Raw genomic sequence first — 144,179 nt, 5'->3', positions numbered from 1 at the left:
ATGGGTTTATCTCAGCTTGTATTGCATGTGCTAAATCATGCTAACTATGGATTTTCTATGACAAACATTTTGTTAAGTCACCATTCAGTGACAAAGTGAAATGCATTGTTTTGAGAGTCTAATGATTCTGAAAGCTCAGAAGACTCAAAACCAATAGGGCTTTGCCACGCAGATTCTGCTTTGTTCCATGGCTGTCGTGGAGACGAGAGACAGTTGACAAAGGTGGGATCCAAGGAGGTGTCGATCAAAATGTGATCTGCCACGGCCACACAGTCTGTGTCCTATCCTCAAAAGAAGCTGTTTTGAAGTAGTTTTTCTAACAGTTGGGAACATTTATTTTCTCTCACTTTTATGTTGCTACTTAATGAAACACTCAACTTCTACATAATACGTGTGTTCTAACTATTTCAAACCACGTTTCCAGAGGCTTTAAGTTAATCACTGAAAAAGTGATGACCTGACCTACACTGGAGAAATTAATGATTTCTGAAAAGTTCTCAGACAAAATAACAAATACTTTTCTTTTCAAGGGTAGATGCTCCCTTGAGGCCATAATTTGTGTGTATTTGTGTGTGTGTGTGTGTGTGTGTGTGTGCGCGCGCGCGTGTGCGTGCGTGCGTGCGCGTGTGTGTGTGTGCGTGCGTGTGTGTGCACGTGTGTGTGTGTGCACGCGTATGTGTGTGCGTGTGTGTGTGTTCTCTGATCATCATGGTAATAAAGCCATAAGGAGACTCGTCCCATATGAGTTCCCTCAGGTATCAATGAATCATCCTCTAAACAATCATTAACAACCCAGCAAGGGTTCCAGGATGGCTGTGGACGCAGCACAGCTGGCATCTTCCACTCACTCACTCACACACACACACACACACACACACACACACACACACTGGCAGCAGTGCTTAACATGCCACTCACCAATCTACACTAAACTCATCTGTTGATGTGTTGGTGTTGGTGCTGCTGCGCTGTGGATGCCTGCAGCGTACTGAGTGGTGCAGGTCTGTGCAGATGAAGTATTGTAGCATAGATGCAACATTAGATGGCAGTAGTGTCCCTTCAGGGAGCTCATTTGTGGAACACTCTTACCTTTATTCTCTCACATTTACTTTGTAATGCACATCACTAGCAGAGATTGTGCTGGTATTAGCTTTGCTGCATGTGGAAGACCTAAGCTGTCAAGCAGTTGTCTTCACAATCAACAAACAAGAAGCTTGAGCAGACCAGGCAGCACAAGTGTAGCCTGTGAAACATGAAAGTGCAGTCTTATTTTTCTAGTATTCTTCACTCGTTTTGAAGGCATTAGAAGTGTGGCTGCTGACTTATGTTAATATTTGTCAGTAATTTACTTTCCATACATATACTCGCCCGCCATTACCTGTCATATGGGAGTGAGTCATACCATGCTGTGTTTGCCACGCAGCGTGGAAATGAGAAAATTCACTCAGGCACGACCGGACAGCCCAGAAAAGAGGACCCCTTTAATTATTAACACAAACACACAAACACACAAACACGTGCACACACACATGAACACAAAACCAAATCTCTCTCATAGATGCAGCACAGCAGCCAATACTCACGGGAAATGAATTATCATACTACACACACACACACACGCACGCGCACACACACACCGACAGAGACATGCTGAGGTAGGCCTAATTAGGTGTCTGATAGCGTAGACTTAACAAAATTGACCACATATACACACTTGTGAGTGCACACATCTATGCTGTCTTACATATCAATGTGCTAAACCCAGCGTCTCTCAGTCACTTCCTCCGCTGCCTTGTGATAGTTTTTATGTCCTTTATTCTTGTTTTTCTCTTTTGTGTTTCTTCATGATTTACTTTCTCTTTAAAGTCATGTCACATGTGTCCCTGCACAAGGCCTTTATCTTAAAAAATAAAACACCTTTTTCAGGAGTAGATGATGACCTTATGCTTGACATTTTTTCACAACTTAAGAATTTGCTCATTTGCACGTTTAAAAAAATGAGTGCAGCATTTCATAGGTAATGGCTCTTGTACAAGAGAGAAAAATACAAGAAGCTCCATATCAGAGCAGAAGACTATGATTGTAATAATTACAGTGATCTTGATGAGGGATTCAGCTAACAGTTATCATCGATTAATGTGTAAATCATTTATGCTGAGGTGATATGGAATCAGGCAGACAACAGACAGAAAACACCCTCTGGACTGCACAGGAGAAAAAAACTAACTTTGACAGATTGGCAGAATGGTTAAACAAAACATGCGTGACAGTATGTTACAATGGTGGTAGCATACTGTCAACAGAAAATGTAAAAAGTTTTCTCCTTGTGTAAGGGGAGTTACACAACATCATTGTAAATTCCACTACAGAGGACAAAAAGTTAAAATATTTCAACTTTTAACAGCTATTCCATCTACTGTTATCGTTGCTAGTATTCTCCACTGGCCCCTCCTAATTTAACTATCCTGATGTCATCCTCATATCATCAGCATAATATCTGGTTTGCCTTCAGTCATCTCTCTGATTTCATGTAAATGCAGCATTAGTCTAGAAAAAAGGGATTCAGCTAACAGTTATCATCGATTAATGTGTAAATCATTTATGCTGAGGTGATATGGAATCAGGCAGACAACAGACAGAAAACACCCTCTGGACTGCACAGGAGAAAAAAACTAACTTTGACAGATTGGCAGAATGGTTAAACAAAACATGCGTGACAGTATGTTACAATGGTGGTAGCATACTGTCAACAGAAAATGTAAAAAGTTTTCTCCTTGTGTAAGGGGAGTTACACAACATCATTGTAAATTCCACTACAGAGGACAAAAAGTTAAAATATTTCAACTTTTAACAGCTATTCCATCTACTGTTATCGTTGCTAGTATTCTCCACTGGCCCCTCCTAATTTAACTATCCTGATGTCATCCTCATATCATCAGCATAATATCTGGTTTGCCTTCAGTCATCTCTCTGATTTCATGTAAATGCAGCATTAGTCTAGAAAAAAGGGATTCAGCTAACAGTTATCATCGATTAATGTGTAAATCATTTATGCTGAGGTGATATGGAATCAGGCAGACAACAGACAGAAAACACCCTCTGGTCACTTCACACAACATCTGAGTCAGGGGGAGAAGACAGGCAGAAAAAAGCCAGTGGGCAGCCAGAAAGAAAGGGATGATGAGAGGGAGATGATGGAGGAAAAGATTGAACATAGTAAAGGGGCATGGCTGAAGATAAGACAGATGTACTTAATGGGAGAAATCATGTTCTTTATGAAAATTTGTATTTTATTTAACAAGAAAGTATGATTTTGTTGCATACTAATGAACTGACAAAGACTGGAGGAAATTATACCTTTCCTGCATTCTTTTCCGGTTTATTTTGATCCATCTTGCTCTGTTGTGTTTGTCCAGGTCTATATTTGGACTTTGTTAGATCAGAGTGTGTATCACACTGTATCTGCTGTTGCGTATGTTCTGATCTCTTGTTGGTTATAGCCCAAAGGCCAGAACAGAGTTGTCTTTGTGTATTTGAATCAAGAAATAATGCGTGTGTGAAATGTACAGAAAGTGTGTGGGTGTTTGCTTACTGTTTGTCATTAGGGATTCAAGAAGAAACCGCCCGTTGAAAGAACAGTTGGCTGAGCTGTTGAACTACTAGATATTGCTATATGAAATTTGTTTTTGTGGTTATGGTGGTGGTTGTTGTTGTTGTTGTTGTTGTCGTTGTTGTTGTAATAGAGCTATAGTTCGAAGCTTCAGATGGCCTTTAATTCCCGCTGCAAACTGGGGGAGAGTTTGCTAGTAATCAACATCATTGGGTTGCTTTGCTCCATTCTTGTACTTGCAGTGAGTAAAGTGCAAAAATATATTTGCTTTCATGAGTCATAAATCCTTCACTTTAAGGATATATTCAGTTATGTCAAGCCAAGATATTACCTCTGTGATCCAGCTGGAATACCTGAATCATGTGACAGGTATCTACAGTATACAATGGTGTGTGTGTGTGTGTGTGTGTGTGTGTGTGTGTGTGTGTGTGTGTGTGTGTGTGTGTGTGTGTGTGTGTGTGTGTGTGTGTGTGTGTGTGTGTGTGTGTGTGTGTGTGTGTGTGTGTGTTTGCATTGGTACCTTGGCAAAGCTGAAAGCTTATCAGCCTGGAGGCGGTCACCATAACAACCTACTGTGGTGTTATGCAACTGTACATTAATTCATTTGGCTGAGCATTTGACCATCCATCCATCGATCCATCGTATTTTCATGGATGTGATATCTCAAGAACACCTTGAGGGAATCTCTTCAAATTTGACAAAAAATGTTCACTGAGTCTTAACAATGAACTGATTTGAATATGGTGGTCAAAGTTCGAGGCCGCTGCGACCTTGTGTCCATCTCATTCTCATGAACGCAGTATCTGAAGAAGACCTTGATGCAGTTTCCCCAAACTGGCACAAACATTCACTTTGACTCAAGAATGAACTGAATTAGAATTTGGTGGTCAAAGGTCAAGGTCACTGTTAATTCATAAAACATGTTTTTAGCCATAACTTAAGAATTTATATGTTCAAAATTTAAATGTCTAACAAGGTATAATTATGAAGTGATTTTATAATCCTTTATATCCAAAAAGTCAATGGTCAACTGTGACATCATAATGTTGTGCAAAAAAACACTTTTCTGGCTGTTACTTACCGTCATAATTCAGAAACAGAAGGAAAGATATTTTGTCAGATTCTGAAATAGTGACACTAATCTTGGGTGTCCACCTTGAAATTGTGGTGATTGTAGAGATCTTCTGTGCTGCCGGGCAAAGATGTGTGTGAAGTTTCCATGTTTTCAAAGACATAGATGTAAACCCTAAATGCAACTTGACCAGTTCACAGAGGCATATAACCGGTGATGCTAATTCTAACTTCGTACTTTTCTTTCTGTTGTAACAAAAATATAAATTTCAGTTATATAAAATAAGTCCAGACAACTGAATTTTAACATTATTTATTTGAAACATTTTATGTATGTAGACAGTTTTCATTTTCCTCAGGTTGCACATATTGTCCTGGACAGCTTTACATTTTGGATAACAAAAATCGCAACCAGCAATGTTTGTGTCAAATTTTAAAAAGTTTTTCGCTTTCAGTTTGTCTTTGCCCTCCGTTTCTACGCTGCAAGCATATCAGATGCTTTTTTCACTCTCACACAATATACGCTTTTTTTTTTTTCTATGCAGCTGTACGCTAGCTCCATTTATTTAGACAAGTCTGTTTTTTGACTATATGTGCATTAAAACGAGGTTGATGCTGAATTATATTTTGAACTTAGGCCAAACAGAGTGCGCCGTCTCTGGACAGAACCAGAGAGCAGCACACTCTGTTCTGGTTTGTGCTCACACAGACTTTCACATCACTTTTGCCCAGCAGCTAGGGAGCAAGATGTGGGAACTGTTTGGGTATTTAGGAGCTGCCATGTTTTTTCAGACAGTAACTTACACTGTACATTCACTGCCACCAGACAGCTTCATTCCTAAACTTTGGCTCTGCTGCCATCACCAACACGTCTGCCCTGAGAGCAGCTATCACTACCCCCACACACTTCATACTGTGCTCTCAGGTAGAGAATCAGTACTTGGAACTACTGATGCAATGTGATTGGTACACCTAAAAGTACAGAGTTCAGTACCTAACTCTAACTGATATACTGTCTGTTTTTCCTCCCGTGTCTTTATCTCGCCCTCAAGTCACTGCATCCATATTTCATTACTATAAACACTGACTGTGGTATTGATACACATATCTTGATACAGCAGATTTTCCAGTTTCTTGATTTGATAAGAGGTACAAATAAAATAAACAGATGGGAGTGTCTGTTTTTTGGGAGGCAGGCCAATCCAGGGAATTAGATACATGGCAAATCAAGCTGTTTCATCACATTAATCCAGAAGTCCTGTACACTCAATATACCATAAAACTGTCCTGCTCATTGATTAGGAATATTGGTTTCCAAGTATAAACGGTATGGCAAAATCAAATTTCTATCATCTTGTGGCATAGATCATCAGGAACTCTCTGTAAATTAATGTAATCATAAAATATTGGTAACTGCTGTAGTCTGAGTGATTTCAAAGATGGCTTTGAGATTAAACAGATGGCAGTCGCTACCAGCCATGTACAGATCAGACCAAGCTGAAGTCATTTGGGGGGCGCTTCACAAGAAATGAATGTTGTGTAAAAACTGTATAGACAGTTACGTTATTATGTTTATTATGATTTTCTTTCATCAAGTTAATATATCTTTTTTTACCCCATGACTGACTTAAGATATCTCTAAGATGTATCTTCCTCACAAAGAGAACTCAGTGGGACTATAAGCATATAATAACAATATTAACATTTATATACAAAATAATGTACAACAAAATCTTTGCGTTGTGAGTTTTTGAATGTTGAATACTTTTAAACACTGGTACGTGTATCTTTGTTTGGTGATTACAAAAACCCATTAGAATAATTGGTTTTCCTCATTTAATGTATTTTGGAAATTGCTTTTTGATTTTGATGCTGTGTTGTTCCAAGCTCATTTCGATTCATCATATTAGTTATACTACCTCAGCATGGATCCTACAGACATGATAAGGTCAAGCATCATTATACGGCAGTTGAGAACTGTAGCTTTTTGATATTTTTAAAGATATTCAATTCCAGTATATAATTGTGATATTTCTGTCGAATCCCGTTTGATGGAATTCATTTTAATCAGATTTTGATGGGTTAACCACTATGTAGAAGTTATAAAAAATCTGCTGTATCTGATATCAAAACAAAATATTCATGAAAGTGTTATAGCTCTTTCAGCATGTGATTGCCTCCAAAGTTAAGCTGAAGGGAACAAGTATAGAACTTAAATGATGACGTCAGCCTTCCTGCCTGGGCTCATGAAAGATGGATTGACTTCCTGCAGCTGGCAGATTGTGATGTGACCAAACTCCTAGTGTCTGAGTTATGTTCTCAGGTCATGTGTTGAAGCTGCACAGAACCTGGCTGTGTTTAGGTCTGGCCTGCTCCTATCTGCTATTATTGCTTTCTGTCTCATACTGAAGGCATGTGTTTCTTAAACTGTGGGTGGCTTCCCAGTTTCTGGTAGGGCTCAGCCTGACAAGAATAGCTGTGTTTTCATGAACCTCTATCCCAGGGTGAACTATAAATTTAACCATTGGGTTTCAAGCTGGAAAGGTCATCGCAAATAAGACACAGGGGCACAACATGAGGGGGGTGAGGAGATGTAAAGGAGGAGAGGGACAGAGAGGAAAGCTGTAAATCACGGACTTTAAGAGAGAGGGGAAGAGAGAACAGAATAGAGTGTTTTGGAAACTTGTTGAAGGCTTGGTGGAGGCCTCGAGCCAAATACAACAGACCAGTCTGGTCATGCACTGATAAACAGTCATAGGAAACACTTAACTTCTGACGCTAACCTTAACAGCCAGCAGCCTTCTGTCAGACCTACCCTGTGTGAGTGACTGTGTGTTCATATTATACGCCTGATTTTGCCTTGAAGGTTCTCATAATGTCATCTGCAGCATTCATATGTCCATTCTTATCAAATGTCCCACATCCAGTGCGATAAGCCCAGGGCTAATGTATTTACATCCATCATAGCATGTTCTCCATTACCTCATTTTGTGTGTGTAAGCTCATAATGCCATCCATTGTCAGATTTAATTAGCAATATATTATCATTTTCTCTCCCTCTCTCTCTCTCATCATATGACAAACCACACCAAGTGACTTAGTACTGTATATGAGCTCATGCCAAAGGAGCCTCAGGCTCTGCTGCTAATCCTGACTCCGCGTGCTTATGCTCAAATGTTGGAGTGAAACTAGAATTGCAGAGAAATCCTTCACACACACAAAATTAAATGTGAGGTGTGTTGCTAGTCGTTGTGCATGAAATTGCAGACTTTCAGAATTAGCATGTTTCATAAGATGGAATCAAATTTGTGAGACTAAGAATGTGGCACATGTGCCTCACTGAGTGACCAGAAATACCTGAGTCTTTGTAAAATGAGATAATTAAGCTGCAAGGACAAACTTGGTATAACAATCTCTTGTTATAGAGATGACATTCACCGTTATAGATTTGAAAAGCCTGCTGAATGAGGCACCCTAGTCATCTAGTGGTCGTAGGCGCAGACCAGCTAATTGCAACCTTTTGTTGTGTATCATTGTTTTCACTCCCCATTTGTCATGCCTGTCTCCTTTTTACAATATTATTAGTTATTTAATGGGATTTTTAAAGACGTTTTGTTATTTCTTGAATAAAACCATACGTTTGTTTTAATTTTGAAACTACATCTATATCTTATGGTATATCGGAGTATTTAGAAATCTCAAAGACATGCTTTTCAATACCGTTAAAACCACAGGTGCTTCTTTTTCTATTAAACTGATACAGAGATGCTGTATTGAGGATGTGTTGTATGTGGTGCACAGCACACACACCATTAGAGGTCAGTCTCTACTAGTGAAACAGACAGCTGAACTGAGAAAGATTATTGTATTGCTTATTGTATATTAGAAACACAGCATTGAAGGCTAGATAATACAAGCTACTTTGACCGCTATCACCAGCTTTTATTTCATTTTTCTTACACAAATACCATCAAATACAGTATCATATACCCTGCTGAAATGTCAGGAAAGTATGACAGTATGAAAAAATAGATACGACCCAAGCCTGATACATCATATAAGAACTACTTTCTTTCTGCCAAACTACACCTGCCAGCCATAATTGCACAGAAGGAAGCGTGCATCCAGCTCACATAGCACTACGAAGCTACAGTAGCTAATGTTACAGCTCAGATAAGGAGGATGCCTTTAATGTCTACATCTCACACTGTCACAAGCAGAAGCCCCTCTCCATGAGTAGATGCACACTTCCTTCTGCATGGTGATAACGCTGGACAGTGAAGTTTGGTAGATGGAAAAAAATTTTGTACATGTAACTGCTCACAATAAGGGCTGTGTATTATCTTGAGTAACAAGGTCATGATTACTGGAAAAAGACATTGCTTTTAGGTTTTTTTTTAATGTTGATTTTTTCCTTTCTTTTTGGACAATATGAGCATCACATGTCAAGTGCCATCTAGTTACATTACATTCAGGAGTAGGCATACACCTCCACAGTCGATATCTCCTACAACAACTCACACCAAAAAAAATCTAGACTGATAAATAGCACTGCAGGAGTAGAAAGAGGAAAAATATGCAATTTTTTACCTTGGGGTGAACTGTCTCTTTGATGACCTAAATAATGATCGTTCAATCAGTCAGTCTCTAATGTCAACCAAAGGCAAAAAAAAAAACCCAAACCCTGCAGTAAGATAAATTGCAAGCACACTACTTATGTACAGTATATCGTCTGTATGGGATCACTATTGGCCTATGCTCAAACACACACTCACCAACACACTCTGACAGAGTTCCTGTGACTCACTTTGTGTCTTGTGTGTGTTTGTGTGTGTGTGTGTTTTAGTGTTTGTCTCTCTACTGGCTGTAATTGGCCGCGTGAAGCAGACAGACACTGCTTTGCTGTGGCTTGTTATCAGACTGACAGGAAAACTGGAAAGGACAGCAGTGTCACTCTGACAAACACAGCAGACCTTGCAGGCAGGAAACACACACAAAAACAGACATACAGCACAAGTGGACACACACAGCCAACACACTTAGGCGCTCAGACACATGCAAGCGCTGTGATACTAACAGGCTGTGACAGTGAGGAGAGTTTACCTAATGTATTGCTCTTAGACAATCTAGATGATGGGTCGGTAGATAAAATGAGATAATAGATGCACACAGTCAATGTGATATTACAAATAGGATATGATAAGACAAGTTTGTTACATGGGAAAAGGTCAAGACAATTGCAGGAACATAGAGGATGCTTCAGTAGATATGTGCATATGTTTAGTAGTGTAGCTGCTTAAATATGACCAAAACTGATGTATGTGAAACAGTTGAACAGTTTTCATCCAAACACAAAAATGGTGCAACAGAAATGTGAGTTGACATCAGTGATTTTATAAATCTTAAGTATTGGTCCCATTTCAGCTCAATGAGTACTTCTCTTGCAGAGAAAAGCTTAAAAATAGATTTTTGTCTGTGACCTTGAGACCATTTTAATAACAGTGAATCAGTCTTTGAATCATTTTGTTTCCTTTAATGCTGGAGTCATAGATTTCTCTTCTATCTTATTTTTTGTGAGAGCTCATTTGACAATCTGTGCAGAATTAACTGATCATTTTTTCTGTCCCTCTGTCTAGACACGAGACCTTGTTACGGTGCTCCCAGTGCAAGCTGGCTCGCTACTGCAATAGCACTTGCCAGGTATTGTGTGTGTGTGTGTGTGTGTGTGTGTGTGTGCGTGTGCATATGAGTGCGTCTGTGTGTCAGTCTGTCAGTATGTATGTCACTTTGTTGAAATGTCTATCTCCTACAGAAACTAGCATGGTCAGGTCATAAGAGAGAGTGTAAATGTCTGCAAAATCTCCTACCCAGAATTCCCACTGACTCAGTCCGTCTGGCTGCAAGACTCATCTTTGCCTTGGTGAGTTTCTAGAATTTTTCACTGTTGACAACTTTTCTTTGTTAGTTGTGTTAGGCTCTACATGCTGCTGTGTTATGAAAACCTTGAAATGTCTGATTTTTAGTGATATTTCTGTGTTTACTTCCACTAAAAGATTAAAAGAACCTCAGTTGATTTAGGAAATGTTCAATTGCTAATGTGCTTATGAATAAAAAAAAAATGTATGCAACAAGACAAAACTGCTTTCCTTCGTGTCTGTAAAACAATTATACCTGCTAACACCCCCCCCCCCCCTCTTTTTTTTTGCCCATTAGTTAAGTCCATCCAAGAGCAGTAGCGAGGAACTCTACACTTTGGAGGAGCATGAATCACGTAAGTCTCCCATCAGAGAATGTGTGCATATGTGTTCTTGCCGTCTTTACCATGATTAAACTTTTGACATGAACAAAGAGATGTGTTTATTCCTATGTTTGTCAGGCCTGTTTCCCACTGGACAAAAAACTCACTAATACCCACCAGTATCTGGCTTTTGTATTTAATGTCAATGTATTTAAAGGTGAAAATAGGCATTCATTTTGGGGTCAAATGAGTGCAATAGTCATAGATATTTGTCGGCTCCAGCTCTGAATGGCTTCAATCGGCAGTGATGGAAGTACAACACCCAAATAGACTTGCTCATTTCAGACTCTTTGTCAGGGCTTTATGATTCAATGACAGGCCACCACAAAATACCGTGTGTGTCAAACGTTTTTCAAAGATTAATTGGCGCAGAGTTTGAGACTTTGAGACTTTGAGACTTTGAGAGTTTGAGAGAGAGAGAGACAAAGAGAGAGACAGAGACTGAATCATTAAGAGATAAATCCTCACTAGCCCTGTTTACAACCTAGTTTTCTGGCTCCTGTGTGACATTGAACAAGAGGCACCAGATTTAAAAACGGAGAGGCATCCTTGTCTGCTGATCCGTGTACACAACTCCGCTCTACTGGCAATGGGAAAGCCCTCTATTGACGATGTCTAGCATGTTTTTCCACATTTAAAAAAACAAATACTATTTTTTTTTTTAATGCCATAGCAAATTCTGCTTCCAGACATTGTCAATAGCTCACTGGGACAAACAGGTGATTTTTTTTTTTCTAATCAATTTTACAGACCTGAGTTCGATGTCAGAGCAAAAGAAACATGGTCTGTCTCAGCTAGCATCCATGTTACAGCTGTACCTACAGCATGAAGTACCTGACCTAGCAGAGAGAGTGACATCAGCATTGCCACCTTCCTGCCAAGAACCCCTCAGCCTTATTGCAAAGGTAGGCTAAATACATTTAAATACAATATATATTTGCTCTTGTATGTAGATACATACACATCTGGGTACACCCATGAACACCTAAGTACAAGCATGCACTCCAGTGCACAAAAAGACAGATACAAGCAACTGTTTATTGCTTCTAGTGTCCCCTGCTGCGTTTGGATGGACCCCAACATATGTCTAAGATCTTCCCAGCATCTGTGATTATGTCCTTTTGTGTGTGTATTCCCAGAACAACCTCAGGTCTTATTCCCTTAAAACATACCAGCTGTCTCACAAGAATTTAAACCGCAAATCGTTGATGTATGCAAGGATGTGTTTGTCTGGATTTCACTCTACCTCTGTCATCTGTTAGCTTGTGTGATTCCTCTTTGAGATTGCATGGCTCCAAGGTGTTTGAATTCCTGTGTGTGTGTTTGTGTGTTTGTGTGTGTGTTTGTGTTTGTGTGTGTGTGTGTGTGTTAAGTTTATCCCATTGCAGTGATTGTATGAGTATGTGTGAGTGCTAATTGAAAGCAGCCAGGCGGATGAGCTAATAGTGTGTTTCCATAAAACAAACATGAAAGTTTGAAATGAGAAATACTCACCCATAAACAACATGACATGGATATTCTACACTCAGAACAACATCTGTTACTTTCATCTAATGATTATTTAATACCCAAAACATAATTTGCATTTGACTTTAAGGTCAGAGTTTTGTTTTGGCATTTCAAAAAGACGCTTGTTCAAAACTAGATATGCAAATTACTGTGATGTGTTTTTAGCTTCACTAATAAAGAGGTTCTAGGGCTGGCAATGTCTGCCAGTTGGTCGGTCCACCACTATAATCAACACTAAAATATCTTAATTAGTGTTGGAAGTATTGCCATGGATTTTGCTGCTGACATTCATATTCCCCAAAAGATGACATGGAATAATACATTCCCACGGTCATGAAAAACCTTTAATAGTCATGGAATTTCACAGTCCTATTTTCTAGGCCTTTAAAAGTCATGGATTTATTAAAATCATTGAAAGTTCTGGAAAAGTTGAGATTTTTGCCTATGTGTAGTTAAGTAATACAGTACTCTTCCCTGGATAACCCTCCATGTAATTTAATAAACATAATCAACTCTTGGAGATAGGATAAGGTTGCTGTTTAGTTTTCATACAAAAATTAACATTTGGAGCAAAGTGTACCACACTGTTCTGTACATGTTATACGTTGTGAGTGGTCATTAATTTGTTTATGTGCCCTTGAAAGGTCATAAAGAAGTTTTGTCCAAGAAAATGTATGGGAACCATAATAATTACTTGGTGATCCCCCTATTGTTAAGCCATCATCATCAGGTAAAAATTTTTGCAATATTTTAGTTTGTGATCAAACAACTGCAAAATAACAATGCCGGTTAACATTATGTGATAAACATCAGCGTGTTCTGTACATAGCATACATACCAACCTCTACCATTTTAATTTTTATGTTTTCATCCTGCCCCATCCTGTTCCATTCTCGTGAACGTGATATCTCAATAACGCCTACAGAGAATGTTTTTCAAATTTGGCACAAATGTTCACTTGGACTCAGTGTTCAACTGATAATAATTCAATGGTCAAGGTCCTGTGATCTCGTGTCCATCTCATTCTTGTGAATGTGATATCTTGCGGGCCGTGAGAGTATTTCCTCAAATTTGGCGCAAATGTCCACTTGGATTTAAGAATGAACTGATGTGAATTTGGTGGTCAAAGTTCAAGGTCACTGTGACCTCACAAGACATATATTAATTTTGGTTACTTTAACTTCACCACAACTGTTGAGGATAAACCACAAACTCGGGCAAGTACTGTCTGGTATGCAGTGAATATTGCAGCAGCTTGCGTGGCTGTAGACTCTTTATGTTTCCATCCTTTATGTGACATCTGAATCTCTGGAGTGTGTGTTCTAATTTAATTTTTCCAACACGCACACACATATTTCTGCATAATTGATGAAGAATTATGGGGGTGCAATGAGAAAGTAAGAAAAAGAGAGTGTAATGACTTAGATGGGATATGAATATATTCTGTGTGTGTGTGTGTGTGTGTTGTGTGTGTGTGTGTGTGTGTGTGTCTACGTGTGCGCATGTGTGGGATTGGATTGTGAAGCTGGGAAAACTGAGAAGCTGCTGATTAAATGCGGTTCAAGATTCTGGGAATTCTGCTCCAATCTGAGAGAGATGAAGAGAGAGCAACACTGAGTGGATTAAAGAGAAGAAGACAGGGACCAAGAGTGTGTGAGAGGAAAATGAGAGAGAGAAAGAGATGAGGAAGGGGCAAGAGAGGAAGAGGTCACTGAGAGGAGAGAGAGCGAGAAAGAGAGAGATGAAAAGAGAGCAGGTAATGTACAATATATATAACAACATAAAATGTAAACGGAAAGTGAAGGAATAGTTTAGTAACTTTATGAGTCACTCACTGAAAATGAATTTGTCAGTTGACATAAATTGTCACTGAGTGATCAAACACAAGAGCCAAGGGAAAAACATTTTAATAATTTAGTTGTTAGTGTGAGAGAATGTCTTCATGTAATAATATGCTGCTTTTAGACCTGTGTCTCTGTGTTGTGTATTAAGTCTTTTACAGAGGTTGCATTATGCTGTGCATTAATGGGTTTAATCATGAGCAGTAGTTGTGCTGTGCCTCCTTTACCATTGGAACTTATTTGTTAGTAAAGAACTTCTAAAAAGAAGTAAAAAGAATCCTCAACAATAATTGTGCAACACATTCATAAAGAACAAATGCCAGTAAGCCTTCATTTGGGAATTTGAGGTCAAAAGACATCAAAACATGGTCGAACTTTGGATGAAAAGTGATATTAGTTAATTGGACGTCTGGAATACATGTAACAGATGTTTCAACAGCATTCTAATGAGTATATTTCTTTTTATTTTTAAATAAAAATATATTACCTTTAATTGTGAAACAAAACACATTATAAATGCTAGGAAATACTTGTTTAAAACATTTGACAAGTCTGTCACTGTGTTGTACTGTATTGTGGAGTTTGACTGTTAAACAGTTTTGGAACATTTCTGTGTCCAGGATTTTTTTGGGCAGCCTAAAGCATGGCTCGATGATGCACTGAAACCATCCTAAATAAAATTTCCCCCCCCATTCTGTAAGTAGTATTTTACCACTCATGTTATTTAGAGCACAAAGTATCAGTGCCATCTTGTTCAGCCCGTTTGTGAATTCGCTACGTTCTACAAGCTCTTTCAGTCTTATAAACATATAATTGAACATAAATAAATTATAAATGATACAATCATATAAGCACAAGAAGAACAGCTGTCACTAACAAACAGTCTTTCAGCCCGAATCAGCTAACTGGCCGGGCATATACTGCTCTCTGCCGCGGCTATGCGCTTTGTGCCAGTGTTAGCCACTGTTTGCTGCTGAATGAGAGGCTATCGCTGTGCAGTGGCTCTTCGATTTGGATTGTGTGTGCTGTGATAACATAGACTGTGTGTGCTGCTGAGTTAGCTCCTAATGAGAGTCATTCGTTATGCAGTGGCTCGATCCTTGGCTTGCCCTTCAGCGGACACGCCACCGGTGTCTGAGAGCAAAGGATACTGCTAATTCTTTCAAAATATTGACATCTAATTTTATATACTGGCTGATTTTTTTAATCTTTCATATTTGGCTGGGTGGTTAATAACATGTGGTTGTTCGTTTGACAAATTCATTACACATATTAATTTTTGCTTCACCCAGACTTTAATAACCCCGATTCAGGGTTCAAACTATTAAATGATTGATCTAATATGTGGAATACTATCTGTACTACACCACACCACATTTTAACAAATTTTATGTTCTCTGGCTACAAAATGATTATTTGACATGATGTTATAATGTAAGCAATATCCATCTAGTGTTGTGGTGATGTTATCAACAATCAGTAGATTTATTGTTCAGCTGCAGTATAGTTAAGCTTTGAATCAGTTCCCTCAGTGGAAGAATCTGTTATGTGACTGCTGGAACAGCTTGAAGGAGAACCATAAATCCAGCCTTATATTTCACCCACAAAACAGTGTCTTATATTACACTGTGTTATTTGGCAAATGCATGCATGTTTTCAATTTTTTCTTGTTTGTCAAGGGTGTTGCTGTCATTTGAGACATTTTGTGAACACCTGTTTTCCTCAGTGCTACTTCTGAGGCATTATTCATTAACACATGTTTTCAAACATTGCACCATGCAGGTGTATCATATTACTCATGTTGTAATGTTGGCATATTGAAGTGTGCAATGATCTGGTTAACACCTATATTCAGAAATGGCAACCTGCTTCCTAATGCCTATGTGAGATGAAGTGTTAGAACATGACAAAGAGGTGACACAGAAAAACGTGATCACAGGTATTTGATAGCGTGAGACGCAAACACGCACAGTCAGCCAAGTGGTAGTTTGTAGGGAATACTGAGGATGCCTAAGATCAGATAATATCCTCAAAATAACTAACTGTCTGACAGGTCCGCTGCCACCACCCATCAGTCAGAACGAACTAAACACAACAAACATTGTAGAGAATTGGAGAGAATTTCGACCTGTGTGTCATCTGGTTTTGCCGATATCCAGGATGATACTTGAAAGGTTGTCAGTAGGGGGCAGTGTGATGACATGGACAGCATCCTGTACTGGCTGTGAGAAGGAGTGGAGCAGTCCTTCATTTCATTGCCTCTCGGTCTTCATCCTCTCGGCTGTCTTCTCTGTTTCTATAGGCATGTATTATTTTCTATATCTCTCTCATCTGCTTTAACTGTCCATGTATCTCTCTGTCCTTTCTTGCTCTGTGTTTCTGTCTCTCCATACATCTCTCCATGCCTTTCTCTTCATAATTCTTCTCCACACATGCAGCCCTCCTCCCCTCATGCTCTCTCTTTAATGTCTCAAGTACATAATAAATGAGGGGTTTATTGTTGTGTACTTGGATTGTTCAGTGTGCTTAACAAAATAGGTCATTACTGTGAGAGTGTGTGTGTGTGTGTGTGTGTGTGTGTGTGTGTGTGTGTGTGTGTGTGTGTGTGTGTGTGTGTGTGTGTGGCAGTCCAGTCTTTTACAGTGGGGGAGTGTTTGGGCTACATAAAACCATCCTTTACGCTAATAGCTACTCCCTCCACAGCACCCTAATAGTGTTCCTCAAATACGTACATGCATGCAGACTGACACACACAATGAAGTAATGCCACAGCATCATTACTGATCTTAATATACCCAAGGGAGGCATTGCAGAAGCGGGTGCATACATTTGTGTGTATTATTTGCTGTGTAGCCTATGTTATGCATTGTGTGTGTATGCAGCACTGTGCAGTTTTCTGATGCAGTTACACTGCAGTGGGATGTGTGTGTGCATGCACCAGGTTCCAGTCCGTTGTGTGTTGCTTTGTGTTCCAGGAGGGTTTGTGTGTGTATATGAGTGTGTGTGTTTTGGTCAGACTGTGGTGGTGAAATAAGCAGTGACAGATGAGATCTGGCCACGGCACATTTTATTGCTTCCCTCAAGCAACTCCCCCTCTCTGGAGTCAGTGTGTATATGTGTGTGTGTGTATCTTTGTGCTTGTGTATATGTGTTTACGCCAACATGTCAGGCCGTTCTTGTGCACTATTTGTACGTTTTCCTACTAAAAGCAAAGCATCAAAATTCGTACATATCCCACATAATTATGAGGCAATATTTCATACCCTAATCCATGTATTTGGGAAGGCTGCAATTATGTGACCAATGGGCTGATGGGAATAAAGAAGAAAGCGGCGCCCTAAGGAGGCAGGTTGGGGAGACTGATGTTTAGAACTGTGCGAACATAGAGTTATTTTGAGGTATGATGTCACCATGTTTCTTTTCCTACACCAAACCAAAGTCATTTAACTTGCCTAAACCTAATCTCTTTAACTTTACTTTAAGCATGTAACTTAACCTTAAGTATGTAACTTTACATTAATTACGTAATTTTATGTTAACTATAAAACATTACATTAACTACATAACGTCATTTCTGGGGTGCATGTTCATAGGCCAAAATACAAGCCATTGTATGAGGATACATTGCGATTGTTTATGTCCAATTACATACTTACAGTTTGAAACGCTGAATTGTGCCGTGCACTTACTAGCCTGTGCGTTAGTGTGTGAAGTTATTGTTATACTGCATCAGCCCTTGCTTCATCCAGTGCACCCATTTCTCACACAAACTCCTTACATGACCGACATGTTAACCCATAAAACACACACACACACACACACACACACACACACACACACACACACACACACACCTCTATCTGCTTAAAACCTGCTCCTCTGTGTCTTGTTCTCACTCTCTCAGCCTGGTTCATTTGCTCTCTCCTGCCTGACTGTCATTTCTCTACTTCACTGACATTCACTCTTCTCATTTGCTCTGAGTTCAAGTCTCTTAAACTGTAGCTTTTGATATGAGAGTTATATTTAGCTTTTGAAAGACATCTCACAGACCTAGTTTTGTAACAGGCTAATGACAGCATTTGAATTTTAAAATAGTGAATTATGGGACTTGAAACCCAACTGAAAAGTTATAAGAATAACAAAGAGTAGGTACTTTAAGATGGTGATATACTGTGTTCCAAAATTCATATTGCATATAGCTCCAGTATACATTTATGCTAAGCATGCTGGGTGTACAGAATTGAGTAGGGTGAGTGTGGGAGGAACAGGTGTAGATGTGGAGTAACAGAAAGGAAAGACAGAAGACTGAAGGAAAGAGGAGGGTGAGGAAAAGAGAAAAATGGATGAGGGAGTGCAGAGGGAAAGGGTCTTATAAAAAGGAAACAAGATTAAAATAAAACAGATGCAGAGGGTTAGGGGAAGAATAAAGCCAAAGATGGAAAAAGGGACAAAAACAGAGGAATTGAGGATTCAGTGAAAAGAGTGAGAGGAAAAATGAGGAAAGTGAAAATAAGGGAATGAGTAGCTGAAGGATAGGAACAGGGGGTACATACTCTGCTCAATAAAAGATTTGATGTAGCTATATTTATGGTTCAGTGTGTATTAGGCTGTAACAGGGGCTCCTGGGAAACACATACACACGCAAATAAATGAACACAAACACACACCTCTCTTCTGACCATGCTGGAAGCAAGGGGACTCCCTATGGAAAAGTATGTTGTATTGTTTATTACCTATGTATAGAGACTATTTATCACAGCTAGGCTGCACGCGCGCTCACGCACACACACACACATACACACATATACTACCTGATGTCGTGTGTAAGTGTGGAGCCAATAAATTTACACCCCTGCTGAAAACTGTTTTGGCTTCAATTACAGGAGCAGAAATGAGTGTGAGTGTGTGTAGGTGTAATTTTCTGTGTGTGTGCTGACTCATTTTGTGGTTGTTATAATTTTCTGTGTGTCAGGCTTGTCGTAATATAACTCTTGTGTATTTGTGTGTAGGTGTAGTTCTCTGTGTGTACAGATGCGCGTTGTCGAGTGTAACTTCTTGTTTGTGTGTAGGAGTAATTTATTCTCATGGCTTTCCTTTATATTTATTGGCCATCTGTTGAGCAGCGAAATAAGATGCAGAAAGTGTCGAACTAGCGTACCTTAACGAATGGAAAAGTTATCATTCTCCAAACTTGTTACACTGGAGAAAGTACATCATATGCAGAGGTACAACTAACTTTTTTCTGAATTAATGACCTATGAAGAAGACAGGGAGGGAGAGGAATGGGGGAATGAGAAATTGTAGTTTGTGTTTTCACATAATTAAAGGATTTATAAGGAAGAACCAAAAAAAAAACAACCAAAACGTTAAAAATTTCGGTGCAGTTGATTAAAATACATAGAAAAATTAGATTCGATTAGATTGTTTAGCCCTCCTACATTAGCATGTTTCTGTGTCTTGGTGCGTGCGTGTGAAGTCATTACAATAATCCGTGTGTGTATGTGTTAGTATGTTCAGCCTTATCTCTCCAACATTACCCTGGTCTGCCATTTTAGCTGGCAGTGCCATGAGCGCTGCCTAATTAGCTTAGGCTTTGCAAAATCACACAGACACACACAGCTTAGTGTAATGACTTTAAGTCCATCATGAATGCAGTCACAGACAGTATAATATAGGAAGATAGAATAAAAGCCATTTGTTTAATTGACTTATATTGGCTGCAAGTGTGTGGGCTTGTGGGGAGATGTGAAAAGAGAGGAGGAAGAGGAAAGAAGACTTGGAAATGAGCGAACTGGAGTAAAGAGAAAGGAAAAGCAGGGAGGAACAAATGGGGGTGGGGGGGTAAGGGAAGGAAGGGAAAGGAATGGATATAATTGGTTCAAGGAGAGGTTAATACAACAAAATTAGGAGTAAGAAAAGGAAAGGTTGAGAAATGGCAAGAAAAAAAAAAATTGGGAAGGATTGCATGGGGTGAAGAAATTAGAGGAGGAGCAACTGAAAATAAGAATAACTGAGTCCAAATCTGAATGTTTGAGCAAAATTATCATGCTGGAGATGGATATGTATATATGTGTGTTGTTAGTATGTTCTAATGTGTGTTGTGTGTGTAAGTTGGGGGTGGGGTCGGCTTAATGAACAGCTTTTGGCTCCAGCTGCGACAGCCACTATCTCTCTCGTCTCCTTCATCCTCCCTCATGCGCTTTCTCTGCTCTCTCCTCTGTCTCTCCAACATTTACAGTAATTACTGTTCTTTGGTGCTTCAGAGGGATGGAAACAGGGATGGAGGCTGATAACATACCAGTGAGTGAGTGTTTGTGTATCCTGTCTAATTTCCTGAATGTACTCCAGAGGGATGTTGTAGAAAGAGAGATTCCTAAACCAGCTTTATATCATAAATTCCTCTTTCACACCAACACTATGACCAAGGAAAGACTGGTGTTTGCCTTTGGGGTGAAACGGTCTACACGTGTTTCAACCTTGGATCATAAACCTTTTCTTGACCCTTAACAAGGGTCTGAAACTGCTCAGCTTTGAGATTAAAGATTAAACATTACTCTTGTAGCATTGCTAGGATTATTATAGATTTACTGTGACTATATAGTGGATACTGACTGTGACTTCTGCATTTTTAGTCTTAAATTACACCGTCCATTCTTTCAGTTGTAAATAGACTTTAATATAATTATAGAGTGTTTGTTTTCCCATTAGCTGCTAACGAGGTGCCCTAATAAATTAAAGAAATTCCTTTAAGTAAGAGCAGTTTATCTGCACCGTCCACGGTGTTGAATCTCCAGTGTAGAATAATACAATATGTAGTATAATCTGTGTTTTGGTTTAGAGCAGTGGCGTCATATACATGGCCAGAAATGGCCCATCAAAGCGTCCAATCTGGCCCAGTTTGGGCTTTACCCAAGTCAGAATTATGCCAGTCGAATGGATGTGGCAGTTGAATATGAATATATTCGAAGATTCATTTTGTTTTTTCGTTTGTTGAGAGACTGTGTCATATTTAGTGGCTGTAAGCTGTAAACTCACCACTTCTAAGCAGAAGGTCTGTCCTCTCCTCCTCTGTGCCGCTGCCTGCATGTCTGTAGCAGTCTGTAGTTGGTCCATTGCAGCTTGTACCAAAGAGTAGCGTGAAAGTCAAAAGCACTCACTCTGCAGCAAAATTTGGGGACCAAAGCATCCCCAGAAGTACACTGTACAGCACACTGAATAGCAAAAATCAAAAAACATAAAAACAATACTTGACTTGAAGCAACCTCAGTCAATTGAAGAGACTCTGGCTCATAATTCAAAGCTCTGACTTTCAAAGGGCAGCCTTAATTGATGCACTTGTTAAGAGTTGTCAGTTTTCAGAACCAAGTTAAACAGTGAAGCGTTGGTTTGTAAATGGTTTGTAGGGCACGGAATAACTTCACTTAATATCTCCCACTTTAGTTTGGTGTGGTAGTGCCAAAATTACTGTGGAAATGTATGGAAAAATCTACATGTAATGACTGGGAGTAGTCGATGCCTGATGATGAAATTGTGTGTGTTTTTATAGTTAAACACACGAAAACACAGTTAAGCATCTTGATTGTGTACATGTTTTTACAGAAAATAATCTCACTGCGGAGCGCTCAGAACACATATATTTAGTATTTACATTTAATTTGCCTGTTAAGGAAGAAGAAAATTAGCACTCACTCTGCGTAATTTACACACTTAATTGCTTCTGCTTCTGCTAATAGCCAACTATGATAGGCAGGTAATATCCTTAGCATATACAAGTAGCAGTCATCTTATATTTTATTTAGGGAAATCATATATTTGCTTCTCGCTCCACAGTGAGGTCAGAACACAGGAGCAGCATCAAAAGTGCCAAACATAGTTAGCTTTTGCTGTCACTCTCAGGGCCTCAATGAGCTACAGCAATGGTGTCAGTGTTGAGTTGCTATCACAGGTTCAAGTATGCACTCATCCACCCCCTCTCCCTGTTCTTCCATCTGTCTCTGCGGGTCATTAACGAGTTATGTAAAGCTTCCACGAATGCTGCCTTGTGAAACAAAGACACTGAAGGCTGTAAAGTATCCAGCTGAAGAATGCTTAACCATCAATCCTTTTATTTCCATCCTGAATATAAATGAGTTTCCTCGGGGTTCATTCCCTTCTTCTCCCTCTTATCTGTCTCTCATCTCCTTTTCTCTCTTTCCTCTTCTTAAACCACAGCCAAACACTGAACCCTCAGTTCTATTCAGGGACAGTGAGACACACCTCGCCCGCTTTCAAGTTTTCTGTGTGCATTTGCGACATTTGTGTTTTTGCCATCATTTAAAGTGCAAATGTGCATACAAAACTTTGAAACCCCCAAAAGCGTATTTGTTGCAACTCATTATGAAGAGGGTTATTTTTAAAGTTAGGGACCAGCAAACAAACGAGCATCTGCTTGTGTTTTACTGTCATTATTGTCTGCAGAGCGGCCAGAGATGAGAACTAAGCTGCATTTTGTAGTTTTGGTTTCTTCTCTTTCCTTCTTAATGGGCATTCATGCTGTGCTTCCTCTTGTTAGACATCAACAGCTTATCAGGAACACAAATTTTGACTGTGTGAGTGTGGATGCAGACACGCATACACACTATCACACTCACTGATACATTTTAATTTCTCCATTGTCTCATTTTCTTTCTGTACCGGCCCCCAAAAAAAATTAGTTGTAGCAGTTGTGCCAAAATATAATTTCTGTCCAATTATATAATAAGTCACTGCAATGCATCAGATTACATTGACAGTTTTTGCAGTTTTTTTAAACAATAACGTGGCAACATGTAAAAACCTTTTTTTAAGCTAAAAACAAATGAAACAATTTGCTACCGCAGTATATTTACACTTAGATATGCAAATAGTTTGACATTTTGGAAAATATACTTATTTGTTTTAGAGTTATATGACAAGATATTGCTCTGTCTGCTTGCTGCTAGCTGTGGCTTCATGCTTAGCAAACAGACACAAGAGCAAAAATTAATGTATTTCCCAAAATTTTGAGATATTAATTGTCATTCATTTTATATATTGGACAAAAAAATGTTAGTCTTTGATAATACAGAAAGATGGAAACATAGCTAAATATTGTGATGGGAAGGATAGAGAGAAACACGCGTATTCACTCAGTCAGCCTCAATGTGAAATCTGCATTCGTTTGCTGTTTTCTGTAATGCCAAACAGTTTCTCCTCCCTATTGCTCACTATCCTCTGCATCTCCTTTCTACTCTTCCCTACTGAAAAGCTGTAGATTTTTAGATATTTTGTTAATAGTAAAACTAATGTAAATTTCTGGTTGTACTTGTGTCAATAGATTTAGTAGCCTACAACATATTTTTACAGGACCACAACCTCTCATGAGAGTTGTCAGCTCAATTGTGTCAAAGCCTCGTGAGAGCTGTAGTTGTTGAATATAATTGAGTTGAATATAATGTGATTGCTGATATAATGACTTAAGCCCCTTTCCCATTGCACAAAACATTTGGCTTTTCTATTTAATGGGAAAGGTTACGTTTGTCCCCTTCACTCCTGGGACAAATGACTCTGCAGTAGAAATGGGTATTTATCAGCTCTGGCTCTGATGGAAATGCAACACCTGCATGGAAGAGCAAATTTTAGCCCCTTTACCAGCACAATGCAATGACAGGCAGCCAGAAAATTCCGTCCGTCTCCATCCAAGCAGCACTTGAATATTGCTTCAAAAGAAGTGTCCGCCTTAACAATTTTACTGGCTTCCACGCTGCTTGCTACTGTTTACTTACCTGTTTTCCAACCTATATGGCTTAACATGACATACCAGAACAAACACACACACACACACACACACACACAAAAACACACTTGTCTGCTGCAGAGCTGTGTGCACTGCTCTGGTCCATTGGCAATGGGAGTCCATCACTTATTTTTAGTGGGTTCTCTTTTGTTAAAAACAAAACATGTACATGCACTTATTTTAATGGAAAGGGGGTATTATTTACCCATTTATCTTGACCAGACCCCACATATCGTATTGATATTATCATTGTTCAGCATTTGCACAAGATTGATGAGGGAAGAACTTTTATAAAACAAATGTTTAAGGAAATGTCTCAGGATGATTTTTCATCCCCAGTAAACATAGTTTAGGACTATACAGTATTGTATATGTATATGTGTGTGTGTGTGTGTGTGTGTGTGTGTGTGTTTCTTCACAGTGACACAAAACTCACCATATGCAGGTCGAACACATGCTCTCTCTCTCTCTGTCTCTCTCTCTAGCTTTCTCACACACGCACACACACTTCCATTTACACTTCTCTGCTTGGCTTATTTCGCATTGGCCTGTGGCCAGTGTAACTATGGAGATAAACAGTGACTACTTTAATTCAGGTTTTGCTAAAGTCTTTTGTACACACAAATGTGTTAACTCTTTTCTTGGATTAGTAATTAACAAATTAACGAAGTGAAACTGTCTGTTTATATAGATACATTGAATTCAAACCTGAAGTATATCCCCAAAATCTCTCAAACCCAAGCTCCCCATTTTAGATTTATTATGACCTGACAGTTTTACATCTTATGTGTGTGTGTAAAGCAGCCTTTCACCCAAAGTAACAGAAAGATCATCAACAGAAGTGATGAATCTGATCAATTGATGCTATAAATTTGACAGACAAAAGTAGTTAATTTCAAGGCGTCTTCATATCAAAATACAGCTGCAATCCAGCACTTGATAACACTTAAGTTTCTCCTTAACTGTCCTAATTTGCTACTACAACACTGTAAATTGGAAATGCAACATAGGTACCAAAGCTTACACATGAAAACATGTCAGTTACCTCTCTCTTTGCTCGTGTGTGCGTGTGTGTGTGTGTGTGTGTGTGTGTTTTTGTGTGGTGTGTTGTTGGTGTGAAGTAGTGTTTGTATTGATTGAATCTGGCAGGTTTAGTTGTGTCAGCAGTTCTTCCGACCCAAAGCGAACAGAATAAGAATGGAGAAGAGACAAACCAAGGATGAGACAAATGGATGGAAAGGAGATGCATGTTTTTTTGTTTAGTTTTTTTGCTTCATCATGTTGATAGGGAACATATAATAACCAGGCTTTGTAAACATATTTATTTACAAAAATGCACACCTCCTACAATACCGCATTAATTAATTGATGTTTCACCTAACTTAAAAGGATCATAGCCATATTATTATCTGTATTTCACCTCTTATAGAGACCAAAGGGGGATTTAGGATTTGATGAGCCCCTCCCTGCAAACACCCCAGGTTGAGTCGAAGAGAGTAAAAGAGTGGGAAGGGAAGATGATAGAGGGAGGAAGGACAAACACAAACACTCATGTCCCAGTGGGCCACTATATCTAAGACAGTGTAATTACAATGGGGAGCTCCTTTAATTGACTCCTACTGTGACCCCCCCCCCAAGTTGTGTGTGTGTGTGTGTGTGTGTGTGTGTGTGTGTGTGTGTGTGTGTGTGTGTGTGTGTGTGTGTTTGTGTTTGTGTGTGTGTGTGTGTGTGTGTGTGTGCGTGTGTGTGTGTAGTATTTTTGGCTCCGTTTTCAGACAGTTTTTCTTTTTTCTTTTCTTTTTTTTAATGAGAATAGCACAGCCTGGCCAAGTATTTGTTCAATCTGTGTTAATTTGATTTGGTCCAACCTGACTTTGATTGTCTCCACTAACCCGAAGGCTGCAAGTGTCCATGTGATGCAAATGTGCCCATCCAAGTTCAGTGTCTGTGTCCATTTTGGATTATATCTAACCCTTATCCCTTTATTTATGTTAACTGTTATTCCAGTCTGTGGTACGTGTGCTTGAGGTTTTCCCCATCAAAGGAAGTTGCTGCTGGTTGTACACATGCAGGTTCTTCTGATTCTCTTGTCTCAAAGTCAATGTTTTTTTTAAATGGGTTTTTGGTTAGAAGTCTGAAATAAGGTGTGTGGTTAACGCTAGCTTAGAGACTTTAATGTTTTGTTTTACAACATAAGTGCATTAGTAAATACCCCATTTGTGAATTTTGAAGCCTTTATGTGTCTTTAAAAGGCAGTTGCCAACAAGTGGCCAAATGAGACTACAAAACCTCATAACTCCAAACACAGCTTTATAGACTCATTGTGGTGGCTTTGTTGAGGTCATGCAGCTGTGGTGTAGTTCAATTAAAGCCTACCGTCATATATTTTAAGATTGCATTCATGCTTCAAAAATTAGAAAAGTTGTGTTCATTTGTAAAGATTATGTTGCAGGATGAAAGTATCATAAACTTTTATTTACCACAGAGCGTATTTTCTGCATAATCTAAAATTGTCCAAGAAACCGGGGCAATGGTAACTTCCATGCTGGCCTCGGATAAACATCATCCCTGCAGCACTCTATGGAGAACAATATAATGACATCATTCTTCACTTTCAACTATTTTTTAATAATGATCATGTGAATGATGTGCACTGATGCACATGTCCTCACTTTGTGATTAAAGAAGGTGATAAGTTGATAAATGGTCAGCCCTACAGGTGAAGGGTGTGTGTGTGTGTGTGTGTGTGTGTGTGTGTGTGTGTGTGTGTGTGTGTGTGTGTGTGTGTGTGGGTGGGTGTGTGTGCGTGCGTGCATGTGTGTGTATGTGTTTGTGTGTGTGTGTGCGCATCAGTTGTATCAAATCGTTTATTGTGAGTATTCAGGTGCATTCATCAGTTGTGTAAATGTCATTAGCTTCAGGCTACATGTAATCCAATTTTAACACACAGCTGAGATGTCTCATAATGGCTTTCACACTGATATTGACTGACTGGTCTGAGAGAGTGTGAATGACATGGCAGATGGAGACAAAGGTGTGCTATATACTGTTTGTTATGCAGTGTGCTCCATTTGTACAGAACACACACACACACACACACACACACACACACACACACAGTCTAGTAATGTCCTTGTAAGTGAAGGACATCTTTTAGTTTCACAGGTGAGGGAACACAGAGTATTTCTGCTAGAAGAGGACAAGGGAAAGAAGGAGACTAGGATGAGTAGAGTACTTAAAAAAGAGAGGGTAGGAGTAGAAGGAAAAAAAACATCATATAATACAAATCATACATCCCCCAATGGGCCATCCTCTAACCAATATGCTTCCTTGTTGTTGAGCTGAAATTACCGTCCTACTTTCAGCTCTGACAGATGGGCAACCAACCAGGCTAACCCCTGCTTGGGCCAATCAAGGGAATTTTGAGCATGCTAGGGTGTAGTGCTAAGATGCACTAATCCCCCAAATTCAGTCAAATCAGTGTCGAAGACAAACAAACAGATCAGCGTTTGCCTCATTCTTGATTGAAATGCATCTTATTGTGTATTGAAATGTGTGTAACTCTGCATTTCATTAAAACCTGCTCTAAACCCGTGGTCTAAAATCCACTGTTCATCAGTTTGAAAATAAAGCTCCCCCTCTACGTGTCAGTAGACATGTAGAGTTAGCTGACATTTCATTCAGATATTAGAGGTTTTTGATCTTTGATTCCATATCACAGTCTCTGCTCACCACACCCTTTTTCCTGTCTCCACCCCTCCATCCCCCACCTCCTCTTTACCCCCTCATCCTTTCATCATCCCATGGTTATACTATCAGATACTGTAGGCCTGCACCTCTTTGAAGGAATGGGCAAAAAGCTGATGAAGAGCAAGAAAGGGGAAAGGGGGGATGGGGAGAGTAGAGTGAATAACAAGTTGGAGGAGAAGAGGAGGAGGAATGAGGAAGATAAGAGAAATATAAGATAAGTGGAGGAAGAATGAGAGAGAAGGGGGAGACAGAGGGGGAGAGGTTAGGACTGTGAGTAAAAAAAAAATTCGCAGTTGTAGAATTCATTTTATAACTAGCTCGCATATCTTTATCTACCACCACTGCTCTTTTCACTTCACATGTTGCCTCTGCTTTCCTACTTTATTTTGTTTTTCTTTTAAGCACTGTTGATATTTCAGATCCTCCATAAGCAGAATGCAGCAGCTACAGATCTGTGTCCCTGTTCATCTAAGATGATTTGGGCTGCTCAGACACGTCTCAGTTAAATGAGATTGATCCAAGTCAAGATGCACCCAGTTCAAACTTGAGAACTTTATATGGGGGAAGAAAAAGAAGAGTTGAACATTTCTGTCAAATAGCCAAATCTTATTCCACTGGTAAAATATTAAGTTGGATACAGCCCTAATGATTTAATGATTCATGATTTGTTTTTTTTCCATGTCATATTCACTTTTACGATTGAATATCCTCCTCTTTTCCATCCCTCCATATTTCTCATCCTCTGTCCTCCCATTCATAATTGTTATGTTGGAAACATGAAAAAGGCATTAAATGCCAAACTGGCCGTCTCAGCTCAAGTTCCTTCTCCATACATAGCCCTTCTTCTGCCATGCCATGAACTATTTCTCCCTTTTCTGTCTCCTTTTCTGTAGAGGTCACCATTAATATCCTATTCCTTTAGGGGATCTATGAATCAATAACCTCAGAAAGATATGTATGCACATGCACATGCACAGGCACATGCGCATGCACATGCACATGCACACACACACACACACACACACACACACTCACACTGCAAATCAGTGAAGCAAGGAGGCTGGTTCTTTGCAGAGGTATTCTACAAAGGGACATTTACATTCTCTCAGTTTTCTCAAAATTTGCCATCCTGAATCTCATTTCTTCACACTTCTCTCTCTGGCTCATTAGTTTCTTTTCTTTCTTGTTCATTTCCATCTTCTTATTCTCTGTATCAGTTGCTGTCCAAAGTTGTCTCAACACTGTCGCCATAAATCTAATGCTAAGCAACCAGACACATACACACACACATACACAACATTCCTGGTGATGACAGGGTTACCTCAGTGTCATGTACAGCTGGTGTTTGTGAGCTCCACTGAGCAGAAAAAATGCTCTTCCAGTACACTGCACAACTCACACACACCGGTTGCTCCAATGCTGACAGGCTTCTGGGGGTTTTTGATTTCTAGGAACTCTGTAATATGTGCTATACTGTAAAAAGTAACCGATAACATAGCAAGCAATGCATTATGAAGCATCAATTTGCTGTAATTTCTAACTGAATAGATGTTCTACATACCTCGCCTAAACCCCCTTCTCCATTCAAGAGTCATATGAGCACTTTGAGGGCTTTGTTCAGGGTGGAAGCTTCCTCTAACTGGCAGGAAGTTTCATTATGTTGAGAAATGCAGCAGATAAGGAGAAAAAGAGAGATGTATAGCCTTATTTTGTGGAAGAGGATGGAAGCTGCAACTCTGTGATGCTGAGACCGAAGGGTTATTGTACAGACCCAACCCTGCCTGTGTGTGTGTGTGTGTGTGTGTGTGTGTGTGTGTGTGTGTGTGTGTGTGTGTGTGTGTGTGTGTGTGTGTGTGTGTGTGTCTGTGTGTGTGTGTGTGTGTCATATTTCCATCATGCTGTTTGAAGCTGCTGGTAGAAGCTAGCCTCCAGACAGCCACCTGCTGTTGTTGACTTCAACCCCCCGACCTGTGTGTTGTGTTTGAGTGTGCATGTCTTCATTCTTTCATTTTCTCTTTGTCATTCCTCTTTCAGTCTCTGTTCCCCTCTCTAGTCCTTCTGTCCTTTTTCTCCTTCATCCCTCCCTGTAGCTGCGCCCACTTTTCTGTAGCCTTCGTTGAGTGATAAACTCATAAAACAGAAAGACAATGTGCAGAGAAGCAAGCCTGTACTTGCTGATATATGGCTCAAGCAGGTTTTACATTGTAAGTTGATAAATTTTGCTGGCATTGGGGATGCTTTGAAAAAAAAATATTATGTAGGATTTTCCTAATAAGCGATTTATAGACTCATACAGAAATAATCCCTCTCAATCAGCACTTATGATCTACTAAACATGTGTGGTGGTGGTGTATTTATCTGCAGACTCTGCCCTGTGCCTGCGTTTCCTTATCTTCTTATTTTGCTGTGTTCAGGACATTCCTTAGCAGAGCACACAAGTGAGGTGGGGACGCAATTAAATGGTAGCAATCAGGTGACATTTACTCCCAATTCTGTAGAGCGAGTCTGATTTGTTAACTCTGTCTACGCCCTCTGGTCCACTAACCTTAGTGTAAGAAAACACGGCACTAACTGTGTGCAACAGTGTGTTACCTCATTTGGAAACGACTGTGACTTCAGAATCAGATTAAGGAAAGGAATTTTTGCCAAGCAGGTTTTTCACTTACAGTGAAATTGCTTTGGTTTTTGGTACAAACATTAAACATACAATAAACCAACAACAAGAGGAATAAAAATTTATAATAAAATAATAAATAATTATATAAAGTTATAATACAAATAAGGCAAAGTACAGCAACACTCAAGAACTTAAATATAGAATAGGAAAATTCACGATAAAATTGCAGTAGAGATACTCTGATGTGACATGACAAACAAGAACAATGCAGCTATTTCAGAATAAGGAAGCTGTACAGTTTTGTGCTGAGATGTGCAAAACTCATGGGCAGAAAATGTGCAACAGACAAAACAACGGGCATGAACGCACTGTGGCTGTCATGAGCGGTGCCACTTTATCAGAGATTTATTTAAATGAAAATTTGGATTATTATATAATGGTGAAATTCAGAAAAATTCTAAAAGCAATGTCATCATGTAACAGCAGACAATAACCATGGCATACCGAAGATTGAACAAGTAGTTTCTGTTGCTGCTGAGCCATTTGATTTAGCGATGTTGGGTCTCAATGAGAATAAAAAAAAAACTAAACCAAAGGGAAATCAAACTAAATACATATTGTGTAAATCTTTGGGACTGACTGTGATAGTAGGTGACAGTGGTGCATTAGTTAGATATTTAATCATATATGGACACATGCTAACAGCTTACTGATTAAAAATGCAAAACATTGGGAGATGTTGTCCTGGTTAAACGCAGCAATCCATCTTTGGCTAAAGAAATCGAGTGCAACTTCACAGCAAAATGAATTAATGTTGCTGCTTTCTCATTTGCTACCCCTGTAATCTTCCCCTTTTTCCTTTCTTTGATTATTGTTTTTCCTCTTTCCTCCTCCTCATGCATTTCTCCCTCTTGTTCCTTTTCTGTTTATGCTGGTCTACATCTATTTTGTCTCTGCTTTCTGTCATTATCAGTTCTTGCTTTCTCCTTCTCTTTCCTCATCTTTCTTTTTGTAATATTCTCTGTCTTCCTAAACTCTCTTTTCTGCCCTTGGGGCTCATGGTTTGTTCCTGAGACAAAAATATCATCCATGGAGTTTCACTAATTAACGACTCAAAGTGTGTGTGTGTGTGTGTGTGTGTGTGTGTGTGTGTCTGTTTGTGTGTTTTGTATGTTTGTGTGTGTGTGTGTTTTGTATGTTTGTGTGTTTGTGTGTGTTGTGCTGGCGCGACTCGCATACTTTCTCCCAGGATAACAATCAGTAAGAGGTTAGTTCTATTTGTTGTATTTGTTTTTTGGTGTTTAATAAATAAGTGGGGATAAACAAATGAATTATTGAATGATATAAATTATACATGGGACAGTGTTTCTATAGACAACACAGTAAATGAATAATGGACTGTTGCTTAGCTCCTCAGTTACACAATCAGAAAGACTACTTTTGTTGAAAAACAGTAAACAAACAGGCCTGTGGTTCATCTTAGAATTACAAAAAAAGAGTATTTCTCTGAATACATAGACAATGTATGGACAAACTGAGGATAAAAGTTGGCCATTGTAAACTGTTGTGCAACTTAAAGGAATAGTTCATCCAAAAGTAACTTTTAAAGAAATGATTATTTTAGTGTCACTGACGACAGGTTTTTCTGGGGGTAACTTTATGTCAGCTTAAATAATTTAGATTGACAGGATCTTACTCTATTAGATCTGTAATCATAAACCTTCAAAAAATAAAGTGGCAACCATTTGGATAATTGATTAAGTTGAGGTTTTAAAATGAGGAACCAGCAGCAACTTCTCCTCTAGTCTGATGTAGAGCTTAGCCACACTGCTCCACTAGTCCCCACTGATGGCAGTCCCCGAGTCTGTCTGTAGCGCCCTTTTCTATGCTGTAGCAGAACAAAAATGTCATATAGATGATGTCCAAAGTGTACTTAGATGTGAAAGCTGAGCAGCCAGAGAGTGAAGAAGGCACAATATGAATTAATAGTACCTAATATGACAACGGCTGAAGGTTCCACTTTCTACTTTAAGGGGTTCTTTGTCTTCCTAACCTAAATATCTTTTGGTTTTGGACTGTTTGGGTTTTTCCAAGGTATTTTCAAGTTTTATATAGACCAAGTAATTGATGAATTAAGTGATACTGAAAATATATTTGCAGTTCTACTTTTTACATTTTTGTGTGATTTGTAAAACATGAACTAAATAGTTATCTTTTGAGTTAATACACCCCCCCCCCCCCCATTACCTCCAGAAATATCACTCCTTATTCCACAAGTAATACTGCAGATGCTGCCCTCGAGTGTTCTCGGAAATACTGTAATTATGGGGTGAATGTGCTTGAACAATCAAATAAATTGACAATAGCTTTTGGTCTTTGTCTTACTGAAGTTTCTTCCTTCTTGCTTTGTTTGTCTCACTTCACGTGCCTTGTATTTGTTCACACCATCTTTAATTATATATTATCTATTGTTTTTCTGTCTTGTTCTGTCTTATTGAGAATAGACACGGGCTTTGACACTGACATTAGTTTTCTCTGTAATGGTTTAACATTAGAGTTTCTGTGATTTTGTTTTTAAATGATATCTCAGTGAGCTTCATTAGTGTTTTAGCTGATGGCTTTAAATATCATAAATGTTGTTTTGGAGGGTTTTTAATCCACCTGGAATCTGTCTGTGCTGTACTCTAACGAATACCATTATATCAGTGTCTCCTCATTCTGTTGTCTATCTTGTTCAGTGCATGTGCACTGTAGGAGATGGATGAGGGTAATTTCCACTGGCCCAGACACTACTTTATCACTATAGTATTCACACACACACACACACACACACACACACACACACACACAAACACACACAAACTGTATATACATACACATGTATCCGAGGGCACTACTTTATCACTATAAGAAACAAACACAGGGTTTTAAATCAAAAAGCTGATTGCAGTACACCTGTACACATGTGACACTCATGCATAGACACACACATGCAATAATACATAGTCTGCACAAGCAAACATAGAAACTGTAACTCTCACATGTAAAAGCTGAAAGGACATGTTATGGATTCAGCAGCCACAAGGTCAAACAAACTATCTACACACAGGTAGAAGGTCACAATGAAGAAAACTGTATGTGGGCACACAAACACACACCTGCAAATGCTCAAACATACCGAAAGGGCTACAAAATAGTTTCACAGTTTACTGAAATAAAAGACTAGACTTTGAAATGGTTTTTAAACTTAGTTTTAGTTATTTGTTTGGTTTTAGTGAACTTAATAACCATGGCTGGTAGCTAGTAGCATACAATGCTAACTACATAAATAGTGCAGTTAGCAGTTACAAACGGTAGCAACAGTACTGAGCAGCATTAACCAGGGGGGTACTAGAGAGTGGGCACAACGCCTGTGACAACGCTGTCTCAGTATTAGCGGTAACTGCTGTATCAGGGCAGAGCAAATTGGCAGCAATGAGCTAGCCATTAGGGTACGAACATGCCCCCCACAGCATGACCACTTACCACAACAAACCACAGATAAGCTCAGATGAGATCAGCCACAGAGGTTGTTAAACCTCATTCTCTGCTCAGGATGCCATTACTCCACTTTATCTTTACATAGAAAATAGCAATAAATGGTTTGCTGCTATATTAATGCTCTGAATGTTGCACACATAACCTCATCAGCCTACATTAGTCTCGTTTACACATTTGTGAAATTAAAGCCACGCTGTGTTTTTTAAGATATATAGCAGGGCTCAAAGTGCTGTATTCATGATTATATGATAATTTTGAGATTCACATTCACACTATTATGCAAAATTCCTTGATTGCATGTCTATATGCTAATGACATCAGTTAAATTAGGAGTCTCTGTTCTGTGAAGGACACACAGATGTGTGTGTGTGTGAGTGTAGAGAGAGAGAGAGCATATATATATATGTGTGTGTGTGTGTGTGTGTGTGTGTGTGTGGTTATACTCTATCCTAACAGCTAAAGCTGAAAGGGTAGCATTTCTTATGTTGTATTCTTCTTAAAATGTCTTTCTGTGTTTATTGTTTGTTATATGTATTATCTAAAAGTCACAGAATACATAATCATGTCGCACTGAAATCAGAATAAAGGTCAAATTTATCACTCAAGTTACAATAATCAGACACTTCACTATTTATGTACTCAACAAATCCCAACTCATATTAAACAGAAGTTGGCGTCTGGAGATTGTCAGGGATTATTGAATTAACTGTAAAGTGCTTCTGTATCTTCTGGTGGTGAGATTGAAGTTACTTCATTAGGTACTGTAAAACCACCCTTTTAACCACATTTACATGATAATCAGGAACCTTTTCCATTGCTAGATGAACCACTGATTTCTAAAACCTCCTGCAAAGGCCACGGTAACACGTATCATTCAATAATTTTGCACCACCAAATGAAGTTAAACTCCTTTAGTCATTCCACCTTATTCTGCAGTACAAGACTGGCAACGTACTTCTTTTTTTTGGCATCTGTAGTAAACTTATATCAGGTTTTCATGTACTACCACAGTAGAATACTGGCAGACAGACCATAGCGTAGTGTTCATGGATTTCTTCCCATCTGATTCATTGCAGAGGATTGATGGAGCACATGCGCCAATCTGGCACAGGTGTGTGTCTTTTCACTTTAGGTTGGCACAGAAGTTATGTCTGTGTAGTGCAGTGTGTCTTGTAGTTTAAGCGAGAATTGAGTGAGCTTGAGGATATTTGCAGATAAAACACACGGATTGTTAAGAGCTACTGTATCAAAGAAATGCCAAGCCCACACATGATGCTTAAAAGGTATTTTTTATTTATTTGTTGATGGGGAAAGCTGGAAAAAAACCAAACATCTGCAGAGAAGAAATAGAACTTTAGAGACAGATAGAAGGGAGAAAATGTTTAGAAGTTACTGGGTACTAGAAAACAGCAAATTCAATAATCCTTTACACTTACACAGTCATCATAACACCAGAGATACAACATAAAGTCATTCACCCAGTGCTTTAGTGGCACACACACACACATCCTCCCTCTTTCTCTTGAATACATCTGTAATGGGTTTGGTGTCATTAGTAGGATGAGTATTGATTTAACAGTATCCGTGCCATAAAAACACCATTATCATTACAACATGGTCTGCACAAAGCATGCAGCAACACACATGTAGCGTAGAAATGCACAAGCCCTTGCTCACATGATCGTAATGTGTAAGCATTTTGACATGCCTGAACACATAAACATGCATCCCCCAAACAGACACACACACACACATACAGAGGTATCCACACAGATAATTGGACGAAGTATTTGACCTATAACCTGACGGTCATCCTGGAGTGGGAGATAATTGTAGTTTTACATCCTCAGGGATTGTGTGTGTGTGTGTGTGTGTGTGTGAGAGAGAGAGAGAGAATATAAAATCCTATGATGGAGGAGGATTATGTGTGTGTAAAAAAGCTCATCAGTGTGTGCCCCTCATGATACAGGGGTATCTAGAGAGAAGACTGTGGTAATGGATTTTTTTTACACATTTTTATCACTTAAATCAATTATCTTGAAGATTTTCATTGAAATAAATGTATGTTCAGTCACTATTTATTGCAGACTTAAGAGACACAATGGTAATTGAGCCCACTGATGAAATAAAACCCTTTCATATGCACTGTAAGAAACTGGGTGTCTGTGGCGACATTCCCGGGAAAATTTAGAAGCAGAGCAGATTCATTAATAATACTCTCTAACACACACTGAAACACACATACATGCAAGCAAGCATACACGCACACACACACACACACACACACACACACACACACACACACACACACATTTATATCCTGTCTATGTTGTGGTAACTCTTTCTTCTCGTCAGCTGCAGGACTTATAAAAACAAGCTGATACAGACTGTTTCGAATGTCTTTCGTTTGCAAGGAAAAAACAGCATTATTCCACTTAGACTCACAGTCCAGCCACTACTGCACAAAAAAATAGCACATGAAACCCTGAACTTTGCTCCTCCTGAACTAAAATACACACTGTGGGAAATGACAAAATTAGTTTCAGGACCTTGCTGCTAAATGTAGTTTGATCCCTTTGACAAGGTACAAACTTGATGTTGGAAATGAAAGTCTATTTCTTCTCTAAAGAAACAAACCAGCGCAAAGCGTAGATTGCAGCAGTGTCCAAACAAAAGAACCGGAAACAGTCAGGTAGGTTTCACAATGTTTTGCTATTGGCTCATGAGCACAAACAATTGCTAGCTAAAAGTCTACAGAGGGAAAGAGGACCATTTGTGTGCTGTTTGTCTGTCTTGTCTTTTTCATTCTACAAAAAACTACAAAACTTTTATATCTGACATATATTTGTACCTACTCAAAGGGAACAACCTACCACTAAGTAGCAAGGTCCTGAAACTAATTTCGCCTTTTCCCACAGTGTGTATCTTATTTCAGGGAGAATAAAGTTCAGGGTTTCATATGCTGTTGTCATGCAGTAGTGGCAAGATCAGAAGTCTGAGTAAAACAACAAAGTCAGTTTCTAGCAACCTTTAAATAAATAAATTCACCAAGCTGATATAAGCCTCTCCTCTAAACAAATGCACTGCAGTTACTGCTGAGTGCTAGAGTTACCGCCAAAAAGAATGAAATGGGGTTGTTCAAGATTTTAACTTCTTTTTTTTAATAGTATTACAATCTATGATTTTTCTATCCCGTCAGTACAACCACTCTGTGCATCAAGTCTGTAAACAAGAACATGAGTAACTGACAATAAAACATGCAAACTACAGCTTTAAAATTTGTTAGAGAATCAACTTAACACTCTCTAACACAGTATCAGAGAGAACACATCACAGTGGTTGTTGTTGTATTGGCATGCTTAAAAAATACTGGCATCACTTTTATTGTGCTCCTCCTGTTTAAATTCATGCTCAATGCCTTAAGGTTAATTTGTATGGTTATGTGATTCACCCACAAGGCCTCTGGCACCGCATTTATTCTTCTTTTGTGTCTTGAAGGCAGAAAAGATTGAAACTGATGGCAAAGAGATTCAGGAAAGCAAACAAACGACATGATGAAAAGAGAGTAAAAAGACGTATTTCTCTGGCATAAACTCAACACATGTCTGGGATCCCAGATTGTTTTTAATTATAAATCATTGCTTTATCAATCTGTGTGGAAGAGTATCATTAAACACAAGCCAGCATACTGTACTGTACGGTTGCCATGGAGATGCTCTCTGTACATCTGTACTGCTTGACAATGCAAATAAGGTCTGCTCTGAACAAAAGCCAAAACATTAAAGTGATGCATGTTCTTAATTTCACATCTAAAAAGCAAGCATGAGCCCAGTGGTATTTGACTGTACAGTGGCTGAAACAAATAAACAGCAGGCTTCAACTGAACAACCTTCAGCAGTAGTGATGATGTGCAGAAGGATTTTGGCTTAAAGAGAGAAAAGTTGTTCCAAGCCATGGACAATAATGCCAGTGTATCATGTTGTGAAAAAATCCCAGAAGTTGAAAATTAATTGGGATGAGATCAGCAGTTGTTCGAGCACCCACGACCCTGAATGATAAGCAGTAGGCCTACTGAAAACAGATGAGAGGGGATCATCAGTTACTTGGCAACCACCCGAGTGCCAACACGTTTGCCCCCAAAAATGTGTCCCAGCTCACTATTTGTATGCCTTGGGGCTCGCTCTGTAAAGCATACAGCCGGTGGCTGTATCCCAGCACACTGCTGACATCTCTGTCATGAGTGTCAGAGTCTCCTGGGGTCACACATGTAAATCAAACGTCCTGCAGTTACAGCAATGATAGATCTTCATGTGCCACCTCCAACAGAGGAATATCGAACGAGGGACGAAATAAATAAAACATATGTCGGTTTTATATTTGTAAATATGTATTGGAGAATATTTTGTAGTGCAGGGATACTTAACATGCTCTGCTTGGTAGCCACTTCTGCAAAATGACAGACGGCCGGGGGCCAGTCATTCTGGATGTGTTTACATTCTGTCATCCAGTCTCTGTTTTCTGTATTGTGTTTTTATGAGGGAGTTCTGAAATGAATAAGGTTTACAAGGAAACACTTTTTAAGGCTTTGAGTAGAGATCGACGGTGATTACAGTCTAGCTGAACTGCCATATTCATCAAGTCTGTTGATTTTTTTCAAAGGAAATAGTGTGAAATAGTGTGACAGAAAATAGGACTGAATCCACTCAGGGTTAGTGTCCCTGAAAAACATAAATATTGTGTTTGTATTTCATAGCCAAAGTCCAATCCAGTACAACATTCAGATGCTTGGATTGATGGGTAACATTTATATATGCGCAGTGGCTTCTGACTGCCTGTGCGATCACCCGAGGTTAAGGATAAAAAGGGTGTTTCAGTTGCGAGACAGAAGTTATGGGTGCAGCAAAGGCACAAAGAAAAATCCCCATTCAGAGCTGACTGACTGCTTCTTTCAGTGTGCACGGAGGAATAGCTTTTCCCCTGGGAAACACCCTTTGATTCACACTACGGCAGAGCAGTCAAGCGGTAAAAACCGATTTCCTATGAAGAATACTGCTCTGAAAACAATAACCAGCTCTTTTTATCTTTACCCACCCCTCTACTTCTAACTTAACCTTCCCCCGCCCCCTGACCGTCTGCTTGGCTAAACTTTGCGTTTCTCTTTTATCTTAATTTTTTGCTTACCTGTTTTATCTTTCTGTCTTGAATGTTTGTTTCCTTGCTTCATATCTTTTTGTCATGTTGCTATGCAGACAATCAGCAGAGAAAGGAAAAGAGTAAGCAGAGGGATGAGGGAGAGTGGAAAGAAACAGGAACTAGATCGACCTCTCTGGTCATGTCATCAATACTTGGCTACGATTTACTATATAAAAACTACAATCTCTGCATGTGTTTGAGATGTGTAGCCTGCAAGTTGTGCTTGAAATCAGTGTTAAGTGTAACCTTTACCACGCACTGACCAAAGAATGCTACACATAATATTCAAAATTTGACCTTTATTGGACGAGGCAGCTCACTGTAGGAATGTGTTCACTGATCAGATTTTTCACACATTTTTACACACACACATTTTTTTCCATCAGCTGTAATGTTCTGCAGTAATTAACAGTGTAGCACAGCCTGAAACGTGAAAAAAATGTGAGCGATATGCAGTATGTTCCATAAATCTGCCTCCATATATGCATGCTTGTGGTCTGGTTTGTTTATGTTTGTGTGTGTGTTTGTGTGTGTGTGTGTGTGTGTGTGTGTGTGTGTGTGTATGTGTGTGTGTGTGTTTGTGTGGGCAGCTTAGTAGCTCATCAGCTGAAAATGTGCCAACTTGACAGAAAACACATGTTGACTTTCTTTTCTTATTTCTCTCAGAGATGATTGGGTATCGAAATGGAAATGAGTCATTAGAGAGCGAGAGGCAATCTTGTGTTCGTCTACACAAAACCTGGGTCTAAAGGAGTGTGTGTGTGTGTGTGTGTGTGTGTGTGTGTGTGTGTGTGTGTGTGTGTGTGTGTGTGTGTGTGTGCGCGCATGACAAATCTTGAGCTCTCTGTGTGTGCACCACATGGTATTTGCTTTTGATTGTGTGAACACACACGTACACATACTGTCTATTAGATTTGAGTCGTTCTCTGGTTTTCCCAGTCTGGTCAGGTGTATGAGCTTAAAAAGGTTTATTTTTTTGCAAAATGGCTTAATTGTCATTTGTCATTATAACACATTCTGGTAAATAGTAGCCTATAACAGTGTTATGGTGCAAATTCCAGCTTGTATTGCACTGGTAATAAGCAATATTTCAATGGTCTTAATCCAATATTATGCTTCTAAACAAACTAACGGAACCACTAGTGTCTGACTTGCATATTTACAGTTTACTGTTGAGTCCAGCCCGCTGCCAGCATCATGAAGGACATCAAATTTAAGCAGAGGTGTAAGGGGAGGAAGAGTAGCTCAAATTGTGTTTACAAGAATGTTCATGTGTTTTTTGGGGGTGATGAAATGAAACATGGCAAAGCAAGTCTATCAAGAAAACTAAAACTGCGCCAATATGGAAACATTTTGGGCTTAAAACTGATGAAAGAGATGTTGTAACTGGCTGCAGGCAATGTAGTGCTGCAGTTACATCTCCAGGCTGATCCAGGCATAAAGCTGTTATTTATTTTTGTTTACATGAAGTGCTATGATAGAATATTTAAGGGATTCAGTGAGGACACAGACAGCTCCAGAGTTACATAAAGCTACATAATAGTCTGACATTTACTTGCTGCTGGGACACAGTATCATTATTTTCCTCTCAGGAGCGGCTGCTGCGTCAAGTAGGGAATCTGGTATACTGGTCCAGACCAGTGTTTGTCTTAGTATGAAACCGGTTTCAAAATTTTCACAACCCAACCCTAGTGTCTGTGTCTGTGTCTGTGTCTGTGTGTGTGTGTGTGTGTGTGTGTGTGTGTGTGTGTGTGTGTGTGTGAGTGAGTGAGAAGGGGTTGTGTAATATTGAATACTAAATACTAGTGTATTTGATTGACCACACTAGTGAACAACACTGCTGCTCTGGATGCATTGTTGGTCATTTGCACAGATTCATGTTAACTCAAAGAACATAGAGTATTGTTGCCACGGGCTACTAACAACACAGATTTTGATGTTTGTGTTCTCGTCTCTGATTGATTGCCCATCATGGAAAAGTCTTGGAGTATTCCCTGAAAGACTTCAGTTTGAAAGCTCTTGGCTTCTGGGTCACACTTTTCAAAGTGGTTGCTCGTAGCTGTTTTTCCTTTTGTGGCCTTCCACTCAATATTCTGCTCGATGTTTTCCCAGGGTGCATCTCTCTAATTTAGCCCGCCTGCTCTCGTTCACGCTCGGCAACTTAACTTCACTAACAAGTTTACCAACAAGTTTAAACCCAGTTCTCCTCCTCCCTCCTTCTCTCTCTTTCCTGTCTTAAGCCTTTTCTCACTCACCCCTCTGTCTTTTGCCGTGTCCCACCTCCCTTCATGCCTCTGTCCCTTATGCCCTCTTCCTGCTTTCTAACTCTTACCTGAGTTTTCAGTCTTATCTCTCTATCACCTCTCTCCCCTTTACCTTCACTGATCCTGTCTTTCTCTCATGCTGTCTCTGCTATTCCCTCCTGAGGTAGTTGTACACTTGCTTAAACAGAGTCTTAGGATGTGTGTGGTTATTTTGAGAAAATTCGAAGAGCAATGAAAAAAAAATGCAAGTGGAGAAAAACAAGGAAGGAAGAACATTTCTAAAAAAAGACATAAGGGACCCTTGTGTGGTCCTTTTTATGAAATAGACCATAAAATCTTTTCAGTATCACAAAGATTCCCTCTCCTTTCCTATGCCATCCTTTTTTTCTGTCCCTTTTTTCTCAGTTTTTAGATTGGCATGTCATGAGTTTTGAAAGTTAATTTTCATTTGACATTTGCCTAATTTACAGGTCATTTGATTTGAAGAGGCATATATATCTAAGTCTTGGGGTGAGATGGCCAGGACTCAGTTGGAATGGTGCTGAAAGCAGGAATGCAAAAGTCTGTCCATGAAAAAGAAACTCAGTGTTGTTGTTTGAAGTTAGACCAAAAGAGTATTTAGGGGGGTATTGTGTGTCTTTATTTGTGAGTCGACAGAAGGGAGATGACAGAAAGTGATGGAAGAGATATGGGCAATGATATCATCCAGCTTTGTCCTGTAGCAGGGACTTTGAGATTCATTGCCAGGGCCGTAACCCATATGTCACCAGGGTGTCCGAAAAATCTTTTCAAGTACAAGCAACTAATTGTTGCGGCGGCAATCAAGCAAAAGCAAAGCCTAATGGTTAAATATTGAATCTGCTAATTCTGTCTCAAATGTATTGCGCAACTTGGATGATAGTAAAAGGAAAAACACTGACTTAAACTTCAATGAATGTGTGTAGCTCCAGGTGTAGGGCCATGATAAGGTAAACTGCACTGTCAGCTGTCCATTCAGCAGTGCAGTTGGACACTGACTTTGTTCCAGAGAGTTTGTCCTTCACATGGTTCTGTGAGTCAAGTTCAGACCTCTGGCAATTAAATAATGTTGTGTTTTTTCTACTGTGGCTCCTGACAGGAGCTCTCTGCCTGCAGCGTCACATCCAGCAGCTTTTCAGCACACACACACAGTGCACTCTGTGGCAGCAGGTGCAGACAGGACAGTTAGCTGTCTGCTCCTGAGGGGTCACCTCATCAGGACATAACCTCTGTCAACCAGAGACCAACCAGTCTGTACTACAATGAGGCAGCCTTTTATCAAGCCTCTATTCGGTTAATAGAGAAGGTGGAGAAGGCAACTTAACAATGACCTTGGTGTGTCCAGCAGCAGCTGGTTGACACATGTTCTTCCACACTGCAGCTCCATTGCATCAGCAGGTCATTGCTTTGTCCTATTGACAAAAGTTTAATGTCAAACATTTATATTTTGATGAACAATCCTAAGGTGCTAATTAACGTTAGCTAAACAGATTTTTTTTGACTGATTGGAGGCATTCACAATCATTCTCTTACCTATTTACCAATCTTTACCTATTTAAGTTCCATCAAATATCGAGAAACCATAACATTTATAAGGAGTCATGTTACTGACTACATAGATCTGCATCTGATATTTACTATCCTCATTAAGATGAAATATGATAATCTGGCTATTTTGGAAATATGGCCCATGAGTGACAGCAACACAACAAAAACAGTAGTTTAGACAGAAAAAGGTATTAATAATGATTAAAGCCAAAAGTGTGTGTGTGTGTGTGTGTCTTTCTGTCTGTGTGTCTGTGTTGCGTGTGTGTGTGAGAGAGAGAGAGTAGATGACATTTAGCCTTGTTGTTTTTCTCATATTTCCTCAATAATTCTGTGTATGTTTGTCTTCCTGTCTATTGAGAGATGAAAGAACCATGGTTAGGTCATAAATACTTTATCAAAGCATTAATAGTTCACACACGCCAAACGCACACCCGGATGCAGCCTTTGATTGTGTCTGATGGCCTTTGTAGTTTTTCCCAGATTGACAGTAATTGAACCGATTCCAGCAACATTAAAGACATAAACCATCCAGTCACAAGTTTTTTGAACTGGCATGACAGGACAAAGCAATCCAGTGCAATGCCTCCAATATGAGATGACAGGACCTCCCGCTCCTTGCCGTCCCAAACCTCCATCCACCCTTTTAGAGATGTGCCACCCGTATATATGTTTCCAAAATGTCACTGAAATCATTTTGATCTGCCCCTCCTTCGCTGAATACTTAATGCCATCACAGACATTCACATTGCAGTCCTGTGCAGCTGACTGGAGTTAACTGTGAGCACTCAGGTTAGTTTACCCGTCTCAGGGTTTTTCTCGTCTTGTCTTGTAGCCGTGATGTATGGACAGAGTTTCGTTTGATGATGTCATGAAATAAGACAAAAGACAGTCAGAGCTACAAATCAAAAACCCCTATCGATTTTGGATGTAAAAAGAATTGGAATTTGGTAACGCCTCAATCAAGACCAAGGGAGTGAAAAGGTTAAATTATGAAAACTTCAATGAGAAGTCAGTGGAACTTAAACAGCTGGTGTTTGGATGTAAAAGAAGAAAGTGGCCAAATTCCCATTCCTTTGACACCCAAAGGTGAAAAGGTTAAATTATGACACCTCCAAGGAGAAGACAGGGGACCTTAAACAGCTGGTGTTTGGATGTAAAAGAAGAAAGTGGATGAATAAATATGATATTATTATTATTATTATTATTATTATTATTATTATATTATAAATATTATAGTGTCACTGATACATTTCATCTGTCCATCCATACTTGTTTTTCATGATTGTTTGATAAGGATAGCCTGTTCCAACAATTTCTCCAGATTTAATGATTTTATGGATTTTGTGACTTTCATACAGCATTGCCAGACTCCTTTTTCTGCCCCATAATTACTGTGGGGGTGATGTCTCTGACAACCTTTATTGGTTTTACAAACACAAAACTTTGAATATTTTGAGGTTTGAGATTCGTTTGATAGGTTTGATAGGTTTGATGTTAAAGTTATAGATTAACAGAATCTTTACAGAGTTGACATTTTTCATTTAACTAAAAAACACAGGATGATTATTTCTCTTTTTGGTAGAGCTGAAGTATTTATTTGAATTTAGTAGTTATTAGTCTCTGTATCTACGTCTAACAGCTATTAAGTTGTGATTACCCTAAGCCCTTTTTTTCAAAACTGACAGAGTGAGGTCCAAAATTGATTATCAGTGTGGAAAAAGTGCATCTTTTGTTTTTTTGTTCCCTCTTTAGAAGATGACATTTTGGGCATTTTTATTCAGTTTTTTTTCCATTTTCCACATCACAGACTGCTCACCACACTCTTCACTCACTTGCCTGTCTTTGCCTCTGTTCCTCTATCTCACACTCATAATTTCTACACGTTTCATTCGAATCTAATCAGCAGAGATATTGTGTGTGACAGGCAGTGAAATAAATGAGCAAACAAATGAATGGTTGTGGGTACTGACATTTTCTGCACCATCTTGGAAGAAAGCCGTACAGACAAAATGCACGCTCTGGTGTCTTTTGTTGAGATGCAGTAATTGTGTAATTCTCCACAGTGAGTATGGCAGGAGCTGAATCTTATCTGGCCTGTAATCCCCATTAAGAACCTGCTGTTAAGAATTCCTGCTTTATTGTTTGTTGGAGAGCTCCTTTCATTGCATTTTGTGAAATACAATTCATTTACTGAAGATGGACGGAAAGTAGCCCTCCAGAAACCATCACATTTCTCTCTCTAGCCTCACTTCACCATCTGAATGTCACCTCATCTGAACCTGCACTCACAGCTGTGGAGGGCTCTCTTTATTAATGAAGAGCTTATAAATAAACAGGTAACCTGTGGGAGGATCTTACCGTCTCTCATCATAAGTAGAAAACAGTCATTGCTATGGTTACTGATGGATGATATGTGATGTTATCTTATCTGCCGTTTATCTGCAATTTTATGCATAACACCCCCAAAGCAGTGAGGTTTTCATATAGGCAAAGCAATGTAAGCTAATCTTTTTAAAAGATAGTTACAATAAATACAAAGGATAGAGTTACACAGTGATGTTCACCCTTGTGAAAAAAAAAACTTTATGGGAAAAAAAAAGCTGTTGTGTCACCTCACATCGCCCGTGTCTTAACCAGAAAGTTGCACATGAACACACCGCAATCATTAGTTCAAGGTCATCACATTACAAATGTAAACAACATGTTGGCTTAGAACGCAAAGAGATAAAACATATTTCAAGAATAAAAGGAAACAGCACTTCAAAATAAAAGCCAAGTTCCCGAGTCACTTGCGGTCCATTCAGAATAGAACTGCAACCCACTTTTTGACTGCGACCCACTAATTGGGAACCACTGGTTTAAGGTGTATATTGACCATTTCTGGGTACATTTTTTCGATATGGTGACACCAGCTGCAACAGATCACGTTCTCAGTCTGCTGATGTGGTCTCTTCTGCATCTGTTACTATGTTTTATTTTAATTCAGACCGGAAGAGGCAGAGATGAATCAGGAGTCAGGGAAAGAGGAGAGGAAGCTGTGGGAGGCAGATAAAAACAAACAGGAATTGATTCATAAGATTCATTTTGTACCATTTGTGTCGAGCAGGGAGGCCTGTTTATATTCTTGTGTACAATGTGTTTGTGTGTGTGTGTTTGTGAATTTGGGATGCAAAAGGCGTCCACCAGCCGGCTCTGCAGATGTGGATGTTCTGCTAGATTGATTTGCATCCCCTGAGAAAGAGTGTGTGTGTCTGTGTGTGTGTGTGTGTGTGTGTGTGTGTGTGTGTGTGTGTGTGTGTGTGTGTGTGTGTGAGAGAGAGAGAGAGAAAGAGAGAGAGAGAGAAAGAGATCTATGTCTAGCTGAGTGCCCGACCACTGTTTGTTTAAATCTCCTCTACATTTCATCACCCCCTCCCTTCTTCTCAAAACCCTTCTTTCTCTTGTCACTGCATGGCCGTCCTTTCATCCCCACTGTCGCAAACCAGTGCTGCCTTTTACCAATAAGGGGAGAACTGTGGAGGACTCAAAAACTCCTTTTCGTACAGGAGGAAGGTGTATGATGTAAGCTTTTTTTTAAAAAAAAAAAAAAAAAAAAAAAAGCACTTTTGTGGTCTTTATTATTTGTAGTTGATCCATGTAAGTCAACACATCATCAAACTAAGCCTCTTGACCTCCTGTTATTTTTTTTTTTTATCTTTGGTTTATCAATAATGCATTAGCAATAAATTGTTGACTCGAATGCCTTTCAGCGGCGATGCTCACAGATTAACCTGTCAGCAGCCTCATATGAATGGGTCTTCATTTATTAGGTTTTAAGAGCTGCAACAGTGGCTTCAATTAATGAGTGAATTGACAGGGATTGATAACTATTTTCATAAGCCATTAATCATCTTTTTGGTAAGGCAAACCAGGAAGAATAAGACATCCTATTGGGCTTAAGGAAATTGTGATTAGCCATTTTTCCTCATTTTTTGACGTCTCAAAGAGCAAATCTTCATTTGAGAAAATAATTGGCATATTAACTGATAATGAAAATAGTAGCTCTCTGTATCTAATGTGTGTTTGGATAACTGGCCTTCACACACATACATTCAACATATGCATACAGTGTTATACAATGTACAGAGTAGGTCAGATCCTCAGTCTAGTTGCATTTTTTGGTCAATGCAGTGGCTAAACAAAAGTACATGATATGATAACCATCAATAGTCATACCCAGTATGCTGCTACAACCCTTGTAAGGCTACAACTACAACAACAAGCTGCATTAAAATTGCTTGTTTTGTATGACCAACAATCCAAAACCTGCAAATCCAATAAATCCTCACATTTGTGGGGATGGAGGTAGGAATCTTATACATTTTACGCTAAAACTTACTTAGATGACTAAACGATTAATCGGTTATTTGTATTCACTCTGACTTACTGATGACAGCAAAGGACCAGCTTTAGACTTTTTTGGGCTACAAAAAGATGAATAAAATGTTGGGTGTCTATTTATCTCAACCATCTGTGCGTCACTGCTTTTCCTTGAGAGCTGCTTCATGAAAAGCACTTAAGCGTTATTCCATGCTGATGTATTGTAATTTCTATATAACATATTGCCGCATTATATGATGTGTCTGTCTCCCCCCACTTCAACGTATGCTTTATGGCACAGATGATTGATGACTGTGAGAGCGACTGAATAACAATGAAGTTTGTGTGTGTGTGTGTGTGTGTGTGTGATGAAGAAAGAACGATTCATGTGTGTGAGGAAGATTTTTTTTTTAAGATTTCTGTATTCATATGTGTGTATGTGTGTGTGTGTCTGTGTGTTTCTATGAAATCATGTTCCCTTCTGTCGGTTTTATAATGAATAAGTTGAGTAAAAAGCCTCATTTCCCATGAGGCCAGACTCTAATGGTGTTTATTACCACTGCAGATTCAAATCCAATCATTTTGTTGAGATGTGAATATCAGCCGGATGGGGAAGATCCATCTGCGGTTCACTTAAATCTCACTCTCCCTCTCTGCATACCTCTGTCTGCGTCTTTATCTGACAGCCTGAATACTAATATTACTAAAGTTACACTTATTTATCTACTTTCTGCCCCATGCAGACATACACACCACGACCACCAACATGCACAAACACACTTGTTTACCAGCGCTCGCTCAGTAATTGACACATCAAAGACTCCTTTTCTATTCTTTCTTTTTCTTGAGCGTTTACTTCTTTGTTGACTTATTTTATGTTTTTGTGTGTTTATTGCTGTTTCCCCTTTCATCATCTCTCTCTGTCTCTGTCTCTCTTTTAAACAGTTTCTTCAAGCACTTTGTTATTCAAACCATCTCTGTGCCAGCTCAGTTGGTTGAAAGAAGCAGACCACCTCCCTCCGTAGTTTGAAATCTCTCCGTCTCCTGAAAGCTCCAACTCTGTCATTAATTCATTCTTGAAATGTGTCCTTAAAAAATGCAGACCATCCTGGTGCATAATGGAAGGTTTATATACATATCCAGTATTTAGATTTATGAGAAAGTTAAACTGAGTGTAAGTTTAAGATATGCCATGTAGATTTAGGAGAAATGATTCTTGACTCACTAATGTTGATTGTTTTTTTATCCAAGTGTTAAGTGTTGGTTAGGTTTTGCTTGCATGTGTTTAAAAACTGGGTGTATATTTTCATACTTAATTTGTTTTAAAATAAAATGCTCCTGAAAGTATAGAAACCTAAATTGATAACATTACAATGTGACACGGAGAAGTATCACAGTTTTTAGAGACTGACCTGTTTGTGTGTGTGTGTGTGTGTGTGAGAGAGATACAGAGAAGGAGGCAAGATGCCAGACGTGGTCTCATTGGGTGCCACGTTACAGAGTTAACGCCAGATGTTGAGAAATGCTGCCTTGTTGTAACTTCTTCTCAGAAAGCTGGAGCTTCCATCTAGAAAGTCATCACACGGGGAAAAACGGCACGAGGTGCCAGCGCACAGCAGCACTTACAGCCCGGCAGATCCTCACCAATGGGAGACGGGGGTTTGAATTTAAACAGTAAATCATACCTAGGTGTGATTTACTGGACAGATGGCGCTTTGGAGCACTTCTGTTGTTTTTAGAGCTCTGCTGGTTGAGAGACCTTCTCTATTATTTAAGAACATGTGGATGAGGTCCCAATATACCCAAACTCACCCGCCAACCAAACGCGCGGAAGGAAGCGTGCATGTACTCGTAGCTGAGAATTAGTTGATGCACGATTCCTTCTTTGTGGTGATACTGTTTGTGGCTGTAGTTTGATAGAGGTTATACTCACAACAGTGTCTGTGTAATGTCTTGAATAACCTGGTCAGGTTTTGCTTATTTAATTTTTTTTTTGCATACATTGAGCACCACAAGCTGAGTGCAAACTAGTTCCATTATATTGGAGAGAAGGCAGACATCTCTGCAAATGTCATTTATCTCTCAAACATCTATCGTGTTGAAGTTGGTAAATGACTTGTCAGCTCTATTCCTCGTGAATTACTGAGTGTATTTTGATAAGTGTGTCCTTCATCTATGTGTCTCTTCAGTTTAGTTTTCAAGAACTACATTTACTCTCAAATGTTTTCATCTTCTCATTTTTACAGACCCTGGTGGAAAAAAAAATATTCCACATTTTCCATTCAGAATCCCTGCACATGATCGCTGACACAACCCTCTGTTAACTTAGTTGATGAAAAAATTTACAGACATGTCTTTTATTTCACAAAGCTTTTATTTTCCTTTTAAAGAAAGAATTTTCCCCGCTCCAGAATTACCAGGTGGTAATTTTACACATCAAATCACAAAAACGGCTTGTTTCAGTTGCAGTGCCAGTGGGGTTTTGCAGGTGTCACAGATATGCTCAGAACATATGACAAAAGGTATTGTTGGTTCCCTGAGGTAATTTAAGAAATCATCTCTCTCTTCTCTCTACTTTTTTTTTTATCCTTTTTTGCTCCTTTAGGTGACATGTAATTGTTTCACCATCAGTGACGGAGAGCTGCAAGAGATTGGAGTTGGGCTGTATCCTAGGTAAGTCTCACACACACACACACACACACACACACACATACAAAGTGAAAGGGCAATGTGAAGCGTACACATCTAAAAAGCATCATTAACTTCAATATAGCTCATAATCATTGTTAGATGGTGTCAGTCTCTCTCAACAATACACTAAAAATGCCACCAAATTTAAATGTAGCTCTTGAGTTACCTGCCAGATCATTGCACCCCAACCGACCCCACCCATCCTTTACCCGCTCAATTTCAAAGCCCTCCCCACATCCCCTCGCTTTTTCCTGACGGATCTTTGAAGTACGAGGAAGAAGGGAGGAAGGGAAGTCATTTTTTTGTTGTGAGGCGAAAACTTGAAAATGAATGTTGACAGAATATTATAACACTGTCTGGGGAAGACGGGCGGACCCAGAGAGAAGCGAGAAGGCATCAAGAGGTATGAGGTTTGACTCTCACTGATATGTGATTCTTGTCTGACATGTTGGAGCCAAACACACACACACACACACACACACACACTCACAGAGCACAGCGGTATGCACTGTAATCCCTGTATTGAGTCTTGGGTGAAAGGGGCTGGATTTGGCCTGTCATTGCACATGTTGTTAGAGTTAGAGCTATACGCACGCACGCACGCACACACGCACGCACGCACACACACATACATACACTCCCACACTGTAGGTATCTCAGCCAGTTTATCTGGCAGGTTTTGAGATGTCAGATGGTCACAGTGGCTTTACCAAAGCTCGGCCAACCCGTGTATGTCTTTGTCAGTGTGTGTCTGCGCTTTGTGTCGTAACTCATCCATAAATGATGGGCCCATTCGCAGGGTGGTCCCCTGCCTATTCATATTTTGGGTTGCCTAGCAACCACTGGGTTTGCTGAAGAGAGGGGGATTACTCTAGTGAGGCTACACCTCTGTTAATGCCATCACTTTCTGTTCATTTTTTTTTTTTCTTTACTGTATGTCAAAAACCTCATTTGCCAACTTTCTCATTCGCCTCTCTGTCTTTTTTTCTCTGCTAATCAGCATATTCAATATGATGTAAAACCACATCATCTGAGCACTTTATCAGAACAAAATGATTCTCAGTTGGATTGATTACACACACCTTTGTTCATTTGTTGTAATCTACCCCAACATTGTACTTCAGAGTGTCCTCATGGAGATGCACTGAAACAAAACAGGAAGAGGAGATGAGTTTACAATATGATACAAACACCCGAGGGATGTTTATTGATTGCCCACGGTTCAAAGGTGTCATAAGATTCTTTTTTTTTGTCTTTCTTAACTAAAAGAGTTTAATTATTCTCAGCTCCACCAGAGACTGTTACACTTTGATGTGAATGCAGTTGCAGAGGTTTCTCTATGTAAAATTATTATTTTTAACTTTTGAAAGGTTCTGTATGGGACATTCAGGATATTATTATAGCAGCAAACAACAAACAACTTTGTGATGATATAGTGGAGTAATGGCGACCTGAGCAGGGACTGAAGTCATACTGCCTCTGTTTATGTTGTAATTTGAGGTTCTCTCTTCTGTTGTACGCTGTTACATTAAGCAACATGCTAATTCAAGAAAACATGTAATCTTGGTGGCTGATATTGTTCATGTCTCCCTAATTTTGGATCCTATTCCTGATGGATTGTGTCCAGTTGAATATTTTGATTTAAAAGCTTTTCGTGATTCTTCACTGTAGAAAGTGCCACTATTCTCCATTATAGTCGTTCACTGGCTGCAGTGGCAGTGCAGAGACTCCTAGGTACAGAGTAACCGGAAATGCTGACCAATCAGAGCAGACCTTTCAGGAGTGGGGCGTAACGAAAGACAGACAGGAGGTAAATACAGGTGTTTTAGCACAGACAGTATGAAGAAAATAAAGTGTTTATGAACATTGAAGTGTGTAAACCTATTATAACCTAGTATTATAAACCTATAATAAAAGCTCAGAATACAAGTATGAACCTCAACATCAGCGTAGGTACCTTTTAAGTTCTGTCATTTTTGTACAGTATCATGTAAAAATGTTACATTAAGTTTATATTTGTAGTACAATTTAATTGATGCCTGCTACATTAATGCAGCAGTAAACCACTTCTGTACAACAAAGACACACAGAGAATCTCTTTCTGAAAAATTAAGATACAGGAAGGAGTAAGAAAGAGAAGAAATTATTTAGCCCTTTCTTTTGTTAGATATTGATTGGCCCACAACTGTTTACTTGTACGATATTTGGCTCTCAACATTGTTATGTTCAGCAACAGTTAGTTTCAGTCAGTGTGAGCAGCTATTGTTAATGTGAGCTGTGGTTTAGTTAATTAATCTAATTAGTATGCTAATGAGCCGCTCTACATCAGATAAAAGCATTGTTTGGAGGGCTTGATTTCTCGTTGATATTCAACTCGCAACTTCTCCACTCTACAACAAAGCCAGGGGGTTACTGATGGTTTTACAAAGGCTCAACACACACACACACACACACACACACACAAATATGCACACACGGTCTTTATCTCTTGAACCCATTGTTTTGCTCTGTGAATATGATAAACGAGAACAGCAGTAATGGAAGGGGACATAAAAACAGACAAACCTCTTCAGTATTTTTTCCCAGCCATGTGTGCAGTGACAGTAACTATCTTTTTATGAGTCAAGGAGGTTTTAAAATACCTTTATTAAAACATACACACACACACACACACACATACACACACACATATATATATATATATATATATATTTTTAAATTCACAACATTTAGAAAAATTACAGTCTCAGCATGGGTAAGACATACACACACACACAGATGCTTTTTAAGTCTGTCAGTTTAAGTCTGTCAGTCTGTACATTGTGAGATAACACTTATAAGAAAAATAAGCTCAATTGCCAGTTTATTAGATACACCTAGATAAAACCAATACAGTGTAATACAACAGTACTACAATAAATCCCTCTTTTATAAAGGTCATAATGGCCACAGGTGTTGTTTCAACTGTATGCTCATTGTGCAGGCTGTGGTGCTGTTAAACTTTAGAGGGTTTCAAATATTTAGTCTACCTGGTGCATGTGTGTTCTACAGCACTATAAGCCATTCAGGTGATTCACTGAAAATTATACAGTTTAGATGTATTACTATTTGTCATGTCAATTTGTGTCAGCAGGCATATAAATATTTTAGCCATAAACAGGGCCTGATGAATCCCGCCTCTCTCCTGTTAAATCTCCTTTACAGATAGATGATTCCTACTAGTGCTGCAGTACATCCTTCCTCAACAAATTTCTTATGGCATCATGATGCCGGGAGAGACATATCATCACACATATTTTTCTAATATAGTCTCAAAGTCCTGTGTCATTATGAATTTATTAAAACTTACTAAGGTCAGACTGGTAATTTTAACCTAAGTAAATTAAAAAAAAAAAAAAAAAAAAAACTTTGTTTGTTCATTGCAAAAACACAATATTTGGCATAGATGTAATGATCCAATCACTGTCAGTCAGTATGCATGTATGCATGTGGATGAGTAGGAGGCTTTGTTGTTTCTATTTTAAATTTTGGAAATCAGTCTTTGTTGTGACAGAAGTGGAGTACCCATAGCTTCCTGATTTATTTGTGCATATGTGTCTGAAAGAGAGAAAGAGAGAGGCCGATAGAGCAACAGAAAGAAATGAAGAATGACAATTGTTATGACAGAAGCAGAGTACTCATTTTGTCATACTGTGCAGGGAGTTATCTCTGTTTGTGTGTGTCCGTGTGTGTGACTTTCTGTCTCAGGTTTATTCAGTCTCAACTTACAGGTGCAGGATTCTCATTTTGAGAAGTCATGCTGCCAGTTGATATTAAACCCTCCTAACAGCACCCTGATATCCCACAGTTGTCTAACTATGAGGGAGAAATGTCGCTCCACATGTATTTTTGTCAGTCCATGTGTTCCACTCTCCTGAAACCAACAACTCAAGAACGCCTTGAGGTAATTTCTTGGCAAATTGGCACAAAGGTCCTCTTCAACTCAGAGATTTTGGTGGTGGTCAAAAGTCAAAGGTCAAGGTCAGTGTGACCTCACATCCCTCTTATTCTCATTAACATGATATCTCAGCATTGCCTTGAATTGAATGATTGAATTTTGTCAAATTTGGCACAAATGGCGACTTGTACTCTGCTAAATTCTGGTGGTTGATTATCAAGTTTGCTGTTACCTTGCATGTATTTAATGAAGAGAATTTCTTCTAATTTGGCACAAACGTTCACTTGGTCAAAGGTCAAGGTAACAATGACCATGTCCAACTCATTCTCCTGAGTGCGATATCTAAAGAACGCCTTGAGGGTATTTCTTCAAATTTGGCACAAACCTTTACCAATGAACTGCTTCGATTTTGACCTCACAAAAATATTTTTGGCCATAAATGAAGAATTCATGCACTACTTTTGACTAAATTTCACACAAATGTCAAATAGAATATAATGGTTAAGTGCTGACATGTTGTAACCAAAAAGTCAAAGGTCAACTTCACTGTGACATCATATTATTCTGCAAAACACCTTTGTAGCCATTACTCACGGTCACTTAGAAACAGATAGGGAGACATTTTGGCAGATACTCAATTGATGACTTGAATCCTGGGTGCCCACCTTAAAAACTGTGCTCATTGTACAGCACCTCTGTGCTGCCGGGAGGAAGATGTGTGTGAAGCATTGATGTTTTGCAATTTGAAGCTTTTTTGCAGCAACATCCGTGTTTATAACAACTGTTAACTGTCATGGCTACATATATGAGTCTGGACCGACGTGGATGTATACTGCAACTAGACTGGTTGGTGGAGTCATATAACTACGATGTGATCATTCTGTGTCATTCATGATAATGTTGGAACAAATTACCACTCCAGTCTACACTGGTTTTAGTGACTTTAGAAACCCCCAAACGGTTGGACATGTGGCAGTTGGTGTCTCAGCAGGATTAGGCTCAAGCTGTATGTTTTTTAACCTTTATCATGTGCATTCTGTCTTTTTATTTGCCAGAAATGGTTTAAAAGCTACATTTTTGATTACAGTTACAATTCTCTCTTTCCCTTTTCACCCCATTTTTTCTTTTGTCTCTCCTTCTTGTCTTTGCTTCATTTATCTCCCCTTCCCTCCTCACTGCGTTATCTCTTCTCCTCTGCTACCTTCACTATTCCTCCTCTCACCATCTGGCGCGCTCCCTCCCTGCTGCACCTCATCGTCTTGTTTGCTCTCTCCAAGTTTATCTCTGCTAAACCATGACTGTAGGCCAAACTGTGTGATGGTGTTTGTGGGAACAAAACTGCAGCTGAGAGCTGTTCGGGATATCAACGCTGAAGAGGAGGTATGAGCAAGAAAAAATACTCACACTGCATCTTCACAGCATTAGCAACATGGAATGTGACTCTGATTTTATTGACTGTGATGTTGCCTCTACGTTCAAGTTCTTTATGAGCAATATTTGTAGAATGTGTTTTATTCACTGTTGGAGCCAATGCCTGAGGAAAGATGCATAATCACAAACAAAGAGCTATATTTTACATGGACATAAAATCAATCAAATCAATCAAGTAATAAAAAATGTTGATGAAAGTACAATAAACTTAGAGTTATTAAAGTAATCCTCAAAACTGTCACAAGATAAATATAACTGCAGCACAGGCAGGATGACACATCCTAACTTGGCAGTGTCTTCCATCATTTTCCATATTTAACCACGCCACCCCAACTATACAATGACACACAAATATACATACACACTTCACTCCTACAGTTTCTTTCTGGTACACAATTTAGATTCCAAATTATTTATCTTCGTACACTGAACTGCATTTAACTGATCTATACGGCAAATAAAGCAAAACCGCAATCTAAACTGTTCTCTCTGTTTACAGCTGACCATAAGTTACATCGAGACGTTGTCAATAACGGAAGATCGTCAGAGGCAGCTGGAGGACCAGTACCTTTTTACATGCCACTGCCAATATTGTGACTCTCAAAACATGGTACGACACACATAAACACCAAACACAAACTATCCAAATGGTTGTGTTTTCATGCACATAATGATCCAACTGGGGGCTATATTTAGAGTAAGACATTTATCAGATTAAGAGGTTTATAATCAAAGAGTCCCACCAGTATTCTTGTTCCCTGTTATATATTTTAAAATATCAAAGATTTCCTCAGGTATTCCACCTCACTTTCCATTCTGCAGCTCTTTACATTAGCCAAAACATTAAAGGCACTAACAGTACATGTAAAAGTAAGTAACATTGATCATCTTGTTACAATGTTCTGCTGGGAAACCTCATGTCCAGGCAGGTGGGTACCACATGCTCTACCAACCCAAATACCATTGCAGACCACGTAAGCCCCTCATGGCAACTGCATCCCCTGATGGCTGTGGTCTGGCCTCACCATTAAAACCATTCAGGAAAAGCCAGAGAAACGCGACAAAGAACTCAAGGAGTCAACCTGACCCCAAATCCCCCCCGAATCCAAATCTGATCAAGCTTTTGTGGGACCCCTAAGCATGTCATTCCCTTCAATGATCCAACTAAAGGCCCAGCCACACCAAATGACTTGAAAGTATTATTGGAGATGAAGGCTCAGCCAAAAAGTTGCACCTGAACACACCACAAAGATCACAACTGACGGTCAGCTAAGACGAGTGCTCTGCGTTAGTTTTGATCTCACACCCTCTACACTTTAGGCATTTGTTTGCTCTGCTCACTTCCATTTCTTTTCACGAGCACTGAGCTAAAATGCCAATAAAAGTGGTCCCATTCGGACTCCAACTCTGATTGAACATTCTGAATCAGCCACAAAAAAGCTGTCGGGCTGACGAGGGCCAACAGTTCAGGGCGCACTGCAAAACTAGGGCAACAAGTGCTAACTGACTGCCCAGCGTTGAGCCTTTGATTGGATCATTGGTTGGTCAGGCAGGTGAATGGAGCCATTGTTGCCTTTGAGGCCATTCTCAGGTTACACACAAACACTCAAACACAAACACACACACACACACACACACACACACACACACACACACACACACACACACACACACACACACACACACACACACACACACACACACCCAATGCACTTTTTTAAAGTATAAAGTTCTTCCTTAATCCAAACCTAACCCACAGTTCTTAATCTTTTAACTCTGCAAAAACTGTTCTTGCTTGAAATGTGTAAAATGTGGTTTTCACAAGACCAGAAGTTCAAACACACACAGCCTTCTCTCTCTCTCGCTCTTTCTCTCTCTCTCTTTCTCTCTCTCTCTCTCTCTCTCTCTCTCTCTCTCTCTCTCTCTCTCTCTCTCTCTCATACACACACACACACACACTTCTGCTTTTCCGCTGTTGGCTGTCTATCTGTGCATAACGTGTAACAGCGTACCCTTTCCTGTCCTCTCTGCCTTTTCCCTCCTTCACACTCTTTTATCTCCCGCTGTCCTCCTCCTTCTCTCCGTCACTCTGTCACGCTCCACCTCTTCACCCACTCACACACGCACACACACACACACACATCTCTCTCTCTCTGCCTTCACTTCTATTTCTAGCTTTGTTCTCCATATGCCATGTATTTTACAACTCTACCACAATATAGCCGCATTTAAGGATGTGTGTGTGTGCATGCGTACGTTCGTGAGTGCGTGCGTGCGTGCGTTTGTGTGTGTGTGTGTGTGTGTGTTTTGAGATAAGGTAAGAGAGAGCACTCAGTTGATTCTCTGCGACAATGGCATTCATTTTATTCGGCCCACCTTTGTTCTACAAACACACACACACTTTGTGTCATTCCCACTCTTTCTCTTTAATCTTCAGATGATGACGGCAAGTTGCTGGGTTGTGACCCAAAGTTGTCATGACAACAGATGACTGTTGACATCAAACCCTGGAAATAGAGTTGATTTGGTGCTATTTTTTTGTTTTTGGTTGTTTGTGTGTGTGTGTGTATGTGTGTGTGTGTGTGTGTGTTTGTGTGTGTGTGTGTGTGTGTGTGTGTGTGTGTGTGTGTGTGTGTGTGTGTGTGTGTGTTTCATAACAAAAGCACATCAAACCAGATTTTCCAGCATATACTATCAAGGCAGATGTCAGTGGTTCATTTTCCTAAGACCAGCCTATTCTCTTTACTCTTTCCCTTCATATTTATTATCTGTTTTCGATGCTCACTATATCTACTTCTCATAATAGTGCTATGTGTACCCAAGTGTATGTAGACAAGTACATAGTGTTATATTTGTGATCTGTTGTGATCTCAGCACCAATATTTGAAAGTCTCAGTCTTTTCACCAGAGTCAACCACAGTTTCAATTGGTGCTGGACAGAGAGAACTCAGGATTTTATTTCAAATTTACTTGGGCACATTATGAATCAACTTGTCATGGCCTTAATACACTCTGGTCGTGGTCATGACTTGGTCTCAGTTTATGTGTTTATGATCTTAATGTCTACTTGGTCAGTATGGGTGTTCAGGTGGCCCCTCTACTGTCTTTCCTAGGACGGACTCATGCTGTCGGGGGAAGAATCAACATGGTGCCAGCTGAAGGAGGCTCTACCCAGACTGGAAGGACTTAAAGCGCAGTCGGGTATCCTTTACCTTTGAGATCCACTGCAGTCAGTGGACACTGAGCACTGTCATCATTCACACCTATATTGTAGGATCATGATTTAATAAGTTGAGGCATCTCATACAAATTATGTATATGAGTGTGCACCTTTAATTTTCACATTTTTGGGGCATTGCCCCAAACGTTGTTTTTCCTTAAGGGAACCTCCAGACTGGCAAGCACTACTAAAGAGCTGTAGTCATCTGTCATCGATTGTCGGGGCTGCCGTGCCTGATGAGAATGTGTTTAAACTCCGAATGACAGACATGGCTGTAGACGCTTCCATTCACCTGGGACACTGGGAGGAAGCTCTGGGATATGGGGAAAAAACACTTCAGGCGTACAGGTTAGTCACTCTGTGTGTGTGTGTGTATGTGTGTATGTGTGTGTGTGTGTGTGTGTGTGTGTGTGTGTGTGTGTGTTTGTCTAAGTATCACCTAAAGACAGCTTGATTGTTTGAAAATTTCAAGATAAACTGTGCAGGATTTTCCTAAAAATCAATGTATAGACTCATAGACTTTATAGAAGTCCTCCCTCTCTAGCTGTGTCCCAATTCAGGGTCTGCATCCTTCGGAGGCTGCATTCGAAGGCCAATTACGTCACAGCGCTGCGCGAAGGCTGTCCCATTTGGTCACAAGTCGAAGGCTCCTCCTTTCGCAGCCCACAAATGCGTCCTCCTTTTCCCTCTGTTTGGAGGACACATCGCTACTATCCTTCGCGGCCTTCCATTTCCCAAGATTCCTTGCGCGCCCGCGATCTTCAAAAATAATGGCGGCACAGAGCGGAGATCGGAGCGTTGATTTAACTTAATGTGGGTTTTTACTCATTTGAAAATCAAACGCCAGATATGTTAAACTTAGAGGGACATTAAAATCTCATAATTTCATTCATAATACGTGACGTTAGTAATGCTAACAGAGGCGCTTGTCCTCCTCCTCCAGCAAAATTTAAATAAAAAGTAAATTTTAAAAATACAATAATTTCTTTGCTTTAGTGCCCCCCCCCGCCCCTCTCAGCTGATGTGGGGGTAAGGGCGGGAACATCTGGTGACGCAACCAGGAAATCCTCCGAAGGCTAGACTGTCCCAATTAACAACCGTTAATGCAGCCTTCGGAGGTGCCTCCGAAGGAGTCGCCTCCGAAGGCTGCGTAGGCTGGGTCCTCCGAAGGATGCAGACCCTGAATTGGGACACAGCTTCTATCATCACTCACTAAAAGTGAGTGGCAGTGTATTTTTCTGCCCTCTGCCTTTAATTTCATATGATCTTCTTTTTGTGTGCGTGTGTGCATTCGGGACATTTATGGTCATGTACCTCCAAAGCACTCAGGCGAGGTTGGAGCTTTGATAAAAAGGTAGCGACCAACTGCTAAACCATAAGCAGCAGGCCTCCAAGAGACACAGCGCCAAAAAAAAAACAAGCATAGAAAGGTAAAATGCCAAACAATAGGGAGTCTGGTGTTGGCTTTTACTTTCACTTTTACTGGAGACCATGTTTACAAACAGTAACCAACATTTTCTGCATGTTATACTTTTAAAGAGGAAAAAGTTCCCCTGCCTTTAAATCTGGATCATCACTTGGATTGAGTGAATCTCCCTCCCTGATTTCAGTAGGGATGGCAATGTGAGGAAAAGGACAAGAGTAGCTCATCCAGAGTGCATCTGAAGTGCAACTCCTTAGTTAAGACAGAGTTGCACAACTGTCTTTGCCAATGTAGATTATTACTTCAAAGACATTACATCAAAGATTTGAGCTGCTTCTCAGTCCTGATGCCTTCATACTCATCGCAAAGCTTCTAGACGGCACGTTATGTTATTTTAGACTCCATCATTTTTAACACTCTGAAAGACGGGGGAGATTCTCAGGTAGATTACTTGCAGAGATCCAGGAGGTGCACAGCTATTTTAGTGGGAAAACTTGGTATATCTCAGTGATCTGTTGAGATAACATGCAATGCATCCTTTGTTTGTTTTTGAGTTTGAACAGGAGAGTGAGTGCTGAAAGCAGGGAGTGTTGAAAGACTCAACAGTGAGGAGATTTCACAATGCACTGGATTTGACTCTTTGACTTGATGAAGCAGACAAGGATTTTCTTCTGTTATCCCTGTGGAGGGGGAATAACGCTCAGCAGCGTTGGTTTAGAAATACAGGATCATGTTTTGTAGACAGGCATCAGAGTGATGTGTGTTTACATTGTTTGTGTTGAAGAAAAATATTCTTCCAGCTCCAGTTCTGTGGCTGGTTCAGCTGAATTTTTATTCACCGTGCAGTGGAGACAGACAGGTTCACAACAAGGGTGCAGAGAGCTCTCTGTAGATCAACATTTATACTATAACATCAAGGCTAGCCTAAAATAATGGGTTGTGGGCTGGGCTAATGAAGAGGTCTGAGTGGCAACAAAAGTGAATGGAAATCAGGAAACCCTGGACACATTAGTTATAGGCCCATACACAAGCCCCATATTTTGGGCTTTCAAATCCATTACTTTCAATATAAAAGGCAAAAGGTGTTTGTGGAACGCGAAGGACGTTGTCATGACCAGCATTCCCATGTGCCTGTTTTGAGAGATAAACAGAGTTCAACTTTTGGAATACAGCAGTGCGCACTGTATATCATGTGATGAGGAACAACCAATCACAACCGGCAGATATCTCTCTCCTCTTTTGTAAATAAATGTTTATGATAAATGTGGAGGAAAAGTTTATCATTTTAGTGCGTTAAATCTGTCCCATAAACAATATTTTAGGCTTAACAAATCCTGGAAGAAGATCAGCTCTGCTCTCAAGATTTCTTGTTATTAGGCTATGATACTGTGCTTAGCAACCTCAGGCACAACCTGCTTTGGTGTTCTTGAAAGTTGTCACAGAGTAAGCACTAGAGGAGCATCCAGTGCCCGACCTTGCATTTTGCAGGCGGTTAAAGATGTGGTTTGTGTCCCAGATATAACAATTATTCAGTCTGCCCTAATCCCTTTAACACCTTTGCTTTTGTCTCCTTCTGCAATGGGGATTTCTGGTTTATTAAATTCACGTGTAAGTTTGAGGAAGCCTCTCAAAGACTGTTTCCCTGGATGAGTTGCTCAAACATTTACACATGGGGAATCTGTTAATCAATGTAAATTTGTCTTAACGTAGAGCAATTGTCAGCAGGAGCTTAATCAGTTACCAGGAATGACAACAATACATAGTGATAAATTAATTAATTACCATTAGGTGAAACATTTTCCTCCATATTTTTATGGAATCCTGTTATATATCCTGGGGAAAAAAAATACAATTTATAATCTGTAAAAAATCTAACCTAAGTTGAGCTTTATTCTTTAGCCAACAGCAGGCTCCAAATCTCTAGATACTGATCACCACAATCATTTTGTTTGCCTAAATTAGAGGAAGTTAGGATCCAAAATATTTTGTGCTTAAAAGTAAAAGATTTGATTATGATAGGGCAAAAAAGGAAAAGAGAAAGGAGGGAAATATTTTTTTTTGTAAAGTGGTGGCATTACACTGAGAGCAGATGTAGAAACAGAAAGGAGAAAAGTTGAGTACATAGTGTGCAGCAAACAAAGTACATAGCAAACGAGAACAAGAAAATACATAGAAACAAAAGGTAGATGAAAGAAAGACCCGAAGAGCACTCTTAATTAGTAGACTAAAAAAATCGCTTAAGTCTCTTTTCCCAGTAAAGGCGGAAATGACTGAAGACAGATAATTCTAATTTATAAACAAATTCAGTTTTAGTTTGATCTACATGTTAGATTACAGTAAATTGCATCAACAGTTTTAATGATCTTCTGGATGTGATCCTCAAGCCCACACACATCCTTACCTCACTTTTCTTCAGAGTTTTTCTCTTTCCATCTCGTAATATTATTCCTGTCAACTTTTGTGCGTGTAAGGGTAATTGATCTTTTGTGAAGGGCAGAGCTTGAGTGGCACAGCTGTACCTGCTCTCTCTCTCTCACTCTCTCACATAGGCAGCAACATATCCACAGGGGAGAAAACAATAATACAGCCTATCAATAAATAACCAGGCACGGAGGAGAGAGAGAAAGAGAGAGACAGAGATGGTGATGAGGAGACGGGGATGGAAAGATTGGTGTCAAGTGAAAGAAAGTGAGAAAAATGTGTCTCAAGGAAGCAGGGGTGGAGCCAAAGTGAGGCATGGTTGTGGGGGTTTTAGGGAGAGAACGAGAGAAGGTGAGGATGGAAGTGATAGAGGGGATGTAAGCAGGTGAAGAATGAGAGAGGAGTGCAGGTAAGGCAGTAAGATGTGAGTGACAGAATCACAAGGCAGAGGAGAAAAGTGGCGTAAAATGGAGAAATAGGAAACACTGAGGTATAAACTGAGGGAAGTGGACAAGATGAGGAATAGAGGAATGCACTGAGCATGAGTTTGCCAAGGAGGGGAGACGAGGATGAAAGAAAAAGCATGAAGGAGAGAAAAGTGTTCAGGAGAAAATAGTGAGAGAGAGTAGGAGGAAGATCTTCCATATTCATCTCCTATCTTCCTCTGGGCTCTTCAGATGGCAGAGACGAAAGATAGCTGCAGGAGTTCTCTATCTCTCTCTTTCTCCTGTCCTGCCCCTCATTCTCTATTCCTTTCTTCTTTCACTCTCTCTGCAGTCTTTTTTTTCAGATTCTCTATTCCACTTCTGATGTATAGAGAGGGTTTTCCCTGCACCAGAGTGCGAATAATGCACACCTGCTGCAGGCTTATTGAATGTCTCCATGCTGCACATACTGTATTTTAGTGCTACAGACGTGCACACACGTATTCATGAAAATTCAAGAAGTGCATTCTGTGAGGGTTTGCACATATAAAGCTCCACAACAGCCATTTTTTTTGGAAATTCTTAATTTTTCTGGACAGCACTAAATGGTAGAGAACATACATTAATATAGATAGTTGAGTTTCCCTTGCTGTTCAGGTTTTTTTTCCTGAGATGAAATATTAGAACTATCCAATACATTCCACAAAATCTGGTCGTAGTTTTACATATTTCACCCACATGGTCCAGAGCCCAATGAACATACTCCTCTGAAGGCAAAGTGAGAAAGTAATCTTTTCCATAAGATAAATATAATTTACTATATCTATCCACTCCTGTATTGTGGGGGGTTCAGGGAGCAACCAACATCTTGTGAGTGCATTTTTGCAGGCAGTGGTTAGTATACCAAACATATATTTATCAGAGTGCTTTGCCTGGAAAGCAACATGTCCTAAGAAAAGTGTGGAAAATTGCAAATGCAAGTTAACTTTGAGTATGTGTTTTCACAACAGCCATTTTAATTTTTGTTTTTTTCTGTGGGTTACTGCCCAGCCAAAGATGTTACATCCCATCAACATTTGCAGGGCAGCACTAATGGAGAGTAGCTGCTAAAACCTTTCAGCAATGCACAGCTTCCATTCATTTTAGGTTAGTCCTTCTGAATAAATGAGCAAAGGCTTCCTCTCTTTAGATGCACCGACTTGCATCAATTCAGCAGTTTTATAGAACAAAATCTGTTGCATAGGATTTCTGCATTGACTGTGGCCTCAGAGGAGCAGTGAAGTGCACCCACGCTGTCACTCCTGATCAGTATGGATCTGTTGATGGTAGAATGTGAGAAACAACATTGTTCTTCTATTCTCTGATGAAGACAAGAGTATTTCAAGTAAATTGCAGACCAACGTAGAAGACAAGTAATTGATAATAAATTAATTGAGTAATTGATTGAATAAAAAGAAGGGGTATGAAATAATATTTACTGACATGTCACAAAATAACTCATGAACAGCTCTGGAAAAACCAAAAACTGATGAACAATGAAAGTGTATGTGATTCTTTAAGTGAAATTTGGGGTCTTTTTACAGGCTATCTGCTTATGTTTGGATTTCAAAATCAAAGAGGTAGCAAGTGCAAGTGATAGAGACAAAATAAATGTGCACAGGGTAAGCACCTGTCGTTGAAGCTGCCTTGTGGTCAGATGGATTAATAAGTCCCAGTCACGTAATGACTGCAGCGGTGCTGTATTTTGAAGCAGTCAATAGAATTCAGTACACAGTGAAGCTTTTGCTTCATGACTTCATATACTGTATTTATTAAATAAATACAAAAATGTGGTAGTCTGCGTGAGAAATAAAGAAAAAGAAAAAAAAATTGGTGATAATAATCATCCGTTTATAGTAATTCCTTTGACAAGGACCGACAGGTTTCCACTATACATGCAAGCTTACGTTAGTGTTTGAGGGCCACTGTTGTACATTACTGTGGTGTGGTTTTAGCAGTCACAGTGGCATGGGGGTGCGGAGTTTTCCAAACTGTGGAAATATAGGACTGAAATTACTGTTGCATTGGACAGAAAACAAAATACCATTAAGGAGAATACACGCAGCTAATCTTTTCTCCATGTTTTTGTTCCCCTTCGAGTTTTCTCCTTAGTGAGATAATCCATGTTTCCCTCTCACCAACAGCAGGCAGTGGATCTTTTGTTCCAAACAAGAGCCTCATTAGTTCCACTGCATTTGCCTGGAAATGCTACACTTTTACGCAACTATTAATTTCTCCTTCTTGCCCCTTCTCTTACTCCTAGCCGAGAGCTATGGCTTTCTAACTAGCTGCATACAGCAAGACCATATTTCTCTTCAGTTTACCCTCCCTGGGGGAAATAAAGGAGCGGAGAATTCAGGAGACAGTTAATGAAATTATTTTAATTGCTGTGTGGTTCTATGCAAAGAGGAAATATAATTGGAGTTTGGTGTTGATGTGTGTGTTTGCATGTCGTGGCAGCTTGAATCACTGGCTTTGTAATTAAATCAATGTTGTAACTTGCTGTTAGTCATGGAGGACTAATGTTGTTGGTTTAATCTTTGAACTTCTTATTTAATGATTCAATTCTAACCACAGGATCGAGGACCACCTCTGTAATTAGTAGGCTTGTCAGTTAGTAGCTTCGTTAGGCTTGAGGATATGCACAAATAGGGTTTTAGCTTTGTGAGAGAAAACTCTGGTGGAACATTTTTAAAGAAGCTTTTTGGCTCTTTTTAAATTATCTATAACATATGGTATAATGTGCATGGCATAAGTGCATTTAGGGCGTTCCCACTCCACTTTACTAGTTAAATGAGGGATAAAGGGGCAGAAAAGGTTGTATTTAGTCCTTTAAATCATCTTAGGTTTGGGATGTAACATGAATTTATTCAATTAGAGTGTCATCTCTCATTCTCTTTAAAAGCCAGGTGTGCCTACAACTGGCACTCATGAAGGATTCAGCAAATTGGAGAAGTGCCATTTTTTCTGCTGAGTGATAAAGTATTAGCAGTGATGTCACTGCAGCAGATATCATGGGACATTTAAGCAGCCAAACTAAAAAACTACAATTATAAACTTAACCATGGAAACAGAACAAAACTTTTATCTTATAAACAAAAATCGATTAAATGATGCTGCTCTTTGTAAATGCACACAGCGTCTCTCCTGATGGGGAGTCTGCTGGAGAGCAACAGTGGACAGCAGCTCTACAGCTCTGCTTTGCATTTTAGAGAACATAACTTATATTCTTCTCATTAATAAGGTATTTTTTTCACCCACTAGCAACAGGGGATGTCCAAATCAGGTTTTTTCAGCCCCCGATCTGAGTCATTTAATATTCAATATCTGCTAGTACTGAGTCCCTATCTGACACTTTTGTTTTCCTAGATAATACACCTGCACAGTGCACACTTTAAGAAGGAGATGAAGTTATTTAAAAAATACCTGCGTCCAAACTGTTCCTTTTTATTGGATTATGATTATTATTTATTTTGCAAAATAAAGTATAAAATGACAAACCCTCCCTTTAATCTTGTAGGCCTCCTCATTGTTTCAAGAGAATATTCCCTTTAAGAGTCCAGTGTTTGTTGCTGGTGCAGCCTGTGTCTCAGTAATCTCAATTATCTGTATTCTGTTGAGTGGTTATTTTTGTCATCTTTTTTTGGGCAGATTACCCATAAGTAATAAATTAGCCATGTTGGCTTTTTGCAGAGCACGTGTACTTGCAGTGGTAAGTGAGGTTGTTGTCAGCTCTGCCAACCACCTGTCTCTCCTCCGAGCGGGGCGGAGAAACACCATGTGCAGTAGCTGGAAGCAAATCACAAGACTCTCACACTGATCTGAAATGAAACAAGTGCTTATAACTTTGGTAAATAAACAGGCTCATGCTACTTTTTTTGTTTATGGTAGTGTTTCACGGTGGGCTGGGGTTAGTTGCTGCTCTTAAGTTCAGCAAGGAGGAGAGACAGACAGCTTAGTGGAGCCAAGGTGACATAGGCTGTGCTCCATGTTGCTCTGCATGGAAGTAAAAACATCAGTGAGACAGTTGGCATAAAACAAAATATATTCCCAATCCCTATCAGTCAAAAGCTGCCTTGATCAGCCCCCGATCCGATGTACGAGATCAGATTGGGACATCCCGTGTAGCAACCCATCTGCATGTCCCTGAGTGTGTAACAAGCAGAGTGTTCTCACGTTGTGAACCTGCTTATGTTGGCACATCTTACTATCTGAATAATGCACCCTTTAAATAGCAGGGATATGAATCATTCTGACTTAAGACCAGGTTTTTGTTGATCAATAGCACAGTCACTTTCTGCTGCAATAAAATAGCAATACAGGAAGGAGATTATTTACTTACACAACTACTAACTAAATCAACCATCAATGACAGTTGCGCTGCAGTGTTTGCTGCTTTGCCCAAAGGGTTTTGCTCTGTCTGTGACGGCTATCAGTGGTTAATCAACCTTAAATTTCACTTACGTCAGAAAAGAGATTCCCCTTGTTGTCAAGAGTGAAAAACTTTTAGTGTCATAAAGATTATGATTAAATAATTAAGATTATTGCTCTGTTTATAGCCGATGCAATGCAGTTTATAGGAGAACATTGAAACGTCTTGTGGTGTGTTTACTCTGGAAAGAATCTGGAAAATGCATCATTTTAGAGAGGGTGAAATGGGTTTACATTGACCTTATCTTTGTGTGCATACATGCTCATACATTATTGCTGCTGTGCATTCATGTATTCATTTGTCTGTGTTTACTTACAGCTTTATGTGTTTGTATGAGTGAGTGCAAGAGTTTGAGAATGAACCACAGACTAGTAATCTAAAACTGTGTCTGAATGTGCTTTGTCAGGGAGCATTGAAATGCTGCCTTATATAAGATTTAAAAAACATTTTGTGTGTGCAATCAAGAAAAAACAGGAACAGGCAACAGAGGACTTAAGAGGGCAGCAGAGGAAGAGTGGAGGAGAGCAATAAATGGGGTGCAGTAGATGAGAGAAGTAAGCGACCGACCGACGTCACCGACTTTAATCCCTGCAGCTAGTGGGGCACAAAGCACAAACATAAACAGGTAGGAGCAGAGCAAAGGAGATGTGAAATAGGAAAAGGAAGGAGAGATTAGAGGAGAGGGATGAAGAAGAAAAGAGGATAAATGACAACGTAGTCAGGTAAATGAGTGTTTTGAGAACTCCAATGTTTACCAACAACAAAGCTGCTTCCTTAAAGTCCCTGGTGTGTATTTATCTTAGAAAAAATGTCCCAGCTCATCGTGTGTGAACTGTCTCTTTAAAGCATGTTTGTTTTTACACTTATGTGGCTTTCTGCTATACGCAGAAAAAGGTCATTAAGCATTAGAGTGTATCATTAAACATTAATGTGTATCCGTTTGCATGCATGTGTGGCTACAAATGGATACAAATTCAGTTGTCAGATAATTATATGCATTTTAGATGAACGGATTTCACACTGGCTAAATTTATTAAAGACATTAGATAGAAATGTTTGTGTGTGTGTGTGTGTGTGTGTGTGTGTGTGTGTGTGTGTGTGTGTGTGTGTGTCTGGGTTGTGGGAGTCATGGTGTCAAAATCACTAATCAGACTGATCAGAATTATGTCTCTGTCACCATGGATACACATCACTTATCAAAAGCACCACTTGCTCTCTCTGTATCTTTTTATGTGTCTAGATGATCAGCTTCTGGGGAAAAATAGGCACTGCAAGGATAGTGTGCACCTTTTTGTTTTGTCTTTGTATTTTTGCATACTTACACATGCAGTGCATGTGATACAAGTGGTATGAGTATGAATATCAGTCCCTTTAAGGATTTTGTTATGTTTCAATTGCAAATATGAATACAAATTCAACCAATCCCTGTGAATTCTGCATGACTGCATACAGTTTTGTCCAGTCACCCTAACTTTACCGCAAATGTACGTATTGAAAACTTTCTCTTGTTTATCATGAGACTTCTGCTGTGGGACCAGAGCTTTGTGCCTGGGACAGAGTCACACTCACACACAGGAACAAGGATAACTGTTAGCATCACAAGGCAAAAGTTACCCAACAGCTATTAATACGTAAACAACAAGGTGCAGTCACTTAGATGTCAATGTGATATTAGCAGCTTAGTGTGAGATGTTGACTGCTGCTGTGGGGCTTTAGCTCCATAGGAAAAGATGAAGGGATGAGATCATGTTGAGCTGCGTTAGCTTGTGCTGACTGGGCAGAGAAGGAGAGTGGCTCGCAGAGACGATCTGCACTGTGTGGAGGGAAACACTGAATGTTAATAATGATAAGCGCTGGACCTGTGGCAGCATCACAACTATTTGTGTGATCTTCACTTGCCCCACTTTCACTTTAATTGCAAAAAAAGAAGCAACTTGTATCTTAATTTATAAGAAAAGCTGCTGTAAAATCAGGCATTTATGCCTGCACCAGCTCACAAAATCCAGGAGCAACTGTTGTGCAGAATACATTTGTGTGACTGTCTTTCCACATGTTTGTTTTGTGCATTTATCTGGGGAATATGGGCAGTAATATATCTGCTTGTCAGTCTGTCTGATTGTTAAAGTAGTGAAACTGGAATGGAAGAAATTAAATAAAAGAGCCAGGGTGCCAAAAAATGGATATAGACTGTTTAAAGACTGACAACATAAACATTAAAAATGGGTCCATTTTGTGTTTTTTGTTGGAATGTTTGTTAACGTTGTTGCTGTTTGGAGGTTAACAGGGACAAAGCTGTTTCCTTAGCAACCAAATAGCAATGAAACAGTCAATAAAGTGGAAACTCTGACACACAAATGCGTAAAAGACATACAGATACATTCAGACATCTGAAATGGAGACGTGCTCCTCTGCTCGTGTGTGTATCTGCTCATCTCTCCTGCTCTCTTTAGACACATCTGATAAATATGTGGAATAAGTAAGCTAGGGATGCATATTTTATAAATTACAAGAATCAAATCATTTATATCATACATTAGGTCATTTGAAAAATACACCAAATGCAGAAATTATTGGCACTGCAGATCACGTGCCAGCTGCAGAGCTCAGCCATTCCGGTTATAGTGGACACCGAAATGGAGTGGGCAACTCTTCACAAATTGGCGTACTTCACTGTCTTTTATGAACCTGACATGAGGCCATACAAAATACCAAACAATTCCCATGGATGAATTATACACCTACATAAAATTATTATTATTATTCATGATGAAATTCACATACTTTCATATTTAATCATTTTCTCATGACACTTCCATTTAGAAGTGGACTTGATTGAACTCCATCATACGATGAATGCCTTGCTTTGACTGGATTTTTATAGCTGCATAGAAATGGTTTAAAATCTCAACATGTTCATGTCATGTGGAGTTCAAGGACGGTGCCTGTGGTGGTTTTCATCTTTTACAAAATGAGACCAGAGAGTGTGATCCAATTATGGTGGCATCACTTTTCTCAGCTTCCTTGGGAAAGCTGATGCCAAAGTGCTAGACAGGAGATTGAGGACGATTGTTGAAGCTCAGATTCGTGTAATAAGATTCAGTTGTGTCGCATCCATCCTTGTCATGCAATATGGGACCAGCTGTTGACTCCTGTGAGGATACTGGAGGGATGATGGGAGTTTGGCCATCCAGCCTACATGTTTTTTTATCGTTTCACTCTGAGTGTTTTGTGAGGGGCACTATGGGAATATGGGGTGACAAGACTATTGATGGAAACCATTAGGTGTGTGTCCAGTGGTGTGTATCCAGAGGAAGAGCTGTTTCTGCATTTTTGGCATTGAATCATAATAGATGTTCCAGGAGAAGCTGGGAAACGGGACTGGAGGAAAGGATGTCTGGGCAACCTGGCTCAGCCTGTTGATACCCCATGACCAGTGCATGACCAGTAGCAGACAAAAAATAGATGGATGTAGGAATGATGCACTGAAGCCACTTAACTGTGAAGACACCCTGATGTGATACAGTAGTTTATGATTTATAGGTCTCTTTGATTTAAAGAACATTTTTCAGGTACAATGATGTATTTACGGCTCCTCTATGCACTTAAAAAATAGCAATTTACTAAGAGTACTTAGCAGCTTTTTTTGACAGAGAGCACAGGGGGACAGCCACACTGATTTGAAGCCCTCCAGACGTTATCCTTAACCCATATCTCTCTATCTTTCTCTTTCGTTTCTAAAGACAGTACTACACTGATCCCCATCCGGTCCATGGGATCCAGCTGGTGAGAGTCGGAAAGCTGCAACATTACCTGGAACATATTGAAGAAGCTCTGGACACATTCAAACAGGTGTGACGGATCAAATACTGACAAGCAGAAATTGCTATAGATAAAACACAGAGCAGTTGTCTTATTCTAATAGTTATTTCCATCATTCTTGTCATTTTTAGCATTTCACTTAACAAATCAAAGGTATAATTTGGATTATTTTGAAGTAGAATTGTTTGAGGTACTTATCAGTGTATTGCCTACACAGCAGACGAGAGTGCCACCACAGAAACTCTGCAATGTACTTCTGTGGATCGGGGGATTAAAAAAAACGCATTTGACTTTAAGAAAAGGCCTTCCTAAAAAAACTGCTATCAGTTTTACCGGACGCTATATTGAAAATATCTTCATCACTTTACTTTTTAACAGCACTTTGAATTTTTGAACGATCCAGTTTGTTCCAGAGTTTAATAAGTGCAATGGGCATCACAAGGTTGTTGGTGCCGCACCATTGATCTGACGGCCCACTGTTCAAAACTCAACAGCCCAAAAAATGTCACATTGTTCCAAAAATACACACTCTTTCTGTAATTTCAAGATTCATGGCCTCTAATCAGCCAGCCCAACCACAATGTTTTTTTGTTCCTACTTTGTTTAAGACATGACTTGCTCTACTCTGCCTCTGATTGGCGTATCCTGATATTCCTTTCTTAACCCAGCCAATCCCACTCCTTCTAGACTGTTGGGATTTTGGAATTATGAGCCATTAGATCAATGGGCATCCATCTGGTTTTTGTGTGAAGATAACCAGCTAATTTGCCAGATGCCAGTGCCATTGACCTTCTTCTGAAACTTTTTTTTTTCCCAGAGGAAAAATGTAAGGTCCTTATTTATCTTCTTGTAGTAATGAAAGCTTTTAAGCAGATCTCCTTCTGCTTGGCTTCAGTTTCATTCAGCTTAACTTTAGCACTTCAATTTCAAGTCTTTGTTCCAGGCACCTTGTGTTTCTTTTTTTTTTTTTTTTTCAACCCTAGAGTTGATCAACAACTGCACCCAGAGTATCAAACGCAATTTTCCGGTAGGCTCTTTCACCAGCAGCGCACGGTGTGAGCCTCACCTTAGTGAACTGCAGTTATGTTTTTTTACTGACTTCCATTTCTCAGTTTTTGATATAGTTCTACACACAAGAGTCCACTGCTGTGGTCATTTGTCTTTTTGTCTCTGTTGTGTTTCATGATTATATGTGTTGCTTCAGTGAATCATATTTCTTTAAGTCCCTTGTGAAAAACTCGCTGTACTGAACTGATACAGAGGTGATAAAGTACAAACAGTACAAGTCACAATCTGAGCATGGAATTTATGGTAGGTTTTTGTGAATATCTTGCCTATATTTTAATAAGTTGTCATAACAGTATAATTTTAAGCTAATTTTGCGGTTAAAATACAATCTGGGACTGGGGTGTAGTGGTTTTTATTGTGACATTTGTTAACTAGGATAACTGCCTGTTGTTTTTACTCATGTTCATTTCTCTTTTCCCAGGCCTATCAGATAATAAAGTTCACCCATGGTGACGATCACCCCATGACCACCGATCTATTGATGAAGATGGAGGAATGTCGCTCTGAGATGAATCAGAAATCATTTATCTGTCACTGAGACAAAGTCACATAAAAGAAAGCTGCTACTGGACTCTTGTACATGTATCTTAGTAGACTCATTTCTTACAGTCTACATGTTGTTTGGTTTATCAGGAATTTTTCCAGAAAAAAATGCTTTTAGCCTAATTTCTCCTTTAGTAAACACTGAATGAAATAAGTTGAGGTATGTAATACACAATTTAACAGGACAAATGTATACAGCCATGCAAGTGGCTCTGCTAGGCTTTACTTGCGAGTATTTGGTGATTAGCAATGAACAGAGAGTATAGCTGAGGCTGATGGGAATGTCATCAGTTTTGCAGGTATTTTGTCACAAACCGAAATATTTAACAAATTAAAATTTCAATCTGATGGGAGCGAAAAATGAAAGTTAAGGAATCACAGAAGTCACAGAAAGTCATCCTGAGGAGGACTTGCATGTGTTGTGGTAAATGTCATGGTAGTTGTTGTGACTTTCTGCTAAAAATGTCTTTAATTTGGCACAAACATGAATTTAGACTCAAGAATGAACTTATAAGATTTTGGTGGTCGAAGGTCATTGTGACCTTGTGTCCATCTCATTCTTGTGAACCCAATATCTTGAGAACGCCTTAAGGAAATGTTTTAAAATTTGGTACAATGTCAACTTGGACTCATTTGACTTAAAATTATTAGAATTTGTTTGTCAAAGCTCATTGTGACCACATAAAATATTTTTTTGGCCATATCTTAAGAATCAATACGCTAATTATGGCAAACACTGACATTTTATATCCAAAGATCAAAAGTCATCTTCACTTTGACAATCATAATGTTCTACATAAACATTTTTCTGTTCATTATTCATTGTCAAAACTCAGGAACAGAAGGGAAGAAATTTGGTCAGATACCTCTTTGGATGTGCACCTTGAAACTGTGCTCATTGTATAGATCTGTGCTGCAGGGTTGAAGGCGTATATCCACATTTTGAATTGAAGCTTCTTTGTAGCAACGCCTATGTCTGAAGCATTGTCTACTGCCATGTATACAACCTTGTTTTCTTTTCTGCTCCTCTGGTAGTTCAACACAATTTCTTTTGCTGATATTGAGCTTCAGGTGATTGTCATTGCACCCTGTGATGAAGCTCTATATCAATCCTCTGTACTTCCCTGTAGAAATCGTTTCTAAGTGAAAACAGCGTGTTTCTCACAGGAATTTTTTCACAGGAATCATGCATGTCAATAGTTATAATTTCCATTTCGAAAAAAAAACACGCTAACAATAAAACCTTTCATTAAATTCCTCCTCACTACATACATTACATTAGTCTGGACAGACATGGATGTGAACTCCAACTTGACTTGTTGGGAGAGGCATACAACCACCAGTCGCAACGACAAGTCCAGATATGTGTGGAAGAAAAGAGAGAAGGCTTTTATTAATTGTAACACGAACAGATTAAATGAAATGAATGTGAAGATTGAATGGAGACGTGCAGTAATGAAACCAGTGAACTGAATGGTGTGTGGAAGAGTCTGTCCTGCTGTACAATACTGCTCTTCCTTCCTCCGTTACTCACTTCATTGGTTCTTTTTCTCTCCCTCTCTCACCCTCTTCCTTTCTCCTCCCTTACCTCTTAACGGTCATCAAATTAGATTTACTATCGCTTAACCATAACCCTCTGTCTCTCCTTTTCTGTCACTCACTGATTCTCACCCCCATTTTCTGTCCCTCTCTGTCCCCCAAAGGCTTTCAAATTAAATTCACTTTTTGTCGGCATCCCTCTCTTTCGCTGCGTGTCTTTGCAGGCAACCTGAGCCAATCACGAGGAGAACATAGAGTGGTTTTAACCAATTTTCATTCACTCACCCTCCTGCCATTTGCTCTCCCCCATTTTCAATTTTCACTCTCATTTTGGAGACACTCCCTCTGTGTGTGGGTCTACCTCTTCACCACCTCACCTCTGTGTTCTCTTTACTCTCTCCCTGCTGTTATCTCTCCCTCCCTCTGTATCTTCCTGTCCTCCCGGTCCGCACACATTGTGCCTTTACTAAATTACACAATCTGTAATCCAAATGTAAATCCACCACCAAAAGTCCAGACACAAGTTGAACCTGATTCACTACCAAATTGATTGCAAGATCACAAAATAAAAGGATTTACATGTGATTACAGCAAAATGTAATCTTTTATAAAGTATTTTTTGAATCTGTAGGTCAGATTGTTAAATTTTATGCACCACGTCGCTTCATTAATTGCAAATCGAGCCTTTAAAAGGTTAAAATCACTGGTTGACAGACTTTTTCGGCTCCCCTCTCAGCTGGGTGTTCACTATACAAAGAGATGCTGCTGTTTCAATTTCAGCAACAACCAGAGATGGTCGATTTTATCTCCGGTTTTGCTTCCTGTGTTTCAGTGTTCAATGATAAGGAGTAGATGGATATTACCTGATATTCATAGTCTCATCTTAGAATGAACAGGCGAGACAAAATATTGTCTCCATGTTAACCTCAGATCTTTACCATGTCCTCAACGCTGCTCCATCTTTCTTTCATCTTTGATCGGGCTTCACCATAATCAGAGCAGGATCTTTAGACATGTTGACTGTAAAAGCTGAACGTTTTTGGTTCTTTTGTAGTGTTTGCAGCCATGTTAGCAGCATGGTGTTAGGGATGTTTGTCTGTCTGTCTGTCAGTTGGTCAGTCCACTACTTTCCTTCAGACCTGATGATAAATTTGGTATAGACAAATATGGTCTTTATAGGATGATTTCTGCTGACTTGAATCCCTGACTTTACATCTATCTCCACCAGCAGGTAAAAGCTTATTGTAAAGTAAAGAAAAGTAGTTACTGAAGTAAAAAATTTATTAAAGATAGCTATCAAGAGGTAACTGGGGTAAACAAATACATCTTCTAGTTCTTTATAGAAGTACACTGTTCAGTCGTCTTCTATAAAGTCGTCTCTGAGCACATATTAAACCACCAAGAATTTGCATTTGTATCAAACAAGACTACTTAGAGACAGATGCTCGGTTGACCTAACATTTATCAAATGAGATACCAGTCTCAGCAAAGAAAAACATAGAATGCATTAGTAATTTAATAAATATAAGTCTTGCTACAGGAAAAAAAACTGTCTCTTACCTGAGGTAACTGATTTTAGGAAGAGGGGAGTTCAGAAAAGAGTAATAGCCCATTTTGCGAGTAACAGTTGCCTATTTTTCGTCTAAAATTACCCAGAGGATCATTCTCTTACTGTATTTTCCAAATGAAAGTTCTTTTGGGTTTTTTTTATAACCTGATTAAATTTCAGGATCAAATTTCAGGAATTCACTTGTCTCCTTATTTTTTACTTACTAACCTCACCCATCGTTTATCCCCTGCACTGCCAGCTCCTCCTCACCATCTCTCTCCTCTACTCTTCTGAAATATAATCCTTTACTCATACTCTGTCATTTTCTCCCTCTTTCTCTTCATTTCCCTTTTGTTGTTCTCCTGTCTTTTCTCATCTATTCTGTCCCTCTTTCTCCCATTCCTTCTTTCACCTCCTTCCTGTTGCCTACTGTGCTCAGATGATCAAAGGAGGCTCAACAGGGCAATTTATCACCTAGGAAGCTGCCTACAGGCTTGTAGAGGCACACACACACACACACACACACACACACACACACACACACACTTAATGGAAACTAATTGATATCTACTACATAACAGACAATCTAACAGTCAGGCACATTTCCTTGAGGTTTGGGAGTAGATTTTTTTCTTTTCAGAATTCATTAGCCAATAAGAGTATTATGCATTTAGGCTTTTTACCAACACTCCTTGTAAGTGAGTTGGGGGTCATTATTGCACCAATATGTTATTCAGGAAGAAAAAATTTCAAATATTCTTGTGGAAAAAGTAAGGTGACATTTTTTTCAACTGTTCATCCATCACAGGATTATAGTTTCCAGGCAGAGTCAGCTGACTGAGACAGGAGGCTGCTGAGGAAATAGTTTCTCTGAGCTGATCAGTCCTCTCTCCGATTCTGATAAAGGGATAGGTGCGTTTTGGGGGGGGCGGGGGATAAAATAAATCTCTGAAGAAGAAACTAATCTTGAGCTCAGAACCAAACAGCGACATCAGGCTGCTCCACTGTGTGATACTAGATAGCATGCTGGTATTGCAGAAGCAAAAGAAGCGTGACATTGAGCACAATAGTGTCTGCCCCAGTGTGACATATAACATGTGCTTTCTAAACAATAACAATAGCATAACATGGAACTAACAATTGTTATATGGCAGCTGATCTTGTCCTCTACTCGGAGGGTAGGGAGTTCCCTGCCCTTATTGTTTTCACAATTTATATACAACACCTCCTCAAAATATTGCGCCCATGGTCCCATCCAGTCAGCTGTCCCTTTTACACAAATGCTGTTTTGGTGCTGTTACTACCTCAGTTGCCGGCTTTAAGGCGAGACAACTCTGTCCTCTCATTCCACGATTGTTCTTTTTATACAGAAGGTCAAGATGATATAATGGCGTGATATTTCTGCCTTAGAAAGGCAGTGTAAAAGGGGCTGTTGAAGCAGTATAGTGGTAGTGGCAGTACTCCTATCTATCTGGCTGCTGCACAGAGGAACCCCTAAACAAACAATAGGTGATGTAGAAAACATAGTAGAGGACTTTAGATTCTAAAGTATATTTTCAACTATATCATCTACTACCTAACCTAACCTCACCTACTGTTTTCCCACATTTTAAAAACTTCTTTCAATAAGAGGATCTGAAGTTAAGATCCTCTTATTGAAATAAGTTTCTAAAATGTGGGATAAAACCCCCATGTCCTGTAATCATGCTTTAAGCTGGTGAACAGATGCAGAACATGTACGAGCCTGTATGTCCTGTTGCTACCTGGTTCATCTTTCTTCAGTTAGACCGTCATTACACTTGAATTTTCTCCCTTTGTCTTTCATATTACTATGTATGGAGCTATTCACTGGTTGGACAATCAGCTGTTTTTCCAGCAGATCTTTAATATTTATAATGTGAGTCGTAATGTAATGTGGGTGTATTTCATTGGGTTTGAGACAGACCATTGGCTGGTTCTTCCTGGACTATTATGTGTTAAAAGAAGGAGGAATCAGATGTGAAACTCTTTCAGTACATTTCTTTATTTACATCCCTCCATCTTGCTCTTCCATTAACACAGTGTGTCGGACCATATTTCTCAGAAACCGTAAATCTGCAGAAGAAGTTAAGATCGTAGTCTTAAATCTTGGAAATAACACACACACACAGTGAAAAATCTCACACTCCACACTCACCTGTTTACACTGAGCATGTGTCGTAATGCTGGGTTGTTTTCATTGGAAATAATTTATTCTTCTGCTTAATTCTTAGGTAATGCACACAAACTACTTTTAATCAGTTAGGAGAGATTTTCCATCTGCTGACCCATAAGAACTATGAGTGTCCTACTGCTGCTGATAAAATCTGTTTCTGGAAAATGTGGTCTGACTCAGACTTAACACACAATACTGCTTAAAGAACTTAAAGATGCTACGTGTCAGATTTCAGATAACACACTACAATTCTCTCGCTCCTGCAAAAACACATCAATTTGTTCATTAGCCTATGTGGGGGTTTTTTCTGCCCTGCAACCTGATGGAGCAGATGGCATTTTGTGAATAATTTTATTTGAAGCACCCGACAAAGTGCTTCCATTTTAGCGCGGTTGCCTCTGATGAGAGAGCAGCACTTGTTCTTGAAAGGTTTACATGGACAATTATGTTAGCTATAAACAATATGGGGCCACCAAAACCTTAGCCATTTGTCACAATTATTGCTAGAATTATAACGCGCTACCACAGTAGAGTTGGCACTGACGCAGCAAAGACAAAATCTCACACATAGCATCTTAAATCTCGAAACAAGTACAGGCCATTTAGCTCAACCAGAGGTCGGGGTTTCCAAAACATCCACTGCTAATGACACAAGGCTGTAGTTAATACTGTAGAATATACTGGCATTTCACTTAAAACAACACAGTTTTCTTCTTCACATGTAAAAAAAAAATCAACCATCATTTGTGCTGGATCCACATAACTACCCTGAACGTGAATGTTTTAGGAAACCCATGAAAGTCTCCAACAGGAACAACAGGAGCAAACGAAATCAACAGAAGATATATAAAATAAAAATGAGCGCATATATGATATGTGTACAGTATATATATTTATATATGACATGGGCTCAGCAAAGTATGTACAGTTATTTTTTCTTAAATGCATAGTAACTTTTAAGATCATAAGGTGTAAATAAATAACGACATTAATAAGCGATTTTGCTCTCCTGAGCTCAAAAATAAACCTTCATTCATGACTGGCATTGTGAACCGGGAGATAAAAACAGGACGCGCTCAGCAGTGTCTCCTCCTGTGAAAACGCTTCATAGGTCCAGTCTGTCAAAAGCATCTCAGTTTCTCAGGTAATTTCCCTCTTGATTATCTCGTGGCTGTCACTGCAGGTGTACACCACATGAAGTTAATGACTGTTACCGTTTTATACCACCATGAGGACATCAAAAGTCATGTCCGATTTCCGTGTCAGTCCAGTGGAGATGATCAAAACAGAGTTTGTTCAATTGGGATAAAAATAAATTTAGCACTGCGAAGCTTTTAACAAATCACACCAATATCATTACAGTCACTGTCTATTCCTCCTTTTACCTCTCAGACAACAAACAGGGTCTCCCAGAATGCTCTCTGCCTGCAGGGCAAAGAGCATTCGGAGAAAAGGGTGGCGAACGACCATGACAGCGATGTAGAAGAAGCATTCGAAGGGTTTTGTTCTGTATTTCAGAGGGAAACAAGCTCTTTCATATATTTATATTTGTACAAACATTTAGATCATAAACATCTCAAGCACCATAGATAATAATATTAACAAATCTTGAATTGTTGCTATCGGTCCAAAAAAAATGGAACCAGGCAGAGATCTATGCCTCGTAATTTGGTCATCATCCTTTTCTTTCTTTAGCTCTCTTTCATTCCTTTGTTTGTATATTTTGACTATTTCTCGATCATGTCTGTGTCCTAAATAGCCAATTTGTAGCCATAACTGTGATCCCATGTTAGTGTTTCCAGTCTATATTCGCTACTTTGTTCCAAAAACATGCGCCTTAAAGGAAAGATATTTGAACACTATGTCAGTCTGTCTCATAATTTACTCTTAAATATTTCCTTTACCCATTTCTGTTCTCTTACTATCACACATAGTCTCTGCATGGTCCCATTGCACTCAAATAAAAAAGGATACCTTGATATAAAACACACACATTGACGAATCATTCAGTTTCTTTTAGAATAGAGCAGAACAACACAGATACAAAGAACAGACAGTCAGCGTGTCAGTCAGTCAAGTCAACTGTTGGATGGACTTAACTCACTGCATCAGAGAAAAAAACTGTTTTTATTTCCGTCCCTGTGTGACTCAGACAGTTCATTGCTGTGTGAACATGAAAAAGCCATCACATCTGCGTCAGGGGAAACACACTGTATGTATGTATGTACGTATGTATGTATGTATGTATGTCTGTCCCAGAGGGTTAAAATTCAGATGTGCTCTGATTGTGGGTAAAGTCAAAAACAACACCACAGGAAACTAGCTTTTTTTTTCTTAGTTTCAACACACATAACTCTGTGTCCTTAAAAAAATCATGTCCACTTTCCTAATTTTGGTCCTTGCAACATTTTATTGTTTTAAAGAGGACTTGGTGTTAGTCCGTAGGTCCTCTCCAACTTTTTTTTAGTCAGTTTGAATTTAGTCTCATCTCTCATCAGTGTACCTAAGACCATTCAAACATAGATTATTAGTTTGTTCATGATATAGTTAAACACTGACAGTAAACATCACATTCAGAAATGGCTATAAATTCAACGATTTTCCAAGGACGCTGATCTTATGTGGTATTTTTTTTCTATGCTAGCACCGTACTAACTGCATGTACACAAATTCAGAGAGAAAGAGAATCGGTCTTGGTATTGTTGAAATGTTCACAAGGCACTTATCTAAATCTTTTTTTTTTTCCTCCTGTCTTTCTCATGGTCAGTCTTTTTTATTAACTGCGCAACAATACCAGGCCATTCTGTCGTCTGCACTCTATTTACAGCCAAACGCGTAAACTGTGAAAAGTGCTCCTTTAAAATGATGGGAGATGAGGACTTGTTCTTCTCCTCTCATTCAGCTCCTCTTTATCAGTCTTTTTTAAAGGCATTTTTTTTGTTCATCTCTCTACTCCTTTCCTCTCCATACATTCCTAAATGTTTGGCTCAGTCTAAGAGGTGTCTCAGCGGGATAATTACTCACTTGTCTAGGAAACCGTGTGCACTTAGTTATGTTTGATGTTTCATTTCAGGCTCGGTGCCGTCTGGCCGCCTCTGTGGGCAGCCGTATTCAACTGATTTAAAGTGGCCCGTTCAGTAGATGCTGTTCAGCTTCTGTTTCTGTCAGAAAAACATCTACCGACTCATCTGTCTGTTGGCCAGTTAAATAGCTCCATATACCTCCATTCCCTTTATCCGTCAATTTCTCTGTCCATCTGTCTACTTACAACAGAAGGGGACATAAGGATGACATGCAGGATCCAGTGTATCCCTTCATCCAACTGTCCAGTCATCCAATGAGATGTATTTGTATAAGAGATGTTTTCTTAATGTGTTTGATTAATCAGTTTGGTCCAAATGTCGACATCTAATTGAGTCCAGCTGTGTGTCTGCCTCCCCGTCCTCCAGCTCTCTACCGTCCATCTGTCTACCGATGTCTTGAGGACACGTCAAAGCAGGTTATCATCATGAGATGGGCTTTGCAGAAGTTGACTCTGGTCTCCAGTTTGTCCGTCATCATCTCCAGAGCTTCCAAATACTCCAGCGAGTCCACTTCATACGCCTGCTGTAGCTCAACTGAAAAGACGGGTAAGAAATAAAGCATGACACACTGCTACGTGTACTTTGTTTATGAGTTTATAACTTATTTGAACAGATAAATCTTTTCTTTCTTATTGTCAACATATTTTCAATGAAAAGACACCAATAATTATCTCATAAAACTAAAAAATATTTTCCCAAGCCTGATGTTCTGTGCCAGAGATGTTGTCTAAAAAGTCTTCAGTGAAACACATCAGTGATCAATAAGTCTTCATTAAATTTGTTTGTCAAGAACTGAAGTGCCCCACTGAGGAAATTACTGAGCCTTTTTTGAGTATGAAACTTTATAGTGTGACCCATTTTACCAGATTAACATACTAAGAAAGTACTAACAAGCTCACCAAATTCAAATGAGATGTTTCAGCTGGTCGTAATCTGCAATCCTAGCTGCTAGATGCCACTAAGTTTTACACACTGTTCCTTTAATTGACGATTTAAAATGACAGCTAAGAAGCATGGATGTCTCATTTTATTAAATGCTTGGAGCCTAAGCTCCTCTCTCCTCGTTTCTTTTCCTTACATCTCAGATGGGAGGGACTAACATATGCGTCATGCTTCTTGCGGTCAGCGTGATGCTGATACGGTCCATGTAAACATCTTGGCGTTCATATTAATTGTGGTCAAAACAGTTTCGGTTTCATATTTTCTGACTTGGTCAGTTCTTCATCAAAGCACTTTCAAAGTGTTGTGAAATTTGAATTGGCATATATGCACCTCCAGGTCCTGTCGCTAGCCAGTCAGGCATGATCCACATTGTTACAAAATCTTAGAGGTATACAACTCTGCACTCAGACCCTTACTTGCCTAAGCTGCATTGCACAGTATCACTCTCCACAGCGCACCCTCCAAAATAAGCATGAAACATGTTTAAGATGCCAGAAGAGGAGGCGAGGAAAGAAATCGAAGATGTGCAAATTGTGAGATGAGAAAAGCCAGGGGTGTTTTCATCCAGTTTGCTGACTTTAAGGAAAATACACAATAACATAACAATAAAACTGATGTAACTGCAATCATATACGTAGAGGGCAGGACATATCAGAGACAAATATGCTTAATAATTGTTTTTCTTTACCATTAATTATCATAAAAATGATCTTTTAACCTGTTGCAAACCATTAGTTAAGAATACACGATTAAGACACGCTTACATACATACACAGTCACTGATGTATCAAGGTCCTACTTACACTCTGTGGTCCATTTGTGCGGCTCCAGCATCAGGTACTGTTTGGTTTGCTCCAGCTCTTTCTTCAGACACTGGTACTTGGCTCTGACTTCACTGATTCTCTGCTGACGATTCTCCAACAGACGGAGCTTGGCACTGACATACACCACCTCCTGACACACACACACAAACAGAGGACAGACAGGCAGATGTGGATTTTATTCCCCTTTATTTATCTGGAGAAGTGTGTTGTGAAACACATGTCGCTCTCTTAAAGCTGCAGCCTGTTTGACATTCACACAGTTGCATACATTCACACCTCATTCACCGGCGTCAAGTGTTTTTCGGACACTGAGCAGCTTCACTGGAGCAGCCGGGGGTTAAGTGGTTTTTTTAAGGCATGCTGCAGGGAAAATCTATATTTCATGGTTTTCTCTCCCACCGTCTTTCCCAAAGCTCACAATGCTCCCTCCTCTGAATACATAAAGGTTTAACAGTGGAAACCCAAAAAACCTGCACCCTGCATTTATTTGCAACAATTTCATGCATTTCACAGTGCTGCTCTGCATTCTGCTAAATCTGAGGAATTTTAATCATTTCTAAAATTAAGTAACACAGATTTATTTAAAAGAACGGCTCACTATTCAGATAGAATTTTATGTTTATTCATTCATTGTGTATAAAAAATCCTAACTGTTGTATTTTTAAAACTTGTTGTTTTTATTCGCTTGAGGGTTTTTTCTCAAAAACACATGGCTCTGATCCCTTTGCTTTCTGTCTCCTTTCTTCTCCAGCTGTCCACAATAACAGTGTCCAACAGAACACTTACTGCGTTTTAATTTGTTCCACAACTATTAGTCAGCCAATCAATTTCTTTGACATCAAGTGCAATGTGCCTCCTGCCCTCTGGGCCTCTTTCTCTGCTCTTTGGATCTCCACTTATTTTTTCTCTCCCCACATCTATCGCTCATTCTCCCTCATCCACCAACATACATTCTCTTCACACAGTTTCTCTTGAACACTTTTCTGCTTTCCTTGCTCCTATCCTCCACTCTAACTCTCTTTCTTTTTTCCCTTTTCTTTTCTCTCTTCCTCCTTTCCCCCTTTCTCCTCCATATGTTAGCCTTTCCCTCATGCTAGCACTCCTTTATGTGACTGTGTTTCTTTTACCCATGGAGATTGGGGGATTTTTGTCTGATTTGAACCTGCCATATTTGTAATTCTAACAAAGTCATAGCCTCCTTTACCTCCTTTACAAGTTGTGAAAACCTCTGGTTGAACTAGTCCAATCTGAATACTGAAATCCAAAACACTGTGGGGAAAACTGAATAACCCTGTTGTAAGGGGATTGTAAACCTTATCTCTTTATTTTCTTTAGGATGGATGAACTTCAGAAACTGAATCTGGAAAATGTAAAAGGTGGTATGGTTGGCACTCAATATAGCACCGATGTAGCTCAGGTTGGTCTGCCCTTCCATCCTCTCGCAAATATCTCACCTGCCTCCTTTCATCTCTCACCTTGCTCCCTCCTTTGTCTCTCCTCTTCTGCAGTCGCTCAACATCATCGATCTCGTACACCTTGATTTCGAAGGTCTCTGTCGTTGCAGTTGCACCCCGGAGGTTTGAGGGAGTTGGGGGGCCAAGTGGACCATCTACCCAGCATGCGCCTGGGCTAGAGGAGGAGGAAGAAGAGGACGTGATGGCTTGTTTGGAGGAGCGATGAGAGGGTGAGGAGGAGGAAGAGTCCAAGGTCAGTGCTGGGATCAGACGACGACGCTGGAGGCCTGTATGAAAAAATGAAGGTAGAAACAAGAAAGACCTTTACACACTAGCATAGATAATAACAGTGTTTTACACACAGAAACACAATTGGTGATAAATACTGTAACCCTTCAACTCTCGTATTTATATAATTAGTACCATGAATAATGCCCACTGTTCAGTGCCTATTCTAATGCATTACTTCCAGGGATGGATTTTACTCAAATGAACATGTACTGAACAGGAAGACGTAAAATGGCCACAAGGAGATGCAAAGAAAGTGCAAAGAAACACAAAATAATGACAAAAATGGGCAAAACAACCTCAAAGATACCCAAACAACAACAACAGAAAGACAACCACAAAAACATCCACAACAAAGAGACTACTGAGTCCCAAAATGAATAAAAAAGACACCAAGATTACCTCTAAGAAACCCAAATTACTACAAAAAGACACAAAACAACCACATATGGAGACAAAATTGCTACAAAGAGTCTAAATATGACTAACAAAGACACACAATTACCTAAAAGTGACACAAAATTACCAAAAAAGAGCCAGTCATATAATATTACAGTGCAGCTAACAGAAAATTGTCTGAAAATCATTCTTTACCATTTGCTTTGTTTCAAAACAAGTATCTTTACAGGGGGAAGCAGGAAGATAGGAAAATAACATAAATGCAAAATGTTGTCAGCTTATGAAAGAGTTTATGGATGGTTGAGGAAGTAGACGGATACAGATGAATCACTGGAGAGATGCAGAAAGGACAAAAGAAAAGTACTGAGTGACTGAAAAAGCAGAGAGGGCATGCGAAACAGACAATGGAGTGTGACACCAGATAAAAAGTTTTTTCTCTGTTCATGAAGCTCAAAGATGAGAGCAGCAGGTCACTCTCTGATCTGATGCTTGCATAGAAATTGCCAGTCATGTAGGAATGAGAGACTCCCAAGGAAGTGAGAGATAAGGTGTGTGTGAGAGAGAGAGGAGAGAGAATGTGGTGATTTTAATAAGGTTGCGGCTGACTTTTGGTCTCACGGTGGCACGGAAAGATCAAGTGGAGACATTACTATGTCATTATGTTGTAGGACGCAGAATATAAGAGGACAGAGAGAAAATGAGGGTCTGCAGAGGGAGAGGTGGGTGAATGTGGGAGAGAAAAAGATGGAAAAAAGACTGAGAGAGGTGGAGACATGGAGGATAATTTGAGAAAGAGTTGGTGAATCCAATCTAATGAAAATTAACAACGAAGGGAGACTCAGCTGAGATGTAATTAAAATTGCGGTCGCACTCACATCTTCACGCATTGCTTCAGTGTGTGGCACACCCGTCTCTCCTTCCTCTTTTTTTATATTCTGTCCGCTGAACTGGACTGAATTGTTGTATCCAGCTTGATAATGAGTAACAGAGTAATCCTTCCTGCCTTCTTGTGACAGTTTGACAGCAAATGCTCTTTTTGAAGCACATATTTGGTTAAAAGGGAAATGAGAGCAAATTCAGACTTTCTCTGCAGGAGGTGAGGCTGCACCCCTCACACTTTGAAAGGGTTACTCCAATTTAAATTAATAATCACAGACACACCAGGAAGAGCCGCCTCTGTCCAATCTGATTTTATGCACATATCCATCCTTGTGGTTAACCAGTAGAGTGTAATTTGGTGGGCACATTAGCAGCCTCTCTGTGTGCTGTTCTGGTGAATATATATTCATTACAGCCCACACCAGCAGATTCCCTTTACCATTTCACAGATGGGTGGTCAGGGTCACCTTTCCTACCTGCAAGCTCCTTCTGCTGCGACAGCTTCCTTCACTTTTCCCTCACCTGTCCAGTGCTTTTTCAGTTTCACCAATGGATTCTCATAGAGATCTTTCAAAATTTTCTGTTCTTTCATAATTGTTTAGCTTTCTACTTTATTTTTGTTAAAATAGATTTCATAATACCAGAATTATGTGCTTTTCAGCTTTAAAAGCTATGCATGCATGTTAAAAGTGGATAGAAAAAATAACACAAAATGAGAAAAGGATAAACTGAGTGAAAGTGGTTATCTCTGCACTTAGTAATGTGTTCACTGATTCAGAAATGAATTACTAATGCACAAAAAAAACATGAGTACTAGTATGAGTGCATTAGACTCTGTTCCCTTTCAGAAGTGTTATTTGGAGCAGGGGTCCTCAATGTATTTCAGGCCGAGGATGGAGCATGGTGTCCCTAGCATAAATCTGCATTGCATATTAAAGCAGGCAGATGGAGGTCATCAGGCAGAGGACAATATCAGCCTCAGCCTTACTTGTATTTCCTTTTCAGGTAGGAGAGGAAGGGAATTTCACTTTTACATAGATAAGCTGTGTATTTTCACACATTTTCATTTTCTAAAAGAAAAAAAAAATTTAAAATTTAAAAATAATAATAATTTGGTGGCCCCTTGCAGGACTCCTGGACCCCCTGACGAAGAGCCAGGATTTAGCTCACACTCATAGCTTTGTCATATCTAAATTACAGGGTGCTGTAGCAACTGATTAAGGCTAATTACATCTCCCTCAACCCTTTCTTGTCAACTTGCATGATACTCTATCCAATTAAGGGAAATGTCTTTAGAGAATAGGTTTAAATGTTAATGGTGACCTGTGTTGCTCCTGCTCTTCTTGCTGCTCTTGGAGCTTCGTCTGGAGGAGGTGGTGGCTGAGCTGTGCTCACTGAGGGAGTCCTGGGCTGAGGAGGTACTTCCAGTGTTCTCGCTGCTGTCTCTCAGCATGCTCTCATAGCCGCTGCTGCCTCCACTGTGGTAAAACAAGGCCGTCTTCCCCATGGCAGGGGGAAGCTCGCCACTCAGTACGCTGCTGTTAGAGGCGAAAAGAGATCACAGTTAAAAATGGCAAATATTTTAAGCAGCTGCAGAATTATTATATTTACATTAATAAATGAACTTGCTATTATACCTGTTGTCACTAGCATGGCCGCTGCTGCAGCGGTGGGGTTTTCTGGGAGCTGTGATCTTACTGTAGGGAGAGGGAAGGGTTTGGACCACTGCTGCTCTCTCCTCTCCTGGGCCAGCACTACCACCACCACTTCCTGCTCCAGCTCCCACTCCACTGAGAGCAAGAAAATGGGATAAAAGGGTTTAACCCAAAAACAGATTATTTTTGGAAGTGTTTTAATAGTATTTTGCCTTTTCAGCTCAAACTTGGCAGTAGAGATCCGAGGGAATGACATGCAAAAAAGTCCCTGAAGTTGAACTGTGGATTTTGCAGCATATGCATCAACTCCTTAGCAGTCTTGTCAAAAATATTGATTTATCAATACATATCAATATTGAATATTTGAAATGGTTTCAATACTGATTTTTCACAGTATCAATTTGCCGGTACCAACTGCACTTTCTCTATCTCTTTTATAACAATATAATAATAATAACGTATATATAATACATTTTATTTATAACGCGCTTTTCACACACTCAAAGACACTGTACAATAGTTGTTTGTTGTTTAGTTTAACCAAGGAAAGAAAAGCCATTTCAGATCATGTTATAGCCTTATTATGTTTGTCTTTTAATGAGAAAAAAAATAATTGATGCTCTCCGTGTCCATTTCTCTCATTGTTATCCAAGATGGCATCAAATTTTGAGCATTGTATCAATGTTAGAAATTCCAGTATCATGACAACACTACTCCTTAAACCATCAAGAAATTGTCATGTCAACTCTGTTTCTGATAATATTCTGAACACATGAATGGTGTCTACTGCCTACAAACTGTTAGTTATGCATCATATTTATTCTCATGTAAGGAGGTCAACTTATATGAAGTTCTCTATGAGCTTTGCACTTAATGCTTAAATGTGAACATGTGAAATGAAGTAAACTAACTAACCTCGCCCCTCCAACTCCTCTTTCCTCTGTTGGATCTGTGCCTCCCCCCTGGGCATGACTCCTGGAACGGGAGCCTGCACTTCCCTGGAGGAGCTCTGAGATTCGACCGTTGACAGCCCGAAGAGGCAGCTTGGCAGCCAGGCTTCCCCCTCGACTGCGGCTCAAAGACTGGGTAGACCAAGAACCAGGAGCAGGTACCTGTTGCTGCAGAGGGGCCAGTACTGAGCTCTGGGGCTGAGGAAACAGATGAAAGTTTTAGGCGGGTGGACGGAGAAATGGAGGCCATGACAACTTAAACTACTTGTATTAAGTTACCAAAGAATGTGTTTTTGGTGTTTAACTAAAAGTGCACAAAGAGGAAGGTCTCAAAGTCATTGTATAAACTTAGAGGTTCATGTAGTATTTTCTGCTGAGGACACTCATATAGCTGACAGGTGCTGAAAGTGTGTTCATGTATGTATCCTGTCTCACCTTTCCATTGGGAGGAAGGCTGGAGCTGCGGCTGGAGGCTTGACTTAAAGACTTAGTGGAGAAGCTCAGAGTCTTGGTGCTGGATGCAGACAGACTCCTGGACTTGGGACTGCTGGTCATCAGCAGTTTACTGACTGCTGAGATCTTTGACTGGCCACTGGTTTTGGCTGGTGACTGGGGAGCGCTGCTTGGACCAGGACTGGCACTGAAACTGGGGCTGCTAGTGTTTCCAGTAGGAGAAGACACTGATCCAGCTCGGGTGAGGCTGCGCCCAGTGCGAGGCATGGTGCTGTCCCCCTTCACGCCTCCTCCTCCTCCCCCTCTCAGGCTGCCTCCCCTCTCCAGAGAGAAACAGTCATAGTGGTGGGAACCACTGTGGGAGCTGTGGACCCGACCCAGAGAGTTGGTTCTGTTTGCGAGCTGCTCCAACTTGGCGCTGAAAAGTCTGCTGCTGTCAATGCTGGAGCCTCGCTGTCTGGTGATCCCTGCATCATCTACTGAGCCGCCTAGTTGGTGCAGAGGGCTGGCTGCCCTGTTACGCTGGTCGAGGCTGGACTTCCGCACCGGTGGCAGAGGTGGGATTCCCCCTTTCTTGTGGGAGTAAAAGCCCTGTTTTCCAGCTGATCCCCGTCGATCAAGTGTGGCACGGGGACTGCAGGGAGTTGAAGTGGTGACGCCAAGATTACGGTACTCAATTCCATTGTCCAAGCCGTCTTGGCGGTTGATACGGTGCCAGCCACGGGGAAGACTAGCAGTACGGTGAATATCTGGGCTGTAGATACCAGTCAGGCATTCTCCCTGGGCAACGACAGCGACCATCTCGCAGCCATCCACCACCCTCTTAAAGGAATCTGGAGATGACAGGAACTCACCACCTGAACTAGAGCTGCCATGATCACCACCTGGTGTAGTAAAAATGGCAAATAAGAAAGAACATAGACTTAATTTTTGAATCCGGTAAATCTTTTACTTTGAAAGAACATTTCACTGTTTCTTAACAGGCCCAGACTTGTCACTAATCAGCTGATTGACTGGAGGAGTCAGTGTTTTAAAAAACAGCCGTTCTCATTTTATGTGTATTTTCAAATTTTGAAGATGAAGGTCCATTTACTCTGCTCTGTGAAAATACCCTAACGCACTCAAACCTACCAAAAGTTCATGTCGATCAACAGCAGTTCAAAATGCCAGGTGCAAAATATTAATTCTTGTAGTCTTATTTAAGGAGGTGTGGTTGACTAACTTTTGAATCTGAAGACTGTTTTTTTCTGCCATATTTGAGTGAAGTTATAAATCTAAAAACTATGTTACTAGCATATATTGCAAAAATATCCCAATCAGAGATGTGGACTCCAGTTACATGTCTCTGACTCAAGTCAGACTTGAGTTACAAAATGTGTTTCACAAATCAGTTAATTTCCTGAATCATCTAATGTTGACACAATTCATTCCCAGCAAGTCCACGTTTAGTTTCACAAATCCACTATGTCTGAACCCATCTGACAGCAACCGATCGAGTTGCAGAGGTGAACCATGACGGAGTGACGACTGTTACTGAGTGACAGTTGTAAAAAAATTGCTACCAAAGATTGTTCCGTTCATGTACAAAAACTACACAGTTGTCAACAAACAACAGACTGCATAATGCAAAATGTGCAGGTCTAAAATTACAAAGACCCAAACAACTTCCAATTTTATTCAACATTCGAAAATTGCACAAAAAAAGGTGAATTGAGGCTAACATTAACATCATAAGTGACCTAATGCTTAACTAATGTTAGCTTAGCAGCTAAATAAAAAGCATTTATGACTTTTGTAAATTTAGTTGTGACATTACATTTGTTGCAGTGCACATTATAACTTGTTGTGGACTTGAAACTCAAAGTTGAAACTTGACCCAGGACTTGCCTTTCTTGACTTGAAACTTGAGTGCAAAGACTAGAGACTTACTTGTGACTTGCACTTGGTGCCACCTCTGATCTCAACAGAGCAATTGCAGAACACGCAGTCTGTAAATCTGTGGGCTGACGGCACCACTTACCATCCTTGCAGAAGCTCCGGGGGTCTCCGTTCCCGCTCTTTGAATTCTCCACGTCCCTCTTCTCTGGCTTCACTTCACACACAAGCTCCCTGGACCTCCCCTCCTCCATGCCACGCTTCAACCAGGGGTCCTCAAAGCTCATCTCACTGGATATAGAAGCTAAAAGTGGTGCATTAAATTTGCCCGGGTCTTTCATTAAGCTGGTCTTGGTAGGTGAAGAGAGTATATTTGGTTCTTGTATGATCATGGGTTTGACGGCCACACATGGGTGCACACTGATGGTGGTCTTGAACGGAGAGAGGTTCCCAGGTCCTGCCAGAATTTGGATGTTAGTTTTAGCCATGGAGGGAGGCAGTTTTCTAAGCCTGTCTTTGGTTGAAGTTGTCTTATCACTCCCATTTTCTGACAGCACCACATCTCCTTCCAGACTCCCTCTTCTCGGGCTGCTGCAGCCTTCATATCCCTCCAGCCCCTCCGTTCCAAACGAAAGGCTCTGGTTGGGATCAGGTTCAGCCAGGGCCTCCCCTTGCTGGCTCTGGGACTGACTGAAGCTGTGGAGGGACTGGTCAGCTTCACTGCCCATGCTCAGATCACTCATCCAGGAGGAGATTGGTGAGTTCGACATCACTGTGGCTAAGGCTTCACCTTCGATCCGCAGCTTGGCCATGGCCACCTACAGCAGGACACAGTTCCATAATGTATGGCATCTTGAAATCCAAATACCAATGATTTACATAATATAAGATGGAATTTTCCAAAAGAAAAGTCTGCCATCTTTAATCAAATTCTGTCAGCTAAATATAAGATATTAAATAATAGATTTAGCAAACTAAATCTGATGTAACTGTGAATCCTGATTCTGTAAAGCTTTAAAAAAATGTGTATCATAGGTGAACTTTAATCTAAACTTGCATTTAAGGGGTAAACATTTCATTACCTGGATGGTTGGTGGTTTACAGAACTCCAAAATGGACTCACTGTTTCCATCAGCCAATCAGATGAGACTGAATTAACCATCAGTGTTCATTGGCAGCCATGTTGGCCTCACAACCCTAGTCTATAGACTGTTATATGGGTATTGTTCCGCATTTAGTTCTAATGTTTCAAATCAACATTAGCCTAAGTGTAGGAAACATTTCCACATGCCAAGTGATCTTAGTCGCTGTAAATGCAAAGCAAACTGACCTCTGCCATGGCAACAACATCTGTCACCCCAGAGTTTGTTGCAGGACCTGCAGGCATCACATGATAGTCCCCAATAGCTCCATCATCAGAAGTACCGCTGACGACGCAGACAGATGAAGAGCCCAAGGCAAGGGCGGTGATGGGGCAACAGTCACTTTTGAAACTGATGATGCCCGTGGGATGACAGGTCAGGCCCTGAGTGTCCATTAGAGCTGTAGCATCAAGGTCCTCCTCATCTCCACAAGCCACAGTGTACACTAGTTCGTCCTCCCCGAGCGAGAGAGGTCCAACTGTACCTAAAGACACTGCCCGTCCTGAGACTGCAAGTGGAGGAGAGTCTGAGAACAAGGCTACCACATCTGTTTATTTCCCAGCTGTTATCCATTGTTGTCATAATTCTCTCTTTCTTTTAATATGATTCACATAATTCATTTTTGCATCCCATTCATTCCACTCTCCTTGTGTAAAAAAATAGCATATTTGTATTTCAACTCACCGTCCCTGTGTGTGTCCAGGGGTATTGGTGGGACGTCATCATCACAGAGTGTCTCAGCTGATCCCAGGCTGGCAGAAAGTGACTGAGTTGGCTCTCGGACTTGTGGGCTCATGCCCACTGGAGAAGTCCTGGACAGCAGGGACTCTGTGGAGGATCGGCCGCTGTCTGCAGCCAAACTGTCTGGAGAATTAGAAACACACATTTGGCGTCGTAATTCATTTTGTTTTCCAAGTACAGAATACAAGGAAATTGGCTTCACACTATGATGCCAATTTGGAACCAGCGGTTATTAGACTGATAAACTGTGTTGTGCTCAGGTGACTCATTATGTGATGCTTTGTTAATTTGCCTTAAGGCATTTATGCAGACTCTGTTATCACCTTGTAAATGTGTTGGTATGAAACAGAAACAACATTACCTGCAGATGCAAGATGCATGTAAGGACTGTTCATACCTTATTATGACATAAGCAGTACCAAGACAATATTTAGTTTTAAAACATAAACATGTAGGAAGATACTCACTGTCTGAGGCCAAAGCCTCTGTGGCCTGGCCATCTTGAGCCAGAGTGTGTGAGGACAGAGGGGGTGTTGCCGGCATCACGCCCTTCTGGGTGTACACTTTGCAACGCTGGGAGGGGGAGGATGGAGGCCTGAGGAGGACAACGAGGATCAAACATTTTAGAGACGGTGTTTGGTGCTGTTGTGCTCTTCTTGTACATCAAGGTTCTTTACAAGCGCACATGCAAATCCTTTGTTGCTTCTTGTGTGTTATTATTTAATATTAAGGTTTTTTAGACATCTTCCAAACATTGTTTTAATTACATGTGAAGTCCACAGTCAAAGGTATTGCCCACGCACACAATCTGTAAGTCTCCTTTACCTGTAGTCGGAGGTTTTGGTCAGGCTGGCGATGCCGAGGCGCGGTGACCCCAATGGACGAGCCTTCCCATCAGTGTTACTGCCCACAGTCAGACTCTCATGGCTATATAGAGAGACAATAATGGAGACATCTTGTCAATTAAAGTCAGATACTTTCCAGAGGCCAACATATGCAAGAGAAATAACCTTCGCACGACACTCATAATTCCTCCTCTGCTCACCTGTCATGTAGTTGGGCGCTCTTAGTCCTGTGCAGGGGGTTTGAGGTGATGCTGCTGCTTCCTGTGACGCTCCTGGTGCTAGTAACTATCGGAGAACCAGAACTCTGAGCCAGGCTGTGGATCATCGTCTGGGCCAGCTCTGCCTCTTCCACCACCTCTTTGATGTCCTGCAGCTGCTGGTCATTGGTCCTTCTTCTGGAGGTCGTTACTGCTGAGGAGGAGAACTGCACTGCACCTCCTACAACACATGCAGAGCCTATGGGATGTTGGACAGGAGATTGTTTTGAAAACCCCTGACTAAAGGTTAAAAAATCAGATTATTTGTCACATTGGTCAACGAAAGCCTTCGATGCCTGTTTTTGGTCAAAATTTATTTGTGTTCCAAAAGTGAAAGTTACTGAGATACAGCATTCATATACAGTATATGTAATCAATGAACTAACCTGTTTTGGTTTCTGTGGCAGATCCAGGAGCAGAGGGGGCTGAGGTCGGGACAGCTGAAGATGGACATGGCTCTTGTTTAGCACCTTGTTTGTTTGCTGGAACCTCTTCAAAGGGAAATTTTGCAACCTGAACAAAGAAATGGAGTGATGAATTAAACAGAGAAAGACTGTCCTTCATATGAAATTGTTCTATTTGACTGCAGACAAAGGAAATTCTCTCTACTTTTGTCAACAGTAATGTATCAAAGAGAACTTCACTGGAGATGGATGAGAATAAAGATCACCTGGGCCGTTAACGTAAAAACATGCATTCGTGACACGCAAAGAACAGTCCTGTAGAGAACATTTTAGAAATAATAATGTAATGCCTTTTCAAATTCATTATTTTGTAACACAATTGAAAGGCACAGAAAACTGCCTCCACAATCACAAGCTGTGACAGCAAGCAAAAGGTTATGCAGATCCAAACAACATACTTCTTACCATTTGAATAGAGTGTTCAACTCATCAAACAAACTGTCATACTTTCAATAGGCCTTCCCCTTTCAGGTGGATTTGTTTTTCTTTTGATTATAACAAAAGAAGGATACAAACTCATCACCTCCTCGCTGCCATCAATGCAGTCCAGTCTCTCCTGCAGCTCAGCGAAGGTGTTGCATTTCAGGCATTCAGCTCCTTCCTCTGGGACAGGGGCCAATGGTTGTCCAAGCAGTGACTGAGAGGCCGGAGGCAGGGGCTGCGAGGGGCCACTGGGCTGGTCCTCTGGCTGAGACTGCACCTGTTGGAGCAGAAATCAATGAGAGTTTTAATACAACAAACATTTTTTTCTGATCACTGCCAACCGTCTAAACTCTAAATTTAAATATATTTGAATTACCTTGTTCTGGGCTCCAGCTGCTTGACTTTTACTTTGATGTTGCTCTGGCGTTTTACCTCGAAGTAAAGCGGGAATAATTGGTACAAACTCTGGTGGTCCCTCATTGTCCGTCAGTTCTCTATCTGACACAGCAGCCCCATTCGGGCCCACATAGATCACCGTGTCACATGACTGCTCGCTGCTGGAATATTCGTCAGGGTCACTGGACAGTCTCAGCAACGGCAGGTCCGAGTCGGTGTCCCCACGGTGATGGAAAGGTCGCAGATGGGTCGGACGACGCATGCGACCCTCCTCACAGGAGCTCTCTCCTCCAGAGGAGCTGGACGTGTATTGCTGTGGAGGGATAGAGACAGTCAAGGAGGAGGCAGAGTAGGTGGTGAGAGAGAAAATATTCCCTTTTTAGATTTGCAGAGCATGATTTTTTTCCCTTTAATTGACAGTTCACGCTGGAGAGAAACAGGAAAGATGGAGAAGAGAGAGAAAAAGATGACATCCATACAGATCCTGGACATGCACCTTAGCCGAGTAACAGATTTAAGGTAAGAACTTAAATTCAATTTCCATCACAGGCTGGTACTTTAAGGTGTCTACTGAATTCAGTTTTATTTTTATGTCGGTGCTGCTGAAGCCCTCGCCCCTTTTTCTTCACCTGAGCACTTTTGAAATAAGTGAAAGGTGAGAAAGAGTGTCAGTAGCTCATGTGGTACATGTGATGGAAAGGTGACAAAAAAACTCAGAACTCAGAACAGAAATAAAATAAAATGTGGTATTATGTTAAGATTATTAGCAGGATGTATGTTTTTAGAGTAAGATTAAAATGGACACTGTATAACAACATCTGCTCAAGAGACCTTGCCAGTGTCTACACTTGTCTTTATCTTGAACTTAATGTACCCAAAGTTGAGGTTTTATGACATTAAGAGAAATGACTTTTTTGATGAAGCATTAAGGTTTGATTAAAACTCACCACTGTGACTTTAGTTTTCTTCTTTTTCATGCGGAGTACGCGAGAAGCAATCTGGATGGTGGAAAGGGTTTCTGAGAAATCTCTGGGTGAGGCAGAGATGTGAGCAATCATGGTGGTCCGGCAGTTCATGTTGCCTAGCGACTCCCTTAGCAACATGGTCAGCTTGCTGTCCCTGGTAACACACATACACCGGGATGTTAACACCAAAGACCCGTTGGAAATGCACACAGTCACTCAAACATGCAACAAAACTGGGTGATTTTCCAACAGACACCCACACGTCTGACATTTGATAAAGGATTATTAACAGCTCGTCATGGTCACAGTCTGTGTAATAAAGAAGAACGTAATGCTAATATATTCGTATAAATGAGGATAAAAGATTAAAAAGGCAAAGTTCATGGTAATTATTGATCAATGCTTCTTAAATATATGAAGGGCTGCTATTGCAGGCTAAAGCTAACAGTCTTAAAAGAAGCACTCTGGATATTATGTAGTCTAATATTGGGAGATGATCTATCTCCCAGAGAGATTATACTAGCAGATGGGAGAGTAAAAGTAGGCTGTGTGTTTAAGAAAAGACTTTCTCCTGGGTGGGCTACTGCAATCATTCATAGTCTTTTGTGTGTGTGTATGCGTGTGTGTGTGTGTGTGTGTGTGTGTGTGTGTGTGCGTGCGAGCGCGTTCATGTGTGTGTCTGTGTGTGTGTGTCTGTGTGTGTCTGTGTGTGAGAGGCCTGCAGGCTGACAGTGAGTAAAGCTCCACTGTGGCCCAATACCTCACGCTGCTGTCCCCCTTTTCTAAAAACACAGCCTGCAGACATTTCTCACACACGTGTGTACATTCACATGCACGTACAGACACACGTATGTATACACTCCTATCTTGACCTTGCTTATCGATGCTCTCCTCCTCTCCTCTCTTTTTTTCTTTCTCAGTTCGCTGCCGCAGGCTTCAACAAACTCCCTCCTCTCTCCCTCGATCTATCTCTATCGCTATATCTCTTTCCCTGAAATTAATGTAGGTAAATTCATGACTCATGAAGTATTCATTTGCATGTTAATTCAAGTGCTGGGGACGTTGGATTAGATCTTAGCTCTCAGCCTGCACTAGATTTATTACAGTACATAAGACTACTGTATGTAAGATGATGTTCTCTACAACTGAAACTAGTCTGTAATGAAAGCAGCAACCAGTTTCCTAGATCACCATTATAGCAAGAAGCTAATATTAAAGATATATTTCACTGATATAAAGAAGGCCCTCACATAAAGACATGCTGTCTAAATGTACAACTACCAGAATGCAATGCGCCTGATGCAACGTAGACTGGTCTGTGTAAACACTGCCAGGCACCCTTATCTCATATTACAGTTAAACAGTAAGGCAAAACATGTTTCTGAAAACATTTTTTGCAAGAAATAAGCAGTGCAGTAACATTATCTTGATTTATATTCAGTCAGCGCTGTCTAGTTTTACAGTTTGATCAGATTTCGGTCCACATTAAAGAGAGAAGGGGGGTGTCTTGATCAGCTATAAGCTCTATGAGTATGGAGTGACAGTAGCAGGGTTGGTAGCGACTGGCAGGCAATACTAAAATGCAGAAGTACAGCCTGTAGTTCCAGCAACAGCCCCAAGAACCAGTGAAACATCACCAAATGGCATACTGTAAAACTTCAGTCAGTAGTCCAGGCTATTATTTGCTTGAATTACTGAAATCAACATGCTCGTATTTGGGACAGGCGTCTATGGGGCAGGCCTTTATTTCCTTTCTCACAAATCTGTTGCTCAGCAAAGATGGGAAATACAATCAAATTGGGGGTTTTTCAAACCTCTTTTTTGCATTTCTCATTTACTATGCTGGTATTACTATCTTCTTTAGTGCTCATGGTGTCACTAAAATTAACTGAATGATTGAATTGTAGAGAATCTTACCAAGCTAACCATATATGTAGCATGTCCATATTGACAAAAGTTTAAACATATATTTGTATGTGCGATCTAAGCAGCTAACTAAGCTCCAGCGGGTAGCCATCAACCCGGTTTTATACATCCAAAGAACTTCTAAAAAAATGAACTGCATGTTAAGGCCTCTAATTGACATAGGCCTTTATTTGTCAAGAATGTTCACTCACAGATTTGTACATATGTATGTCTGAAGGAATAAATCAAAACAATCTAGGCTCTCCAGGATTACATGTGAATTTCAATGCTTATATTGCTAATATTGACGTTAAACTAACTGGTTTCTTGTTATTGTGCATATCCAAACAGTGTTGATGTTAAAATGTAGTCAATTAAAGTAATACATTCCTTGGTGCATGCTATATTGACCAAGAAAGCAAAGTTTGCAGCTGCTAAATGTGTTGTTCTTCCTGCATTAAGCACTGTCATTTTAAGTGAAAGTACTATAGTTTTATGCAGGAAGACAAACAGGCTGGTTTTCACTTTTAGGGAGTGCCACTCAAAAAGAGAACTTCCTACGTTTCCAACAGCAAAAACTGCTGCCCAAAATGTTAATGCAGAGGATGTTATGGACGAAGATACATTTGACAGCGTTTTGGCTGACTTGGATATTCAGTCTTATTTATTTGAGCAAGAGTATATGACTGAAGAAAAGTAGCGGAAAGAGCCGTAGCTGCTTTAACAGGAGATGACCAGTGCCAACAGAAATTTAATTTGTCCGGCTTTCGTTTATGTTGGATGTTGTTGCTGATGCCAATACCAGGAGAGCCTGCAGTGTATTCTCCTACATGTAGGCACTGCCACCCAAGCACACAGCAGCACGAGCAGGAGAATTCAGCTTTTTTGGTCAATATAATACACATTTTTCCCTTTAACACTTGCAATGATCAAACAGGATATTGGAGTGCAATAACTGTCTGTACCCCTGGAGTGTGTTTTATGGCACAGAGGCTCCACGCAGTATAAGAGTGGGGGTGTCAGTGGAAAAATTCAGGGAGCTGTATATCTGAACTGGAAGGTTGCCAGGAGAGACATACAGCAAACCAGATGGAAGTGGTCTGATTTTTGGACAAGGAGCTGTATAGCGTCCCTGATGAGAGAGGTTGTTGTTTGGTGAATGTGAGAAAAGCCTCTAAATCTACATGAGCATGTTGTGGCTGAAACGTCTGTCTGGTATCGGATTCATGTCTGGGCAAGAGCCAAAGTGTTGATTTTGTGGTAACAGACAACTGTCTGCCCTTTTTCTCGAACTGGGAAGCCACAAACACATGACAAGGTCTGCTGATCAACTGACTGAGAATCACCGGTTACCTAGCAACAGTACTGGAACAGGACTGGGATTGTAAGAACAGGATGGGACCCTGTCCCAAAAGCAATGAAGCACTGGGAGACGGGCTCAGCCAGAGTGCATATGGGCATGAATAACCCATTTATGATGGGTGGGGAGTTTATGTGTGTGAGCATAAGCACCATATCATGTTTTCAGAAACCTGGATAAGCCTTTATACCAATAATAAGAAAACCCAAACATGCTAGCTGGAGTAGGCCACCCCGGAATGGGATACTGTTACATGTACTATATACACTGTAACCTGGTTATTGAGGGATGTCGACTACCTGTGCAGTGTGAGCTGAGTGACATTAGCAGAAAGACAAACATCGGTGGCAGCGAAAGTTCCTCACTTCTGAAGCGATGAAGAAAGTAAGGAAAGGAGTATTGTCTTACTGGAATGAAAGATGCTGACTTTGATTTTTGTGATCCCGTGACTCTTCCTCTGGTGCCACTTTGAAGTTTTGTTTATTGCTGATATTTATCACCAACTATTGGATTGATTGCCATGAAATTTGGTAGAGATATCCGTGGAGGTAAATCCTAAGGACTTTGGTGTTTCAAGACTTTTCCCCTAATAGTAGGTTAGAGTTTTGACTTATCAAGTATAATGATTTGACACAATTTTTAGTACAATTCATGTTCCCCTCGATATGATTTGTAATAACACTGTGTGACAGTGTGACACTGTTGAATAGTTTGGAATCAGACGAAATACCTGCAAAACATTCTCATCAACCTCCGCTGTAGCCTACTTTGTAATTACTTTGTAAGATTGTTAACAATCTAAATATTATCTGTTTATACTTGCTCAACATGACAGACATACTATGATATAACACTGTTTTTGCTGGCATGTTTCATACTTGCATATAGCTTAAAGCTGTGCTCACTTGAAGTAGTTACAGCCTCACAGAGCTGCTGGCATTACTGTCAAGTCTTTAATTTTGGAAGTGGTGTACAGTATGTACCTCGATATCTTTAAATGCTACTACCTTTATATTTCTGTATACTGTATGACAACACTGATCCATCTTTCTATTTTATCCTATATTCCCATGAAGAAGATAACTGAGCTAAAAAACCAACAGCCAAATATTTTAATAAAGAGCCATTAGCTAGTCTTATCCTGCTGACTGTAATGACACCCTCCATCCTTCTCCACTGACATCCAAATTAGCTTGTGCTCTATAGCCTTTGCGCATCCCTTTTTTGAGTCCGTGGTGACTGTTATGTTGTTCCTTGTGGCAGTAACACGGCATACGTTGCTAAACCAGTCCAAATCCCCTCACAATCCACCAACAGCCTGAGTCACCATTGCCAAACCAGACTCAGCACAGCTTTGCTTGCAGCTTCAGTGTTAGGTAGCAGGTTGTTTTGCAATGTAAATGCAAAAGCTGGTGATTAAATTAACCCAGCACGAAGCACAGAGCTACAAAGCCCTTAAGGAGAGTGGAGGAGCAAGAAGGAAAGAGGGAAGAAAAGAAGAATTAAAAGCAAGGGAAAGGTAAAAGGAGGACATTTACAGTTTGATCCATTTACTGTACATAATGTATACTGCCTGGGCATAAACTGTACTACTGCATTTGTGATTTCTTTCTTCCCATGTTGCATGTATTTTTATTTTCTTACTGTTTATATCCGGCTTCAGTCTCTGCCTATTTATCTCTATCTCTCCCCGGTCTCCTTTGCTCTCATTGCCAGTCAGTTAACCAGCAAAATGAATATGATGAATATGTAACAGCAGCTGTTGTTGTTTATTACATTAAGTCCGCAAAACCTTAAGCAACTAAAGAAATAGCTCGTCTGCTTTCCTTCCTCCCTCTCCTTTAGCTCCAAAACATCCTGCTTTCCTCCTCATTTCACCCGTTACTTCTCTCCATACTTCTTTCCACAAATTTTTAATCAGGCCTCTTGTACCCTTTTCTTTGTCTTCTACCTCAGTTTCTCCTCCTCACTTTATTTAAAATCATTTTAGCTCTTTTTCATTCTCCTCTACTGTCCTCACACGTATACTCGCACACACCACCTTACTTGTATGGGATGTGCTTGCTCCCGTTGACTAGGGCCAGGATCACATTGCCGAGGGCAGACAGGGAAAGGCACAGAGGGGCCGAGCTGTGCGAAGAGTTCTCCTTGCTTTTCCCACCTCCTCCTCCTCCTCCTCCTCCAAGTGCTTTGACATCACAGCTGCCAAGATCCAGCAGGTGGAGGCGACTGCGACCCCCTGACACTGGCAAAGTGAGAAAATGTGTCAAAAATGGAGCAGAAAAGAGGATGGTATCAGGTAAGAATACAAGGGGAAGAGGGTGACAAAAGAAACAAATATAGTAGTGTAGTGATCATTATTTAGTTTAATTTACAACCAAAAAAATTAAAAATGAAAAAAAATAAATAAATAAAATTGTCAATATAGACCAGATGGATGGATGCAGTTATTGAATTTACCCATCAATATAAACATAGAAAATAAAAAATATGAACTCTAAATGAAACATAAGAATATATACTATTATAACATGACCAAAGGTAGACTTTATTCTGAATAATCTGAAATCTGAATAATAAACAATGTAATGGAAACCCTAGTTCTAAAGATTAAAAATTTGTTATTATGTGAGCCAAACATGGATGAAGACATGTTGTGAAAAGGTGTGTATTCCCACATTAGTTGTTTGTCGTCCTCCAACATCATCCTTAGGTAAATTTTCTTGTAGGGTAATATTCCAGTCTTATTCAGAATTTGACAATTTGCTGATTTGGATACAAGTTGTGTATTAGATATTTTAATCTAGGGCTTTCTATGAATTTAGCATTTCTGGATAAGGTGTGTTGTATGCAGGTGTTTTCAAGTTTTAATGGCAATTTTTGCGCATATGTACAGCACATTTGGAGTATGCATCTGAAATTGGGGGTTTTACCACAGTTTCAACGGATGGTCCTTTTTTCTGTTTTTGGTCAGCTCTGTCAGTTGTCATGGATACATTTTACACAAACCAACTTACTAACAGTTTACAAGGCTGTGGTAGAGATGCATGCAAACATGATGAAAGACTTTGAAATCAACAGCTTTTCAAAAAGGTGGCTAAAGGAATGAATAAGGGAGGTTGTGTTTGCATAGTCCAACAAGTCTGCCACTGCTGGAAAACTCTGAAAAAATCCTATTTTGATGCAACGAAGCTAAAGGCCAAATGCACTACTACTACTACTACTACTACTACAGAATATGTTGATGTGATAAACAACATGTTAGGACACGATAATGGGCGTATGCACATCTGTATGTAAACAAGAATATTAGTGATATATTCATTTTCATTTGCCATGTAAACGGCTTAGCAACAATATTCTTTTTATCCTGCTGTTTGCTGTTAATAAGAATGAATGTTAATAAATGGCACCAATAAGAACAGAAATGACAGCCTGGTAATAGCAGTGTTACAACAGACAGTACTTACTCCCTCCTTTTCCTGTCTTTTCCATGCGATACTGGTATATGTGTAATGTAAACAGCATGTGTGAGTTCCTGTGTTCTTCTTCGGTGGTGTTGGGACGTTGGCTACTGTGGCGAGCAGCTATGGCTGCATCCAGAAACCAGGCTGCCTTCTCTGGGGTCGGAGCACGTAGTTCAGATTGGTTCTGGAGCTGGAAAATGTGTTGGAGGAGAAAAAAAAAAGTTAATGTGAAACAGGACCAAGAGCCAGACAAGAGGAAAGATACCATTTAATCCTAGCTGAGGGGACTCAGTTTGCCTGCCAGGAAGGGTCCTAACACTGATAATGTTTTGTACTATGAGAATTCTGCATGTACAAGAGCGACTGGCATATTCAAATAAAACATTTTCTAATTTCCCTGCAGGTACAGGAGATGGAGATAAAGAGAAGATGAGGTGAGTAAGAGAAAGAGAGAGAGAGAGAGAGAGAGAGAGAGAGTGTTGGGGGGGTACTGCAGGATATCATTACTGATGAGATTATGTCAGATTAGTTAAGGATTACACAGATGTTCTTGTATCAGACCCTATAATCCTATAAACATGAAGCTGCCCCCCCTCACACACACACACACAAACACTAGTTCATCTCCTGTCACTCAACTGTTTTGGCATTCGTGTACACACTATTCAGCAGGGGTATAAATCACACGTTTCGTCACATTACCATATATTATATCAATTTTTTTTTGCAGATTACTAAATCTGCCACAGTTCAGTTCAGTTCAGTTCAGTTCAGTTCAGTTCAATTCAATTCAATTCAATTCAATTCAATTCAATTCAATTCAATTCAATTCAATTCAATTCAATTCAATTCAATTCAATTCAATTCAATTCAATTCAATCCAATTCAATTCAATTCAATTCAATTCAATTCAATTCAATTCAATTCAATTCAATTCAATTCAATTCCACTCAATTCAGTTCAGGAGCCTGCAATCAATGGTACAATATCTGTTAATATCCTCTCTGTCTTTTTCTTGGCTGCTAGCACTAGGCTGCAAGTACTATTTGAATGTTAAGAAAGGAATTGTGCTTCAGCTGAAATGATGACACAGATGTGATATGGGAATTTAAAAAAAGGCTCTTAAAGATGTCAATTTGTATTGATGTTTTCAATTTGCACTGATAATATTGGATTGTTGATCACTGATATATCAATACAGATCAATGTATTGTTACACCCCTAATACTCAGACTGCTATATATGTTTATGCCTTATAATGGTGCTTTTGCAATTGTCGTTTGAAGTTAGCCAGTCAGACCCTGCAACCCTGTCCAAGTATAGCCACTATTTCTGACCCTGATCTTGTCAAGATAGCTTGATTTATTTAGGAAGAAAAGGGACTCTAAAAGCATTCTAAAACTCTCATATTGTGTCTTCTGCTCCAAAATGAACGCATGAATGAGCAAGTGTGCACATCCACAAAACCAAAAACAACAGAGAACTGCCTGAGGCTAAAAAACAAAGGTAAAGCATATTGATACAAGACCCGAGGCTGTTTATACACACTTTCGCAGAATTAAATCTGCAGCAGCCACACCACATAAATGAATGCAGCTGTCGGCTGAAGTGTGTTTTTGTGTGCGTACCTGCATGCCACAGATGGGGTCCTCACACAAGTAGACTCCAGGTGACTGTCCGTCCTGTAAGCTGCCAGTAGCTACTTCAGACAGCAAGTCCTTCAGGTTCTCCTCTTTTCCCCAAACCTATAGACACATACTAGTTGACTAATAGTCATCACCACATTGTATTTTATTTTCTGACAAAACCCTTCCTTAAAATGATCTTTAAGCTGGCACCAGAGTTAGTAAATGTGTGTTATTGCTATGTCATGCCATTGTTATTTTTTAGAAAGGGCTGTATGTTATATGTCACACTAGAGGCTGTTGCGTTGAATGTCACACCTGTCACGCCTCTTTTGATTCTGCAGTGCCAGCATTCTGTCCAAAATCATTCACTAGGGTGTCATAATGCTACTGCTGTTTTGTTCTCTATGAAAATGTGAAGGCGGTGTAAAGCAGGGACTTCATAGCGGCCCTATAGCAGAATCCCTGTTTAAAAAGAGCTTTAGTTTCAAGTTTGTCATGTTTCCTAGAGGACGAGTTCTGGAATTAATGGGTTTCGTGTGCCCATGGTTTGGGTCAGTGTGTCACATAAATCACACCAAAATGTTGCGATTTTACAGGTTTGTTATAATGGCACCTGTTTAACTCTGGGAGGTGTGTCTCAAACTTTACAGTTACACTGACCTCGACAGCAGAAACTCGAACAGAGAAACGTGCTCCTGTCTTCTCCTTCCTCTCGTTAATGAGCTTAAACAGCCAGGAGATGGCACAAGGGATTATACCCAGAGTCTGGAGGGAGTCATCACGACCAATCATGGTGTAAGATTTACCTGGAAGAGACAGACATAAAATAAAAGAACAGATGAAGGTTGAGCAGGAAAAGATGGATCTATCAAATAGAACCTCATCAAAAAGTCCTCCAGGATAAAAAAAGTGCTTTGTGTGTGACATTTGTGCGTTTGAATGTCTGAACATGCATGTGCACACGGAGCCTCCAGATCTGTCCCTTTGAGCCACAAGATGATGATTCTCCCCCGCCCCAAACACACACACCTGCTCTGGCTGTCAGGAGTTTGAGATCAAACACACACCTAAACAAAGCCATATGTCACACCTAACTATCACACCAACATGAACACTTGCACAGAAACAGAGGACATCAAAAGCCTGACTCGTGTGATGCAGGGGAGAGAAATGTGTTCTGATTTGTTCAGAGATAGCATGGAGGGGCGGTTGTCAGCTACACTGTAATTTTACATTGTTCTCCCTCGATGTTTCCTAGAGTGTCTAGACTTACTGTCAAAATGAAGATGCATTTCATGATTTGTCACAAACATGTTCAAAAACTAGAGGAGAAATAGCAAACATGCACAAACAACAAGATAAGGTGTTATTTAGTGTCAGATATGGTTAATACCATTATAGTGCTGTTTGTACATTGTTAAAATGAAATCTGTTAAGGCTGCCTAAAGCACAATGTTTTGACTCTTCTGGATAAAACTTTAAAATGCTTTTACAGAAATGTTAAAGACATAAATTTGCAATCATCTGCATAAAATAACTCGTTTAAATGGATAGCTCAGATTTTTTTATTCACATGTAATACTTTTTCATAGTCAGTGTTATTAGCCCTAACGCTGCCTCGATCATTTGTTTTTGTTTGTGTTATTGTGTGACTTTGGTCAACATGAACTAACTAACTCCAAAGTCACACAATAATACAAACAAAAACTAACTGTGAAAGGGGTATACTGGCACCTCCTGTGTTCAGCAATGTTAAATCGCTGTTTTTCTAAATAGAGTCTGGCTTGAGGAGAGTCAATAATCGCTTCGGTTCTTCATCAGAAATCGCTTTCTGACGTTCAGGTAAAGCATTGAAAGTATTCTCAATATAGTGTACACTTAAATTGACGGCAGCTAAAACTGTTTTATCCCTGACCCCTCCATATCAGATTTCTTCAGTCATAATGGCACTATGTAATACCGCAACCACAGAGCACTTGAACAACTTTCGTTTCTCTCTATTGCCTTGAGGACTGTGAATATGCAAGAGAGTCTTAAATTGCAAATCTATGTGAGTATATCTCTTTCCCCCTGTTTTAACTACCGCAGGCTGTCAAGATACGGTCAGCTAACTGTCTGCTCCACTGACTAACACAATGCTGAAACAATAGTGACTTTATGCTACAGGAGATAAGGAAGTGTGTGTATATGTGTGTGTCCATGTCTATATAGCTGATGTATATTCCCAGTAATTGGCCTCATCAAGCAGAGTTGTCAGTGCTGTCAGAAAGAAAGTAAACATTGTGAAAAGTGTGAGAGAGGAAGGCAGCACTGTAATATCAGTTCAAACAAATGCACACATGAGCTTACACACACACACACACACGCACACACACACACACACACGCTCATCACTGCTAAAAGACGATCCATCCAAAGCCAATAATCCAATAACTGATAACATAATCCATCAGACATTACTCAAAGCCAGAGGGATTCAATAACACTCCTGAAATTTATCCATTTATTTCAGTATCAGTATAATTTTCCTATTCAAGAAAACCTGGTTACTCTTTGTGAAACTGTGCATGTGTGTGTACATGAGTCAACGTTTGTGTGTTTGATATGTGTCCACAGCTGAGGGCCACAGGGCTGAAGATAAATGCTCACTGTTTTACTTTCCCCTTTTTAATAATGTAAAAAAAAAAAGGTAATGCCATTATAATGCAGCCTCATTAAGATCCATGGCCTTAGGTGAGCTGTATCACGAAGAATGATCTCATCTGCTGCCTCATCAGCAGTCGTTTAAACCGAAAACCAGCAATGTCAGAGCCGCTCCAAAGCATTAATATAACAGTAAAATTGATTGAAAGAGCAAACTCTCTCATCACATTAGATTATAATAAAGTGACTTCATGGTCCACCTCAGTGGAAATTTGTCTCAGGCTTCTTCCAAGTAGCAAAAGTACATAGGCTAACATTACACATAACACATCACACAATTAAAAACATACATTATTCTACTTATTTTTATTTATTTTTAGAAAAGCACGCAGTTTAAAAACCAGAAAATTCAGTCATGCTTCTTATCATTCAACACAATCAAACACTGACAAAAGGAGGTCCATTGTGTGGGCCTGTTAGGCATAATGATTCCAGTCATATTACACACAATGAATCATCATCACAAATCATGACACAATCATTCTCACATGTCAATATTTGAAAGCTGAGTCAAAATATGTAAACATGGTGAGATGCAAAATGGTGATCTCAGCAGGCTGGCATGTACACCATGTTGCTCCATTGTCTTGGGAGATCTGTGGTGATTATGTGTGCATCTGTTTGTTTGATCTGTCCTACGTGGTTCAGCTCTTTGCCCACTCCTCTATCAAAATGTGACAACTTGAAGCAACATAAAGCCTGATTTAAAAAAGAATACCTATGTATTACACTTAAGGTCTTATTTTCATGTTAAACTCTGGCTTCAAGCTTAGTTGCGTGCGTTCATATTTTTCCTAGGCAATGGGGGCTTTTTTGCATTATTATGGGTATTTTTAATGCCTTTTTCTTATAAAGTATACTGCGGGCCTAGAAACAGTGTTCTGTTGTGAGGCAGTTCAAGTGAAGTCACTGCATTTCTTATTGCAGTATCACATGACACTTTCAGTTCACTTTCATTTTTACCTCCAAATTAAATGGTTTAATATATTCAGTCATTCATTCATAATCCGTGAATGCTTATCCTGTTCGGGGTCACAGGGGGACTGGAACCCATCCCATCTGACACTGGGCAAGGGGCTGGGTACACCCAGAACATATCCAGACTATCACAGGGCTGACACACAGTGACAAACAATCACTGACATGCACACTCACACCTACAGCCAGTTTAAAGTCACCAATCAACCTAAAGGAGGAAGCCAGAGAACTCAGAGAAGTCTCACACGAGAATAATATGCAAACTCCACACAGAAGAGCCCTCGCCGTCCAGCACAACCGTGAAGCCGTGGTTCAAAATATAAACACTTAATTTGATTAAACTGATGTGCTATCTAAACTTAAGCTAATTTGTATACACTGCTGGCTTTTTTTTACAGCCTGTCTGACTGTTCAAGTTTCATCCCTCATTGGAATTTTGTTGTAGCTGGTTGCCATGTTCCCATTCTCTGCTATTACCCTAACCAATGTTAATAACAGGAAAAAAAAAACAAACCAAGATGAGACCAAAAATTAAACAAATGTATGAATCATTTACCTTTTACAACAATTTGGGAAGAAAACAGTGGTTTGTATGTATTTTTTTAATATACAACTTTATCACTGTTTGTGCCAGGCCCAGCCATTAAAGGGGCTCAATGCAAAAATCAGAGCATATAAGTTGTCTGGTTATGGTTGTAAACATGGAGGTGGCTGTGGTGGCAGCTATCAGCTAACAGTGCTAACTCCATAAACAGACCTTAAGAAAATGACAACAGTGCTGACAGAGATAATAGTGTTAACCAGGGAGGAACCTGAGGGGTGGTGCTGCACTTCTATGATGATAATCGACATATGAGCGCAGTGCGGTGATGAGCGAGCCACTGCTATAAATACACTGCTCACCACAACAAACCATGGAGAAGTGTCGATTTCAGCACACCCACAGAGGTCGTGTGACTTCATTCTCAGCTTATTTTACCATTATTCCCTTATATCTTTGCATAGAAGATTGTTTGCTGCTATATTTCTGCTCTGAGTGTTGTATACAGAACCTTTAACAGACAGAAGTGTCCCCCACTGAACGGCAGTGTTTAAATTTTCTGCTTTTGTCCTTTGCCAGCAGTTCAAGAGGACTTAGAAACTCCAACCGGATGTATGAAGACAACGTGCCAAGAAGTGTAATGCTGCTTGCATGTACAGGGATAAACGCAACAGGAACTGACCCGGGGCTGAAGAACATCTCTGTGTGTGTGGTGGGTCTTTGTTTGTGCCAGTACATGTGTGTGGGTTTCAGGCATGTTGCAATGTGCAGTAAGGGGTCCTGACCCTTTTTAAGACAGCTTCTCTAAAAACCAGCTTCAGAAGGATTAGAGAAAGAGAAAAGAAGACAGAAACACAGACGGAGCAGACTGAGAATGCTTTCAGCCTCAGCAGACACTAATCCTCTTCTTTCTCTCTCTGATAGATGAGAGCCAGTAGGGAGAAAGCCAACTGAAAGACTGACACACTGACGGTCACACACACACGCACGCACGCACGCACGCACGCACGCACGCACGCACGCACACACACACACACACACACACACACACTGAAGATGACTCATGAGCCACACATCCTCTGATTTTGAAGTCAGCATGCATGTGTGTGTGAGAGTTACCCAGCTTGGAGTGTCCAAAGCAGAAGACACAGCCATCTGCTCCGTTCACCACTGACTGAATCACCTCGGCAACCGTTCCTGCGCACACCTCCGCCTAGCAACAGGCAGAGAGAGGGAGAAAGAGGGGAGTGAAAATGTAAAAAGATGGTCAAAAGGAAAAGCATACATTTCTGAATGTATAGAGACACGCCGTCCACTAGAGTAATGTTATCCTTATGGTAGACACTGGATGTTTACATTTAAGTGACAGACGATCTAAAAAAAGGTTTTAAAAAAAGAGAGCTTTTTGTCATGTCGCACCAAGTCTAGGCTACATAATGGGGAAAAAGAGAGGGTTTGTATGGTCGTGAAAAAAAAGGAAAAGTCATGGAATTTCAATAAAGAAATTTCCAGTCCTTAACAAGTTTTGAAAGATCAAATAAATCCAGAAAACTTTAGAAAATTCATGGAAACTTGCATCACCTATAGGCTACCTGTATAATAGTTTCCAAATGTTTTCTATAAGGGTCCCCTTCTTTATCACTGAGTAAGTTTATGACCCCTGACTGAGATATTTTATGGTTATTTCATATTACATTCATTGCATAACATTAACAGTACAGATAAACCATACGATTAACCAAAAATTGTGAACACAGTTACTGCAAGAAATTTGTGTAAAAGCAACAATTTGGATGGTTTTTGCACAGATTATATCCTGCAAATTATGCATCAGAGATGAGTTTTGCTGTTGTTTTGGGATTTTCTTTCTTTGAACTATTTTTTTTGTTGTTCTTTTTTAAAAATCATACACTATAACATACTGACAAGCTGATTTAACTTAGAAAAACATAAAAGCAATAAAAGTGAATATAACTATTAATCCTAATTTATGTTTACTTTACATGTAATGGTTAAATTCTCTCCGTTATATTGACTAGGTTGTTGCAACTTAAAAATTACAAGTTTAATTGAATTCATCTTTCCAGTCAGACTAAGTTGGTTTACTGAAGTTGCTAACACAGAAGTAAATACAGATAGATTTCAAGTAAATCAAACAGTTAGATATAAGGTAAACATAAATTAAGATTTATAGTTACATTTTCTTGTTATTTTACTCTACTTTTTCAAGTAAATCGGTTTTCAAGATTATTATTGGTAAAATCAACTTGTCAGTGTAGACTTTTTTTTGACTACTCAGTGTTGGCTTAGTGTCTCCATGGCACTAGCTTGTTGCTAAACAGCCTCTTCCTGTATTTTAAACAACAAAAGAGTGAACAATCACAGTTTCATTTAGTCAGTTCATTTATTCAGAAAGGTGAATTCAATCCAGAGATATAGCCCAGGCCTACTGTATTATTATTATTATTATTATTATTATTATTAAGTGTCTTCCAGCCGTTAAAATGGTGAAGGCTTCATCACTTCACTATGATACATCTATGATTTATAATAGATCCACGTGATTCCCTCTCTCCCCCAGGGTGTTTCTGTTTGGGCCGATCAATGACGTCACTGGACGTTATGTCGCTCTCTGCGTGATTAACGTCAGGTGTGCTCCTTCTGAACTTCACCCCAATTGCTGCTGCTGACATAACTTAGTGCGTGATGCCACGAAATACGGATTTATTAATATCTGGCACCACTTGGACCAGTATATGGCATGCCTTAAGAAAGACCTGGACCCGGGACGCGCAAAATGTGGACGTAAAAAGTCCAGCATTTCAAACATGGGGAGAGTCAGCGCTAGCTAACCATGCTAAAGGAGCTAACGTCAAGCACCCTGCTGCGCGAATCAACTCCCAATATCGGCGTTTATCCCCGGGGTAAACAACCTTACACCCGCTGCAGCGCCTCCCTCTCGTCCACCGAACAAGGGACCATTTCGGGAGCCGTGTCCAGGAAGGAAGCCCTAACTGCAGAGGTATGGGCGCTGAAGGCTGCTAATAGGCTGCTGTTAGGCTAATGTTAGTCCTTCCAGTTAATGAAAACACAGACAGCTTTTTCAGGTCACAGTTTCCCCGACACCCAGTTATCTCCCAGATTTGTATGTGGTGAAGGCAGGTGCTAAAACAGTGATGACTGACTCCTGATTTTAAGAAACTGCCTGGTTAATTTTGACACTGTTCTCATCTACATTTATTCTGGATCTGAGTAGCTTTGTTTCTCTGAAGGGTTGATTGGGGGAGACTGGGGGCAATTGTAACATTTTTTGATTTTGATATCACTACTCAAAAACCAATTGTTTGGATACAGTTTTTATGAAGGTAATTTGCTGGGTTCTGCTTGTTAACAGTCATCAAATATGTCTACAATGCAATGTTGGAGTCATAGTATTGATTGTAATACTATATGTTAGTTGAGTGATTGTAACTGCATATGGGGTATGGTAAGCATTTTATTACACGTAATCCAGTCATCTTGTGTCAGGGAACGAGCTAAATATCTTTTTGTGGTGCGAAATGAAACTCAAATTGTTAAGCACCACTGCTGGGGGAAAAAACTAGCTGAAATACTCTATGGTTGTGAAAATCCATGGAAATTTATTGGTAAAAATGTGTATGAACTGTAGATGGGAGAGCATTCTGTTATTCCAACCTTGGAGCATTTGTCCATTATTTCAAAATAAGAGATACACCTATTTGTTGCATTCTAGTCACAACACATACACTACAATTGATTTAAGACATGCAAACAAACAGGGTCTAGCTCCTTTTTCATTTTTAAATGGCTTTATAAATGCTAAAGGGATAGTTCCACATTTTTAAAATTATGCATATTTGACCATTTGTTTTACTAAGCATAAAGACCAGAAGCAGGGTGAGAGTTTACTAGAGTAAATGGCATTTGTGAACTTTACAGGAGAGCCAAATCATAAAAACTCAATACTTTGTCCTGGCTATTTATTCAGTTCTATCTTTATTATCAAATGTTTATAAATATGTAGGAGACAATTTACTTTATGAGCAACAGTTACATTTATTGACTTTTTACTTCACTGTGTTCAGTGGTAGGTGTTTTGGTTTTCGATTAGTAACTCTGGATTGGTTTAGAATTCACATATACTCTTTTGTCAATTTAAAAAAAAAATCAAAAGCTGTTATCTGCAGTATGTAACTAATTTTGATCCTAAATTATCACGTTTGCCCCTCTGGTTCTCACCCATCAAGGGAGAAACATCAGCATCATCCTGTTCAAAGTTAAAAAAAAATGCACCTACCATAAAATTCACAAATAAACATGTCATATCTTGTTTTCATCTGTACACCGCTCTGTTTGCACCTGCTTTGAATCTGTTAAGTTAACTGGATGCTTCATATTTAGTGTAGAGACATGAGAGTATTGACCTTCTCATCTAATGCTTCATAAGAATAGAAAGATTTTATTTGGATCTAAGTGCCAGCCGGGGTTACTTTGCAGCCAATTTGTCACCAGTCTGTTGACACTTTTGCAGATTGTTTTAGCCAAGTGAGATATTTTAGCAGAAAGTCAGAAATTTCAAATATCTCCAACTTAGTAACATAACTTGGTAGCTCAGCTTTTGTGTTTCTAAAAAATCCCACCAAAGTCCTTTGTTTTCTGACCTCTCTTATCTTTTTTCTCACCTGTGATGCATCAGGAGGGAACGCCGCATCAAAGGTGAACATCTTTGGAGGGACCTGATTGGTTGCCGCCTTTTTCTGGGAGGCTGCACTTGGTGTCTGATTGGCTGAGGGATCCATGATGGTGATTTGTTTTTTCCTGGGATCCACTTTAAGGAAGGAACTGGACTCAGCGGCGTCTGACTGAGATACTGGGCACACACGTACCATCACTTTCACCTGAGGGTAAGACACAGAAAACACACATTTAGATACTAGTGAAACATGAGAGTAGGATAGAATAGAGAGGCCAAAGACATTTGCAGCTTTATCCCTCACAGAATACAGATAGAAATGCAGAAGTTCCTGAGGGACTCCTACTAATAAAAGGTTTCATGCAGCCTTCAATGCAACATTGGATACTTTTGTAATTTGTCTCCCACATTAAATAATTTCGGGTCTGCTCCTTTCTTTGCAAACCAGTGAATTAAGACCGTAATTAAACAGGCACACATTCAGAAAAGTGTTAAAGTAATAGTCCTTAGTGAGTGCTAAAAGTCGTAGTTAGTAAACTAGTGTTCTTTTTAAAAAACTTCGTTATGCCTTTGCAGTTCCTTAGATATTATTCAGTATATTCAGTGTTGTGCTCCTCTGTTTATAAGGTTTTGATTTCTGATGGGTTTCTTTGTCCCTATGCCATGTTTGCATCACTGCGTTCTCTTACCCACTTACACTCTCAGGGCACTAAAAGGTTTTCTGAGAAAACCTATACAACTTAAAAGCTACTAACAGATTTGATTTAATTCTGAGAGATTGTTGCCAGAAGCCATCTGAACTCATCTGCACCTTAGCCACGACAAAAGACTCCCAAAGAGTCGCAACATTCAGCTTTTAAGTTCTTTAAGGCTTGCATGAATATGTGCGCGCTCTCTCATCACCTCATTCACCCTAAGTGCCGCTTCTCCCTCTCTCGTCCCCTCCCCTCGTTTACTGGCTGTCACTCTTTCGTTATCTCTTTATTCCTCTACCCTAAATCCCTTCCTTTTTCTCTCCTCACCCCTCCTGTCTACCTTCAGCTTGCTGCTACATATCAAAAGCCTGAAGTGCAGAAATCCTGTTTTAGCTTTCTCTCCTCCTTGCGCTCTTCCTTTCCTCCCACTCCTGTCATAAACTGTTAGCAGCCGCAGTTTACCACCTGACAGCTGCTGTTGTTTTCTTTGATATCAGAGGAAGCAAAACGCTGTGTCATCGAATCTTGGTGAGTTCCAGGACATTTTAACATATAAACAACCTTTGGTGAAAGATATTTTAAAGTTTTAGGCACTTTATACCAGTCTATTTTTGCTCTCTCGCTCCTCCTCTGGCTCATCTGGGTGAATTAGTCTTTGTCTCTCTTACTCTTTGGATATCTCACTGCATATATCACGCTCTGATTCAGTCCGTCTGTCTTCTTCTCTTCATATTTGTCACTAAATCTTTCTCCCTGCTACATGCTACATGCTTATCCAGGAGATTTACCCCAGATTTTTCCCTTCTGACAATAAGAGAGAGGCTCGGTTAAAGCAGATGAATGGTGCAGAGTGTCAGATGCAATGAGAGCTTTACGGATTCAGTCTTAACCACACCAACTGTCTCAGAGACTGATCAGAGCTGCCCCGATCATCAAATATATTTGATATTCACAGTGTGGCATTAGATGGATTCTGAAGTGATAAAGTATTTGAGTCTGCTTACTTTTAAGTTATACTTTTGTAACAGATTTCTAGCTTTCTACCACACTGTTTTGTTTTCTTTTTCTACACGTTTTAAACGCCTAAGATGCAATGTTCGGATATGGTGAATTTAGAGTTAAAGGCACCTTTGACATAGCTGAGCTGAGGAACAAAAGTTAAGAAACAAGTAAAGCTTTACTTGTACTTAAAGTAATGTAACACACCAGCACCAAACAGCGCACTTCAAAACAGTCACTATTATTTTCTATGCACCACTCCACACCAGCAACAACAAGGCGCACACCAGTGGTCATGGACGAGCCACCCCTCTGCACTTTATGCCGCTGTCCTATTTGCAGCCTCACTGCCCCTGAATTAAATACACCCCCCCCCCCCCCCCCCACTTGCTCTCTGCTTGTATAAAGGGCCTCCAGATGCAGCTCTTCTTCTCTGCTCCTGTGGCAGCTCAACCCCTCTCCTCATCGTGGATGTATAAATAGAAATCTGTTGCCGTCTCTTGTGTGTGTAGAAGAATGAATAAGGAGAGGTTAGTTGCCGAGATCAAGAAATATCCTGAGCTATACAACCCACAATCCTGTCATTACAAAGACACTGGCAAAGAAGATATTTCCTGGCGAGCCACAGCTCTTAATATTGGCTCTTCAGAAATCAAGTTTTTGTTAGTGTGTGTCCACACATGAATCTAGTTAAGCTGATGCTTAGGTGTATTAAGTACAGATCTTTTTGTGAAAGTAGTAATATTTGTGTGTGTTCTGTTGACTTGCTGCAGCGTGACGTTTCCTGTTCACACAGCACTTGACACATGTCACATGATGGGCTGTGGTGCAGCAGCGCCAGTGTGTTTTCACACAACAACTTTCCCAACACAACTCCTTTCTAATCTCGGTAATATCACAGTCATCATGTGATGTTTCTGCATTTTTGTCTTGACACATGCAAACATTGTGTCTCAATTCAGGCAGTTATCTTTTATTCCATGATTTTTGCAAATCTGCCTCTAGTTCTTCAGATGCAGTATTTTTTCTTTTTCTCTTTGCATTTAAATTCATGTGAAGATTTTCTTGTCCCTGAGAACTTTATGAATTTTGATGGAAATTTGATGCTTCAATACCTTGAAACTATTTAGTCATAAAGGCCTATCATTTTATTATTTTCTAGTGCAGATACCGTTTTCTTTCATTTTCTTTCAATAAAGTGTTTTTTTACCTTTAGCTCTTGCTGTGGAGTGTACTGAACACGTCTCTCCAACCAACATCATGTTTTTTGTACATATTTTAAAAAAAAATAACCCTAAAGGAAACTAATCGCATCATATTTCATTACTATATTTTTTCAGAAGTTGAATCTCACTACCAGAAAGGCAGAGTCAGAACCATGACAGCACATGTCTATCTGCAAAGTAAAAATGTAAAACACAAGTAAGGAACAAGCTGAGCTTCTATAGAGTGTGCTGTGAACGATGACCAGACTGTGAAATCCGAATCAGCAGAAGTTCACGGTAAATTGGCCACAGCTTTGAATGCTGACGGCACAAAGTGCATAGATTGTTTTGGACAAGACCGTTTAAGGCATGACAGATTAAAAGAGCTGAATGTCTTACAAGCAGCAAAGCAGCTGACAGTATACAATACACAGGCAGACAGTTAGGAGATATGCAATTTCTCATCCTTACAGTGTCGATGTTGTGAGATGACAGAAACTGAATGGATGCATCATTAGTTTTGGCCTCTGTGAGATTACAGTCTATAGTGAACATTGCCAAGATACATGCTGAAGAAGGGTGTCTGGCCTGACACGTCCGTGTGTAAAACGAAAAATTCAAATGGAAGTGCTTTCCTGATTTTTACTTCATTGTCACTTCTAGCTCCAAAAAAAGAAAATGGTGACATCTGAAATATTGAACCTGAGACTTTAAAAGGCAAAGTATTAAGAGAGACTCAGTCATATTATATTGTTCTATTACTAAATGTTATAACTCAACCATACCAAATAGTGCACTGTGATTTTTTTATAAAGAATGGGAATCTATTTCTGCTTTGATGTTTTTTTCTACTATGTGTTTTCTTAAAAAGTTAAGATTTTGTTGACAGGGCTCAGAGGTGCAGGGAAGAGGAAAATAGACTTCTGTATTTATGTGTCTCCTAAGAGGAAAGGAGGAGAAATCTTTTGGCTGTTGGTGCTTGTTAGCACAGATGAGTCATCGTCTGAAGTGTGATTTTACACTGCACTTCCAGTTAAACACTACCATGGGATTAGGACTCGCACAGTGATCCCAAAACACCCCAAACGCCACTGCAGCCACAGAATAAAATGAGCGCTGTTATTGAGTTAAACTATGAATTTATGTACAGACCCATCAGTTATGAACAGGGATGTCATCATAAATAAAAACGGGTAAACAATGAACACAAGTCAGTCAAAACAGAACATTAATGAAAAACATTTGATCTTTGTATCATATAGTGCCTGTCATATTCTCGAAAATGTTTGAGCTTGATCTTTTTGGTTTTTAAGGAAATTTGATTATTAATTTATTAACCTCTACCACATTACTGTGCTACTAGATAACATCAGTAACATGAAGCAATTTTCCACAAGAGATTAAAAAATGGTGCCACAATTATTTGCTATAAATTATGTAATGGCCCTGGAGCAAAGAGACAAAGGCAACCAGAAAAAGGTCATGTTATACTGAACAAACACCTAGACTGATAAGTAAAAATAAAATAATAACATTTATAAAAATAAAAACATAAAGCCTGCTGATGAATAAAATACTGCCATGTAAAAAGCACAAAGACAAATACCATTTGAAGGGCTCTTACTATGTTGCCGTTTATATGCACATCTCTCTCTAACTGACACACACACACACACACACACACACACACAATCACAATGTAGCACATTAACAGGCTTTCCTTTGGTTGCATCATTAAATGACCATAGGCCATTTAAGAGAGTTGGTTCAATTAACCGAATGAGTGTGTTTGAGAGTGTTTGTGTTGCAGTCTTTCTCAGATTAAGGTAATTGTACACGTGTATAAATTTAAAATTGTATCCATAGATGACGGTGTGAGATAAACTGGGATGCCACCCAAATATAATAAATATGTAACCTTGGTGACCTGGGAAACCTTCAATGCTACAGCTTAATGTCAGGTCATTAGTTCCATAGACACTTCCCAAATACACTCCGTGCACACTCACACCAAGATTCACTGCGGCGCCCCCTCCTGACCCCAATAAAAGAGCCCATCACATCAGTAAGAGCCTGGGGGGAAGGATTTTACCGTTGCACGCTTTACAAGGCGTAACTCATAAAGTCTTCCCCCCCAGAGAGCCCATTTCCTCCTCATGTCTAAGAGTGTGAAAGGTATGCGAGTGTGTGTACATGTGTATGTGTGTCTATAAAGGTTTAAAAGTGGCAATGACGTGATTCCATGTCTGCTTCTCTCAGGCACGGATTAAAAATGTAGAGACACACACACACACACACACACACACACACACACACACACACACACGCTCACACACTGTACTGTGATGTTACTATTCGGGTCTTTGCATGGGCTACAATCTGTTGGAAACACCTGTAGTTTATACAGGACTTACACACAAAAATTGTGATCATAGGCTGCAGCCTAGATGGCACCTATTCATTCCAGTTGAGTTGCTTGCCTGGTGCATATGCCCAAAAAATTCTAGTTTCTGGGTTTACTTTTGTGTGTGGCCCACTGAATATGTGAAGTAGTCTTCCTCCTACTGGCCCCGCCTGCTAGTTCCCATATGGCTCATATTGTGATGATGTCACAGATTTTTTAATTGCTTTTCTTGGCTCCAGGAAAGCCTTATAAGTGTAAAGCTGCAGGTAGCTAATGGGAAAAAATTGCTGCAAGGCTGAGCAGCTTTGCTGGGAGCCTGGGCAGATGTTGGTAAACTAAAACTAAGCTAACACCTCTTGATGAAGCTATGTCTTAGCTAGCATTTTGCTAACATTAGCCTAAATTAAGGTGTGACTTTGTACAGTGTATTGTGTCCGTGACAATTGTGACAGGCTCCCTGTCACATCTTTTAACCATCTTCAAAATTAGTTTTTCTTTCTAACATTTCTAACTAGCACTTAGCATCTCTTAATATAAACAAGAAATGGTTAAGTCAACAGAGGTTCTCTTGGGTCCCAAGCTCGCTCACCTGTCATTGGAGCACAGAGCGAAAAGGGGTGGGACTTAGAAAGAGCTAACTGTGTGTTTGCATGTGTGATAAAACTAACTCCCACAATATCTCAGAGGATTTAGGCCCACTGGTGAATCAATACATGTGGCATAGTGCTGCGGCCACTATGACATGCAGGCACACATATCCAGGAAAAACACAAAATTAATGAACCCTTTGTTCTTTCAATGAAAAAGAATTAGTGATTTTTGTTTCAGAACAGAGATATAAAGGAAAATAGCACAATAGAGCAATAAGTCTTTAATAAACCTCCAGCTACTAACAGCATGCCCACCTCCCTTGATCCCTGATACCTTCATCCCTCTCTTTTTCTCTCTGCCCTCTGCTCTCTCTGCCTCCCACTTCTACAACACCTATAGACCTTTTCTTTTATCAATTTCTCTCTATGTTTGAGGAACATTGCGTTGCTCAGTAGCACCGTCCACCCACTTCATTCCCACTGCTCCCTCTCCTGCTTCTCTCTTTGTCTCATCTCCTGCCTCTCCCTGTCTCGCTTTCACTCCTTTCCCTTCAGAACAAATGACAAGACAAATCACAGCCTCCTCCTATTATCCATTCTATACTTTCCTCTTCTCTCTCACACTTCATGCTGCAGTGAATACTGATGCAAGCTGGTGAGCTGCAAAAACAGAGAACAAGAAAAAATAACAGGAATGAGGAAGAGATGCTAGAAAAGTGAGTTTCTCCCAAGTCTCTGTAGGCATATGCAAAGGGATAGTTCAGATCTTTTGAAGTCTGGTTATATGTGGTACTTATTCATAGTCAGTGTATTACATACAGTAGTTGCATTTGGCACACTGCCAGTTTAGAGAAGCAGGAAATAGTACTGCCACTGAAGCTAAGCAATGTACTGCTGTGCAGTGGAGCAGCATGAAAATGTATTTTAGCCACCTCAAAAAAAAAAAAGCCTACAAAAATCAGTAACAGTTTGAGAGTAGACTATATTTGGAATATTTTTCAACTTGACTTTGTTGTTGAAAGGAAAAAGGCTAATGACTTCAGTTCCTCATCTATGTTTTGTCCAGACTCTAGTGACAGAAACAGTCATTTTAGCTTAACATGGGAGCTGCTGGTCTATCGATGCCTCCATCACAGGGTTTCCCACACATTCATTTATTTGTGGCGCACTGCCACCACCTATTGATTTTCGAGTTTGGAGCTGGGTCTCTCTCTTTAGTGGCAGACTGTACCCTGGGCACAGATGGAGCAGCAGAGTGCCAAGCGCAGAAAAGGGGAATTTCACATTTCCTAATTTCATATAGTTTTCTTCTTCAATTTTTCCAACTGATTTTAGATGAAACAGGCTACATTCTTATGGAAACCATGCACAATGTGGTCCAGCGCTGGGTCTAACCACAGCAGAAGATGAAAGTTTGCTTTCACTCACTTCTGCAGCAGCTGCTCCTCTATTCCATTGATTTAATCTGATCAGCTCTGATCACACAAACTCTGATCAAAGGGAAGTAGGATTTGATATTCAAACAGTTTATTCCTTAATTATCAACCTATCCACTGCTCCTGTGGAAAAAAAAACATACTGAAAAGTTTCGCTTGCACTGTGTTCACAGACCCGCCAACAGCTCATAATACAAAGAGGTTACAGAATGATCAAAAAGAAACTCATAGACAAACACGAAAAAACCCTGAAAGATTGCTTCCGTTTCCCAACAGAAATTGCTGTCTGATGGCAAGGTGAAGTAGTGAAAATATTCTAAACATTGTGTACAATTAAAGCAATATTGCTTTTTTTAAAGTGGCTTAAAACACATTTTGCTGCTGCTCTGTCTTCATTATAGCAGTGTGTCAATGGTTTTGCCTGTTTTACCAAACTGTAAGTAATACATTGACTATGGAAATACCTCACACAACCCCACTTCAAAAGATCCAAACTATTCCTTTAACTTACAGTTGCTTTGGAGAGCAACTGGTTTCTCTGTTCTGCTGTAATGTGTGTCTAAGCATGAGTGATTACTATGTTCAGCGTACAAAAGTTTAGGCTGTGTCTGTTTTAATGCACAGTATCCATGTGTCTTGTATATAAGTCTGCTGATCGTGCAACAGCTCAGGGGTTAATTTCCAGGGTACATGCTATGACAGACTTTGAGGCATGGGGTCATGTTTTTTTCCCTGAGAAATTGCCCTTTATTACATGTACATGTACTCTTTTGGATAGAGAGCTTCCTGTTCCTCTGTTTTATACACCACACTCAGGAACAATGAATGTCTTTGAGACAATTTCAGGAAAGGAATTTAGCTAAACAGCAACAAACAAGCCTGAGCTGGGAGAAGATTGTTCAATAGTCCCTCACAGCAGTGCTTCATTATTATTGGCTGGTAAATCAATAAGAGGCAGAGACTGAGCTCTAATTGGTTCCCAAAGACTGCAGAAACACACAGTCATAGAAACACATGTACAGGGAGATAGATACAAATACCATATGGGAACCGGGGTTTAGGCTTCGGATCAATTCTAATTTTAACTAATTTATTCATTCTAGCTCAGCTCACAGTATTGTCGATTAAAGTACTGTGGAGATCTTATAACTCTGGGGTTGTGAGGGTTAACAAGTATGAATTACTGTACTACCTAAAATGCGTCTTTTATACCAAAAATGGTGAAATTACAAAGCATTGTAATTCTGGATTCTTTACTGGACAGTCCAAGCGAAACATGTACATGCAAACAAAATGTTCAACAAAATGTCACTAGCATATTTGAGCATATTTGAACTATTATTAACTGCCTCGCATCATTGCATCATCACATTAAAGAATGAGACTGCTGATATTCTTATGTTATCGTCAATTTTACAAAAAAAAACCCAAAGCCTCATGAAGCTTATTCCTCTGTTCCTTAGAACCCTATTGTTGTCCAAAAATAATCAAAATTGATACGCCACACTTTTGCACTGGGCGATGTGTTCCTTTCTTGCGATGAACGGGAATCTCATTTAAGTTTCAGTCAATCCCAAAGACACAAAGGCACTATTTACATCTGCTGCAGTAACTTTTGCAAAAAAAACTACAGTACCCAGCTGTTTTGGGAACTTGGCAGGGTTTTTTTTAAAGATGTTTAATTAATTATTTTATATTTTTTTAAAATGAAAATGAGACACATTTCTAAAGATTTCCACAGACAGAAGGGCCTGAAAAATGAAGCCAACACACAAGTGCCAAAACTGCAGTTCCTTCAACGACCACTTGAGGCTGGATGCAGAAGCAAGTCAATCCGCATAGACCTTCATGTTAAAATGACCAACTTCACAACAGAAATAAACATGTTTACAGCCTGATACAGGAAAGAGTTTTAGTCTATATAGCTAATTACAGCATTCCTGTCAACTATATGGGGCTGAATTTTTATGTAACTGACTCGTTTTTTAAGTTACGCATATTTACGGACAGGGGCGCTTAAGTGGCTGTCTGCGAGACATCACCACAGTCTATGAGTGACATCCCCCCTCACTCCTCCACTGCTCCAACCTCTCATCCAAATATGGTCACAAAAAATCAAGATGGCAATGGCATAATGCCAAACTAGAAGCTTCAAAAACTGGAGTCCACAAACCAATGGGTGACGTTACGGTGGCTATGTCCATTGTTTTATGCAGTCTATGGATTAAGTCCACATCAGACGCTATTTTTTGTGAACAACAGTTGAAAGCATTGCTCATAATGCTGGTGGTATATGATAGTCACTTAATTGGATACTGAATGTCATTAATGGACTGTAAAGTATGTATTATATTTTATTGTAGCAATAAAGGTAGGTTAAATAACAGAAACCCCTCTCTGCACAATGCAATACTGTTCAACAAAGCCACAAACTACGTCCTATACTGTATGTGACATTTAAATGTGTTCTTTTTTTTTTTTTTAGATCATGTACCTCGACTTCTGCAACCAAACCTACTGTACACCTTTGCAGTCGTTTAAAATGGTAAGTGGCAAGGAATAACAAAGCTCCCATATATGTCACCACATTCAAGTCACGTCCATTTAATTCATACAGCCAATCACAAATTGATCCCAAAAGGCTTTACAATTTGAGTATTTTGAGCAACATAAGACTATATTTACAGACTCATAAATGCTGCAAGCAAAACACCCATGCAGACACAGAGAATACAGTAGAATAGAGTGAGGTGTGTGTGTGTCTGTGTGTGTCAGTCATGCTTCAGCCCTGCCAATACTATCAGCATTAATAGCACTTCTGATGGATTCCCATAACAGACTCACTCACTCATTTAGATACAAGACACACTGACACTCAGATAGGCATGAAGACACACAAATGCCCGTGGAATATGCACTTGCACATGCTCACTCATGACACAGACGCACACAGCTTGTGGCCTGAGAGGGATCGTAGCTGCTATTAAAAATTGATTAGCTGTCATGGTATCATTTTTCCCCAAGGTCAAGTCGCAAATCTGTGAGTGTGCATGTGTGTGTGTGCAAAATGTTGGCTGCAGAGATGAAAGAGGTGGAAAAAAAACTCCCACAGTCCTTCATTGTCATTCAGATATGGAGAGGAGCAGAGAGGGGCGGGATAAAGGGATGGTACAGTGAAAGATTTGACTTATCCATACACTAGAAGAGAGAGATGAGGTGAAGATAGGTTACAGAGAGAAGAAAAGACAAGAGAGCTCTACATATTAGCTTTCATAGTAGTCTAATGCTATTTCTTATCCCTCTTCAGATATGTTAAACTAGATCACTTATGATATAAAACTGTCGATGATGTGCAGCAGACAGCTTAAAGAAGGATGTACGCCCCGAATTGACTTAAGTTGAGTTTTCCATCCAATCTAACACAAATTTTAACAGAATTTTCAGAAAATTGGCAAAGGCAAATATATGCGCTTTTTCACCCATGACTGCTTTGTGAATATTTGGAGGTAGTGTGCCGGTGCTAATTCTCTCGTCATTATACCACTGCAGAGGAAATGGGTGCGGCAAGATGAAACAAAAGAGCGGCAGACAAACCTTAAGCAAAAGAAATCTTCAGAGAGCATGCTGGACAATAGGAAAAGTGTTTTTAACTACTGTATGCATTTGGTCATAAACCAAAGTATCTGACGAATTCAAAAGAAAAGATACATTAAGGGATCACATATCTTTACTAAATTTCATGAAAATAAATCCAGTAGATGCTGATACCGGTTTTGAGATTGAGATTCCCATTGGATCAAAGACTGACATTGCCATCTGAGCCATATTATCCTTGTAAAGTTAAATGACTGTCAATGCATGCAATTTGGGCAGAAAGAAAAAAGTTATAACTCCATAATTTAGCAGTCTTACAAGCATTAGTCTATCTCAACTGCTGCTAAATGGCAACTCACTCATTCAGTTTGTGAACTTTGATGATGCTCATAGTTGATAAAGATGCTTAGAAAGCCATCAGAAAATAAGATATATCTGAATTACGGATAAGGATTGGTTTTATTCAATTGCTGACATCCTCAGTACTTTTCATATCTTTGGTTTTCTTCTGGCAGCTTAAAAAATGTGTCATTTGCGGTCTCGGCTGTATTTATGTTTACCTCCGTAGTTGGTTTTCTAAGCGATAATGCATACACAGCTTAATTTCCTTGACTGATACAAATCTTCCCCACCAGTCAGGGGTCTGAATGGAAGGCTCCCAGCTGGCTGATTTGATTAAAGTGAAACGGATAGCTCACCAACAACATGTACAGAAGCACCGTGTATAGAAATAACAGGGGGGAGTTTGAGATACAGATGCCAGTCAGAGGTCCACTGAGGGATTCTATTTAATTTGACATCCCTAGATGGGAACAGGCTGAACTCTCTCTCTCTCTCTCTTTGTAACACACACACACACGCACACACAGCAGTACATCTGACCTGTGCAGGTTGATTTCCCCCGGCTTAAAATGTGATGTCTCAATCTGTTTTCTGCCATATTAACATCGGGAAGAACACTAACCCCCCATCAAACTCGCAGACAAGCCCATGTATTCTGCAGGATGTATCGTACACACTTCCACCAGGGGCTTTGCTGCTTCCTTGACATCCTTCATTGTACACTATAATCCCATGAATTTGTGAGAGCATGCAAGCCTGTGTACATGTATGTGTGTGTGTGTGTGTGTGTGTGTGTGTGAATGTGTGCAAATGCTATTTCAGCAGGGAGCCGACCCCCACTGCAGGTGACATTTTTACTGGAGAAATGTCACCACAGCCATTTTCTTCCCATATGTTTGCGTGTGTGTGTGTGTGTGTGTGTGTGTGTGTGTGTGTGTGCGTGCATGCGTGTGCGTGCGTGTGTGTGTGTGTGTGTGTGTGTGTGTGGTTGATTAGGTCTTGGCAAGCTTGGATTGATTTCACAGGAGAGGCTTGTTAGGTTCCAAATACCAGAATATTTTCCTGCCTTGGTACCGTATTCTGTCCTTCTTTTATTCCCTGCTTGTTTCCAAACCACAGCAATGACAGCTTATCAGCAAACACGTTAGAAACACTGGTTTAACAGGAAATTTAAAAATTAGCATTCAGAATTTGAGAAGTTGAAAACTGGATTCATTTAGCTTAGCTTAGCATAAATACTGGAATCCGCTATCCCAGCTCTGTCCAAAGCAACAAAAAACCCCAAAGTCACTTAATTTAAGTGTTATATTGTTATTATATTGTTTTTTAATCCGTACATAAACTGTAGATTAAAAAGAATATATAGAGAGTTTAATGAGCGCTATATTCTTGACAAGGTGACTGTCTAGTTGTTGTCTCCTCAACCTTTTTTCTTCTCATCCAACATATGTCAGAAAAGTGAATAAGCTCATTTTCTTTTCTCTTTTCATTTTCAAGATAAAGTTGCTGCTTTGACAATTAAATTAAGACATAAGAAATAACTACATTTTTTTTAAACTGGCTTGCTATTCAGATAATGTTTTTCTCTTCCTCATTTCTCACAGCTGATTCAGGATAGGCAGGCTGCCAGCAGGGCAACAGGAAGACTAAGTCGGGATATTGCTAAAATGACTGGACACCTAAATCAAAGGTCCAGCATAACATAGATCACACCAGAATGATTACTGTGAAATGTCCACATGACTGTGAAAAGGGGGGTGTCCTGACAGTTGCAATTAAACAATATTGGCAGCAGGCATTTGTACACAGCGCAGTGGGCCAGACAAGCTAATCACATCTATCACAAGATCACAGATCTTAGAGGGATGTAAACGGAAGCCAGAGAGAGTGAGACAGACTATGTGAAGAGGATTTGTGTGTGTGTGTGTGTGTGTGTGTGTGCGTGCGTGTGTGTGTACAGTTTATAATGTACACTGTATATGGTGTTTTACTGTAGTGATGTATAATGTCAGTATAATTTGGCTGTTATGTGTGTGAGTGTGCTTGTAAATATGTGAGTGTGAATCTGTCTCCCTGACAACAGTGGGGACATCTGTCACCTCCATACGGAAAGAAATGGAGATAGAGGCTCAAAAAGGACAAAACAAAAGAACTACACATAAAATAATCAGTTGCACCAAAAGACAAATGAAATCTGAGACACCTTAACTAAATATGAGAAACTAGGAATAGGAAATGTTAAAGCAGTTCTACTTTTGTACATGCCTATAGTCACATTTCTATACACAATGACTGTTTTATCTTTGGAGCTTCAGCAGTTTATTTTTACTGCAAATCAACTGTTAAAAATAACTTTTTTAATATATTTAATTATGCAAAATATGTTAATATGATAGCATCAGCTGTCCTCATGCACTGCTCATATGTTTTCCTACAAAAAGTATTGCACCAAAATTCATACAATTCATGCATAACCCATGGATGCGTTACTAGCGCACTGAATAAAGAAGGAAGCTATCCAATGGATGAGTCACAAAACAAAGGACTTTCTCCCAGGACTTTTCAAGAGATTGGTTTTTGGAACCGGGTGAATTTTGAGTCATTGTAAGGTGCATTGTCACCATGTTTGTTTTGCCAGACCTAACCATAGTAACTGAATTTGCTTTAACCTAACCTCTGTTGTACGAGGATACATTGCAGGCAGTGTAGACTGACAGAAAATATGAGAAACAAGTAGCAAAGACCTTGAGTCAGACTTGTATCACAACATTGTGACTGTGGAATTTAGATCAAAAGCTAGTCATTCAATTTCAGTGTATTTATATTACTTTATGGTATGTGCTGCTGGGTCACATGTGAATTTCCCCTTGAGGATAAATAGACTTTCACTTATGTAATACTGTAGTCTCTCAGTTAATTATAATTTTTATTCTTAATCAGTGTATGAAAGTAACTTAATTATCAAATATAGTTGTAGTAGTGGATAATATTTGTCTCTGACTTGAAGTGGAGGAGGTGTTTAAAGTAGCAGACAACAGTAGTACTGTCTGTTACAAGTACCTCAATTGTACTTAGGTGCATTACTTGAGTAAATATACTAGGAGTTACGAGTATTACTTTCCACCACTCATTACGAGGGGAAACACCATGGTGAGTACAGCATGTGCCACATTACTGCAACTTCCCTGGTTGGTTTAAGCCTTTGGTGCATGTCTTGCTCTTCTATTGCTCCCAATTGTTTCCGTCTGCATTTCAACTATTGACTGACCATCATGCCAGTACATACAGACAGACAGAGAACAGCTCACAGACACAATATGCATACCTAGATGTGATGCACTCTCAGTTTCTACTCACACCTATGTGGACACAAAACTGCAACAGGACTTGTGGGGCGGTCCCTCTGTGTGTACTGTAACAGACATGGCTGTCTGATGTCTGTTTGATTTTGTCCTCCATAGTCATTCTTTTTCCAGCAGTGCAGTGAAGACACACACACACACACACACACACACACACACAGACATACACACAGACACAGACACACACACACACACACACACACACACACACACACACACACACACACACAATCAGTGAGCCCCTCACTCAAACTGTGGAGGAGGGGGCACTAAAAACTCATTACATGGACGATCAATATTGCACACACTTGAGAAGCATGAAACGCCCCCACACCCCAACACACACGTTTCATCAACCGTTGGCAACGGTGACAGATGACTTTTGTCAGCCAGAGATGTGTTACCGTGGTAACCATTAGGCTGCATTCCAGTATGGTACAGCAGAGGTGAAACTCACATACCAGTGCATACATTTAGATAAACTGGTCAAGGTCATGATAAAATACTACAGCTCAATATTTTAGAACTTTTTAGGGCATAAAACCAAATTACATCATGATGTCACTGAAACCTGTGCTGCTTATAGATATCAAAAATTAAATTACTAAACAAAGTCAACACGTCTTTGTCATAGCACCAGTGCCTACTTCACAAAATGGATAAATATCATAATTAGACCGTGTAGGATAAAACCTCAATAACACTAATAAGAACTGACTAAAACTTACTCTAATAAATAACACTAACAAAACTAACTTTTTTAATGTACTGACTTTGATTCAGCTAATTTTTATTTTCATGTAATAAAATGATTTCCTTTAGAGTCAAGTACTATGTGACAGGTAAATCCTAAGGCATGTGCTGAAATCAAGTCAAGGAAGTTGAGTTGATATCAATCATAACAAAATTTGTTACATGCGAAATGTGCCTAATACAGTCTTAAATGAGATGTTTGCTAAAGGAAAAATTATGTGATTCACAAGTGATCTGCCCAAGTAACTACTAAACGGTCAAAAAACAACAATTTGGCACTTCATTGACTAGTTTTTTCATGTTTAAAACATTCCAGGTTTTGCTCTTACTCCAAAAAAGACAATATTCTTTCTAAGCTGATTACGTGGCTAAAGAAAAAGAATATTCCTTAAACATTCCAGTTTCAGTGTAGATGCACATACTCCATTTAATGTGCCCCAAACATCTGATTTTCATGTCAAAATGTGGAAAACTGAACCAGCTTCAGCCAATTCTGCCATTTTGATCCTTTGTATCAAAACCAGATTTTCTCAAAGTTTTCCACTGGTGGCGGACTTGTTTGCCCTCTCTATGAGCATGTCAGGCATCATAGCATTAATGTCAACACATCAAACACACACCTGTCAGTCAACTTGTGATATGAAAAAATGAAATTTCTTTCAACTACCAGAGATAAAAGCAAATAAACATTCATTTGCCATTATGAACAAACCAGCACATACATGATCTATTTCCTGAAAAAGTGACACAGAGGTGTATTATGGACAGTCATTGATGCTTATCTTAACAAATTTAAAAAAAAAAAACAACTAACTTAATGTTTTTAAGGTAGACTTTGATCTCCTTCCAACACTAGAGCCAAATAAAAGGTATTTTTTCCTTTACCTTTCCAAGCCCAGGGGTATCTTTGATTTTGTTGGCTGCACGGAGTAGGCAGGGTGGAGCTGGGGGAGGGGCCATCAACAGGGCAGAGCTGAAATTGGTTGGAAACAGAGGTGGGTCACATGACGGTGATGATGATGTCACTGGGGCTGTGACTGCGGCGGTCCTCTGCTTCTTCTTCTTGGAGGCTAAGTTCAACTTTTGTGCAGCTCTGAGAGGAGAGATTAGAGACAAAAGAATGCAGAGAAGCCAGTTCATCAATCTGTTGTAATATGTTAAAACCACATACTTCGCTTTATCACTGTAAAAACATCATTAACAAGAAATAGTTAAATGGAGAAAAAAAGGGAGATGAGGACATAGAGGTGGTACATGGCTCTATAATTGCATGCAGTTTGCCACAGTACAACCATGGCAGATATGCTAATTGCAGAATAGAACTCGATTATACAACCTTACACATACACACACACACACACACACACACACACATGCACACACATGCACACACACACACCCACTGCTGTTTACATAATAGTAACATCTGGATAGGGAGTGGTTCATTTGCTTCCTTGCTGCTCAATTCCCTGCAGCATTCAGCTCAAAAGAAGCCAACAGAAATTATATTTATATATATAATCCATCTTTTCTGCACTCAGATTCTCCATCTTTGCTCTCTCCTTTTAACCTCAACTTCTAACTCTCACTTCTTTCTCCTCTTGTTTTCCGTGCTCTCTCATTTCTTACTTCAACATGCCAGCTTCTTCCTGTCTGCCTTTCTCAGCACAACGGTACTTCACATCATCTTTAGTGTCAAACTTTTCTCCTTTTTTTCTAACTCTTTATTCCCCAGTAGAAACACGACATATTCATACAACAGACTGACTTCCTGTTTAACCTACATTAAAGAACTTTATATTAAAGAGGAAACTGTTATTACAGAGCACTAGTGATGGAAAGAAACATTAACAAAAGTTCTGTACTCGAAGGGAAACTTCTCAACCACCATTAAGCCATCTTTGTATCATGACAAGGCAGGTAGTTTGGGTAAATTAATTGTAGGTAACTTCTTACCATCTTATAAATGCCCAGATCCCCTGCTCATCTCTCAGATCAAATTTTCATTGGCTCTGGGGATGTTGCTCACTCTGCTGTAATTTGTTTTGGTTTTTTTTTGTAATAGATGAAGGGACAATGTGCACAAATCCACATTTAAACAAATCCAAATGCACATGCAAGTTAGCTGAGGAGCTAGTTTTCACTAGTAGATTCTTGCCTGATATTGATAGGCATCCTAAAATAATAATAATAATAAAAAAATATATAAAAGGATACAGTATGTACAATGGTTAAGACAAACATTAAGTTAAAAAGGCACAAAATATAAACATGCTCAAATTAATAATGTATCCAACACATTTTGACCATATGAGAGGATAAAATCCAAACAGCAGATGATGCAGGTACAGTGTGAGTACAGTCATTTTAAAATTACTCCCTCATGCCCATCGCCATGAGGGAGGTACTTGGTCTGCATCAGTATTTGGGTGGGTGGAGTGTGTCATCTGGCATTTCCATGACTGCCAGGTTCCCCAGCAGAAATGTCATGAGATAATCAATGTTCTTCACTGGTTTTAATGTTTTGGCTGATTGGTGTAGATATATAGGTAATAATACATTATTTTGATTTTCACTTTCACTTAATGTCATTTATTAATATTTTTTATATATATATATATATATATATATATATTCTGCACTCTATGAAGCCACAGATCCAACAAACAGATTTTCTAACAATCCTATTTGAACACTGCAGCATTATAAACGGTATGATGAAATAAAAGACCTCTAAAACTGCTCTGGCAGAGATTCCTGCTCTGTTCTGCTTTAATCTATCTTCACATATATTTCTATGATTATAAAAAGAGCGAGAGCGAGCAAGAGAGAGAAGAGAGAAGACCTTGTGCCCTGACACACTCTCTGTCAAAGAGCCATATTCTCACACCATTGGCTTTCAATTAACTGCAGCAGGTTACAGAAATGAGAGCGAGAGGGGGGGAGTCAGCGTGATGGAGAGAGAATGCAATGCGAGAGATAGAAGAGAGAGAGGGACGATGGATCAGGAAGGAGGGAGGAGAAGAGAGATGTGGATTCAGTGACCCGGAGAACGACGAAGCGTTTCACCATTTGACGAGCTCTCCAGGAGATTTGTGTGTGAATCTGTATGTGTGTGTTTGTAGCTGCGAATGTGTGTGTAAGAGTTCATATACTGTATGAAACAAAGCTCCACAAGGAGGCAACTAATTGGTTTTTCATTGTGTGCAAGCTACGATTTTATATTGCAGCAAATGCAATCAAAAGCAATTACTGGTTTTCTTATTGTATCACTTGAATGCTCAAATCTTCCCATGTAGTATAAAAAATGTGCAGTGAATTATATAATATGAAGTTATTGGTGCATTAATTTACTGTATCTTAAAAAATATAGAATATGGCTTTATTTTCAATATTAAAAAGGCTTAAAAGGGATTAAAATCAACATTTGTTTTCTATGCAACAAATGAAACAACAGGCTTGTGCAGCTGCTGCAGTGCTGATGCTTTCAGGATGAGATGTGATTGTGATGGATTCATGCACAGCTACTCTCTGCTGGGTCCCTGGGCAAAACACGTATTAGCTTTTTTTGGTGATTGTGTTTTTATAATATATCCTTCAAATTATCAGCCACATCAATTGGGTAACGTGCATCCATTGATATACGTTTACTATTACCCTCTTATTATGTTCTCTCACCCTGACTGGTTTAATCTATGGCACAATTCAAGCATAGCACACACACATGCACACGCCACCTAATTGGTAGCGTTTAATGACAAGTGGCCTGGGATTTGGCCGAGTGGATCTATTTCAATCGAATCCTAAAGTGAAGTGCGCTTGTTCTCCATCCATCTGCTCCATCTCTCTATCCATCAGCTCTTCCTCTGTCACCCCCCAATCCTTTTGTTTGCCCCTCCTCTTTCTCCATTACCTTCACTCTCACTCTCACTCTTCACTCTACAATTAAACCCTTATCTTTCACTCTATTTTAACCCCCTCCCCCATTATTTTTTATCCTTTCATCCTTTGCCTTCTTCTCTATCCACTCGTCCATCCCACCATCCATTCAGCCTTCCTTACACATATTGATCCCTTTATCCATCCTTGGCTCTCTTCCCTTCAGTCCCTTCATGTGTCTCTCTCTCATTAGAAAGCACCACAGGTCACACATAGTCCGGCTACTAACATGCTTTTGCTTTGTTTTCTCTTCCTTCCTCGTAACTACAAACACTCTCACTTGACATGTACATATAAAGGCTCACTTGAAACACACACAGCTGATTTATGACTGGTGTCTCTAGGCTATGTTGTATGCTCAGCAGCTAATTACACTCTATTTAACAGGATGTCAGTGGAGGCAGATAAAGGGAGAGACAGAGAGCGATGGTGTGTTAGTGTTTGTGTGTGTCGTGGGGGGTCAGCAAGACAAGCTTAGACAGAGGACTTGCTTATCTATTGACATGTACATATAGCCTCCAATTTACACATTCCCTGCTTCCAAATGAGACCCCATCTTACATGCTATAATGTAAAAAAAAAAAAGCAAAAAAAAAGCCCAAGCTCTAAAAAATGAATACATTGCTGTGTGTTGCTGTGTGTGTGACATGGAGTTAAGATGGCCACGTAATACTTGAGACTCGTGTACTAACAACACATATCACATGTTGGGCTGTGCTTCTGTAGAAAACTGAGCTGGTCACTAATCTGTTTGATTCATGCAGAAATTGTGTTTCCATGCAGCAGCATGCTCTATACCCTTAGTCCGACATGTGTAATATTTAGGGGGATTTAATGGAGTCTAGCAGTAAGGACTGCAGATTGCATCCAGTTGAAAGTTTTCCAGGATAGAATTCCTTCAGTGTTCATTGTTCAGGAGGTTTTTACCCCAGAGCTAAATTAATCACAGAGGTCTATTCCTCTCCAAAACAAATGCATCCACATATTTAAAAAAGTAAAAACACTAAATAAAGCTTTTTTTCACATAAAAAAAATCTGTATTTCTGCAACGCTCTCATCATAGAGGGGCTGCATACTGTGGTGGCCAGTGTTTGGTTTGTCCATTTGGGGCTACTGTAAAAACACAGCGTTGAAACATAGCTATCTCTGTAGACAGGGACTTGCTCCCTATGTAGATTTAAATGGCTCATTCCAGTGTAACAAAAACACAGTGATTTTCTTTTCAGGAGATTATACACCAAAAAAAAATAGTATATTATATTCAATTTTTGCCAATATAGCCACCTAAATGATAAACCTTGGACCTTTAAAAGACAGTGAGGGAATAAAAAACATCACTCAAGGAGCAAATTAGCTTCTTCACTGTCAAATAAAATAAAGTTCTTCAATGTGTAATGTGTAAAAAGACACATTAGCAAAAATGACAACAAAAAATGTGGTTTTGATGTTATCAGGCAGTTGATATTTAGATCATCAATCAACCGTTATGAACGGTGCCTAATTATTGATCAATTATCATTTAATGGAAGGAAAAAAGAGGCAGCAAACAGTGGCAGAGAAAGAGACGGCATTACCGTGACTTACAGCCATCCTCCATCCAAAATAACGCCTTCCCAATTCACCGACTCACTTGGGACCTATTCATTTTCTGTGCTACCTTCAGCAACACATACATACACACACACACACACACATAACCACACACACACAGCCAAGTCCCCAAAGATCCAATTCTCGGAGCATGCAGTAAAAAAATTCCTTCACTGATAGAAACCCCCTTCCCCCAGTGAGGGAGGACACAGCATACACACACACGAGGGAGGCACGCACGCACGCACGCACACACGCACACGCGCGCGCGCACACACACACACACACACACACACACACACACACACACACACACACACACACACACACAGGCATGTACAGCATGTCTCTATCCTCTAGCCCACCGTCCCCAGAGGGCCACTGCAGCACAGGGAAGATGGAGCGCTACTGTGTGAGTGTGACATATTCACAGACAGATCGGTACTAATGAAGGATATTACTCTCACGCACATTAGCAGAGGTAAAGAAAAGGTCAGTGTGGAAAGGGAGAAATAGGTGGAAATAAGGGACAAATGGAGAACGATGAAAGGGAGGAGAGGAGTGGAGGAAAGTAGAGAACAAAAGAGAAGGCAATTACATGAAGACAGGAGAAGGGATAGAAAGAGGAGGATGTAGAGGAAGAGGGATCAGGTGAGAGGAGATGTGGTGGACACAGGGATTTTGTTGTGTGCAGACAGTGAGCAAGAGGAGATTGTGTGTGTGTGTGTGTGTGTGTGTGTGTGTGTGTGTGTGTGTGTGTGTATGTATGTAATAAGAGTGTCTGTATGCAGTCCACGTCTGAGAGTAAAGAGCAAGACAGCCACGGGATTTACCAGCACTGCATGGCTGACTGCATCCAGCAACCATAAACGCTCACACTTACTAATACACACAGAGACAACTACGCAAACATTCACAGTCAAATATTAAAGGTGAAAAAGTGGACACTGTTGCCATTTGCCAATTAAGTTCTAAAGTTAAATCCTACTACATGCACACACAAATGACAGGAATTACAAACAGTGCCTGTGTGTGCATGTGTGCGTGTGTGTGTGTGTGCCCAAAACAGGAGAGACATGCACACATGTCCACAGACAGTGACACCTGCACCATTAAACAAACCCTGTCCTTTCACTTAGATGGTTAATGCTCATAAATCTGCCAAAAGACAGCTGGCTGTATTTTTGGAATGTCAACAGATGTGTGCGTGTGCGTGTGCGTGTGTGTGCGTGCGTGCGCGTGTGTGTGTAAAATGGCCTTGTTCCTTGACAGTGTAGGGGGTCATACAAAGAAAGCTAAAGAAAGAGTGTGTTGATGTTGATGTTGACATCCAAAACTGATGCAGGAGAGTACATAGCACATCATATTTTTTTGCTTTACTGTGAGTAAGGACTGGTTTGATGGTGGGAACGTGTGATGCTGTCCCATTGTGTTTAGGAGGAGCGACTATGTGGCCATATTGTTGGGGTTGGGATTTGAGGAAAGTTTAATCATTTCATCAGAAACCATGGATATCAGGAACCATCTGGAAAGATGGACTTTTTTAAAAGCAAACAATGTAAAAAGGCGCAAAAAAGTCTGGAATTACAGAGCACAAGTTAAAGGAGCTGATGGAATCACATTTCACTGGTACACAGCTGTACCTTGTATAATTTCATGTGACATATAAATGATTGACTGATTGATATTTTTACGTGATGGGCGACTGACCAGGTGTCACTATTTGTCGAGTTGGGCGTGAGAACGTGAGGACGTGAGGATGTGAGGATGTGAGGATGTGAGGAGTGACGTGAGAATGTGAGGATGTGAGGATGTGAGGACGTGAGGACGTGAGGATGTGAGGACGTGAGGATGTGAGGAGAGGAGAAGGATGTGATAGAGTGAGAAGGGAAACCATCAGTATCATTTAAAATGTGATTTAAAGCAGCTCATTAGATATGACGTCTCAGCAATACTTCAGACACTGTGACACGCTCATAGTCTTGTGTTACCCATGAATAATGTATTCATTCATTTTAAGCATGCCATGTTTATTCATCAATAATTTACCCAGAATACCCGTGTCTTATTTATGTTGTGTGTCGCTCTGCATTTCTCTAGATTTGATTATATGGCTCATTGATGGCTGTTGACTGGATAGTTGATTTATAAATAAACACACAAAAAGATAAGTAAGTACACTTGTGCACAGTATATAAATAGCATTTCATTTTTCTAACACCTTTATCTTACAACAGTGTATTTGTTTGTTGCTCTTTCTTTCATTCTTTCTGCTCTATCAGAGAAATTGAGAGACATCAGCGTAACAGTCAGAACGTGGGCATGTCTAAACCCGAGGATTAATCTTGCACAAATGAGCAGGTAAGATGCATCTCACATCCTTGTTTTTGCTGAAATTAAACATGCTCAACATCATCTATAATACTGATTCTTCTAGTCCTTATAATTCCGCTAAATCCTAAAATTATGATCCTTATGGGAATAAAGAAAAAACAGAACCACTGTTCATATCAGTGTTGTATGATTCAGTGTTTTTAATTAATTGTGAAAATCCCAATATCAGAACGCTACTTCAGATCTGCTCACCATTAATATTAGAACGACTGGCACTGTGTGGAGAGGTCAGATTAAGCAGGATGCCAGGTGATCCACATGCATGAGCGGGGTGACGTGCTCCAGATGTGTATGGCAAGCACTGAATGCAGTGCTCTGATCTTACCTGGCAAAGAAGGAGGCAGCAGCAGAAGTGGTTGTTGAAGCTGTCGTGGTTACAGGTGGCGTGTGGGAAGGAGAGTTTGAATGTGATGCTGAATTTGTGTGTGAAGGAGAGTGTGTGTTGTAGCGGTTCAGGGCAGCCTCAGTCAAGCCGTCTCTAGAGTCCTCAGAGATCATCTGGGAGATCTGACGAGAGACAGAGAGATACATAATGTTTACTCACAATAGTTGACATATTTTCTGTGTTTGTGATTTGTTGCTTCACTGCAAAGCAGCCATTGTTATATATATCGAGGGGGAATGATCCACCCAGGCAGCAACCTAGGGGCTGAAAAATGAAGCCAACGTAGAAGTGCCAAGAACTGCACTTCCTTGAATGGCCACTCAAGGCTGGCTCCTAAACAGATGAAATCCCACAGAACCCCATGTTAAAATGCCCAACTTTACAGCAGAAATAAACATGTTGATAGCCAGGTACAAAAAAGCCAGGTTTTGATTTTCTATGGCTAATTCCCACATTCACATTGTACGTGACTGAATTTTTTAACTTGTATAACTTTTTATATAGCATTTTTTATGAGGCTTGAAGTTCCACAGGCTGTTTTTTAGAGATGTTGCTACACTTAATGATTCAGGTCCACCCTTTGCTCCTCAACAGCTCCACTGTCTCATCCACATGAAATGCTGAGCTCAAGGCGTCAAAAATGGGAGTCCACATGCCCTCCAGGTGTATTTTACGTATGTAGACAGTTAAGAGGCATAAAACGATATTTTTAATGAAGATAAGAACAATATCTTTAAGTTGCCTCAGGTAGTGTGAATAAAAAACAAAACACAGCACACTCACTGTAAGATATCAATAACAAAATTATTTTTAGGTTGTCTGAGGTAGCAAAAAAAAAGTGACAATGACATGCATGTGTACTCCTTTACAGGCCTGTTTATTTTCTGAGTTTCTGCTGACTTTGTACCATATTTTCTACACTGAGCAAATAGAGTTGGAACAGTAGGTTGCAAGTGCGAGCTGACAGTGTTGTGCACGACAACTAAACATATTCACCTGCTAGTGAGGGACATGGCTGTGAGCCTGCCTGTCTGTCTGCAGTGGTGCTGTGTGTGTAGTTGTGTGTCAATGAGGTGGCAAAGACGGCACAGTTGCTATTGATACTGTTGGCAGTGAGTATCTAATACTAATTTTTAGTATTGATAAATAAATGAGTATCGATTTTTTTGAAACCCTACTGTGTAGATGTACTTGCTCAAGATAAATAACATAATAGGAGTTAAGTTTATGATTCTCAAATTTACATTTTTTTCTGGAGTCAACACATTGTGTGAGTGACTATAGGAATGACTAGAAAGAGAGAGAGAGGTCATTGTCCATCATTTTCACCCCTCTTCTGTTTTCTCTCTTGCACTCGGGCAGGTGTGACAAGAGTTTTATTCCTGGATGACTTTGATCATGCTGACTGTATATATGTCCATCATGACAAACACATACACACGTACACTGCAGTGCACTACAGTATATCTCTGACCTTGTCTTTTCCAGATGGTCAGATTACAGATTCAGGTCAATTTGTTTCCCGTTTTAGAATATCTTGATTGTGTATTCTGATGGAATTTTGGCTTTAGAAATACTGAAACAATTTACAGAATATTTTTCAAAAGAAAAAACATGCAAAACATGTCAAATCCCCCTTTATCACTTGAATTTAAATTTAATATCTGACATCAGTTCAACTTTTGATAAGGAAATTATTATCTGATGACTGTCTCATATTCTTATCTAGTCTCCTGCCATCAGGGTAGGAGACTTTTTTTGATTCATGTTCATTTCAAGTGTGTGTGTGCGTGTGTGTTTTCCCTTGGCAGACAGACAGCAGATAAGCTCTCCACTGATCACACTGAACCAGCAGCAGAATGTTGTCTGGGTCCCAGATAGACACAAACAAACACACCCTCTCTCTTTAGTTTCTCTCATTTAACCTTACGCCTCTCCTCCTTTGCTTCCACTCTGTCATTTCTTTTCCTTCTCTCCACTTCTTTTTATCATTGCCTCTAACCTATTCAATTTCATTTCTCTGCCCCTTTGCTCTGCCATCTTAGGCTGCTCACATTTGTCCTTTATTATTGAATCATCCTTCAGGGCATTTGTCCTTTATTAGATAGAATTCAGGCAAGGAGGACAGTGGGGACGGAGAGAGAGAACTATGAGCTTATAACACTGTACAGAAATGAAATTTGTAGTGCCTCTGTGAGTTACTGGGTATATGTACAATAACTTTATCTTTGTATGCACTTGCCTACATAGCTATCTTTAATATTTGTTTTAGCTTTTGCCTTTTTTTACGCAGCTGATGTATCGCCATGTTTCTACAGTAACCCAGAATGGATAAACCAATCACTGGGTCATTTGCGTTTTCCCATCAGCTAGTGCAGTTCACAGCCTATCCGTCATGAGAGCATCGCAAAAACACGGATTTGTTACAAGTGAAACGGCTTTATTCAGTGTTTTCGCCAGATTAAATCACCTGGTCCATTTGTTGTGGAGAAGAAGAGACTTCTGTGGTGGTTGGCTCCCAGTTTGAAATCTAAGCAATGAACACTAAAGAAATTCTAATCTGGAGGAGTTTCAACCTCTCTGCAATCTTCACCGCTAGATGCCACTAAATTCCTCTAAATCTTAGACACTGTTCCTTTAAAGCCACATATAGAGTAGACTTTTATTTATGGACGCCCACTATATTCAGACTCTTGCCAAAAGGAATTCCCACAATGTTGATTAAACCATTGCTGCAAGGGAAAACTCTGTATTTGTCAGTATACCTTAGTAGTGGTGGCAGGTCTCTTATTTATTTTAAATTAGTTTAATTTTTGTTGCCTTCATCAGTTTGGCACTGCTTTTAATTTTTCTGACCTAATACTTCGTTTGTATGTGTGTGATTCTGATATTTTTTTAAATACTATATATGTTGACAATTTGAAACAAAAGTTTTTTTTAGAGTCCTTAGCAATACAGCTGCATGACAGAAGATAAGTTAGACAATCTTAAGAAGCGTTGAAGAAAAAATTGGAGTGGATGCTTTAGATAACAAAGAAAGGATCAAAGTCAAAAAAAAAGACAAAGACAGTGCTGCTGGTGGTGGGGGAGCTGCAGCAAGCTTTGCATGTCATACCACATGCCGGCAATGTTTATGTAATTGCTCTCACTGTCAGAGGGGGACAACAACAGTTCCTCACACCAGCGTTAAGGTTTTGTTGCTTATGTGTGTGGGGGTCTTTGGTCGAGAGTGAGAAGATGCTTGAGAGAAATACAAAGGCATTTCAACCGCTTTGTATGAAAGTGTGTGTTGCACTTTGTCACTGTGTGCACAGGTGTGTGGTCATATGTGTGTGTGTGTGTGTGTTTGTGTGTGTGTAGGTGACCCATTCGTGAAATAGATATGGATTATTGATTATAGTTCTTTATGTGCTGCCAGCAGCCAGACAGCAGAGCACCTAAATCATCACCCCACGCTCCAATGGAGGAATGATAGCCTGTGTGAGACTAAGTCTGTGAACATGTATGGCTATTGTGAGCATTTCTGAGTGTGTTCATGTGTCTGCATTTCTCTGCACCTGTGTGTATGTGTGTGTAATCAGCTCCCCTCTACGTATATTTACTGCTGAGGGCTCCTGGGGTCCAAGCACGCAGCCCACTGCCTTGATAAATTACCTATTGTAAATGAGATGCCTCTATAGTTTATATACGTCCTCTCTGTGCACCGACATGCATTTCAAATGCTCAGGCTAAGCATGCTGTCCCTGCATTATTAAAGGAGTTGTGAACATATGGAATAAAGGTTCAGTGAGCTACATGGAATACCTGCACATTTGTACTGGCTACTCATTTATCCTTATAAATGGGAGGAGGAAAACAACCATGGTGTGGGAGAAATGTCCCTGTGGAGGGTTAGTATAATGTGGGCTTAAAACTAGAGTAAAGGTGGTTGAATAATATGTAGCGGTCAGCAGCTCAGTGTGCAGAGAAAGGATAGACTCTATGTTTTATTCAGCTGCACCTTCCATGGATGCCAAAAAAGTGCAATAACCATATCCTCATTCATTTTATACTATCACAAGAGTCCAAAAGGTTTGCTGTGCTTCTCTGCATCTGAAACTGCGGTGTGCTGATGGGTAATTATGCTTCATGCATCTCATTAAACCAGCTATTGTAAGAAAGCTGTCAAATTAGTTCTGCATCTGAACCACTGCGCACAGAGAATAGATGGATAGTATTATTATTTCTCCATAGATTGGATTCCTTTTTTCCTACCATATATTTTTTAATTGGAAACCGGTATTATACAAATATCATGTGCAGAGTACAAATCTGTGCTCTTGAAAATGGTTTTCCCCCTTTTTGCTTTGTTAAAACTGAGAAATGTAACAGCACCTTTCTCTAACCCCCAAACTCTCAGAGAAAGACAGGAGCGCAAAAAACCCAAACAAACAAATAAATAAAATGAATCAAGCGCGCACACACACAAAGTGAATAAAACAAATAAAATTTGGAAGAAAGTACAATAATAAGGATGCTCACGGTACTTACTTCAAAGAATGAATCTACTGAAAATCAGTTGGGGTCCAGAGAAATAATAGAAAACATTGGCACCTCTTGAGGAGTATTGTATCTGTACTTAATACCTTTAGGATATCAATTGAAATGGGGCGCCTGGTGGCTCAGTGGATAGAGCAGCGCCCCATATACAGATGTTGTGTCCTTGCTGCATCAACTGCCCTTTGCTGCATATCGCCCTCCCTCTCTCTCCCCCTCTCACACTTATATGGTCCTGTCAAATAAAGGCAATAAAAACAAAAAAAAAAAATCATCTTAAAAAAAAACAACATATCAACCAAAATAACTCAGTACAAAGTCAAACAATGACTGCTGTTAAAGATCACACTCACACAGAAATGGCTTGACTGTTGTTAAACCCCATTAATAACCATAATAAGTAACATTAGCTGTGTAAAGCTAATAGCTAACTCTGTCACAGTGTGTGTGCAGCCAGACAGTTTTAACAACCCTCTCCTGCAAGGAGCCCCCACTCCCGCCATAGCAGCTACAGCCCATACAGTCTGTGATGAGGTAAATTGAGGGACGTGTATTTGACAAAGCTGGCAGATCAGTGTGCCTATACGCCTATAGTATGGCTATACTGCATGCCACTACATTTACATTATGGATATCAAATGAAGTACTCTATTGGTAACAGTATCACTATAAAGGTACTGGGATTGTATTTTTTTTAAATGATACAGATCCCTCACCAGGAAATAGAAGGTGGATTTGTGCTTTTCCAGTGTAACAGAATACATCTACGGTGTATGACTGAGGCAAATGCAACAACATGAGCATCTTTCTTAGTAAGACTAGCTGATATGAGCAGTACCCCAGAGATGACAGAACAAATTCCTGCATGGTCTCCTGGTTACTGCTCTGATATGGATGGCACTTGGGGGTTATGTAGTCATGTAATGAATTGTGTTTTTGTTGTTTGTCTTTGTTCTTAGGAGGTCATTACTCTTTTTCCTTCTAGACTTTTCCCCACAAGGTACACAGGCTGAGTTTCTCTCTTTACATTCTACCATAAATTAAATTAAATTACTCTGGATGAAACTTTAATGATCCCTATGGGGATATCAGGTCATCGAAGCCAGAGACACAGATCTGGAAAACACCAGGGCAGAGAGAGTGCTGAGTATAACAGTGAAATCATTAAAAACACAGCATCTGACCGTCATGTTTTCATGTCACCTCATTCTGAGGTTGTACCTGTCAATGAGAGACTTTGATGAATGTGAGATCAGATTTCCCCAGTAAGACAAGATAAAAAATAAACACTTAGACACTTACTCTGTCACTCTCAGCCCTCCTCTTTCTCTGCACTAGAACACTTACCCACACCTCTCTATCTCTGCTTTTAGAAAAAAGTAAAAGCTGCCTCATTCATCTTCATTACAAGACAAACGCCATTTCCCAAGTCCCCACCCTCCTCATCTGTCACTTTTACATTTATTTTGTTTTTCGGTCCTTTTTCAACCACATACTGCAGGCAGCCAACATAGAATTTGTGCCTAGAATTTCGGGTTTGTATAAGGAAGATGAAAAAGGAAATGATGTGCTTGTGTGTCCATGTGTGTGGTCCTGCCTGCTTTTATCAGGGGGATAGACACAATCTGTAAAACAATCTAAATGCTTACTGCAGCAGAGAGGAGGCAGAGAGAGAGAGCCTGGCCTTTCACAATGGAAGTGGGAGAGAGACACTAAAAAATAACTGAGTGATTGAAACAAGGTGTTTATTTAGTCTGCATTAGAGATGGAATTACATAAACAGAGTATATGTGAGACAGAGGGAAGAAATAAGCAAAGAATTCAATAAACAGTCATGAAAAATAGACAACACACAAGGAAAATGACATGTCGGGAGAGTGGAGGCAAAAAAGAAATGAAAGAGTGGGAGTAAATGATAGCTATACATAGAAGGAGAGAGAATAAATGTGAGGCAGAGGAGAGTGTGATAGAATATCTAATTCCTATCTACATATGTGCAGCATGTTGCATAATCAAATCTGAAACAGCCTCAAGGCTAAATACTGCGTGCCAAAAGACAGAGAGAAAATAGTGACAGGAAGAAATGTAGTTTTATGTACATTCACTTTGCAGCACAGATGATTTTATGGAAAGCAGAGATGATAAGTGCTTTCTAAAACTCTCATGATTCAAAGGATATTACTAAAAACACTACTTTTTCAATCATGCATGCACTTATTTTCTTATTTCTCTTTTTATGCAGCAACACAAAACTACACGTCAATGCTAAATGCTGCCCTCTCTTGGCAACTGAGCATGTCCACTTATCTCTCATAAAGTAACTCAGAGGGACCTTGGCTGGAGTAATTAATGGAATATGCATTGTTTTGTAAGTTTGGTGTGCTCATCAAGATTTATTTAAGCTTATAAAATCGGAGACACTAAACTGCCTTAGGCTGTTCTCTTGTACCCTTTGTGTGTTTCTTTATAAGAAGTAATGCAC

At 39.8% G+C, this 144,179-nt stretch overlaps 2 protein-coding genes across 2 annotated transcripts in view; one reads left to right on the top strand and one right to left on the bottom strand.

Moving 5' to 3' along the window:
• smyd3 (SET and MYND domain containing 3) overlaps window positions 1-72,888 on the top strand; it is an 85,146-nt gene extending 12,258 nt beyond the window's left edge. The window contains exons 2-12 of the mRNA XM_042507679.1: window positions 10,318-10,381; window positions 10,494-10,601; window positions 10,895-10,952; window positions 11,730-11,884; window positions 50,017-50,084; window positions 55,317-55,419; window positions 55,970-56,080; window positions 58,584-58,671; window positions 58,864-59,038; window positions 71,171-71,279; window positions 72,739-72,888. Coding sequence (XP_042363613.1) covers window positions 10,318-10,381; window positions 10,494-10,601; window positions 10,895-10,952; window positions 11,730-11,884; window positions 50,017-50,084; window positions 55,317-55,419; window positions 55,970-56,080; window positions 58,584-58,671; window positions 58,864-59,038; window positions 71,171-71,279; window positions 72,739-72,855 — 1,156 coding nt within the window. The 3' untranslated portion in view covers window positions 72,856-72,888. The remainder of the gene's footprint in view (window positions 1-10,317; window positions 10,382-10,493; window positions 10,602-10,894; window positions 10,953-11,729; window positions 11,885-50,016; window positions 50,085-55,316; window positions 55,420-55,969; window positions 56,081-58,583; window positions 58,672-58,863; window positions 59,039-71,170; window positions 71,280-72,738) is intronic.
• Window positions 72,889-80,486: 7,598 nt separating this feature from the next.
• Window positions 80,487-137,275, bottom strand: kif26ba (kinesin family member 26Ba). The gene is made up of 25 exons (XM_042487856.1): window positions 137,102-137,275; window positions 129,739-129,946; window positions 113,463-113,678; window positions 109,879-109,972; window positions 105,198-105,343; window positions 104,538-104,654; window positions 102,913-103,099; window positions 101,489-101,687; window positions 96,160-96,331; window positions 95,193-95,525; window positions 94,917-95,093; window positions 94,316-94,442; window positions 93,873-94,110; window positions 93,653-93,754; window positions 93,295-93,422; window positions 92,771-92,950; window positions 92,275-92,612; window positions 91,090-91,762; window positions 89,052-89,953; window positions 88,582-88,814; window positions 87,649-87,801; window positions 87,335-87,549; window positions 84,467-84,732; window positions 82,971-83,121; window positions 80,487-81,759 (listed from the first exon to the last, which is right to left on the bottom strand). The coding sequence occupies exons 1-25, from the start codon at window positions 137,272-137,274 to the stop codon at window positions 81,611-81,613; spliced, it is 5,877 nt and encodes a 1,958-aa protein (XP_042343790.1). The 5' UTR covers window position 137,275; the 3' UTR covers window positions 80,487-81,610.
• Window positions 137,276-144,179: the final 6,904 nt, after the last annotated feature.

The sequence above is a fragment of the Plectropomus leopardus genome, chromosome 1 (genome assembly GCF_008729295.1).
Source record: "Plectropomus leopardus isolate mb chromosome 1, YSFRI_Pleo_2.0, whole genome shotgun sequence".
NCBI lineage: Eukaryota > Metazoa > Chordata > Actinopteri > Perciformes > Serranidae > Plectropomus > Plectropomus leopardus.
Note: the sequence above shows the minus strand (reverse complement) of the source record. Positions and strands in the feature narration are given on the sequence as shown.

Excerpts from the sequence above, each read along its gene's own strand:
- kif26ba (XM_042487856.1), bottom strand. The coding sequence starts at position 137,274 with ATGATCTCTGAGGACTCTAGAGACGGCTTGACTGAGGCTGCCCTGAAC. Across the intron at positions 95,094-95,192 it reads CAGCTGGAGCCCAGAACAAG|GTGCAGTCTCAGCCAGAGGA; the intron begins GTAATTCAAATA and ends CTGCTCCAACAG. Across the intron at positions 88,815-89,051 it reads GCCTTCCTCCCAATGGAAAG|CCCCAGAGCTCAGTACTGGC; the intron begins GTGAGACAGGAT and ends CTGTTTCCTCAG.